The sequence below is a fragment of the Hydra vulgaris genome, chromosome 09 (assembly GCF_038396675.1).
Source record: "Hydra vulgaris chromosome 09, alternate assembly HydraT2T_AEP".
In the NCBI taxonomy this organism is placed as follows: Eukaryota; Metazoa; Cnidaria; class Hydrozoa; order Anthoathecata; family Hydridae; genus Hydra; species Hydra vulgaris.
In genome coordinates, this window is record NC_088928.1 from 48,121,018 (window position 1) to 48,265,196 (window position 144,179).

The 144,179-nt window shown below is 27.7% G+C and overlaps 1 protein-coding gene across 10 annotated transcripts; it reads right to left on the bottom strand.

Annotated features, from left to right (window-relative positions):
* Positions 1 to 2,595: 2,595 nt before the first annotated feature.
* LOC100214966 (fibroblast growth factor receptor 4-like) lies at positions 2,596 to 95,281 on the bottom strand. Of its 10 annotated transcripts, none has more exons than XM_065805928.1 (25): positions 94,453 to 94,824; positions 70,071 to 70,139; positions 69,642 to 69,714; positions 68,211 to 68,273; positions 68,076 to 68,133; positions 62,097 to 62,293; positions 55,092 to 55,251; positions 51,394 to 51,501; positions 50,746 to 50,870; positions 43,947 to 44,021; positions 40,870 to 40,933; positions 39,839 to 39,895; positions 31,864 to 32,081; positions 29,805 to 29,861; positions 27,684 to 27,777; positions 26,028 to 26,057; positions 22,979 to 23,126; positions 17,145 to 17,362; positions 16,437 to 16,621; positions 11,240 to 11,314; positions 11,026 to 11,139; positions 3,518 to 3,732; positions 3,348 to 3,388; positions 3,130 to 3,226; positions 2,596 to 3,014 (listed from the first exon to the last, which is right to left on the bottom strand). In XM_065805928.1, the coding sequence occupies exons 2-25, from the start codon at positions 70,100 to 70,102 to the stop codon at positions 2,729 to 2,731; spliced, it is 2,790 nt and encodes a 929-aa protein (XP_065662000.1). In that variant the 5' UTR covers positions 70,103 to 70,139; positions 94,453 to 94,824; the 3' UTR covers positions 2,596 to 2,728. The 10 variants fall into 10 exon arrangements, with proteins under 10 accessions (XP_065662000.1, XP_065662003.1, XP_065662001.1 ...); XM_065805931.1 differs by lacking the exon at positions 94,453 to 94,824 and adding an exon at positions 71,945 to 72,105; XM_065805929.1 differs by lacking the exon at positions 94,453 to 94,824 and adding an exon at positions 71,499 to 71,606.
* Between the last annotated feature and the right edge of the window lie 48,898 nt (positions 95,282 to 144,179).

A 144,179-nucleotide genomic window follows, 5' to 3' on the forward strand; every position in this document is an offset into this window, starting at 1 on the left:
TATATATATATATATATATATATATATATATATATATATATATATATATATATATATACATATATATATATATATATACATTTGCAACCAACATCGAACAATGCTAAAAAGTGTTCCTAATTTTACATGTCTTAAAAACAAAACGAACTATACTACCACAGCAAACAGTTCAGGAGTCTGGAGTCATAGCATGCCATGACATGAGCAATCAGCTGACAGGTGACAGCACACAGGCAGACAATTTCGTTGACAAGTGCCATTTTGCAGCGGACAAAACAAGTGCAACTTTTTTGGTTTGTTTCATTTTCTTAAGTCTGGTCCGTGTCAACGTCACGGAAGTTTTTTAATAATTAAAGGAAGTATCCAGAAGTTTCCAGAAGCATGCAGAAGCATGCAGAAGTTTCCAGAAGAAGCATCTGGAAGCATCCAGTACCATCCAAAAGTATCCAGAAACATTCAGAAGCATCCAGAAGCATCGAAAAGAAGCATCTAGAATCTTCCAGAACAGGTTCACACAGGTTCATTTTACTATATAAGAGACATGTAAATCGACATGTAATTCAGTCAGTATATGGAAGTCAATCAGTCAGTATTATCAAGACAGTTTATCGAAGTGAGTTTTATCAAAGTGTTTTATCGAAGAAAATCAATACAAGAAGTGAAATACAACAAGTGTTTCATAACATCAATACAGTCCACATCCAACCAAGACGTTGTGTTTTATGACTTCAAGTACATTTATGACTTCAAGTACAAAAATGGCTCCCGACAGTCTTGGATTGGAACTAAGAAAGAAAATTATTGGCGATTACGTAAGTGGAATACACAAAAAATTATTTGTGATAAATATCGCGTGAAAAAATGGACCTTATCAAGACTATGTTCCGAATATCGTTCTACGGGGAAGTTGGCAGCAGATAACAAAGGTGAAAGACCGCGTTTCACCACTTCTAGAGAGGATTCTATGATCGTCAGATCCGTCAAGAAGGATACCTGGATATCATCAGTCGAGACACAAAAGCAATTAGAGCTGCCTGTATCGGACCGAACAATCAGACGACGTGCTGTTGAAGCCGGATTGTTTTCTCGTCGCCCTGCAAAGAAACCGCTGATTTCACTAAAAAACCAGAAGAAAAGACTCCTGTTTGCTACATCTCATATTTACTGGAATGTGCAGAAATGGCGAACTGTCCTGTTCAGTGATGAATCGAAGTTAAACATCATTGGGAGCGATGGCATTTGCCGTGTACGTCGACCGGCCTGAAAACACCTCGATTCACGTTACTGCTATAAGACCGTGAAGCATGGTGGAGGCAATGTAATGGTCTGGGGGAGTTTTTCTGCTAACGATCTAGGTCCAATACATCGAAACAATGGAATAATGGACCGTTTCATGTATAAAAATATCTTGAAAGATGTTATTTTACCTCATGCTGAATGGAATATGCCAATAAAATGGGTTTTTCAGCAAGACAACGATCCGAAACACACTGCAAAAGTAGTCAAGCAGTGTTTTCAAGACAACCACCTATCGGTGATGGATTGGCCGCCTCAATCTCCGGATCTCAACCCTATCGAGAACCTGTGGGAGATCGTCAACCGCAGAATTAATTGTGAAGATGTTAGTAATAAGGATCAACAGTTTGAACAAATCCAAAAGGCCTGGGCAGCGATTCCACAAAGTTTCATTGATCACCTGATCGAATCTCTCGAAGATGCAAGGCTGTGATTGACAACAAAGGATTAGCCACGAAATATTGATAGCGAAATACAGTATGGTCAACATTTTGTCGAGTTGCACTTGTTTTGTCCAGAAGGAAATCAACTTTTTTTAATACTTTTGATTAATTTATTAATTTTCGTGTACAAGTAATGAAATTTGTGATTAATAAAACCTGAAGAACTTTGTCTCTAAACAGTTACATAGTTATTTCTCTAAATTGAAAAAATGCAGCACTTTTATATATAGAAACTAAATTAGCCTTATTTGGTTGCACTCGTTTTGTCCGATACTGTGTATATATATATATATATATATATATATATATATATATATATATATATATATATATATATATATATATATATATATATATATATATATATATATATATATATATATAATATATATATATATATTTATATATATATATATATATATATATATTATATATATATATATATATATATATATATATATATATTTGAATATAAAGCATAAAATAACAGCCGCGTACAAACTAAATTTATTCTTCGTAATATTTATTATTTGATTTTATATATATATATATATATATATATATATATATAAAATATTTATATATATATATATATATATATATATATATATATATATATATATAAAAGCGTCAGTATTTATCGCTATTATGATATTACAATTAGACTAATGTTTGTAAAATCATAATGCGCTCTAATGTTATTTCGCGCTCATTAATTTTTAACTAGTTCGCATTTCACAAGTTCATAATTACAAAATTCTCATATTCCTGGTAAATGTATTAAATTTCAGCTTGCAACCTAAATTTTATTATCTTTAGACAAAGGGGTAATCATATATTTAAACAACTTGCAAAATTTAAAATGTTTTAATTTATTTCGCACTATTACTACACTTGTTTTTATTGCAGAATTAAATGCTAAGTAGACATGGCGTTATCTAATTTGCTTAAGACTTAAGACTTTGAAAGCCACAAAGTTCAGTTTAAGATTACAAGGCTTCGGACAATGTGTATCTTTCGTTCACATTTGAAAATTCTTCAATTGATTTTACTTGCACGGGTTTTCGAAATATCTCTTCCTCTAATACGTCATCATTAGATTCTGGCGGTAAGCTATTAAAAGACGCTGCGTTGTAGTAAGTATTTTCTTCGTCTATATTGAAGCTAAAATAGTGATCGCCTTTAGACATTATTTTTTCAAGGTGTTCACGCAGCTCAGTAAAGGTAGGCCTCTGTAATGGATCTTCATTCCAGCAGTGTAACATGATATCGTACCTAAATAATATTAAAAAAGAAACATTAACTGAAGCAAACCACCGATAGTCACAAAGAAACAAAAAAAAAAAACAAATAAAAATTATAATAATAGTAATAAAAATAAATCAATTACATGGGTTCAGAACAATTTTCTGGTCGATCCATTCTGTAACCAGACTTCAAAAGATTTAGAAGTTCACGATTACTTATAGTCGGATAAGGCGTTCCTCCTGTAAAACAAAGTAAACCCTTAAGTATGAAAAAATTAAGTTTTAAGAAGAAAAAAACTTAATACAATTTTCTTGATACATTAATACCTAATACATTGCAACAATCTTTATTTATACTTACCTAACGTAACAATTTCAAATAATACAACGCCATACGCCCATCTAAAAATGTAATCACGAATCAACTAATTATTAACCTTCTAATTTACATTTGGGTAGTATTTTAATTTAGGTAGAGCACATTATTTAGTGTTAACAAAACCAAAAGAAAAAAATATTAAAGAGCTTTACACATCGCTGAATGACGTGAAATTTTGATCGAATATGGCTTCAACTGACATCCACTTGACCGGTAAACGACGATTTTTAGTGCTCATGTAATTCAACTCATCATTCACTTTTCGTGTAAGACCAAAGTCAGATATTTTCACATTTTTTTCAGCACCAACTAAAATATTTCTTGCAGCTAGATCTCGGTGTACCAATTTAATACATGAAAGATATTCCTAATAGAATATAAAAATTAGTAAAAAAAGTAAAAATTAAAAAAAAAAAAGAGACCTATGCATTTTGCTATATATTCGGTCTATATATTCTGGCTTTTCGTAGGATCTTTAGTTTTTAACAAACTTATGAAAATAACCCAATTAATAATAATATAGTCAAATACAATAGCTAAAAAAAAATCTTATAAAATTCCTTCTAATAGGAATTAAGCAGGAGTTCTAAAAAATATAAAAGGATTATAACTGGATCAAAAATTCTGTGGTCCTCATAGAAACCTAATGCAAAAAGCCAACAGTATAACAAAGCTATGTAGAAAATATAGGATTTAGATCTTTAAAGGAGTTCAATTACATTTAAATTATACTTAAGTAAACAAAAAATTGAATGTATATATATTACTGATTTTTTGTGTTAACTTTAGCTATATTTCCCACATTAACTAAAAAATAGTAAGAAATTGTTCAAAAAAAAACAAAGGTTCAAAAATACTATTATGGGCACGTTGACAGGTATAAACATGGTTGTCAAACCTATCAGTGGATAGGCCGGTTCTGCAGCCATATATATATATACATATATATATATATATATATATATATATATATATATATGTATATCTATATATATATATATATATATAAAAATATATATATATATATATATATATATATATAAATATATATGTATATGTATATATATATATATGGCAAAATTAAACTTTTACTACTTGCCTGATGATTGTGATAACACATGAAACTCAGAGTTGCAATATTAAATTATATTATAAACATTAGCATTTAGCTAATTCCTGGTACTGCGGGTAACAGTAACATATATATTATATAGCTCTAGTTTATCTATTGAGCACTCTTTCAAGTATACAATATTATACATGATAATATAAATATATTTTCTTTATTCATAAATATACACTTACGTATATATATATATATATATATATATATATATATATATATATATATATATATATATATATATATATATATATATAAATATATATATATATATAAATATATATATATATATATATACATACATATATATCTATATATATCTATTTATTTATCTATCTATCTATCTATCTATCTATCTATCTATATATATATATATATATATATATATATATATATATATTTTTTTTTTGGTTTTTTTTTATAATTCACCTCCCCAAGGCCGAGAAGGCCACTACAGATGAAGAGGCTACTTGTGGTTATAACCTTCTCTCAACTCTTTAACTCCGAGACACGAACCTTGACGAACAAGGCCGCTGCGCAGAGAAACTATTTGAGCGCGGTACTACCAGGGACGTGGCGGGAATCGAACTCGGAACCTCTCGCTCATGAAGCGAGCGCTCTACCACTACACCACTACCGCATATATATACATATATATATATATATATATATATATATATATATATATATATATATATATATATATATATATATATATATATATATATATATATATATATATATATATATATATAAATATATATATATATATATATATATATAATATATATATATATATATATATATATATATATATATATATATATATATATATATATATATATATATATATATATATATATATATATATATATTAGGGTGGGTCGAATTTTTTTTTTTATGAAACATGGAAATAAAGTTGCATTTTGCTGTCTCTATTAATGATATGTAAAAGAAATGTAATAAAAATTTGATAGTTTAGATTGCCCTACGAAATGACAAAAAGCTGTTAGTGTTGTTTGTTGACTTCCGATTAACATGATCCTGCACTTCATTATAAGATAAATACTTGTATTTATTATGTATAAATTATGTTTTTGTCTTTTTGTTTTAGTTTATTTAGTTAAAATTGAAAATAAAAATTGCTACTGTTAAAACATGAAGTGAAACTGAACATGGTATGCTTGGATAACCTAGACCATTCCAAACAAATTAACTGCCAACTTCTGGTGATGTTTTCAAAGCATATGACTATTTATTAAAAAATAACAATTGCGCAATTATTACTGAAAGAGCAACAGTCATAGCTAATGAAATTAAAGCACTGTACAACAAAGCAAGTATTCCTACCATTGCAGTCAGCAGCTTAGTTATTCGCATAAAGAGACTAATTAACAAAGTACATGAGCTTGGTAAATACTCTGATGGCAAGAAGTCCTCTGCAACATTTAAATCAAGTTTACAGATGTTAGACCAACTATTCGATATTTGTCTGTGTAAGTGTTTTGATAATGGTGTTCAAGAAACGTCAGCTTGTTCATGTCTAATGCCAAAAAAATTCCAACACTTGAATGGGAGTTCCGGATAGATCAAAAAATGGTACGGAAGATGGTAATAGGAAAAGTAAACAAAGAAGAAACAATTAATCTGCAGAAGAGAGAAAAAAGAGGAAGTAAAACATGCAATTTACTGATTACAGATAAGAAATTGAAGGTTGATAAAGAAATTGATCCAAATGATACATATTGCAGTGACAATGAACAGCCAAAGTCAGATGAAGAATTTTTGCCAATTGAGATGTCAGATGATAAAGTGATGTCAAGTTATAAAGTGATGTCAAGTGATAATGAGATGTCAAGTGATGAAGAGATCAAGGTTTACAACACTAAACAACCATGTCTTGCCACAAAGTAGTAAAGCTGTTGATATTGCACAAGAGATAATATTGAGAATCAACAACATCAAATCACCAGACACTTTAGTAGCAGTTAATTGCGATGATCCTGTGAATAACACAAGTCAACACAATGGAGAAATCAGAAAATTAAAAGAAGGTCTTGGGAGAACATTGCAATGGTTGGTCTGCTTGTTACATGCAAATGAACTAACTTTTAGAAAATATTTCTCCATTCTGGATGGTGGACGTTCAACAGGTCTAGCTACTTCAACAGGTAAAATAGACATTGCACTAGATTTTTATCCAAAAGAATTAGTTATTGTGAACTTTAAACATATATCTGGTAAAGTTGAGAATGTAAGTGTTGATGTTAAGAAAGATTTAAGCTCTGATCAGATATACCTTTTAAAAGCTTGCTTAGCTGTTTAGCAGGGATTCACTGTTTGTGATCAAATATTGTTCCTCCAGACTGCTATGCCAGGAAATCTAAACCATGCAAGGTGGCTAACAAAAGCCAATCGTATTTTATGTTTGTATATGTCTAAGGAAAATCCTTCAAAACTATTGCATAGAACTACAAGATTCATCGTAAATGTTTATGCGCCATCGTGGTTCAACATAAAGCATCATTCTTACTGCCTTGACGAAGCAAGAAATTTCTTTTATCTTATAAAGCAGTGCTATGAACTAGGAAAAGAAGACTGAAAAATTCTTGAATGAGTGTTGCAAAATAACTGTTATTTTGCTCATTCTGAGAACATTCTTCTTGGAGGAGTTACCATCTATCCCCACCTTAATAAGCTGGTCTGACTGAGGGCCTCTGACTTCAGCAACAGTGTTTCTTAATGCCTCCATGTCATTGCAGTACACCAATAAATGTTTAGACTCATGGCTAGTGCTTTTGGATGTATTAGTAATTTCTGAGGTGACAAAAAGGTCAGAAAGTTGCTTTCCAAGAGATTCAAACTTTTCTCTGAAATTTTTCTCCACAACACGCTGTGGAACTACTTTGTTTAGAGTTGAAGCAAGCATATTCATTCCTCTATTTGAAAGACCAATCTGGTTTTGAACTTGTACTAGATGTTGTGCAGTCAAGGTGGGTGTAGATGAAGGAAATAATTCTCTTTGTCGCGATGGACCTGCAAAAAATCACAGAAAGTTACCATTGTATCATTTCCGAAATTCATAGTGTATATTTTATTGCTATGCCCTTTGACAAAAGTTTTTTTTGTTTAAAAAGTACAGTTTTTACCTGGAGTTACTGGAAAGGGTCTTCCTACTCCTTGATTGAGACGGACAGTGCCATGGGGGTAAGGAACTTTGTTGGCAATTACAGAAACAGCCACTCTTTCTGCTGCTTTTTTGTCCTTTTCTGCAACTTCGAGTAAGTTCTGTCGTAACATTGCTTTAGTACAGACATGAGGGATGCCTCTTCCTATCAATGAAAAGCATGCTGAACATCTTTTCTCAACAATTGGCTGTTCTATAAGCTGACTGGCAGTGTTTGTTGCTCCACTTATCTGAGGGCTTCTGAATTTTGCTTTTCCCACACTACAAATCAAGCAATCACATGCTGATTCTCTTGTTGCAGGACGGATCTTTATGTTTTGATAGTCTGGCAAGGAAGGAAGTTGGACATCTCTCCCTTCACCTTTTCTTCTGAGACTTACTCGACAATTTTCACAGATTCCAATTGGTACTCTTTGGTCTTCAAAGTTGATTCTTTGGCCCAAAATTTCTTGACTGCGTTTAATCATAAAATCAGTCAGCTGCCTGTTAGCTTTGTTCATACAGAGAAAACAGACAGTTTTCCTGTTGTCTTCATGAGTTTTTGCTTGGTTAGGCATTTTGAAAAATGACGCACACCTAGTTCTTTTAAAACGGTTTCTAAACTGTTTGCAGGTTTTTCCCGGAATTTTTTAGTTAATTATTTTTTTGCTAAAATATTTTGTATGTACTATTTGTAAAACAAATAACCAAAATAGACAGTTTTTTTGAGAAAGAAAAAAAAACTCTTACTTTATTGACCTTATTAAATAAGCATAAAATTAAAAACTTTAAACTGATTTTTCTTTCTCGGACAATGATGAAAGATTTCAAAACCAACTCTAGTGTAATTCTACACATGTGTACTCTCAAACCTCCAAAGGGTTTTCTCGGGACAAGAGGTTCGAATTAAAAGTCATTTCGTGACACAGTGCCAACTTAATATTTACATCATAATGACCCACCCTAATATATATATATATATATATATACACACATATATATATATATATACATATATATATATATACACATATATATATATATATAAATATATACACACACACACACACACACACACATATATATATATATATATTTCCAAATGATCTAAGTAGAACTAATTTAGTAATATTTTTCGAATAAATAACAATTTTTTATAAATTTTTTAACATGTTTCATCAATATCAATTGACATCATCAGGTATAAAAATGAGTTACAATTTCTGTATATAAACAATTGCTTTTGGCATTAAAAATTTAACAGTTTTTAAAATAGTTACATTTTATAAAATAAATAATTACCATGAAATTTACAAAAGATTATACAAAAAGGTGTGAAGTAATTAATAATACACAAAATAGGAAATAAAAAGTAAGATAATTGAGAGATTATATTGTTATAGTAATAGCGATTTTAATTGTGTATTAAGAGGTTTTTCCATTTCAATATGGATACCTTCCTTAATTTTGAATTCATACTTGGAGGAAGCTCTGTCAATAATGGAAAAGCAATCAAGATTTGTTGAACTTTTGCATTTTTGTGATGAATTGAGATGTTTGTTAATATAGGAGACCTTATCTGAATTTATATGTTCTGAAATCCTTGTTGTGTAGTGTCTGGTGCTTTCACCAAAGTATCCAGCATTACAGCTGGAGCATAAATATTATAGGCAACAAACGATTATAAATTTATCTTATAGGATTATAAATTTGAGGGTAAGTAAAATAAGTCAAAAGCATACTACTTATTTTAAAATAAGTATGCTCTTGATGAAAGCATACTAATTATTTTGAAAAGTGTAAAAACTAGTCTTGCTTTTATATTATCTTTACAATATTTTTTAATATATTTATTTAATTGGTGTTGAAATGTGTGTGAAATTTGTCCAATGCAAGTTTAAAGTAATGTATACCAGATGGTTTTGAAGATGACATGTTTTCTTTAGGAGAGATAAGGTTGTTTAGTAAATTTTTTAAGGTTTTGTCAATAAAGTTCAAAGGGAAAGAATTTTTTTGGAGAGTTTGTTTAATTTTTTACAACATCTAGATGAAAACTTATCCAGTTGCTGTTGATTTTGAAGGCCCTGTAAATCAGGGTTTTAATGAGTCCTAGTTTATAATTAATATTAGTGAAGCAGGTAAATTAGTCAGTAAACCTGTTTTTTTTATAAAACGTTGAAATATCAAATTTATTATTTATAGAGTTAATCATTATATCAAGAAGGTGCAATTTGTGATCAACTTCTTCCTCTTTAGTAAATTTGAGGTTGCTTATTTATATATTCTAGAAAAGTGAAATCATCGTTATAAAATCATCGTTATAAAATCATCGTTATTTTCAAAGATACAAAAGATATCATCTATATACCTTTTGTATAAAACTACTTTTTTGCAATTATTGTTTTGTAACCCAATTTTTGTGATGACTCATAAATAAGTTGGCTAAGGCAGGACCTAACGGAGATCTCATGGAAACTGATCGATCGATCCATTGATCTGATCATACATTTTACTGTTAAATAGGAAATGTGTTTGCATGTTTAAAAATTCAAATAGTTTTTTTAATTCAAGTTTGGAAGTATTAAGGTTTGGTCTATATTTTAAGATTAAATCCACAGCAATTAAGATTCTCATCTTGCAAACATATATTACTCATCTTATAAGCCCTCGTTACACAGCTTTCTATTTGTCAGTTTGGATTAAATATTTTACAAACTGTTTTACTCATGTTGAAGTTTGCCTTCAACATGAGTAAAACAGTTTTTTCCTAAACTTTTAATTGTAGAAACTTTAGATTTTAAAATTAAGTTAAATAAATTCTATTTTCCACCATTAAAATCAAAGCAATATTGGTAAAAAATCTTAGATTGATAGCTTTTTTTACTGAAAAAAATGTTCCCCTGTGACAATACAACATTTTTTATTAGACAAAGTTTTAATATAAACTTTGTCTAATAAAAAATAAAAATTTTTATGTATGCTGTATATTAACTTATATAAACCTTCATTCAAATTTAGTCTTGTTTATTTATTATGATAAAAAATTTAAATTCTATTCTGAGACAATTATTACATTGCAAATTACTCAAAAAATCCTAATATATCTCTGCCTGGTGCCAAATAAATAGTAAAATTAACAGGACTTTTTGAATTATTTTCAGCTTACAACTTTGCAAATAAAAAAGTTTGTTTGCGACTTTGCTTAGATTAAATTCATTAAAAAAAATAAAATTAAATGAAAATAAATGGATAAAGAATAAAGAAAATTTTTACGCATTTATTTTCTGTATTTTTAAAAAAAAAATTACTGTATTAAAAAAATATTTGCCTGGCATAGAATATTTAAAAAAATTGTTTCACAAAAAATATACCATTCCTGATGCAACTTGCCATGCAAAACTAAGTAAATCCTCAGGTGTTATTACTTCTTCATCTAGTGGTACATTATTGGGCATCAATCCTGTGAAACTCTCTGAAGTTGTTGTCTAGAATAAAACTTTTTGTAAAAAGTTTAGAAATTTTGTATAAAAATTGTTTTATAGTAAAAATTTATGCATTTAAAATTAAAAAAGAGAAATAAGGAACCTCAAGAGATTGTTGATAGCCTGGTGTGTACATAAAGCTTAAAGCTGGCTCTCCATCAATCTTTGAAGAACAAAGCTAAAAACCACATACATTTATAACTTTGTTATGATTTAATACAAAAGGTTTAGATATAACAGAAAACAAAAATTAATATTCAATTAAAAAACATCCAAAACAAACTTGCAAATATATTATTTTAAATAAATATGTATTCCTTTTTATTGTTCTTAAAAATATAATGTTAAAGCTTGATATGTTGCTTTGTTTGCTTTCTTGAAATGTTTAAAGAAACTGTTATTTCACATGAGCATGGAGTGACAAATAGGGTAAAAAAATGTACAGTATTTTTTTTAATAATGACTTTTAGGCTTTTCATAAACAGTAGCAAATAAATACCAGAAGTCAAAATCGGTTTTCAAAATGACAATTTATGAACTGTGCTCCATCAGACAGTAAAAATTGTGCAAAACTTTATTTGTTGTGCTTTCAAACAGTCCAGACATGGTGACAGCAAAAAAAAAAAAAAAACTCAATAAGAATTCAAAAAGAAATATGATTTTAACAAAAAACATTTACTTTACTGCAATTTGTGCTAGATGTGTATGTACTTCTTAAATATTGTGCTAGATGTGTATGTAGTACTTCTTAAAATTTGTGTTTGAAGTGTATGTACTTCTTAAAATTTATGCTAGATGTGTATGTGCATGCAACAAAGAAGTTATTAGACTCAAAATGAAATTTTAGAAACTTGGTGTAAACTAAAAACTTGGTATACAAATCATCAAAGACTATGCCAATACTAGGGAAATAAAGGGGAAATTAATTAGAGAGTTCAGAGTGTTCTCCAGGTTTTTTTCAAAAATTAGAGTCACAGATGTTATTTATCACCAGGTAGGAAAAAGTTTAAATATAAACTTATTAAATAGTTTAGAAATTATTGAAAAGAGTTCTGAAGAACACTTATGAAAGACAAAGAACACTTATGAAAGAACACTTATGAAAGAACACTTATGAAAGAACACTTTTGAAAGGCAACGACAAATACGTTGTCTGGAAAATCTTTTTGTAGGACTATGAACGAAATGTTGTATAGACACAAGTAGTAGATGAGTTTAAGAAAGAAATAACTTAAATAACTAAAGCTGGAGTGATTTGGATGTCTAACAATGGATTAACCTGTTTCTCTGGAATGACAGGAAGAGTGTGACCATTTGATTTAAGTGCCAAAGTAGTGTTTTTTGCAAATAATTCTGCCTTATCGTTAAAAATAATAATAAGATTAGACCCATGATTTAGAGAATTAGATTTATGACTTACTTTTGTTAATGACACTGTTGAAGATTTTCCAAAAATATAAACTGTGTTTAACAATGTTGACTGAACTGGCAGCATATAAAAATTCTACTTCAGACTTCTGCAAATATGTTGAGGTAATTTAATATTAATTGTATACTTTTATAATATTACTTTATACGTTAGTTAGTTTGCACAACTGTTCAAGGTAGTTCAGGGATCCTGTAGCTACCTATGTCTGCTGTAGGATCCTGAAACATTTCAGTGTTTAGTGCTTTTGTCACTTTAGTTTTATAAGTTTGTACTAAGAAATGTAAAGGCAAAATGTATTGTCTGTAAAAAACCTTTTAACAGTGAATGTAAATATTTAAAATTCAGCATATTAAATGAATAAGACATTAGTCTAAACGATGAAATTTTTTTTGTTACAAAAAACATTCATTGAAGCTGAAAACCTTCAGTGCAACTACCAGAAATCCCAACCAAGCAAGAAAAAATAAGTGAGATGTTTGCACTGGGTGCAAACTAATTTCACAGGAAAAGGTTGACAAGCTTATGATCAAATTTATTTGTCACAGTTTTCATCCATTTTCTTTTGTTGAACAACCAGCATTTAAAGATCTTTTACAGGTACTGAACCCTCATTGCAAAGCCAAATGCAAACCCTCTCTTCAGATCAGAATTTATGATGCTGTCATTCAATTGAAAAAGATTTTGCTCTCACACCTCAGTACAGTCAGGTATGTTGCCACAACCACTTATTGCTCATCTGCACACCAGCAAAGTTTTTATAGGGGAAACAGCTTATTAGATTAGTAAAGAAAGCTTAGAGAGGAAATCTGCACTTGCTCTCCAGAGATTGAGAGTCACACCTTTGATATCCTGGCAAGCACTCTTGATGACATTCATTGTAAATACAAAATAAAGGGAAAAGTGGTAAGAACCACAACAGATAATAACTCCAACTTTATCAAGGCATTTAGTATTTTTGGTGAGAAAAGCTAAACTTAAGAAGCAGAGCCTAAATCAGAACAAGATTCTTTCTAAGAGTCCAAACCTGAGTACCTGGACACAGACTGAAAAAAAATAATAATGATCTTGAGTACCAGCTTCCTCCACATCAAAACTATGCATCAACTTGTGAAATTTAGTCGCCACAACTGATGCTTGGCAGAAAAGAACAATGAGACATACAAACAGATATAACAAGCTGTCTTTGTGAAATGCAAAGCAATGTGGAACAAGACAGGTTAGTCATACTAGGCAGCAGAAACTGTTGAAGCAGCAGCTCATCTAGCTAATCAGACTAGGTGACATACATAGCTGTGGAGAGAATCTTAAGGATCATAGAAGAAAAAGACCCAGATGCTATCAGATATATGTGTGTGAAGAATTCAAAGTGAAAAAGTGAGTTTGATTATATAATTTAATCAATGTAATCAATTAAGTATAAAATAATACTGATTGAAATAATATCTTAAAGTTCTTTTTGCCATATTTATTAATCCACAAAATATATTTAATTCACACCTACTACTGCAAGAAATCTTGCTGAATTCAGCTGAAATTGTTTTTCTGACTGAATATTGCACTATTATGAAACGTGTTGTGAAGACAATGGATATTTTTCAGTCAACACACACAATGGATAGTTCCTGTCAGTGATCTTTCAGTTTCAAACAAAACTTAACAGCTTGGAGACATCCTTCAAAATATGCCTGCTCCTTATTGCAGCAATTCAAGATGCTTTTCAAAAAAATTTTGGTGGAGTAATTTTGTGAATTGCTGCAGCTATTCTTCTGTCATAGTTCAAGGCCTGAACTATGACAGAAATTTTAATTTAATTTCCTTTTTTTTTATGTCATGGTGTAATCTGTTGCGGCCATTATACCTATTACTGTTGCGGCCATTATACCTATTTACTACTTAATCATCCATTGTTGTTAAAAATGAATCATTGCATTGACAAAAATATTTAATAAGCATTGTTTTGTTTTTTAACAACTCTGGTCTATGTGAGATAACAGGTTGACCAAATGGCAGAAGTAGAGCTAATTAGAGAACATTCACCAGATAAAGAACATTTTTTCTTGTCAATGAAATCCAGAAGGTCACTAGGTACAGGGTAGGTATATGGGTACCTTGCTTGTAATTTTACCAAGATAGATCTGTTGAACTAATTTCTTCAAATAAATATTATTTTTCTCAAACTGAACATTAGTCTTCCTGCCTTGGCTACCTGTGAATGTTTATTCAACAGTGCTGGACTGCTTTATGTGAATGTTTATTTAACAGTGCTGGACTGATTTATGTGAATGTTTATTCAGCAGTGCTAGACTGCTTTATGTGAATGTTTATTCAGCAAGGCTGGACTGCTTTATGTGAATGTTTATTCAGCAGTGCTGGACTGCTTTATGTGAATGTTTATTCAGCAGTGCTGGACTGCTTTATGTGAATGTTTATTCAGCAGTGCTGGACTGCTTTATGTGAATGTTTATTCAGCAGTGCTGGACTGTTATTCACTTCAAAGCGGGCAAGCATAAAAGCTACAAACTTTGAAAACTTCTTAAACTTAACAAAAAATTTACATCGTTATTATGTTTTGTTCAACAGCTTTATTACCTGACAATGGCTGGTAAAAAAGTAAATAAGTTTTACCATGGCTACCATTTTTACACATTACTAACGAGCTACTTTTTACTTTCACTTAGGTTAATTTTTTAATAGGTCATGTACTTGACTAAAATTTTATTAAAAATAACAGGACTTTTTTCAGTAGTTTTGAGAACAATATTTTGTTACTTTTTCCACCTCTGGTGTTCACAAAAACATTTTGGATTTGAACTTGTATGTTTTGAAAGAGTATGTATTAATCATTTTGGGATCAAGTATGTCATTGCTGATGCTATTTCTGTATGGATTAAATAAAGCTTAGGAGATTATATTCAAAAGGGATCTTAAGTTATTTAACTAGTAAACTTAAAAAATAATAGATTTGTTCTTAATTCTCATTTTTTTGTTAACTTATTAGTAATTATTATTGATAAAAGTTATTTACACATGAACAAACTAGTAAAGGCTATTAAAAAATACACTAAAATGCTAAAAAAGAGATCCCTAGAATTTATTAAGAGATCGTCCATAAAGTATGTATGTTCAGGGGGAAGGTGGTCAATTATAAAAGTACGGAGAGAAATTTAAAAAAACATCATAAAATGTTAGGTAGGTAGGCTAAAAGTGTATGTTCTTTTAGAGAGGTGGAGGGTACTCAAAAAAGCACATAACAAAATGCAGGGAAGGGGCGGAAGAGGGAAAGGGCCAAATTAAAAGCGAATGTATGTACAAAACATAAGATTCTTGATTTTTAACATTTTAGAATTTTTTGGGATTCCCTAGTGTGCAATAACCTTTACACAGGTATTGCACACTTTATATACACTGGTACAGTGTTTCTATATATAACTAAAGCAATAAAAATTATTCATGTCAGTCTTTTAACCGTTAAAAAATGATGAAGATATTTATTAAAGTGATTTAAAAAAAAAAAAATATTAATAATAAAACATATTTATTGATAAATATTTTTTCTAAGTTTGCTAAAACAAAAAACTCTAAAAAATTTTTACCGTTATTTTATTGCTTTTTCAATTAAAAGTAGTTTCTAAATTCTTGTTAAAATATTATTATTTAAAATCGTATTCATAAAAACTAAGAATTACAAATATGAAGAATTGTAAAGATAAAGAATTATAATTTAAAATAATAAACATAGAATAGTTGTGATTTAAATTTACAAAATTTTCATTTCTAAAAAAAATTTTAATAAAATATTCATGTTGTAAATTTGAAAGTTCACTCTATGTCGTGTAAACTACTACACTATTATATTTAATTATGGTATTACCTTAGAGCGTCTGTTTCTCAAGAACTGCAACAAATCTCCATTCTCCATAAACTCAACAATTAAACATAATGGCTTCTTAATTGTTGAACAGCCAATCATATTAACAATATTTTTATGATACCCAATTCCTTTCATTAGATCTATTTCTTCTCTAAAATCAGAGTATTCCAAATGACTGGCACCATCTGTATTTAATTAGCAATAAATGATTAAAATAATACAAATAACTTTAAGTTAGAATATTTATGGTATAATAATGACTTTAATAATAGTCTATTTAATAGTAACTACACAACGCAAACTACATAGTTGCAACCAAACAATAAAAATGTAGTTAGAAAAATTTTTGTGTGTGTGAAATATTTAACCCCCCCCCCAAAAAAAAAAAAAAAAAAAAAATGAAAAAACTTTGAGGACCACTATAAACTAATCTATTTAAAAAAAAAAACATTTTTCTAAACTGTTGTTACAACCTTATTACTCAGAAACACAAACTTGTCAAACTTGTCAAACAAGACCACTACACAGAACAACATTTGTCAAACACATGAGTACAATACTTTCATGTGGCGGGTTTCAAACCCATTGCACTCGGTTACTAAGAGAGAACTCTACAACTACATTACAACCAAATGGCATTAATTGATTCAAATTAATTGCAAAGTAGTTGAAAAATAAGTTACAACACAAATATTTGCAACATAATACCTTTCAAAAGTTTTACTGCTACATTAATATCTACATTAGTAGCATGAAAAGCAGATTTTGATTGTTGACTTGCATATTTCGTCTTAGCAAAAATATCTGCGTTGAGTTTTGCAATATAAACAGTTCCAAATGCACCTGCACCAATTTTCTTATCTAAAACAATGCTATTAGGAAATATCTCCCATTTATCTGCTTGAAAATCAATGCCCATGTAGTCTCTAAAACAAAACCCATTGTTTTTAAAAAAAATTACAATATATCTATTAAAATAATAAGATAAAACAAACTAATAATATATAATATAAAAAAATTAATAGAAACTTTAGATTGTGAATCCTTGACTCTACTCAAGGAAACACTAAAATAAAAATGTCACGGAAACACTACAAAACATGCTTTTGTTTGAAAATACAAAAAAAAAAAATTCTGCTCTACTTATTTGAAAATTTAAAAATTTCTCATTTTATTACAGTGTATAAAATAAAAGTTTTGGTTTCACTTTTGATTCATCATTATAAATAATCTTCCTATATATTTATTTCCCATATCAAAAATATTTTTTAAGAGACTTCTCTTCTAACAAAAATATTATATCAAGTCTAATTTAAAATTTTCTGAAAATATTATTTTATTGTATTTACCTTTGAAAAACTTCGTGGAGCCACTACACTCAAGTTAATGTTTTTAGAGTAATCACAGAAACTTCCAATGAAAGTATAAAATTTCTCTTTATTGTTAATTTCTCTTTATTGTTTTTTGTTATTTTGCCAACCCAGTTAACTTCAAATCTTAAGAAACAAAGCAAGAGAAACAATGTTAGCAAGGATTACAAAGAAAGCATTTTAACCTCTACACCGCTAATCTAGGTCTACTCTAATAATGTGTAGTGAACATCAACTTTATCTATCTTACTTATCCTAATCTTTTAAATTATTTATTATTTTTTCCATATTATTTTTTGTTAACCACTTATCCTTTCTCACACATTACTTTTTCACACTATTCAAAATTTTTATTCTTTTAATAATGCTATTTCTTATTTTATTATTTCTTAAAAAAGTGGATAAAAAAGTTATTGTTGGCTATTTGCATACGATCAACCTCAAAATATAAGTAAAAGGTACATTGGGAATTACTAAATGTCCCTGAATTACTCAATGCAAAATTTATTTAAAAAAAAAGAAGTATGAGATTATAAGTTCTTTTACCTGGCAATTTTTATTAAACTTAATGAATTATTTTGACTTTTTATTTAACTTAAGGCGAGGGAAAACTTTTGATTATTTTTGTTTTGTTTATTAGCGTTACACAATTTATGGACAATCCCTGAAATTTGAAAATGAAATTTTTAAATATCTAGTTTTGTTATTTGAACTTTTGAAATTACAAATTCTTGTTCAATTTTTTTCTTTATATTGGTTTCTTTTAATGAAAACTTAGCAATATATACTTACTATATCTATATATATCTATATATATATATATATATATATATATATATATATATATATATATATATATATATATATATATATATATATATATATATATACAAGGACCATAATAAGTGTTAGGTATTGCCGCCTCTTAGACCATTCTTGAGACCTGCTATAAGAGGGCAACAAACTATTGTTCATTTTTTCAGTAAAAATGAACATTAGTTGGTTGCCCCCATAAATCAGGTCTCAAAAACATTCCAGAGGGCGCCAATGTCCAACACTTATTTTGACCCCTGTATATATATACTTATATATTAAAAAGTTATTTGTGTGTGTGTACATATATATATATATATATATATATATATATATATATATATATATATATATATATATATATACATACATATAAATATACACATTCGATATTGTGTATATATGCAAATTCGGCAAATCGTCTCCTCAGTATTATCTTGTTCTATCTACAAATTTTTTTTTTTTGCAAAATCCAATTTTTATTGTTTAAAAAAGTATAATGTATTATTTAGACTTATCAATAAATTATTACCTTCTCTGCTTCGTCAAGATTTATTCAATTTGACTTTGTTCTAATTACAATTTTACGTATTTTGTTAGTTTTATCTTATTCTATTTCACTTTTTTAAAACATTTTAGTATTATAATGTTCTAATGCCCAAATCTGCAAATCAATGTTGTAGCGCAAGTCACGTGACTTTTTATTTTGATATTTTCAAAATGTCGTCAAGTAAGTTTATTGGTTTAGTTACAAAAGAAACAGTTGACTTTGAATTACTTAATACCGACTCGTAAGTAGTTTCTATTACTATGGTAATTTTAAAATTTTAAAATAAAAAGGAAAATTTTATTTTTCCGATAATTGGATTCCATTTTATGTTCTTTTAACGATAAAATAGTCAACTATTATATCGTGCATTATCAACTATTATATAAATATCGTGCATTATCAACTATTATATAAATATTGTGCATTAAAGGGTTAAAATAACTTAAGACTAGCTCTCATACACAGTACTAGTAGTTAACTAACTATAAATCTATATGTATAACTATATATATAACTATATGTATAACTATATATATTGTGCCTTTAAATAACTATATATATATATATTGTGCAAAGTCTTTAAGAAAGACTAAATTCTTTATATTATTTATTTCCTAACTGTAAAAAAATAACTTTTAAAAAAATATTACCCTGCTAATTACGATGCTTATGAAATTCCAATTGTCATTCATTTTTGATTCTTTTTTAATATTATGTTGTTTTTAAATGTAGCTAAAGTTTATACTTTTTATTTCTACAGTGTCGATTCAAGTTTCCACAATAAGCTACTACATACGGATTTAGAAATAGTTGTGCCAATAGAGCAACTCTCTACAAAAAAAAAAGTTGGACGTAAAAGAACCAGAAATCCAGATAGCTGGAAATGCAATGTCAATAAAAAAAGGCGTCAAGCTGGCCAGGAGTATAAAAGCAGGAATAAAGTGATAAGAAGAAAGAGAGAGATCAATAATGAGAAGGACTGTACTAACTGTAAATTTAAATGCCACATTTATTTTCCGCAAGAGCAACGGGAGTTACTATTTAACAAATTTTGAGGACTCAATGATGACCTCAAAGCACACTTTTATAGTGAAAATACAACACGCATTGTGAAAAAAACTAAACGAACACTTGCAATTTCATTGAGGCGGCAATACTCATTTGCCTACTTTTTTCACCTGGCAGGGATTCCCATCAGAGTTTGCAAACCTTTCTTTTTAAACACTCTTGACATAAGCCAACAAAGAATTTCATATTTTTATAAACATTTCCAAACAGATACAAACACGCCTACCCCAAGAAAACAAGGTAAACATACAAAAAAGAAAATTCCTGACGCGGTCAGAGATGGCGTTAGGAAACACATATATAGTATTCCGGTTATAGAATCGCACTATTGCCGTGCTAATACAAATAGAAAATACTTTGAGTCTGAATTGTCTATTAGTCGACTGTATGAGCTTTACCAAGACTTTTGTCAGCAAAAACGATTTCAACCGGCTAAAAAGCACTTATACTCTGAAATTTTTTTAACTGAGTTCAATATTTCTTTCCAGCAAAGAAAAAAAGATAGGTGTGATAAGTGTGAAATTTTTAAAATCAAAAGTGCTGAAGGTATTTTAAGTGATTGTGAACGGGCTCAGCATCTAAGTCATATTGAACAAAAAGAAGATGCACGCGAAGAGCGCAAAAAAGACAGACAGTCAGGACATCCTGTTCTCTGTTTTGATTTACAAAATGTTTTAACAGTTCCCAAGGCTGAGATATCCAACTTCTTTTATCTTAGGAAGCTGTCTGTTTATAACATGACAGCACATCTTTCTTTAGATAAAGATGTTTATTGTTGTATCTGGTCTGAAAGCCAATCTGGCAGAGCCGGAAATGATTTGGCATCTGCAATCCTACAAATTTTAGAATCTGTGCTTACCACCCATCCACAACTTAAGAACCTCATTTTATGGTCAGATTCTTGCGTTCCGCAAAATAGAAACAGTATTATGAGCACGGCAATAAAACATTTTTTAAATGCTCATCCTGATGTTGAATCTATCACTCAAAAGTTTTCTGCAAGCGGACATGGCTGTGTTCAAGAGGTTGATGCGGTTCATAGCAGCATTGACCAAAAATTAAAAAAAACTGAGGTATACAGTCCACTGGGTCTGATCAGAATACTAAAGTCTGTTAGGCGACAGAAACCTTTCAATATCCTGCAGATGAAAGATGTTGATTTTTTAAATATTCAAGCTGGAGCTAAAAGCTATAACTTTACCAGAGTGCCCTTTACTCAAGTAAAGCAATTAAAATACTATTCCAATCATCCTTTTACTGTTTCATTTAAAACAAAACATGCAGACGGCTTCACCTCAGTTTTTGCAGGTGCCCAATCATTAAGAAAAAAGAAATCTACAGCATATCCCATAACTGCACCAAAACTGTCAATTCAGACCAAAAAAAGCCACTTACTTTCAAAAGAAAAGAATGAAGATATTAAAAAAATGATGCCCTACATGCCTGAGATTGATAGAAATTATATGGCAACTCTTTGTGTTTAGTAATTCATGTGCATCTCCCATGTACTTTTCTTAATTATTTTTATGTCTTAATATAATTGTTTCATGAAAAAAAAATGTTTTACTTGAACACAACCAAATAATGTCTAAAACAGGGGTGGATCCAGGTCATTGTCCTAGGGGGAGGGGGTTATATGACAAAAAAAAAAGATTTTTTCAGCTAAAACCACTGTTTCATTTGATCATTTTTCTAACTAAGTTTAATAATTCTTTCCGGCAAAGAAAAAAAGATAGGTGTAATTAGTGTAAATTTTTTAAAATCAAAAGTGCTGAAGGCACTTTAAATGATGTGAACGGACTCAGCATTTTGAAGTCATATTGAACAAAAATAAGATGCACGCGAAGAGCGTAAAAAATGCTTATAAATTAGTTTACTAATAAATATATTAAATGTGTATATAACTAACTTTTTTTTGCCAAAAATTCAAATGTTGCAAAATAATATTTTTTTTTTAATTTTTTTTTATTTTATTTTTTTTATTTTTATTTTTTATTTTTTTTTTTATTTCTATCAATAATATTTTGAAGATTGATAATTCTTAAGATGGGGGGGAGGGGGATACTCCCATCTTTGTATCCGTCCTTGGTAAGAAAAACATTCAAAACATCCACCAAATAAGACATTTGTGCATGTTTGGACAAACTATAATTAAAAAAACCCAAAGAAATTGACATAAAACATTATACAATTTTTGTATTTTGTAAAGTTTGTCAGTAATTTGTTCTATCTCAAAAGTCAAAAATCATTTTTTTAAACACTAAATACACAATAATTTTCTAAAAATGGTTTATAAGGGTATTATATATTGACCTTGACAATTTTATAATAACAAAATTTGGTGCAAAGTTTATTTTGAACATTTTTAGGGCTTTTGAAAATTCAAATGCCTTTTTTTCAAAACCATAGTTTAGCGACATAGAACAAGATAATACTGAGGGGACGAAATGTATATGTATATTGATATATATATATATATATATATATATATATATATATATATATATATATATATATATATATTGATATATATATATATAAATATATATATATTGATATATATATATATATATATATATAAATATATATATAAATATATATATATATATATATATATATATATATATATATATATTATATATATATATATATATATATATATATATATATACATATATATATATATATAGCTGTTTGTATGTGTATGTGTGTATGTATGTGTGTATTAGTTTAACACTTACTCCATTGTGCAAATATCTTGGTTACAGATTGATGGCTGAGACTTTACTTTTTTCCTACGAGTTTTCATCACAACAACAACAGTAACAAGAATGACAAGAACAACAAGCAGAGGAACTAAGATGGCAGCAATGATTGTAGATGTGTTTTCTAAAGACAGAAAAAGTTTCAAATAAAACATTTTGATTTTGTGAAACTTTTGTAAAATCTTTTTCTGTTTTATGTAAAAAATTTAAAAAGAAAAATGTATTTTATGCAGATAAATAACAACATCTCAAGTTAAATATAGAATGACATGCTGACATGCTTAGTAAATAAAAAAGGTTTTTTAAACTAAATAAATCACTACAATTTATAAAATTATAGTATAAAGATATAAAAATGTTACTTTCAAATAATTTAATTTGAATGATAAAGTTTTTTCACAGGTTTTAGTTTGTGTAAAAATATTAAACTTTTTATTATTTTAGAATACCATAAGACAAACTCAAAAATATTAAATTTTATTGATGTCAAGGTATTTTGAGTGGTAAATTAAAAGAATTCAAAATTTCAAACAGTTTTAACAAAAATTATAAAAGCAGTAATAATAACAACAATAATAATAATAATAATAATACAAGGTTATTGCTAAAGCTTTATAAAAAAAAAAAAAAACAGAATGCAGTTAAGTTATAGCCTTTGATATGATTCTTTCTAAATAAATCATTGTCTATCTTGTTTTTAAATTTATTTATAGTTTTATTGACTTACTGTTTGTGAACTTAGTTTATTCCAATTGTTGGTAAATTCTTGGTAAACACGATTTTATGATCTGCTTTGTGATGGAGTGCTGATTTCTTAAATGCAGCTGGTTGGACTATCAATATAAAATTCAAAAATCTCTTTTGAATTTTATATTGATAGATTAGGTTGCCCCTTGCTCTTCATGTTTCTAAAGACATAATTCCTAATCTTTTAACTGGTCTTCATAGCTGCAATTTCTTAACTCATTAATAATTTATTAATTATTGCTCTTCTTTGGATGCTCTCTACAATTATAATGTCACTTTTTAAATATGGACACCAGACAGGCACTGCATATTCCAGGTGAGGTCTTTCTAATGATAGAAACAATTGTCTTATTACAATTCTGTTATTACTTCTGAGCAATTTCCTTATTAATCCTAAAAAACAGTTTGCTTTATAAGTTACAGTTGAAATATGTTCCTTCCATTAAAGGTTTTTTGTGAACAATACACCTTGTTTGCTTGTTACTTCAAAGATCTTTGAAGTAACAAGCAAAAAATGTTGGTTTTTGAAGTAACAAGCAAAAAATGTTGGTTTTTGAAGTAACAAGCAAAAAATGTTGATCTTTGAATTAACAAGCAAAAAATGTTGGTCTTTGAAGTAACAAGCAAAAAATGTTGGTTTTTGAAGTAACAAGCAAAAAATGTTGGTTTTTGAAGTAACAAGCAAAAAATGTTGGTCTTTGAAGTAACAAGCAAAAAATGTTGGTTTTTGAAGTAACAAGCAAAAAATGTTGGTTTTTGAAGTAACAAGCAAAAAATGTTGGTTTTTGAAGTAACAAGCAAAAAATGTTGGTTTTTGAAGTAACAAGCAAAAGAACTGCAAAAAGAGTAGAATCAAAACAAGTATTTTCAACTTTTTGTTAGAAAATTTTGATCAAGAATAAGCTCTGCTTGGCACTTGTGCTTCCTTGTGACACTTGTGCTTCCTGAAAACTCATTTTTTTGTTGAAAAATAAATTATATAACTGCTGTTTTTAAGTACTTTATTTATTACAATGCATTACAAATCCAATCCAAGGTAATCAAAATATAATATTGCTAAAACTTTTTTTATCAAACTATAGGTAAACTTAAAAACATACAAAAGATCAATCCTAGTGTAAAATAGGAAATACCTAGCAAAAAATCCAAGAAAATCAAAGTTAAATAAAATTCATCTAGTGTTGCAAGTATTGAAACCATTTCTTCAATTATTTGCTTTGGGAAAGAAGTTGGATATAAGACTTTTTTGATAATTTTGATTCCATATTTTTTTTCTAGGTAATACCACATTCAAATTGTAGAACTTGAGTATTTACTGGTATTTTTACATATTTTGCAAATCAGTGGTTTTCCTTTGTTTAAAATGTAGTGCTTCCAAACATCTGACATCTTGAGCAAAAGCAAACTAATAAACGCCACAATAAATCACAAGAAAGTAATTGTCTTTCTTAAAAAGTTCAAAACTTAACCAAAAGAATCAGTTTCCAAAGAAAAAAACAAAAATAACTTAGTTAATAGGAAAGTGATTAATAAAATTTTAAGTAAATTTTAATTTATTAATCTGGCTATTTCAAACCTTTCAAGATATTTTGTTGCATATTTGAGCATAATATTGTTTTTTAGATCTTTGTTTCTTTATATTTTTATTAAAGAGATAAATAAATGAGATGGAGTTCTGATAACGTAAAAAAGAATACACATAAAATAAAGAATGGTATGTAAGTTTCTGATGGTGATAAACAAATCATAACGAAATTTTAAACAATAAGAAAAAATGATACTTTATTAGGTACTGAAAATCTGCTTTTTTTTTTTACAGTGAAATAAAATTCACAAAGGTAGCAAAGCAAAAAAAAACAGCTTTCATAAATGCGAATTCCAAATGAATCATTTAATTTATAGTATAGTATAAAAAAACCATTATTTACTGAAATTTACCAATATTACTTTAAATAAATCAGTAAAATTTTTTACCGATTTAGCAGTAAATTTTCATTAAAAGCTCCTGGTGAGTATGCAAATGTATTTAAAACTAAATTAAATCACAAAAAACTTATGATCATTTAACTTGGTACCAATATAGCCATTATTAAAATAGGTTTAACACACAAAAAATACTACCACCACCACTATCTGCCTGTTTAAAAGTTGATAAAAACTTAAAATTGTATAAATAAAAAAGTAGTTATGAAAAATTTAAAAAAATATTGAAAATAAAATAAAAGACTAAATGTTTTAGTGTATCATGATAATCGTTTAAAAAACCAAATAAACTTACTATTTCCTGAAGCTGGTACAGGAAGTGAAACTAAAAAATAAAAGTGAAAGTAGAAAAACTAAAAAAATACAACAGAGATAGTATTTAAAAAGTATTTGATAAAGAGAGTAAAATTAAATAAAAAGAAGCTGAGAAAGCATGACAAGTGAAAAAATACTGTTAACAATAGTTAGACTAAAAGTCAGGTAAAAAGGTAACAATAGTATAAAAAATAATAATAAAAATAAACTTAAAATAAAAATCCCATGTTGTAAGCCCTGGGCAAAACAATAACTTTCAATGAAAAATGCGACTATAGATTAAAATGAGCTGTTTCTCTATGTTATGTTATAACATTCTGATTCTAAAATATAGGACATACAAGAAAAATGCATGAATCTCCAAATTAGAACTAGATATAATTTCGTTTTCAACATGGATTACCTCTATAGAGTTTATATATTAGGAAAATAAAAATAATAATTTTCAAATGTCATTTGAAATAAAGCATTTAAAAACAAAAAATCAAAAACTCAATTATCAAAATTTATTATAAAATGTTACTTCTTTTTTTATTAAATTTTAAGAGGTAACATTTTACGAGGTAATATTTTACGAGGTAACATTTTATGAGGTAACATTTTAGGTGGTCTCTATTCTAAATATGGTGGGCTTTAACTCAACCTAAATTTGAAATTTTACAAAACGTAAATTATGACGCTTTTGATTTTCAACTGACAATATTTGATTTTTATATTTACACCTAATTATGTTTCAATTACTAATTTATGTTGTACTACTAATTTTTAAACTTACTAAATTGTTGACCTACTGTATTTTTGACCTACTGATTTTTCAACCTACTGAATATTCTACCTAATATATTTTCAATTTTATAACTATGCTTTACCGGTATGTATTTTGTATAGTTTATTGTTGATTTGAATACGAGCCAAATTTAATCAGCCTTGGCGCAGTAATTAAAATGCTGGTTTCAGAATCAGAAGGTATAAGGTTCGATGAATGCTTGGAAAACTTATTGATTGTTAATTAAAAAGAAAAAAATTTTGTAGTTTAAAAAAACTACGTTAGAAACACAGACCAGATAATCGGTTGGAAATTAATTTATCTCAAATCGGTTGAAAATGAAAGTCTATTTTATAGGTCGAAAAATAAATCAGTCAAAAAGGAAAACGTTATAAATCAGTTTAAAATAAAAAAATAATTTAGGCCTTACTAGGTTACCTGTAAATTAGTTCCACTTTTTAGTAGATCTTCTTTTTGTAGAACAACTTAATACGTTTGAGATTTTTGTACGTCTAACTATCTAACACGACATTTTACAAGGTAACATTTTACGAGGTAACATTTTATTAGGTAACATTTTATTAGGTAACATTTTATGAGGTAACATTTTATCAGGTAACATTTTATGAGGTAAAATTTTATGAGTTAAAATTTTATGAGGTAACATTTTATTAGGTAACATTTTATGAGGTAAAATCTTATGAGGTAACATTTTTTGAGGTAACATTTTATAAGGTAACATAAAATGTTACATCATAAGCTTAAAATGGTTAAAAAATTATAAAGTTTCATAAAAAGAATTTTGAAAAGTTACAGAAAATTCATATAATAATTTTCATAACATGAAAAAAAAAAAATTAAATTTCTTACATTGTGTTGGAGCAAGTGGAACTTTTATTATTAAATAATCAGAGACATTTGCTGGCTGATAAGAATCTATTGCAGTACCAGTAAATGCATAAAGCTATAAAAAATAGGATTCAACTAATAAGTCTATACACAGAATATTTTTTAATCGATATATTTTGAAATTTTGATATTGGAATCAAACATTAAAATCAGGATTGTTTTAATGATAGCTGAACCAAACAGCCATCAGCATGAACAAGAATATATGCTATCAGCATGAACAAGAATATATGATCAGCATGAACAAGAATATATGCTATCAGCATGAACAAGAATATATGCTATCAGCATGAACAAGAATATATGCTATCAGCATGAACAAGAATATATGCTATCAGCATGAACAAGAATATATGCTATCAGCATGAACAAGAATATATGCTATCAGCATGAAGAAGAATATATGCTACCATCATGAAGAAGAATATATGCTACCATCATGAAGAAGAATATATGCTATCAGCATGAACAAGAATATATGTTATCAGCATGAAGAAGAATATATGCTATCAGCATGAACAAGAATATATGCTATCTGCATGAACAAGAATATATGCTATCAGCATGAACAAGAATATATGCTATCAGCATGAACAAGAATATATGCTACCATCATGAAGAAGAATATATGCTACCATCATGAAGAAGAATATATGCTATCAGCATGAACAAGAATATATGCTATCAGCATGAACAAGAATAAATGCTATCAGCATGAACAAGAATATATGCTATCAGCATGAACAAGAATATATGCTACCATCATGAAGAAGAATATATGCTACCATCATGAAGAAGAATATATGCTATCAGCATGAACAAGAATATATGCTATCAGCATGAACAAGAATAAATGCTATCAGCATGAACAAGAATATATGCTATCAGCATGAACAAGAATATATGCTACCATCATGAAGAATATATGCTACCAGCATGAACAAGAATATATGCTATCAGCATGAACAAGAATATATGTTATCAGCATGAACAAGTATATATGCTATCAGCATGAACAAGAATATATGCTATCAGCATGAACAAGAATATATGCTATCAGCATGAACAAGAATATATGCTATCAGCATGAACAAGAATATATGCTATCAGCATGAACAAGAATATATGCTATCAGCATGAACAAGAATATATGCTATCAGCATGAACAAGAATATATGCTATCAGCATGAACAAGAATATATGCTATCAGCATGAACAAGAATATATGCTATCAGCATGAATATATGCTAGATATGAAGATATATGAAGACATAGAATATATGCTATCAGCATGAACAAGAATATATGCTATCAGCATGAAGTAGAACAATGCTACATTTTATGTATCAGGTTATACTAAGAAACACAAATGTAGAATTTGAAAATAACACTAATTAAACTGATAAAAGGTTTTAAATATACATGTACTTAGCCTGCTATTATTGACGGTGGCATTGTTGAAATTTATGATACCATGATATTATCATTGCATAACTAACCAGTTATAAAGTAAACTTTATAACTGGTTAGTTATGCAATAAACACAGTAAACCACCAGTAAAACACAGTAAACCACCATTATGGTATGATATACTTTTCAATTATTACTTCAAGTAAACAAACATGTAACTTATTGTTGATCATGTTAAAATTTATGTGAGATTTTGATGACAAATCTCAAAGTATCTTCAAAAAATTTTTATTTAGTTTTTTAGAAACTTCTACCATAAATGAGCATACAAAGTTACAAAAATATAAATTTGAACAATTGCTTATTATCCACATTAATAATTCAATTAATATCTTAATTATTATTTTATAAAAGCAACAATTTCAGAACTAAAATTATTATAACAATTATCATAATAGTTCCAGAATTGAAAAAATATTTATGAATAACTTAATTTGTATTAAGTAAAAAAATAAAAAAAGTTATGAAAAACTCAAATTGAATTAATTTTAAATCATTTCCTTTTAACTATAAACTTAAAAAATGTATTAATAACCATTTTTAGATGTTTCAAATATTAAAAGTATAAGTTAAATAAAAAAAACAGTATTGAGCAAAGAAAATATGCTCACATAAACACCAAGCAATATTCCTGGAGTTACCATAGTGATCTCGAAGGATAATGCATCCTAATAAACAACAAATAAATATAATTAAAAAAAAAAACAAGTTATATATAAAAACTATATTTACTTATAAAACATGAAAAAAACAAAACAAATACCTAATAAAAGTTAAAAACAAATAAATGAGGATGATAAACTCATTTTTGATCATTGTTGCATAAAATAAAAGTTATAAAAGACAAGGGATAAAAACCTAACCGGTTCCTATCATGCAGAAATTCGAATATTTAACTTTAAAACTTTAGATACTATATCACAAGTCAAAATCATTATTAAAAAAAAATTAAAACTAGTGTATTTATCATACCACATTTACCAGCATATTTATTATTACCCATTTATGTCAAAAAGGATAGAAAAGGATTAGGGAACATTCTTGGGAAACTATTGATAAATTGTAAATCTAAACTTCCCAAACATATTTTCCGAAACCCAAGGATGAATGTCTAAATCTTTTAACTCCACCAAAGGTAAAACTTTGATTTTTTTGAAAGTTTTTCTTAGTTTTATTAATTACATGGTAAGTTTAAAATTCTTCAAAACATTCTTGATTTTAGAATGTTAGAATGTCTAAACATTCTTAACTTTAGAATGTTTAAAAGACTTTTCCATAACGTTTAAAAGACATTTAGAATGTAACTTTAAAAATAAAAATGGCTTCTAGATTTAAAAAAAATTATTGTTTCTAACAATTTTAATCTAAGAAAAGACAAGAAACAATACAAATATTGTTCAAAAATATTATTATGCAAAAGTGGTCCCTTTAAAGTCTTCCAAAATTTAAAATAGATGTCATAAACTTTATCTATAAATATTATTTGGAAACAGTAGAGGAAAAATAGAATAAAGATACTTTAAGTAAAAAAAAAAGAACTCTAGTATAGATTTAAACTTGATCTTAATCTGTAAATTAAAAGCTTTAACTCAAAAGAAAAAGATATTAAGAAAAAAAACAACAACAACAAGGACCTTTTGAGTTTATTAAACTTTTTTAAAAAATCCACAATTTAAAAAAAATGATTGATTGCATACCATCTAAAACAAAAACAATAAACTAATCTAATAAATATATTTGGCATCTAGGTTAATTTAAAAAATTACAAAAAAAGGAGATTGCATGCTTAACATTTTCAACATCAATTTACATCAGTTATCTGTATGAAAAATAAAATTTGCAAAAAACTTCAATATTAGTTGCAACAAGTATGCATGCAATTATGCATCAAGAATTCGATTTGTTTGAAACAACTAAAAATTGCACAAATTAGATATTTGCCCAAATTAGATATTTGCCCAAATTAGATATTTGCGCAAATGAGATATTTGCACAAATGAGATATTTGCATAAATGAGATGTTTGCACAAAATAGATATTTTCACAAATTAGATAGTTGCACAAATGAGATATTAGCACAAATGAGATATTAGCACAAATGAGATATTTGCACAAATGAGATACTGGCACAAATGAGATATTTGCACAAATTAGATATTTGCACAAATTAGATATTTAAATATATTGCATTTTAATACGCTTTTTTAATGTTTTTTTAAAAAGTCATAAAGAGTTTAAAGAAAAATAAGCATAAGAAAAAGTTTTTTTAATTATTTGTATTTTCTCAAAAAATACTTTTCTAAGAAACAGTACAAACAATTTATGATATTCCAGGAAAACAAAAGGTTCAAGAATTATTTATCCTTTATAATGATGCCAAGTTCACATATAAATGTTGCATATATAGTTACTTGCTTTTTACAATAAAATTAAATAATAAAAAAGTAGAAACTTTCTGGAAATCAGGCATGTGTAGTTGTTGAAAATAAAAGGGTTAGGCAAACTAAGCAGGTTGTAATGCGGTTATCAGGTTGCAAGTGGTTCTAAAGTAGTGTAACTGTTGAGAAGATATTTTAAGAGCTTTTGGTTATTAACACTATATTTAAAATATACACTACATAACAAATTAAAAAATAAAAATATAAGTTGAAAATAGTAAATATAACCTACAGAAGCAATTATTTTTTCTGTATAATTTTGAAAAGGAAACGATGTACTTGAGAGTTGACCATACGCAATTTTATACTGTGTTATTGGAACTGCAAATAAAGGTTTGATCCATAGAACTGTAATGTTGTAAAATTGGAGGCTAGAGTTACTATCAAACATCTTGACATAGAATAGATCACTAATCATAAAATTCTTGGTTATTGGTGGAACAGTGAGTTCTATAAATACAAAAATACATTATGTATTGATATTACATTAACAAAAATCATTTATCATTTAACTGCTAAATAATCCACATTTACATTTGTATTAATCAACAATATTAACTTATAAATGGTAAAGCTATGTAACTTCAAGTAAATATTAAAGAATATATCTTTTAAATTAAATTTGTAAGCAAGTTAATTTTGATGACAGCAACAATGTTAAGTCAATATTTTTGCGAATAAAATCTGATGAACCACAACTTTCAAAACTTTTGAGGGGATAAAATTATTGTTTTTAAAATTTGATTAAATAAAAATAAGTCATCAATCAAACTTTAAAGTTTTTTAAATTTGTTAGCTATCATAATCATCATTATGTTTTTACCATCATGAACATAACGAATGAATGAACAAAATTATCTTTGTTTGTTGTTGTCTCTCAATCTCAAAAATCAATTCAAACGTAATCATTTTAAAATTCAATTTGAAATCTCAAAAGTGACAAAAAAAGAAAAAAATTCTTCATTTAGTTAATGAATAAAAATAACTTTTAATAATGATAAAACCAGATGTATCACAATATGAAACCTCTTTGAGAGTCATTGCAGATAGTGTATTAATTTGAAATATCAGATGGTGTATTAATTTGAATAAAATAAACTTTTTTTAAGTAAAGATAGTGTGGTATCATAAGAACAAGTGTGCTAAAGTTGAGGGAAAATTAAATGATATTTCTTTTGCATTCTTTTATTTTTGATTTTAAAACGTTTTAATGAATGTATAAATGGATGTTTGAATTATTTCCAGTTATATTGTAAATGATAAATTCATATGTAATTTATGCATATACTTTTATGTTATGTTTTAGTGAAAATATAAAACTTGAAATAAATTTACATTTTTTAAAAATTAAAATTGCTAAGATTCATTAAGGATAACATGCTCGATAACATGGTTAAAGAAGTTTCATGGGCTATAAAAAAAAACAAGTTTAAAATTTATAGTAAAGATTTAGTAATAATTTAAATAACTTTAATTAAAAGACTTAATTAAAGTTATTTAAAGTTAGACTTATTTAAAGAAAAAGTAGAAGTCAAGTTTAATACACATAAAAAAAATAAACAACTACCAAGATATTTACCCTTCTTAATAAAAGACAGAAGTCATGGCAAGAAAATTAAATTTTAGTCTTGGAGATAATCAAACAAGCTAACGTTGCAGATTTGGCTGAAAATATTGTTTTATTAAAAGTAATTTTTGGTTTTAGCTTTTTTTCATAAGTACAGCAACTTATTCCAACATTAATAAAACTTTTATATTATTAATAAATTTATTATTAATAAATCTTTACTATAAATTTTACTATTTTATTTACTACTTTAACTTTATTATTAATAAATCTTTTTAATAAAAAAGGCAAACTATTTCTTCTACGCTAAAGGTATTTCTACTAATATACTTTATAAAACAAACTTGTTAGCTTTAAGTGTACATGTGGTAGTGGTGTAATGGTAGAGCGCTTGCTTGGTATGAAAAAAATTCAAAGTTCTTTTACTGCGAATTGTTTCTTAGCCCATCAGCCTTCTCTTAAATGATGCCCTACTCAAAATTACATAACTTTAAATAGTTAACTACATAGTTAAATAACTTACATAAAATAGTTATTAAAGTTAAACCTAAACCGAAATGTTGTAAAACATTTTTATTTAATTTAAATGATAAATTATAGCAACTTCAAAAATGTTACAAACTTTATTCTTAGAACCTACAGTGTCTTAGAAACCTCAAAAAATGATACAAACTACATTCTTACAAGCTGCAGTGTCTTAGAAACCTTAAAAATGTTATAAATTTTATACTTAAAACCTACAGTGTCTTAGAAACCTTAGAAAATGTTACAAATTTTATTCTTACAACCCACAGTGTCTTAGAAACCTTAAAAAGTGGCCAAAAATACATTTAACGAAAAGTAATTTTTTAGCTTAAAATTTTTGTATCTATTTCTTAAAACATAAGAGTTATTGTTTTGATAAAAAATTTATTTTAAAAGTTATTTAAACTTTTTTTCTGATAAATACATATTTTAAATAAGAAGTGAGTTTTGCAGACAATATCTCATGTTTTTAACACAACAAAAAGCCTCATAAAAAATGGTATTTTATCTCTTAAAATATGGAAAATAATTTTAAAACAGAAAAGTTACAAAGAAAAAAAAAAAGTTTTAAAGCTAGAAAACAATTTTTTTTAGAGGATTAAAAAAAAATTATATTTGCAAAAAGTTGCCTTAAAAAAATGCTCTACCTAGTTCCACCCTAATTTTTTTTATCAACATCTCACTAAAAGTATATATAATTTATTGTTATAACATCATTAGTAAGCAGATCATTAAGTACTTATAGCTAGTATGTATTTATTTTAAACCAATAACAAATATGTTCTAATTAAAGACATCTAGATTTTGTAATTGCTTTTGGTTAGGGAGTTGTTTTTATATATAAATATTACATTCTTTATCCTATTAAATATAAATCTTGAGCTAGAAATATAAAGTAAACATAAGAAAGTTAAAAAAAAACTATTTGTTGTGTATAAATTTTTATGCAATAATACTACAAATTTGATAGTAGAGAAGTATTCCTGGTATATAATACCTCAAACTGCACACAAAATGCTGGAACATGGGACTAAGATTTCAGAAACATTGAAACTGGCAGATTTTATTCAGAAGAATTACAAGAAGCCTTCAACAAAGAAATTTGCAAAGTTTGATTAAATGGCAATGCAAAAATTTCAAGAACTAATGTGATGAGAAATCAGTTCAACCACCTTCTAATTAGGTTGGACCCTATAGTATCTTCAATGAGCTTCAAGAATTACAAGACAGAAAATGGCGGACAGCTGATGTTCTTGCTTCACTTGTTACAAATATTTTCGCCAGTTAACTAATGTCTTGTTTAACTAATGTCTTGTTTAACTAATGTCTTGTTTAACTAATGTCTTGTTTAACTAATGTCTTGTTTAACTAATGTCTTGTTTAACTAATGTCTTGTTTAACTAATGTCTTGTTTAACTAATGTCTTGTTTAACTAATGTCTTGTTTAACTAATGTCTTGTTTAACTAATGTCTTGTTTAACTAATGTCTTGTTTACTTTAATAATAAGTTTGCATTCACAAAATGTTTGATGAAGTAAGAATAGCTTCTCTAATAACATCAGAAAGACTCTTTATAAGTGTTAGAGTTCGTACTTCAACAAAAATTTTGTGTTATTATTAGTAATATTGTTTATTAGTAATACTGAATTTTTCAACTCTCTCATCTTCATTTAGATGTTTTTAACCTCTAGTCCATTTACTTGATACTCAATTAGATAATTTTTTTAACTAAGTTTTAGTTAAATTTGGCATACTTAATAGAATTTTCTGTTTTAAAATTCAGCATATATTCACATTCAAATGAATTTAATCAAATAAATATTATTTTAAATCATAATTGTTCCTCTTTGTTAGTTGTATTTTGATTATTTTTACTTTAAAAAAAAGGTGTATTATCAAAGCAAGACATTTTTGGATCTTTTAATTTTGCACATTTGCAATCCTCATTAAATTCTTGGCAAATTTAAACTCTCTCCATTTTAAAAACAGATAAAACCCTTTAACACCCACGACCGAATGCCTTGTTTAAAAATAATTAAAACTGCTCAACTTTTTTGAAAAATCATTTATAAAAGTTCATTTTATGTGGTCATTTTTATGACTTTTTCAACAAAATATCTTTTTTTTTAAATTCCACCTAATTTTTAATTCCACCGTTTTTTTAAAAATTACAAAGAAAAAGTTTTTTTTTAAATAATTTTTTTTTCTTTATACTGTCATATTTTAGTCATTTTCCCATATATAACAAGTGGCCTAGCAAGACATTTTTTTTGTGTGCATATTTATCACAAATAATTTTTGCCGCTTTTTAAGGTTTCTGAGGCCTGTGCAATGTGCTCAAACACATTTAATAGACTTCAATTGCAACACTTGTAAAATGATACTTTCTAATTGTGATTAAAAAGACTTTTAAAACTATTCTATCAATAAAACCATATATGTTAGTTTAAACAATATCATTAGGAAACCGAATGAGAAAATTTCATTTACTTTAGCATCAATGCAGGTATCAAACCTTGGATCTCTTGGTTCTGAGTCAGAACTCTAACCACTGCGCCACAGCTGCAGTAGGTTTAATATATAAATATTTGTGCCTAAGCAATGTATGTCATAAACACTCTGCACTTTTTAAATAATTTATATGCCGGAGGGCTTGCCATACACAGCATTATTCAATTTATTCGAGCTTTTACTGGTTTAAAGTTACATAACTGTTGACTAAACAAATTTAAATTAATAAACTTATAAAAGTTAATAAAAGTTAGTTAGGAAACATTAATATACTGATATAAAAATAAAAAAATCTTGAAGTTCTAGAGCCCTAACAATTTTTATGACAGGCAGGACTATGGACTGCAAGTCCATAGTCCTGCCTGTCATAAAAATAGTTGAGCACATCTAATATCTGCATCGATATTGAGTCTATTTCTTTTTTTAGTTTTAAGTGATAGCAAAGCTGAAAGTTCCATAATATCAGCTGCTTTTGTTGTTTCAAAAAAGTCCATAGTCCTGCCTGTCATAAAAATAGTTGAGCACATCTAATATCTGCATCGATATTGAGTCTATTTCTATTTCTTAGATTTCTCAGAATATTTTGTAATAGTAACAGTAATAATAACAAATATTGTAATTGATTGCCATAGAAAAACTGATTTAAAAGTTCCATGATATCAGCTGCTTTTGTTGTTTCAAAGAAATCTGAAGTCCTGCCTGTCATAAAAATAGTTAAACACATCTAATATCTGCATCAACATTGAGTCTATTTCTTTTTTTAGTTTTAAGAGATAGCATGGCTGAAAACCCAGCTTCACACAAAATTGATGTGGAAAAAGGAATAAGGGCTTTGAGTGTAAATGAATTCCTCATTTTCAACCAGAACATATTTAATGGTGTTGTTTGGAAGTGATCCTTAGCGGTAGTATCATTTTTTAACTCTATAAACTCTTCTTGTGTTTCCTCTTTCATATTTTTTACATCACAAGAAAATGGTGATATAATAAATTCACTGCTCAAAAGGTTCACATCTGGAAAATAGTTACCAAATTCATTAATCAAATTATCTAGGTGACAAACTATTTCTGTCTTTATAACTTTGGGAAGCATTTTATTTTCAATTCATTATTTAAATTTTGAAACATGATCAAATTTCCATTATTAATTCTATTCTTATACAGTTTGAGCTTTTTAATAAATGCTTTCAGTTTATCAGAGTGTGTTATGACATTAGCATTTTTACCTTAAAGTTGCAAATTTAACTTGTTAAAATGACCCACAATGTCCACAAAGTAAGCAGTTGTTATTTCAAAATTGTCAAATTCAAAGTATTCTACCAGCTCACTTTTTATTTGACATAATAATTCTTCCACTTCATTTCTAAGCTTAAAAAATCTTTCTTAAAAATTTCCAGCAGATAGCCATCACACTGAAGTATAAAATAATAAATCGTTGTGTTCAGCATCTAGGTCAGAGCAAAATTTTGGAAAAAGTCGAGTGTTGAGAGCAGAAGATTTTATATGATTCACCAATTTGACTAATTGATTAAATGCAGCTTTCAAACTACATGGAAAAGTTTTGATTGCCAAAGCCTGTCTTTGAATAAAGCAGTGTACACCAACTACATTTAGAACAATCTCTTTTACTCTAATCTGCAATCCAGACTTACAACCCATCATGGCAGGAGCTCCATCAGTAGTAATTAGCAGGAGCTAATCAGTAGTAATAACAAATATTTTGTAATAGTAACAGTAATAATAACAAATATTGTAATTGATTGCCATAGAAAAACTGATTTAAAAGTTCCATAATATCAACTGCTTTTGTTGTTTCAAAGAAAGAAGAGAACAAATATTCTTCCTTGAATTTGTTATTGTGAATATACCTACAAAATACAACTAATTGTGCCATTGAACTTACATCTGTGGACTCATCCAACTGAATAGAAAAATATGGTGATTCTTTAATTTCATTAATAAAAATTTCTTTAGTATTTGATGAAATGTCAGTTGATGAAATGTCAGTTGATGAAATGTCAGTTGATGAAATGTCAGTTGATGAAATGTCAGTTGATGAAATGTCAGTTGATGAAATGTCAGTTGATGAAATGTCAGTTGATGAAATGTCAGTTGATGAAATGTCAGTTGATGAAATGTCAGTTGATGAAATGTCAGTTGATGAAATGTCAGTTGATGAAATGTCAGTTGATGAAATGTCAGTTGATGAAATGTCAGTTGATGAAATGTCAGTTGATGAAATGTCAGTTGATGAAATGTCAGTTGATGAAATGTCAGTTGATGAAATGTCAGTTGATGAAATGTCAGTTGATGAAATGTCAGTTGATGAAATGTCAGTTGATGAAATGTCAGTTGATGAAATGTCAGTTAGCCTTCGTTTCACTGTTTTAGATATTATTTGTTTTTATACATTTTATAAATATATATTATCTATCTTCTTTACAGCTTCTTCTCCATAATAATTTAACGTTTTATTTTGTACGTGGAAGTATAACTTCTTCCACCAATGTGTGAGCTTTTTTGTTCTGTGCTATTACATATGAAACCTTATAAGATGCTTCTACTATATTCTTTTGATTTTGGTGAATAATCTCAGTTTTATCCAACTTACATCTCTTCAGTGATTCAAATTTTCTTTGGAAAAAATCAATATCTTTAGTTCGAAGATCAGGATGACACTTATTCAAGTGAATAGCAAGCTTTTAGGGTTTCATAGAGTCATTTCCAAGTACTTTATAACAAATAACACACTGTGGGTAGCTAATGGTTTCTTTAAGTAAGTAAAACCATATCTCATAAATTCATCTGAATATGACCTCTTTTTATTTTTTGACATCTAAAGTATTTAGAAAAGATTGTAAAACGCATATAATAACATAATAATTTAATATTCATAAATTTTTAGAAACATAATAATATAATATTCAATTAAGATAAGAGTAGTATTGAATTTTCATAGAAAATAACACAAATTACGAAGTAATAAATGAATTTATTACTTCGTAGTGGTTTGCAAGTTCTCGACGGTTAAATTGAATCTGTTAACACAAATTTTGTGTAACATAGTTTTCTAGCATAAATTACATTTTTAATTTAAGATTTAACTTGTTTCTGGACCCCAGGAGTCCATAGATCACTGGTTGGGAACCACTGTTTTAAAATAAAAATTGAATATGACCTCTGCCCAAAGATCCAATGTGATCTTTCATATAAACAATATAATGAAAAGTTTTTAGTCATCAATCTATCTTTAAAATTTAACTAAAAAAAGGTATGTAAATGATATAGTATGTAGATATGTAAATTATATCTTGGTTAAAGAAGATCATTTTAAGATTTTTTGATTAAAAGAGATTATTTGGAGAAGATTTAATGAAGAAGATTACCTCTACTAAAAAACTAATCGTGCAAACAAATTGGCCTTTATGTGTGTTTTTTGGGTACATGAGTATTTTCTTGGTTATTGTTAAAAGCAAAAAAAAAAAAATTTAATGTTATAATTTATTTTTTTGATCAAAAAACAATAAATATTCATTAATATCAAATTTATATACGACTCAGGTCAGTTTCTAGTTGTGCATATAAATAAAATTTAAAAAAATTACTTGGAGTGTTGCTTATAAGGCAATAATTTGGATCATAACTTGAAACATATTGACAACCTGTAAAAAATAATTAAATAAAAAAATTGTCCAACAAAAACATTTTCATTATGCAATAATTTCATCTATAAAAAAAAAAGATAATAAAAAAAAACATAACTTTGTTTGACTAAGTGTTTCACATTTTGCTAAAATGTTACACAATTTAAAGTCTGAAATATTGTATAAATTATATATTTGTGTATCATAATAAAAGTGTGTAATGTCATCAAAAAAAAAGTGAATCACAATATATAAAACAAGTGCAAAAAATCTTATAGTGAAAAATAAACTTTTTCTGGTTATTTCAGAAAAAATTAGATTTTGATAAACACTGTTATAACTATTTTGATTAATTTTAATCAAATTTGAAGCTATTTTAATCACAATTTTAAATTAAGATTAAATTAAAAAAAAAAAACCTATGTTAACTTATGTAGTTAAAATTTAATGACTCCTTAAGAAGTGTTATAAACTCAACAAAAAATAATTATCCAAATATGTTGTATTGTAAACGAAGATTTGAAAGCAATTATTAAAAAAAATTAAGGTTTTTATTTGTATTAAAAATATTGTTGTCTAATAATGAGCAACCTTTAATAATTGACTGATATTAATGACTATAGGAGTTAAAATCTATAGGAGTTAAACTATAGGAGTTAAAATCAAGGAATGGTCGCAAGCTCAATTTTACTATTGACTTGTTTAAATTTTGTTTGCAAACTTGTTTAATGTTAAAAAAATACATAGGTTGATTTTAGCAATTAACTTTTAACAATATATCAAGTTAAAAATAAAATAAAACTTTGATAAGAAATTAGGACACCAAGTTAAAAATGTTTAAACCTTGATAAAAAACTTAAATAACAAGTTAAAAAAGAAATCAAACTTTGATAAGAAATTGTTAAAAGATAAGAAATTGTTAAATTTCAAGTTAAAAAAAAAATTAAATCTTGATAAGAAACTGATATATCAAGTTGATAAAGAAATCAAACCTTGATATAAAACTGGTATTATAGTAGCAGTACCAACACTACATTGACCAATCCTTGGCTTTACCTAAAGAATTAAAATATTTAAACCATTACTTTAATTAGCAACAACTTTGTTTTTGTTTTTTAAACATTTAACTTTAAATATTATTTACATAACATAAAGATTTTATTCTACTTTTTCTAGAGTATTTTCTTTATAAAAGTTCTCTATCAAAGTATTTATCAAAGTAAACACAAACCTTAACACTGAAGGGTGGTCTCAAATCAATCCATTTAATTAAATAAAATTTTAAGCGGAATTTAAATGAAATCAAACAACATTGATTATATCATATATGTTATTTCTGTGTAGTAAGTTTATTTGATGTAAGACATCAAATAAACTTGAGAAATTTATCTTTTTACTTATTCTTATCTTCACAAGCTTTCTTGAACTTACTTTATCTTATCTATTTAGTGGTTTTAAATTTTTTTCTTTAAAAGTAATTGATGAATAAAAAAAAAGCTTTTCAAGTTTCCCAAAGCATTTACAATTTTTCCAATAATTTAAAAAGTTGATAAATGTAAGAGGTAGGTTATTGTGATTTCGGTTTTAAAAAAATAGGTAATTTGATAGCTGAATAAGTTCACACAATTTAAGGACTTTAGATAAAAAATAGAGCATACTACAGTTTGAATTAGTATAATGGTAATAAGTTCATTATAGAGCTTTAATTTTGGAGATGAGTTAGTCATGCAAGCTGTTTACATTGTGCCCAAACATGACAAGCATATAAGAGATGATTGTGGAAAATAGCATTATATATATTAAACAAAACTTCATGATTAACATAATGATGGATTTTTAAACAAAACTTCATGATTAACATAATGATGGATTTTTAAACAAAACTTCATGATTAACATAATGATGGATTTTTAAACAAAATTTCATGATTAACATAATGATGGATTTTTAGCCAACATGTTGCTCTATCTGCTCAATTTCAATGTCAAGTCTTGAAGATGCAATACAAAAGATAAATTAGAGTCTATTTTGATTTTAAGATATTTAATAGTTAACTAAATCTATTTTCTGCCCATTTAATTTGAAATTAATTGCTTATTTGTTTACATTTAAGCAGATTTAAATATAATAATTTCTGTTATTTCAAGTTAAGAGATGTTTTATTGAAACAAAGCCATTGAATAATATTAGCTAATATTACGTTATTATGAGCTTCTTTAAAAGTAAAAAAATTCATAATTGAAAAATTTTTTAAAATGTTTAGTCATTTTAAAAGAACTGTCAAAAAATTTTTTATATTTTAAATTATATATTTTTAACAAAAAAACTTTTAAAAACAAAATATACTTTATAATAGTTTCATTTTTAACTTAGTATCTAAAATACGACTTAATCAAAATAAAAATAATAGATACTGGTTTATTTAAAATTTTTATATTGACAGGTTAATATATACAGTAGTGTGCACATGTTTAGAAACTTTTTTCACTTTTTACTGCATAACTTTTCCAAACTTTCTTAAATAAGTTGGAATTTTACCAAATGTGCTCTATATTATTTCAATTTAAAATACAAACCACAAAAGTTGTAAAACTGAACGGTTAATTAACTTTTTATTGTTTTTTTGAAAAAGCTTCAGTGCAAAAGTTTAGAAACAATATTATACTCCGCATTTAAATCATGATTTTGTAAACAAAAGCAAAATTTAAGGCCAAAATATTTGTGAAATTTAATAATTAAATTACTTTGAGATATTTCAAAGGCAGTGAAGTATAACTAATGGCCAAAATATTTGTAAAACTTTATAATTCAGTTACTTGGCAATATTTTAAAAGCATGGGAAAAGCTAAGAAAACTTCAAAGGAAATAAAGGAATTAATTATAAAAGCTGTGGGAAATAAAATAACTTACAGGCAGATTTCTGAACTTTAGGTTTATGTTTAACTTTATGTTTCTAAACCTGGAATAAGTCGCATTATGAAAAGATTTTGTCTACGCAAAACTATTGAAAGCAAACCTTGCTCTGGAAGACTTAAAGTTACAACTGAAAAGTCTGATAGATTATTTGTAAGGTGTTCCAAAAAAAATCCTTGCAAGACTGCAGTTGAACTTAATTCATTTATTCATCAGTTTCATGGCACAAACTGTAGCATTGATACATTTAAACATCGATTACAATAAAATAATCTGTATGGCCGTTGTCCAGTTAAGAAACCGCTAATATCTGCAAGAAATTTAAAATCCAGAATAAAATTTGCAAAAGATCATATTGATTGGTCAGTTAAGGATTTCTGATGAATCAAAGTTTATGTTATTCAGTAGTGACAGAATTAGGTATGTTAGACTGCCCAGTAGGAGCAGATTGACAGATATAATCCAAAATATCAGTTACCCACTGTTAAACATGGAGGAGGAAATGTTATGGTTTGGGGTTATTTTTTATTTTTTAACATTGAGTAAAGAATGTTGATGTAATATTCCTCAGGATGTTCTCATTAAATTAGTAGATTCAATGCTTAGTTGCTGAGATGCTGTTTTAAAGGCAAATAAGTAAGCCACAAAATACTAAGTGTTTTATTAAAACTATTTTAATGTTAAAAAATTGTTATTTTGTAAACTTTAGTATGAGTTTCAACTTTTTTGAAATAAATATTAATCAAATTCAGTTATTTCTAAACTTTTGCACCAAAGCTTTTTAAAAAAACATTTAAATGTTAATTAACCGTTTGTAAAAAGTTATGCAGTAAAAACAGAAAAAAAGTTGGTGTTTCTGAACTTTTGCACCCTACTGCATATATATATATATATATATATATATATATATATATATATATATATATATATATATATATATATATATATATATATTATATATATATATATATATATATATAGTATATATATATATAGTATATATATATATATATATATATATATATATATATATATATATATATATATACATATATATATATATATATATATATATATATGCACATATATATATGCACATATATATATATATATATTTATATATTTATTTTTTAAATAATAAATAAAGTAAACATACTGTAGCAAAAAGATTACAACTAGACAGTAAATCATCTCGTGTGTTTGGGAAGCTGATGACTTGGCTCATAGTTTTCTTTGAAATAAAAGTTATAAAATTTGAAATAAAATAATACATAAAATTAAGTTAAATTTAAAAAAAAAAAAAAAAAAAATGGAAAAGCTGTTTTCAATAAACCTCATATTATAAATTGAGTAAATGAACCTTATTTTATAAATGCACATCAACCACAATAAATATGTCAAATAAAGTTACTTGGTTTATTAAACAAATCATGTTGCAGTCAGCTAATTTTTTTTATTACTGCTAAAATTTTTCCTAATACAAGGTATTAAAAATTAATACAGTTGTTGTTAAAAATGTGATCGAAAACATGTCACTTAACAAACACGCCTGCTTCTGCAACCCAAGCTATTCACAAAGAATCTTATATATCATTTATGGTTTATCTTTGCATTTAAATATGTTTAACATTTAAGAAAATTATGTTTCACATTAAAGAAAAATATGATTTTTAAGAAACTTGCACATACAGTTGTTTTTTAAATAAATTATAAACAAATTAACATATTTTAATGATTTGTTTGTAATTTATCTTAATTTATGCTAATTTATTTATAATCTATCCATGATTTATTACTTATGATATAATATTAACAAAAAATGAAATGATTAAATTCCCTATACAATATAAAAATTACATTTCAAAATGTGCAATAGTTAACAAGCAATTTTTTACAGATTTTTAAAGATAAGATGTTATACAAATCAAGCTAAAGAAAGTTATAAAGAAAGTAAAAAAAAAACAAAATTGTCTGCTGAATTATTGAAATTCTACTGAACACTGACTTTTCTGCATGTGATTGACTTGATAATGTATGATTTTCTGTATGTGATTGACTTGACAATATTTCAATATTTAGGGCATCATTTTCAAACTAAAACATACAAATAGTGCAGCAAACTACAGATTTTAATATATTAAAATTAATATAATGATGACAATATTAAAATCACATAGATTTGATCTAAAAATTACAAAAAGACAAGTTAATAAGTCGAAAAAAGATCAAACATCACTTGATTTAAAGTTGAGAAATAAGACATAAAAATACCTCATAGGTTGTCTTTCTTAAGAGATAAAATGATTAAGTGACAAATATTGCCAAATTTGAATGAACTTTCAAAACTACAACTTTGTAGTTTTGAAAAAATATTGAAATTAAATTAAAGTATGAATCCAATGAATAAATAGGCTAATACACGGATGGATTCATTAGAAAGGGGAGGGCCATGTGGGCCTTACATCCCCCTCCACCCTTCCCTTCAGATTTTTTGTTTATTTTTTTTAGAAATCTGTAGAAAACAGTAAATAAAAGGAAACAAAAAAATTACAATAATTAATAATAAAAAATCTTGAAATAATCTGCAAACCATTTTTTAACTATTCTTATAACTTTTTTATAAAATTTAAAACTTGCACCACAACATTTTATTAATTTTAATGGCACTTTTAAACAACCGAATTTACTTAATATATTTAACACAGCACGATGTGCTGTGTTAAATATATTTTTGCATTGAATGCTAATACTGAAAAAAGCACCCTGAATATAAGAAAACAAAAAAATTACACTAATTATGCAAAAAATATTGAAACAATCACATCTGCCAACTATTTTTTAACTAACCTAATAACTTTTTTATAAAAATTCAAAACTTGCACAATAAAATTTTTTTAAACAGCCTAATTTACTTATGTTTTTAAACATTGTGTTGTGTTGAGTATATTAAATTCTAAAAAAAAAATCAAAAACTTAGGAGGGGGGTTGAGACCCTCATGGCGCTTCCCTTCTATATAGATCTGCCCTTGTATTAGCCTATACATTCATGGGAGGGAATGATAAAGATTAATAGAGCTGTGATATATATATATATATATATATATATATATATATATATATATATATATATATATATATATATATATATATATATATATATATATATATATATTAGTAGTAGAAAATCACTTAACAAAAATTTTTTCCATTTAACACTGTGTTTCATCAACAAAGATTCATCTTTGTTGATGAAACACAGTGTTAAATGGTATATAATTATATATATATATATATATATATATATATATATATATATATATATATATATATATATATATATATATATATATATATATATATATATATATATGTATATATATATATATATATATATGTATATATATATATTTAACTTTTGATTACAGTTAAGTTTACATTAAATAATAGATATTTTAATTTTTTTTATTTTCTATTTTATTTATTTTGTCATTCTTTAAGATTTTTATTTTTTCAGTTTAATTTTTGTATTTTTTTTTTTTAGATTTTATTCTCTTTTCAGTTTATGGGTTGTTTATTTTAATTTAAGTTGGCTTTATTTTTTTTAGCGCCTGAATATATTAATATATTGAACAGCATTATAATAATATATTATATAATATATTATTGGGTAATTCCACATCAAATCAAACAGTACATTGAACCATGTGTCTTCTTTTTGTGTTATATTTTGACACATTATTCGTAACTATAAAAAAATATTGCATGCAAAACTTCAGCTAAAAATGTTGAGCGGTTGACAAGATACTGCAATTTTAATATTGACCTGGTTTCCCAAAATGACCCGGTTTTCATAACATTCTGAAAAAACATTTTTCTTAAAAAAACAGGAAATAAAAATGGCAAAATTATGAAAATAAACATATATAATGTTTTTTTGACACTGAATTCAATAAATGCACTTAAAATGCTGAAATATAAAAGGAACATGCTTAAAAGTTAATAAAACAACTAGTTTCTATAAACCAACTTTGGGGCCCAATATCTCAAAACACCCCCGTCAAATTTTTTTTTTTTTGCTGTTAATATTTTCAGCTGCCTATAATCTTACTAGGCAAAAAAAATCTTACTGGAAAAACTACTGAAACATATGAAACTTTAATTTCAAAGATGTGTTACTTTTTCAAGAAATTCCCAAACAATATTTGTAAATAAAATAAAAATAAGTTAATCGTAATTTAAAAAGTTACTTGAATAAACAAGATTTTCAAAGGTATCGAAGATGTAAACTATTTTGACCGTGTTTGTAATAGTTCACAATATTGTTCCCATTTTACTTGTACTTCTTCTATTTCAGCATTTTCAAACACATAGTTTCTACTGGAACTAGAGCAAGCTTGTGGAACAGATAGTTTTTTCAATATGTTGGTGTTGGGAATAAAACAGTAGCCGTCTCTTTCAGGCCAGTTAAAATAGATTGATGGACCTTTTGGGTGAAGAAACTTAACTTTAGCATCAAGTTTTCGGTTTCAGTTACAATGCTGATCCACCACTTATCATCATAGACTACAGCTACATAACCTCCTAAAGTAACAGTATCAATTTAAAATATATCTTGTTTCTTTTTAAGATTGTGGATTATTGTATAATTAGTATCCGTACTACACCTCTTTGGCCCAACCCTGTTATCTCCAAGATGTATAAATTGATGAAAGCTACGAGTACCAGGTAGAGCTGTTACACCAGTGTACCTTTCTTTTTGCTCTTCACGTTGCAATTGTAAGTCCAATCTCTTTATTTAAATGAAGTTAACAACCTTGATTTTCTCAATGCAAAATTCATTTATAGCTTCGGATGTGAGAATTTGGTTTCTGTATGGTTTTAAACTTTCTTGTGCAGTTAATCTTTTTACAGTACCACCAATCCCATCGCATGGTGACTTTCCGTGGGACGTGGCAAAAAAGTTCTATTCAACTTTAAGGGCAAATTCGCTCTCTAGTTGGCATAGATTGTAAATGCTTTTACAATTTTCGTACTGTCCTGCGCAACCATCAGTGAATAAATGTAATTTGGACATATTGAAAAATTTTATTTTTAATATTGGTATGATTAGTTGAAATATTTTGTACACATAAGTTACATCATGTGTAATGTCGTCTGATATAAAACAGTAAGAAAAATGTTTCAGTACACCTTTATCATCTTTATAGTATATCACTAATGGATGTAAAGAACATTGTTGGGTGTTCCAATGATAGCTTTGTATTTCATCTTGGACTACAAAAGCATAATTTTCAGCAAAGTTGCCAATAATGATAATGTTTGATTGATCCATATTTTGTTTTAGTTGGTTAAGGTACTGTAATTGAGAGCAAATTTTGAGTAACTTATTTGTATTTCTATATTGTTTTTTTTGTATAATACATATAGTTCCTTTAAATTACACAAAAGCAGTTTTTTTTGTTTATGGACATTCTTTTGAATACTAATATAATCTTTTTTTCCAGGTATAGTTCTACATAAATCACTTGAGTCATAAAAAAATTTAACAGAATCTTCTATTTCTTTGTATAAGACTTTACCTTTATACAACAGAGAGATAGCTAACAATCCTTTTTTATTAAAAATTTGTCTAGCCATTTTTGCTTGGTACTCTGTAACTGCAAAGTTATTTTGTACTTCTAATATTGACCAACTTGGGGGTGCCAGTGTTAAAAGTTGAACAATAGTCCTTTTTGTCAGAACATAGAATTTTTTCTTTTATCAAGCTCATAGTTTTATCAAAGTTTTCAGCCTTCTTTTTCATGTTATTTGTTTCATAACACAGTTTTGAGGGAACATGGAATTGTTTTTCAGATTTTCTAGTAACGTTACTTACCATTTCATTGATGCGCGCAACTTTTTGCTTTCCTTCTGAGAGTATATGTTTTGATGACTTTGAATGAGATTTCAGAGGAGATATATTAAAATTTTCAAGTTCTTCATTGATCTCCAGGTTTTTTGATTTAAATGATGATATTAGAAAATCCGCATCTTGTTCACCCTGACTTTGCTTCTCTTCCTTAAGATCTGCTTTTCTGGCAATCTTTTGCTTACAAGGTTTGCAAAGTTTCTTCCCAGGAGCAATATTTAAACTACTTCTCATCGTGATTTGTGATTCATTTATTGTAACTACTTTGAGATTTTCTAAAAGTAATTGAATTGTATTACGCTTATATGCACAATTGTTTAAAACATTGTTTATGTTTTGGAAAACACAAATTAAAAAAGTATTATTAAAAAAGTATATTAAAATATTTAAATTCGACTTCTATTTACTTGTGATTTTCTTTGTATGTTTATGGAATGGATCACAGTATGCTTTCTGCCATATAGGATACATTTTCAAATATTTTGTCGTATGTCTTTCACATAACATTATTAAGTTTGATAGTTCAATGTTACAGCGTAATGATATAGTTATTTTTTCTTCATTGCTTAAAGTTTCAATAACATCTTGTTGGCCTTTGCATGCATCTGATGTCATTAAACCAATAGAACACATCTTATAATAAATTACTTAGTATAAATGTATTTCCTAAAAAAAAGAGAATTCTTCTTTCCTACTTAATTTTCAGTTCAAAAGAAAAAAAATTTTAATATAGAAATAATTCAAACCTTTTCAGAATCTCTGTTGTATAATTTTTTACACTGATAGATATTGTTAATTTTCTTTATAGATATATTTATATATATATATATATATATACAATCTATATATATATATATATATATATATATATATATATATATATATATATATATATATATATATATATATATATATATATATATATATATATATATATATATATCAAATTGTTAATTTGTTAAAATTTGAATAAAATTTTACCAATAAATGCTGTTCTATAACTGAACTTTTTATGAACTAGTTATTATGAACTTATACAAAATATAGTTGTCAAAATTTTTTTTAAACAAATGCTCATCAATATCACACTCAATCAGTTTTTATATAAAAACAATTGTTTTTATATAAAAACTGAATAAATTATTTTTTTCAGTTGTTAAGATCAAATAACTAAGTTATCATATAATTAAGACTTTCTTAAATATAACAAAGCTGTTTTTGTTTTTTTTAAGGAGTCTACAAACCAAATTTAATATTTTACAGAACTCTATTTGCAAGTTTTTTAAAATAATTTATTGAAAATTTGATATATCTTTGAAATTAAAGTTTCATATGTTTCAGTAGTTTTTCCAGTTAGATTTTTTGTGCCTAGTAAGATTATAAGCAGCTGAAAATATTAACAGCAAAAAAAAAAAAAAATTTGACAGGGGTGTTTTGAGATATTGGGCCCCAAAGTTAGTTTATAGAAACTAGTTGTTTTATTAACTTTTAAGCATGTTCCTTTATATTTCAGCATTTTAAGTGCATTTATTGAATTCAGCGTCAAAAAAACATTATATATGTTTATTTTCATAATTTTGCCATTTTTATTTCCTGTTTTTTTAAGAAAAATGTTTTTTCAGAGTGTTATGAAAACCAGGTCATTTTGGGAAACCAGGTCAATATTAAAATTGCAGTATCTTGTCAACCGCTCAACATTTTTAGCTGAAATTTTATGTGTCAACTTTTCTTTTTAAGATGCAACAGTCAAAGATGTTTTTAAAAATTTTGAGGACCCATGGTTCAAAATTTCCTAAATTTTGGGTGATTTGATGCGGAATTACCCTATTATATATATACTATATTATATATTGATGCAATATATATTATAATCATATAATATAACAATAATATATCGTATAGTATGTACAACAAGTAGAAACAAAAGAAGTGTAATTAAAAGACAAACAGGCTAAAGTAAAAAACTATAAAAATAAATTGTCTTCATCATTTAAAATATTATTCTGAGAAAAAGTTAATAGCAAAATTAAAACAGTAAATTTCTTACTAAATCAACAACTTTAGGCTCATTTTCATTAATATCCAACAGATTGAGAAGATTTAAACACTCAAAATTTAAAAATGGTTGAAACGATCGGCTAACCTCAACTTGTTTGCAAGTTGTTTCCAAATCTAAAAAGAATTTACAATTATTTCAATAAAATACTTTTGTTAATTAGCAAGTAGCAAACAATTAGCTAACATAAATAATAAATAACCTAATATATTATGATTTCATACAATGTCAAGGTTTAGACCATTATGAAAATCATAAAGCCTCAACCTTGTATAAAAAAAGATTTTTCCTTCTTCATACAAAGAGTTGATACAAATTCACATCCAAAAACATTTTTATCCTCCACAATAAAAAAGTAAAGTTAATCCTTGACACTGTAAGGTAAGGTTTACTCTTCAAGAACACAAGTAAAGTTAAGAACACAAGTAATGCTACAAAAGGACCTAGCAAATTGTTTTATGGCCTTAAAAAACTAATAGCGCTCTGTAAGTAAGAAACAAAATATAAATTATAAGTTAGTAAAACACAGAAACACTATCTTTTATTAAATTACAATTTTTATATGGACAAATTAAACAAAATCAAACTAAAATTAAAAAAAAAAGTAACCTAGAAATTTTTTAAATTAAAATACCTTACTTTTTGGATAAGTCCATTGAGCATTCCACAATAATCTAATAGAATTATTATTTAAAGTATAACTTGGACCACTAACTGAAAGGTTTGTAATACCAATGTTTGTAAATGCTAAAAAAAAAAAAACTATTAAAATTTAGAAAAAAATACTATATGAAACAACAGGTAAATAATACTTAATTTGAAAAAATATATACAACTTTGTCTTATGCAAGCAACAAGAGTATTGTTGGGTATGTGTGCAAGCAACACAAGTATTGAAAAGACCAAAATAATGATTTACAAACATAAAAAACTGATATGAATCAGCAAAAATACAAATTAGCTAGAAAATTATAAGCAATAGCAGTAGAGGTTATTGCTTAATTAAATATAATTTGCCTAATTATTGACATAAGGCATAATTAACGATAACTATTGACAAATTGTAAAGTCAATCATTTACAGAGTCAAGTCAATCATATACAGAGTAAAGTCAATTATAAATAAAAAAACAAACATATTATTATAAGGAGTCACTTTTGAGCAAGATGGCTATCGAATTCACCTTTGGTATTACTTTGGTATTACTTTGGTATTACTTTATTCAACTTTTTTCTGTGCTTATCATAGCTGTTTAATCTTTGTTTTGAAATAAGAGGTTAAAAAAAAGGCAAACAAAAAGAAGTAATGAGAGGACTAAAGAGTAGCCTTCTAAGGGGATGTTTAAGAAAAAGTTCTAAAGATTTATAAATTTATTATTAAAGAATTTTAAATTCATAAATAAATCTATTTAATAAATTTAGTTGATTGAAAAGTTAGATGTATAAAAGTGCTTCAAAAATAATGCCCTCTAATAAAGTTATGAAAATATTGTTATTTAAAACGAAAATTATGAAGCACTATGAGCCCTAAAAAGGGACATAACAGGCTGTTGATTCTTCGAAAAATGAAATTACAACGAAGTGGAAACTATGACAAAGATTCTTCAATAATAAAAAAAATACATAATGAACTTTAATATAACAAAATTCAATGTAAAAGAATGTAAGAAATATATACAAAATCCAACGTATTAAACTCTAACTCAAAAAATATGTATATAAACTTTAATAAACTCTTGAACAACAACCAGTATTTTTGTCTTTTTCCTTCTGCCTTCACAGTCTTTTTGCTTGCATTTATACACCAGATATTTCTTCTAACCGAATGCTCTTTTATTTTCCATAACTGACTATTGTTCTGTTGTCTGTGTAACAGTGTTGTGAATGTTTTGGAACACTTAACAAAGCAGTTATACCGACATAATGTGTAAATTTTTTTTGTTATGTCACCATTTAGGGAGTGGCAGAGTCAGCATAGAGCTTTGGGGTAAGGGGCAATCTGCCCCCCTCACACACTCTAATCTGGTCAATGGGTGACCCTAAAATATAAGTTCCTCGTTACATAACTCCGTTTATTTAAAATGGAAAAATAAAACTAGGCAACAACAAACCATTGTTTACATACCTTCTTTACAAATAACGTTTTTTTTTTGTTTTAAGAAAATATCTTTTATATTCATAATGTACACAGTCAATGCATTTTTAACATGTTTTGGTGTAGCTACTGTGACTGTACAGTAATGGATGTTCATAAAACTACAATGACTTTGCAAATGGTAAACATTTTTCTTTTTCAAAGGAGAAAATTATAAATTGACTGATTTCAACATTGTGCAGCAATTTATATTTGTTTTTATGTGTTAAAAATGTTTTCTGCAAAAACTTGTAAGGCAACCCCTCCCCACTTTAAACCTACTTATCCAGCCCTTCTTTCAAAGATGTGTATGCATCAATATCTCCAGCAATGACAACTGAGCTACAAATAAAAGAGATTCATCAATTTCTAATTGAGAAATAGATGACATCATGTTTTTCTAACTTATCTATACTCCACAAAATCGACTTGACTCTTTTTTTTTACATCTACTTATCCAACTTAATTTATTCACAATCAATAAAAATTTGTAATTTATTGATAAAAAGAGGAATGCCAGGCTGCTCTGTGATGAAAATACGGTCTTTAGCTTTCAAATTACATTTAAAAATTATAATAAATATAGCTCATGTTTGAAGTTATTTATATTTGTTGAACTTACCTCACTTTGGGTTTAAATATTCCATGATTTGACCACACGGTTGGTAAAAAAAGTTTAGCTCCAAGATGCACTCTTTAGGTCAATAGTGTCAATCTTTAGGATTCTTTTACCAACATTAATGTGTTTGACCTCAATGTTGTATATGCATCTGATAACTGACAACATTTCTATGATAAAAACTCTCTAACAACTTTATGATTCTCTAGCCAGTTTAGATGAATTTTGAAGGTTGTGATGGGTAGTAAACACAAACTTTAGGTTATTAATTTTATGATGAGTAGTTACCTAGGATCACAGCAACTTTTATAAACCTTTTATAAAAACAGATTCTAAATAAGTTTGTTCTTTTATTAAAGAACAAACTTATTTAGAATCTGTTTTTATTTTTTTCAGGGGTATATAATATTCAGTTCCTCAGGTTTAAGGAGGCCACAACAATCAATAAAGCTTCTTATTTTGTCAACCCTTTCTCAACTTTATAAAGTCAAAACACAAGTAAATCTACAATATATAGGATTTATAGCTAACAATATATATCCTAATATATACTATATACAGCCTGTAATATATCTTAATATATACCATATACAGCCTACAATATATATCCTGATATATACCATATACAGCCTACAATATATATCCTGATATATACCTTATATAGCCTACAATATATATCCTGATATATACCTTATATAGCCTACAATATATATCCTCATATATACCATAAATAGCCTACAATATATATTCTAATATAAACCATATACAGTTTATTATATAGAAACTAAAAACACCTTATAACTAATTAAATTGGTATTTTGACCCATTAAAAACATTTTTAAATTATTTTTTTATGCTTTTTAGGGCACCATTATGAATAGATTATGGCTTTAAAAAATACAATGTTGAAGTTTTACAAAAGTAAATTCAGAACTCTATGAGATTCTATGAAAGATTTCTATGAACCAATAATGCAAGTAAATATTTGATTTAATATTATCTAGAATGAACAAAACTTTATTGTGATGCTAAAGATTATATAAGAAAAATGACAAATTTCAAATATCATTATCCACATCCTATAAACCAAAGATTTTCAGCCAAAATTTTTAGGATTTGCATTTCCAGAATTTTGATTGATATGAACCAGCCAATAAAGTATAATGCAAATCTGAGGTGGTCAATGTCGAAACCCTGAAATTTTAGTTCACTTGGGATAGAATGACTCAAAATGGTTTTAACTCTAAAATTATGAAAACAAAGCAAAGCAAAAAAAGGTATTCTCAAAAAATAGAAAAATAAAATAAAAGAGAGCAATAAAATAGAGAGAGGTATTAGTAAGATAGAGATAATAATAACAGAGAGCAATAGATTTAAGTAAGATAGAGAGGTATTCTAAAAATATTACAAATTATTTAATACTTTACATACTTTTTAGCACTGTATATTAAAAAAATTTACCAAAGTACAAATGTCAAACAACCCAATGTTTGACAAAAACATATGGAGTAACATATGGAGCAACATTTAAATAAAGTGTTCAACAAAGATTTTTGCATCTCTATTGCTAATAAAACAAACATACTTGTTAAGTTTGAAGATATCACAGTTGATTTGTTGTACCCATTATAGTTAATAGGATAGATATTCAGTTGAAACTTGATTTCAATATCATAAGCAGATATGTAGGGACCCAGATTATTACAAACAAGATGCTCATTTACATTAAATGTGTTTTTACTCACCTATGGAAAAAAATTTAAATACAAGGATAAAAAAATTGTTGCAAGTAAATAAGTAACTTTTATGTTAAAATTTTTTATTAATTGTATTTTTTCACTTATTCCAAATTTATAATTTTACTATATCATTAATTAATAATATACTGTTAATATGTATCATTATGTGTGCATATATACATATATATATATATATATATATATATATATATATATATATATATATATATATATATATATATATATATATATATATATATATATATATATGTATATATATATATATATATATATATACATATATATATATATATATATATATATATATATATATATATATATATATATATATATATATATATATATATATATATATATATATATATATATATATCCTTATATCGTAGTCAAAAGAAACTTTTATGGTAAAAAATTTTAATGTTGTTTAAAGTAAAAACAATAAAAATAATGTGGAAGTACATTAAGTTTTATTTTTTATTTTTTTAACCGCAATAACAATAACTGGAAAGTTTTTAATTAATAGTGTTTTTGTTTTTTTATTAATTTGCAATATTTGTAAAACAATTAGCTTTCTCTTTAAAACAACAGTTTATGGAAGAAAATTTTTAACTACCATAAAAGACATACAAGACATTCAATCTCTTCTCCTGCAAAATGTCATATTTGCACTTCATAAATTGATCATTGGCCACAGATATATATGATACACTGCTGTCATTTATGCTATTTTATGCTTATGTTCATTGTGTAATAGTTCATTGATAAATATAATATGTTCACATTATTTTGAGTTTCAATCTACATGTATTTTAGTGTCCAGTCTATGTGTACTTTATTGTCTGGTCTACGTGTACTTTAAAGTAAAAAGATAAGAAAAAGAATGCCACCTCTTATAGTTGTTTGTTGTTTGCCTCCATGCTGTCCTCACTTCATGATTTAAAGCTTGTGTTAATGTTTAACTTAATTAGCTCCCAAGTATGCCCAATAGCTTATAAATAATTAGTATCAAGCTAATCTAAAACAATGTTAATTAATTCTTATAGAAGAAGAATGTTAATTAACTTACATAGCACAAATAATAGTAGACAACAAGAGACCATACTCCTTAGCTCATATTCTGTCATGTTGATTTGAAATGTAGTTACTACTCCTTTGATCTAATGAACTTGCAAAATCAGACTTGATTTCTGTTTTTCTGTTAGATAACACCTTTATATTTTTCTTACTTACTGTAAGGAAATGGGTACTACTGGCTGTTATAGTCCACAAATGGAATTTTGCAGCCATATAAACTGCCAGTTTCATGAAGTGGTCAAATTTATGGACTAATGCATAGAGTACTTGTTTAGACTTTAGATTAGATCCAGCTATTGGACTTTTTGTGTTCCTATGATGCACATCACAATCCTTTGATATTTTAGTTAATGAACCATTTTCTTGAATTAAGTATAAAAATATCTGCTCTTTGGTTTTCATGGTTTCATTATCTCTATTTATAATGAAATGTTTTTTACTAATTGATTTTTCCTACTGATTTATTTTTTACATAAAAAATTTAATCAACCTTGTGCAAAGCAGTTTGCAACGAGGAGTAAGATCACAACTGCCTTAATGCTCCTGGTTTAAACTTGCCATTCACCGAAGACAGCTACATAATTTCTAACTGATTATTTCAATCTCCATAAAGAAAATTTGGTAGAAAAGCTAAAAAAAAAGAACAATGGGACAGAAGAAAAAAAAAAAAATACAGAAAAGTGGTGATTTATCTATTCAAGTACCCACTTAGGGATTTACCTTAAAGACCGCTTTCCTCTAGTGACCATATTTTAAGATACTCTCAATCTATCCTTTGGGAGTTACTAAATACAAATCTAGTTCTACTAATGTTGATTGTAAGTTGAAATAAAAATCCAAGGAACTTGCTTGTGAAAATGGTGCTTTTACAGATCTAAAAAATTTATATTTGGTATTTAAGATTAAAAAAGTTAGGACTAAGGCTGAGTTTGGTAATGGACTTGTTGCTCCAAGAAGCTGGGTGTTAGCAAGGAAAAAAATTTACACAGCGTTTTCGCGATATTAGGAATTTAGGTGCGAAGAATAAAAATAATAATAATAAAGAAAACGTCATTGAAAATTAAAGTTCCACAGAGTAGAAATTTTATTCATCTAATTTAATATATTTGTGCAAATTTTAAATAAATTTAATATGATTTAAAATTGCTTTGAATATGATATTTAAGGCTTTAAAATGTCTTATGTGGCAGTTTAAATGTTAAGGATGTTAATTTAATGCTTTATTAGAATTAATTTAAATGAGCAACAAAGCCATTTAAGGGGCAAAGTGAGATTTTTTCATCGCATGAGGGCAGCAAATAAATTTAATTGGCACATTTAAATATCTAGTATACTAGGTATTAAAATTAAAAAAAAATGTATTTAAGTACAATTATTATTTTAATATTTTTTTAATTTACATATACAAAATTTAGACAAATTTTGAAATTGTAAATTAAAAGAAAAAAAAAATTTGTATTTGTTAATATTGTTTTTTTAAATAAGGCTTTTGCATTTGTAAATAAAATACAAAAATGTAAAAACTTATGTATATTTAATTATCTTCTTTTATGTTTTGCCCAAAAATAAAGTAAATAATTTGTTTCATTGCAAGTTTTATTTTAGATTTTTTTGTTGTTGTCATTTTCGGTGTACTTTAAAGGGGGGTGTACAGGAAATTTTTTGGGTAAGTCCAAAAAAATTATGCCCCTATTCATTTTTTTAAGTTTTGATCGATTGAGTGTATTTTATAAAAAATGTTTTAATAATTTATTAAACAACTTAAAACATCACTAAAATGATCACTAACGCTGAATTTTTTTCCGAATGATTTTTGCAAATTAAAAAATATTTTAATTTTATTTAGAAAATACTCAGCTAGCAGTATAATATATACAGGTTCTTTTCTTAAACATTTCTTCAACACAAAATTTCTGAAGACAAAATTCAAGATTATGATATTATCATAAAAGATAAAAATCAGTTAATAATCCATAGTAGGCGCAAGACTTTATCAATTTTATTTGTAAAAAAAATCAAACTTCTACATTTGATTTTACATAAGGCAACTTTTAATATTAACTGCCTAGGAACAAACCTGTTTATTTATTCTCAAGTTCATTATGACTGACAAAGATAACGTAATAATCTTGAAAAAATGTGCAGTGAAAATTTTTTTATATAACTTTATAAACAAACTTTATAAATATTAACTAAGAATCAAAAAACTTATTGCAATAACTATACAACGCTAATGTTTTTATGTTATAAATAAACTTTATAAATATTAACTAAGAATCAAAAAACTTATTGCAATAACTGTACAATGCTAAATAATGATTTTACAAAGATGCCTGGCTATGAAAATAGCTGCTTAACAAAAGGTAGCAAAGACCTTTTTTGAAATTATACTTTTATTATATTTAAATTTTATTTAAAACACAATTCACAAGTATTTATTACAAATTTGTTAAAAACTTGTTTACTACCTAAAAATAACTTTGTGTGATAAGCTAAACTAAACCATTTAGATTTTGTCTACCATTTTGCTTTGTAACTGCTTTATACTTCTGCTTTATACTTTTAGGCTCCTAAAAGTATAAAAAAGTATAAAAATTTATAGGCTCCTTTTAGGAGTCTTTGTCCATCAGGTCAAACTCATGTAATTCATAAAGCCTTTGGTTTGGCAATAATAATTCTAATAACGCCTTTAATTAAATAAAAGATAATAAAAAATATGATGTGGTCATTCTAAATAGTATGAAAAGAACACTGAATTTCTGCAATTATTTTTAAAGAAACTAAAGATTAAAACAAGGAAACAAAAAGACTGTTGCTTTATAACACTTTAAATTTGTATCATCGAACATTGTGTTAAATTCAGTACACAGATGGTCTAGCAAAGGAACAGTGATAACCACTTTATAATGATACATTAAAACAATGAAACAGATTTTTCCTTAAGTCTAAATTAAAATTTTTAGTACTAAAAAAATGTAATGATTGTCTAGAAAAGGGCAGAAAAATCATTTAAAATTCATAACTTAAGAAATAAATCTTCGAAAATCTTATATTGAATATCTTATTTCATAACTTAAGAAATAAATCTTTGAAAATCTTATATTGAATATCTTATTTCATAACTTAAGAAATTTTGAAAACCAAAGGGGATTCTCATAGCTCTTTTAAAGTATAAGTAATTTGACGAAATAATAATTTATACTTAACAAGTATAAAATCTGGATACAGACATTCTATTTTTTGCCACAAACGTTTGATTATCCAAAAAAACCAAGGAACAAACACTAGTTTTTATCAATGCAATTATAAATAGCTTCTTCTTGTAATAAATCTTTGCCCTAATTTCTTGTATCCAAAGGATATTGAGATGCCAAAAATTTTTAACCATTAATAAAATATTTGATTGCCTAACTTAAAAGAAAATGATATCTTTCTCTAATGTTTTTCTCCAATGGACTAACTTTTTCTTTGAAGTGCTATATAAATTTGCTAATTAAACAACTTTTTGAACTAAGCAACAGTTATATTTTTATGTTTAATAATACAAAAATTTTATATAGAAATAACTAAGCAGGGTGTATGTTGATAAAGGAGTATGAGTTTAATTTTTCATATTTGAAACTTTAGTTTTTCTTTATTTGTACTTCAAAATGCAAGTTAGTAAAAATACTTTTGATATATACTTGCTGCTACTAACTAATTTTGCCTCCTGATGATAGTTAAACAACAAAACTTGATACAAATTTTACAGAAGGTCTATGTATAAAAGGAAATCCAAAAATTTTTCTAACTAAAATAATCATTTTGAATTTTAATCATTTTAAATTTTTATTTCTTTCCACCTGTTTCAGATAAATAACTATGCCTAATTTGTTTAGTTTTTGCTGTAGTTTGGTTTTAATATTTGAAATATCCATAGTAAACCTTTTTTTTCAACAATAAATTTAAATTAAAAAACTTTTATTTGATTTTTTTGGGAATGACCATCAATATACTTAACTTAGTTTACAGAAACAACAAACTTAGTTTACAGAAAGTCATTTAATATAAAAACATTAACAACTTATTTTAAAGATAACTTACTAAACATACTAACAAATCATGTGAGCACCATAACACTTTAAATCTGAGAGTTTTCTTCTTTTTTTTTTTTACTCTTTTATTTATTTATTTTTTTTGAACTTTTAGGAATATTAAATTAATAGGGAATTCTGCGTTATACGCAGTGCCATCAGGCTGACTAACACCCTGAGAAGGGGTCTTAAAGAAAGAAAGTTAATGAACAGAAAAATTCATGTACATTGAAATGGCTCTGTTCTGCAAACTGTGGCAAAGAAATCAAAGAAAGTTTTAACAAATGCAACTATGCAAACCTACATATGTTGCAAACCCTGATTTAGTTTGAAAAGTCAAAAGAATTTTAGCATTGTAAACCATCAAATGTGCAAATTGAAGAGACTACAGAGCTACTTGAGCTGATTTCAGTGCAAAGCTACCTTCTTTTCAAACATTTCAACATATCAAGGGAATATAGATGTTTTTAACCACACTCAGTTGCTAAAGTTTATTGTATGGATCAAAAATATACCTATTGTTAATAATGCTGCATATGGAATATTTTATACTTTGATATTTTATAGTTCATAATTAAAGACTCACTAAGAGCTACTACTGCTAGAAGTATAAAACCTGCTACTTAAACAAATCATCTCTTGTTTCTCAACTAAAACTCAAAATTGCACCCTTTTACTGTGACTAGTTACTTCATGCTTAAAAAACTATTACTTATCTAGTTTTTTTCCTCAAACATCAAATCTTTTTTCTCTCTTCTACATGTTTGGCTAAACCATTCATGCAGTTTTTCAAGTCTTCTCTCAACTGCATTCTTGTTTATTAACTCTATTGTTTTCTGTTAAATACCAAATTAAATAGTGGTTGCTTGCAGCATTGTTGAAAGTAAATTAAAAAAAATTTTTTTTAATCTATTGCTTAGTTACTCTAATGACTTGAAGAATTGTATTAGAATGTATTAATACCTGTTTTATAATGAAGTAATACAAATGTATTAAAAATTTTTTTTTATTGACCAGTATGAGAATTTTTCTGTACTTTCACCAAACAATCTTTTAACTGTTAAAAATGGTAACAAATTATTTTTTTCATATAGAACTTGTAAATATAAAATGTTCATTATGATATCTTACATAATCTTTTATATTTTATATTGATTTATTTCAAGTGTGCATACCTTGTTAAAAGCGCTGCTTTTTTTGAGCAATGAAATTAGTCATTGTAACTTATTAAAAACTTTTTTTTCAAAGCATTGTTTATTAGTATTTATTTATTTATTTTTTTTTTGTTTTTTTTCAATTTAAAAAATAAAAATTTCTTTTATAAATTTAGGCAGCACTTCAACAGCAAAAATTTACAAAAAATTTATAACTTCAAATACTGGTTGTTAATGGGAACAAAATTTAACAAAATAATAATAAACTAAAAAATCTAAATAAATAATATAAATAAACTAATAAATCTATAAAAATAAATATAAAAAATCTATAAAAAAAAACTAAAAAAAAAACAAAAACTAATAAATCTAAATAAATATTTATGTGCAAGTGAGATGATAAACAAAATAAAACTTGTTAAATTTTCAGACTTTAACAACTTTTACAGTTCATTCTTGCTTAACCCGATATACAATTGCAAAGATTGAAAGAACAAAAAAAAATGTATATAAGAAGAAAACAACTTACTAAACCTATTACGCCTGTGTTAGAAGAGTTTGTTGTTGCTACGGTAATAGTAACCAAATATACACTTTGAATCAAGGAAATAATTGCCAAAATAGTAGGCCACACAAAAGTAATATTCAGCTCATTATATTCAATTGGAGTTACTTGAAATGCTGAATTGATATAAGGGGTGTTTTGTTCATTAATTTGAAAATTTTCTAATAAAAAAATAAAATTAAAGTCAACAAAAATAAACAAAGAAAAGAATATTTTTTTTTTATATTAAACAAACTTTTTTTATACTATCAATTAATTACACAAAAAAATTATTCAGAAAAAGAAAAAATTTTATAAAAAAATTATAAAAACATAATTTTTTTTTGATATAATTATATAACCATCACTAATTATATAACCATCACTTTTTGATATAATTATACAACCATCACCTATATATTATTTTATATGATTTACGCGGTAAGTATTTGAATTTCTTATTTAACTTTCATAAATATTTAAAATATCTTTGAATCTCCCTATTATCATTATCATAAATAATATAGGAAGGAATTACCCTAACCAAAAGTGAAATTGGAGGAGTTAGAGGGCGCAGTGGAAAATACTTAAGTACATCTACAAATAGAAGAGGGATTTAAATTTTTTTATTTTAATATGTATATTTTCATTGATCTATTTCTTAAATTCTGTTTTTAAATAAATAAAACACTAAACACCATCAAAATTTAAGTCAGCAGAACATGCAAAATATTAAAAAAATTTGAGAGCTACTGTGACAGTGTTTATGATTCTCTGTGTCAAAATAATATTATATTATCATTTAAGATTTTGTGAATACTTTAAATTACAGTTAATAGTTTTCATAATAATCAACAGCTATCACTGAATTAGGTATTCATAGGTATCTAATAAGTACTTACAATATCAATGCCCTACCAACTATCATAAGTATACTTTGTCTACTGTTAACATATGGTTTCAACTTAGTAAACTTTAATTATTTTAAATTTACTATGTTGATCATTAGCTAATAGTTTAAAAAGAAATTAGTTGATCGCAATTAAGGTAAGCTTTTATGTTCTGGTCAAATTTACGTTTACACACTTAATTTTTTTTTTTAAATCTTATCAAATTTTTCTAGAACATTAGACTCCTAATAAGCTGCAGATGGTCTGAAAAAAAATTAATAGAAACTTATTAAAGAAAAAAATAATAAGATACAACCTAGTTTTTTTTTTTTTAATTTTTTTATTATAGAAATTTACAGAAGTTATTAAGTATTGAACCTTATTTGTTAACTCAAAACAAAGATTTTTATATTTTGCTTTCTTTTATAAATAGAGAAATAAAGCAAAATTATTAAAATGGTCGGTGTGGAATAGACTTACCATGACCAGTATTATACGGGTCATGGTAAGTCCATTATTCCACATATTTAGTTCATCTCATATTTTTTGAAACTTTTTATACCGATGTTAATTAATTAACACATTTTAAGCTGGTACTCTATATATTATTTAGACTTATACTAATATCCAATCCTTTGATAAATAGCAACGTCTACCAAAACATTTAAAGTTTTTTAAAGTTAATTATAATAGAAAACTGTTTTTTTATGGCTTTAAAAAGATAACAATAAGTATATTTTTTCTATATGTATATTTATTATTTATTTTATATATAGATATATAGTCATTTTTCTACCTCTTACTAAAAAAATATTGAAGCAAGGATTAAGTTAAGAAACAATTGGTGCGGAATAAATTTACCAAGACCTGTATTTTACGGGTCATGACAGCTAGTTGATATAATTAAGGTAACAATCTTAACTTTTTTAATGCAGGAGAGCAAAGTAAAATCTTAGTTTGAATAAAATTTAGTACTGCGTTATTACATAAAAAAGTCACCGTAATAATAAAAAAAAAATGGTAAAATTAACAATTTAAAACAATAACAGCTGTCATAGCATCTTTGCATGCTCTACATCATCTTTGCGTGCTCTGCATCATCTTTGTATGTTCTGCATCATATTTGGATGCTCTGCGTCATCTTCACATGCACTGCTTCATCTTTGAATGCTCTGCATCAATGCATATTTTTGTTACAATAAATATTATTGGAAATACTATTACTTTTAAACAAAAATAATTATCTAAAGATTGATATTAATGTAAAATGAAGATGACTTGCAAAAAACTAGGGTAATTGGAGCCAACCCTAGTCCAACCCCAATCCTGATCCCAACATCAAAATAATACAACATAAAATCAATCACCATACAACTTAAAGAAAATAAAGTTCTAATGAACTTGTTCTATTGAACAAGTTCTTGTCCTGTCCTTCAATAGAACAGAACAAGTTTTTGTCCTGTCCTTCAATAGAACAGAACAAGTTTTTGTCATGTTCTATTGAAGGACAATAACTAATAAAAGAATAATTAAAAATAATAATTAAAAAAAGAATAATTGAAAACTGAATTGAAAAATTGAACTGAAAAATTGAACTGAAAAAAATAATACTAATTAACATTAGTCTCCAAAAAAATAAGAAAAATGAATAAAGTATTAAAAACTATAAAACACAAAAAACCATCATCATCACCAAGTTCTCTCAGTCTATTTAATAAACATAATAGTAAGTCATACTAAAAGATTATCTATGTGGCAAAAATAATGCACACCAAACACTAACTGACAAAAAGGATCCAGTACTCATCATTGTAGAGAGGAAATGAAATTAGCACCATTATGAGGAGAAAAAAGATCTTAAACTTGATAACAAATAAAATAGCATATAAGTTAAAAAATATGATTGAAAAAAAAAGTCTAGCCTGAAACATTGCCCAGTATAAAAAAAAGAATGTAACAGAATATGAAGAAAGTTTTGAAAAAGGTTTACATCTTTGTAAGAATAAGGTTTAGAAATCTTGTAAGATTAATTTTTTTAAATAAAAGTGCTGCAAGGATTGTCAACATTTTTTCATCTGATAAAAAAATTTCCTGTTTTATAGCTGTTATATTACTGCAAATTTAGAAACTCATTTCTACACTAATATATCATGCTGAGTTTATTTTTTAAAATACCAACTTTAATCCTGATATATATGTATATATATATATATATATATATATATATATATATATATATATATATATATATATATATATATATATATATATATATATATATATATATATATATATACATCTATATATATATATATATATATATATATATATATATATATATATATATATATATATATATATATATATATATATATATATATATAAACATACATACATACATACATACATAGATTTATATATACATACATAGATATATATATATATATATATATAGATATATATATATATATATATATATATATATATATATATATATATATATATATATATTGAGCTTTACATTTGAACTTAAAGCAAAGTAGAGGAGAGTAGTGTACCTTGGAGGTGAGTGTACCTTGGAGGCAATTCAATTGTGCTGCCATCTTGAGTGATGAATTCAAACTAAAATTTTAGTTGCATGTATTGGCCTCTAAAGGCTCATAATAAGTTGTTTTATCATGGCTTAACACATTTGTTGTTGCAATAGAAATAAAAGTATGTTTCCGTTACCAAAAAGTAATTTTTTTAGAGCGCATTCTTATTTTTTCTACAACTGTAGGTATAAACTTTGTTTTAAAACCAATTATCAAAAATTGTAAAACATGTTTTCAGCTGCATTTATGCATGCATGAAATTGCTAAACTCCTAATCTATAAACATATGGTAGCGGTTTTGTAAAAAATGTGGTAGTGGTGTACCTTGGAGGTAGCTAATGTTGTGTACCTTGGTGGTGCCACCAAGGTACAAACTTGCATAATACTATTAATACTATTATGAGTAATATTTGTTATGAAAGTATTTTTTTAATGTAATATGTTGTTATAGTTTATTATGATTTTGTTTTGTTTATTAAGAATTTTTTAAATTTGGAAAAACTGATTTTAACTTATTCCTACAAATTTCTTGTAGACATCCTAGTGCTGATATATTCTTCTCGTTTGCCATGAACCTGGAAAACTAGACAATTTCATTATGGTCTTGTGTATATAAGTCTGAAAGATAAATAGTACACAAGAATTTGGCAACAGTAATAATAACAGGAACAGTCATAGACTGAGAACTAGTAAATTAAAAAAAAACTTTGTCTTTACAGACTTGTAAGCTGAAAGCCTTTATTTCAAGCGCATTTTCAACTTGTCTATGATAGGAAGTAAATGTTTAAAAAAAGTCATTGTCACTTCGAATCACCTTATTCTCTGTATTCTTACCAACTCCTAGTTTGCATATCTTCTTTCTGGTCATTTCATGCTTGTATGCTTAGGAATAATGCTTGAGAATTTTACATTCATAAATGTCAAAAAAATCTTCACGAACTAATGTCTCATATTCCAAAAAAGATTGAAGCAATCACACACTAAGAGCTAAATCTGCACTTTTGTTCTGAATTTTCTGTGATAACATGATTCTGTGCCAAAGCTCCTTTATAAAAGCAACATAAAAAGTTTTGATTTTCTTTAAAATTTTTTATCTTTATTCAGAATAATTAATTCTAGGGTCTCAAGAATGACTGTAATTTTCATGTAGATCATGATCACCTTTTCCGACTCAGAATTTTGATGGTAACTTTCCTGCCCCTTCCTGCAACACTTACAAGACAAATTATCTGCTGTCTGTTAGTTAAAGATGTACAGCAATTAGACTGTCATTTAAAAAACCCAAAAGCCAAATGCAATCTCACAACTGTCAATAGCAACAAATAATTCAGAGAGCAGTACCTTAAATATGTTTTAATCACTTTTTTTTATTTTTCTGCCTGCAATATTTTGATCTGGAATTTCTTTTATAGATATCCGGTTGCTTTGCACTTAATTTAAATCCCTTCACAATCCTTGGTCAGATTGACATATTGAAAAACTGAACTAAATTAAAAAAATAACTGCGCAGTTTTTTTTTGTTTTTTTTTTTCTTTTACTTTTTCTTTTACTTTTTCATTTCAAAAGTTTCTTAAGCAGCAAAAGTTTTTATTTAAACTCATAACATAACTTATATTACGCTCATAACATAAGATATGCTCTTTCAGCTTTTTTATCAATTTAAAAAAAAAACTATGTATGCTACATTAAAATGTAAAAGTAAAAATATACTTATGACGAAAGAAAAACTAGCTAAAAAGCCAACTAAAAAAAACATACATAATTTATTACATCTGAAAGATAAGGCCAACTACAAAAACAGACTAAAATGCAAACCTTCTTATGCCGCTCAGTCATGTTATTTTACACACTAAAAAGCTGAACACTTTATACATTTCTAGGCATTTGCAGTAGTGATATAGAAGTCCCAACAAACCCATAACTACAATAGCATTCATATTTAAAAAATTGGGGGCCCCTACTGAGACTCTATTTTTGGGGGACTAAGCGCAGCTGCGCCCGGTTTAATCCAGCATTGCTTCTAGAAAATCTTGTTGAATATTTAAAATAAACTGTTTTTGATAAGTAAAATTTTAATGAGAACTAAAGAGCAAATTATTTTATTCTAAAACAGTTATATTAAACATACATAAAATGAATAACTCTAATCTGATTCTGAATATATACATTTGTAAACCTTACTATGAATCTAAATAAAAATGCTGTACTGCGTGACAACCTATTTTTCACCCAATTTATTAGCCCAGGAAAAGAATTTTATTAAAAATGTTTTTTAATCTTCCACTTAAGACCCTTGAAATATGTTGTTTTTAGTCATTTTGAGGTTCTTTTTTTTCTTAAGAGTGATATAATGGTGCTCAAGTTTTTTTGAAAGGGTTTGGTTTTTTAAATTCTAAAATTTTTAAATTCATTTTTTTTTCTGAATACTCCTAATATAAATAACTAATTATAGATAACTGTTTATGCATTTTATAAAATACCTTTAGTATTTTCTGTAATATAACTGTAGAACAGACATCCAAAATTGCAAGATTTTGTCTGGAAACAGAAAATTTTAAATTTTAATTCATATTTTAAAATGAAAAAAAAAATTTAAACAAATTTGTTAAACTTACTGCACAAATTGAAAGACAATTTGTCAGATTAAAAGGGAGTGAAAGATTGCACACTTTCATACACTAAAAGAAAAAAATCAATGAAAATTAATGTTCAAAATACTCTGTAATATTCAAAATATTATGTATACAATTTTGATAATAAAATTTATATAAAATACACAGTTAAAGATTTAAATTTATTAATAAATTGTAAATTTCATTATCTAAAAAATATATATAGTTGAAATGCTAAATAAACAATAAATATTTGTATTGTTTTTAAAACTTAAAGTATAATTATGTTATTTATTTTGAAAAAATGGTCATTGAATAATGAAGAAACCAAATACTATTATATTAAAGGATTATTATATTAAAATATATATTAAAACAAGAAGTCTACTTAATAAGATGGTCAGATAACAAGAAATGTTATACTCAACATATCTGCTGTATAAACATTATAAGGATATAATATCTGGACCAATATCTGGCATATAAAAATATAAGGACTTAAATGTTTAATAAAGTAGATAACTGGTGTAACCAGGGTTGGCAAAAACCTGGGTTTTTTTAAAAACAACCTGGCTTAACAGAGTTTTTTTGAGTAATTTTGGGTTTTCTCAAGTGTTTTTTTTTGTAATGGTATTGAAAATTAGTATAAATTTTTTTTTAATATATTTTATATAATGTTATTTATCAATTTAGAACAAAAAATTTTCAAGTTATTTTGAAAGATTTCAAGTTATTTTGAAAGATTTTTAAACATAATTTAAAACAGTAATAGAGAAAAAAAATTTCACGTTAAACTTATATGTATTGATTTATTTTAGATTTAAAAGTAATATTTTTTATAATTAAAAAGTTATTGTTGGTTATAATAATTGATAATAATAGTTAATAATAATTTAGTTAATAATATAATAACTATAATGTTAATTTTGGTTATAAAAGTTCATAAAATCATAAAATATCTGTAAAAAAAACCCAATATAACACAGATAGCTTAGGTTTAATTGGGCGGTTTTTTAATGCCAACCCTGGGTGTTGCATGTGGGTAATGAATCTTGACAAAGAAAAATGTTATATCATACACATTGGTGCTAAAAATTAAAATATAAAATAAAAATAACAAACAAGTATTAACTATTAACTACATTGATGGAAATTAAAAAAAGCATAGAAACTAAATTAGAAAAATACTAATTGTGAGTAATTATATTTTTGTCAGTACTCAAAAAAATTGATAAATTATAACTTAAAAAAAGTCCAAAATAAGAGCCTTCAACTAATTAATGAACTAAAAGACCTACCTTATGAAGAAAGACTTTATTATTAAATTTAATGACTTAAAAAATTGCAGATCTAAGGAGAAATGTTAATATATCACTATAAAATATTAAATGGTTTACAAATCATGAGTTATTTAAAAAATCAGAAACTAGTTACTTCAATAACAAGCAATCGACCACCATTGAATTGAAAATGCAAAATATAAATGTTCTTCAAGAAATAACTTTTTCTACAACAGAATAATTAAAAACTATAATTTGTTGCCAGACACCAGATTATGTTCACTTAAGGTCCTTAAACTCTTTTAAGGCTAATTTAAAATGATTGTTCAAGCATTTTAACATTCTCTTCATCAATGTATATTGTTGCAGATATTATTACTATATTTATTTTCAATATGGCAGAATCTTATATTTTTTAAAAACATCACTTTTTCTAAAATGTCAAAAGGATTTGAACTTTAGAAAAAAACTTTTAAAATATCAAAAACGAAAAACACTTTAATTAAAAAACTTTTGTACTTTAACTAAAGAGTTTGTTGCAAAAATTAAAAATAATTTTGAGTTAACAAAAATTTATTATTACCTTTTTACAAGATACATTATAACAACTTTCATTAACTAATAATGAACTTGGCTGTTGACCATTTTCTTCCTAAATGTAAATAAAAAAAGAAGGGACAAAAGAAAAAGTTCCTTTTTTTTCTCAAGACAACAGTTAATACTTAAAAAAATAGAAGCAACAGAATAAAACACTTGCTTACACAACATAATAATTACTAATAATGTTCGTTCAGATTTAAATCTAATAACTAAATAAACTTTGATTAGAAACTTAATGCTAAAAACACCTTGCAATTTTTATATTTCAAAATAATTATTCATAATTCAGTGAGATACAATTAGGATAATTGAATGAACTAAATACACTGTTGATATAATTAATGGTAAGTTAGTACATTTATAAAATTTTGTCATCTTATGTTTGGGAAAGCTAACTTCCAAATATGGAGCAAACTCCATATATTTATATGTTTATACTTATATCAAATAAAGATACTTTGCAAAAAGTTGGAATGATTAGAGCCTTGTAACAAAAAAGCCCTAAAATTTTGGCAACTACTGCTTCAAACATGAGAGTAACAAATTGATAAATTTTTTTTTGTTGCTTTTTTTAACTAAATTTATATTTATCGAAAAATTTTAAAATTCATAATAAAATCTTATGGCATTCGAAAGTTTACACCTTACAAAATATGTAGACTCCTCAAATTGAGGGAGGTTCAAACTTTATAAAGTCACAAATTTTAAAGGTGAAGAGATTATTATATGAATTTTAAAATTTATCAAAGAATATAGATTTAGTTAAGAATAGTAAAAAAAAATTTATCAACTTTTTGCTTTCAAATTTGGGGCATGTGTCACCAAAATTTAGTTTCCAGGCTTCAATCACCATAATTTTTTGCAACGCATCCTTATTTGATATAAGTATAAACATATAAATGCTTGGAGTTTGCTCCGTATCTGGAAGTTAGCTTTCTCAAACATCAAAATATGATGTATCCGACCCTGGATTGATAAATATTATTACTGCTATCTGAGATAAATCTTGACAAATTTATTTGCAATTACAAAAAAAGATAGCAAGTAGAACAAGAAAAAACTAATAAAACCATGCAAATTAAGTAAAACACAAAATTTTATTTAACATCAACTTATTTACTCAAATTTTGCAATGCAGTGTTATTTTATTCATGAATAAAAATATTTTTTTAAATATTTTATTACTTTCATTCTATTGAATAATATATTTAATCAATAAAAGTACAAGGATTTGAGAACAACTTAAAGAATATAAGTAGAAGAAGCTAATGAAGTTGAAGAAAAGTTGAAGAATCTAAAGAAGTTATAGATATGTTGAAAATTGTTATTATCTCAAAAAACAGTTCTACATTAAAAAATCAACAAAAATAAAACTGTCACTATATGTACCTGTAATTTTTACTTATATTACCTGTAATTTATAAAAAAAAAGAAGTGTTTCTTTATATGTATTTGTTTCTCCTTTGATCTTTTTTTACTTATTTTTAACTAGATATGAAGTAACTGTAGACCAGTAACTGAAATTATACGATAAACAGTTTTATAACAATACTGGTAAAATGGTATGCTAAATAGAAGGATGAAAACAATTCTTTTAATAAATATCATCTAAAAACATTTTAGCCAAAAAAAGTTTTTTTTGTGTAAAAAGGATATACAAATAGTACCTGTAAAACCATTTATTATATTATTTATTAAAATGTTATGCTTTGTAATAACATTTTAATAAAAAGGTGTAATTACATATTATGAAGTTACTTGCAGTACTAATTAGCTATCATAGTTACTTTATTGCAATTCTCTGACAAGTGCACAATAAAATACCTCATCTTTTTAGATATTGTGAGCTAATATTACCTATATTATTGACACAATGGTAATGATATATTGTTACATTATTGTGACTAATCGTGTTCCATTAGGGAGGAGTCTTTCTTTCTTAGGTTCTGTTCTTATTTGATCAGTGTCCTCCTACATGTCCTCCTTATTGATTTTTTATAGTTAATTCTAACTAAACTGTTAAATATGAGAGATTTTTGACTAGTTGAGGCCTTAATAGAAAACGACATATTGACAAAAATATCTACTCAATGGAATAATACTCAATTAACTAAATATTTAACTCTAACTATTTTTAAGTTAATTTCTAATTTAAAGACTTAAGTCGCAATTGGTTGAAAACTTATTTCCTGGCTTAGCTATTGCATTTACTTTAATTCAAATTTATATTACTAAAATATTGGAGAAAATATTACCCATATTCTAGTAATGATAGCACTGATATGGTCAATTGTTATAGCTAATGTATATTTAAACAAAAGTTTTTCATTTTGTTTGAACCCAATTTTTATTTCTAAAATGATTTAAGGCAATGAAGGAACATTATTTTTAGTTTAAAAATTCCTTCAAATATTTTGTTACTTTTTTATTTAAGTTTAATGCATTAAACAAAGATAAAAAAAAGTTTTTATTGTCATTAATGACACTTAAGCAATATGCAAGCAACAACATGTAAGATATATTGAATGTGAGAATATAGGTTTGTGGTGAATTTTCCTCCGACTAATTACCGTATAGAGGTCACATACCCGGTCTAGCGAAGACAAGTTTAGCTCACTAAAGAGCATAAATACCCGCTTCGCTGACCAAGAGTAAGTGACTTTAGGAAGAATAAATAAAGTTAGAGTGAAAGTCAGAAGAAGTTAAGTTAGAAAGATAGCATAGCAAAAGCGGACAGATGCACTGGATGTAAGAATGTGCAATTCATACTATTATTTAGATTACCTAATTAATGGATTAACGTAGTCATCATTGCTGATGACGTTTGTTTATAAATTATGTTATGTTTGGGATGCACAGTGGGCCAGAATGCACTTTTACTGGACAAAATTCATAACTAATTTAATATTAGAGCTATATTCACTAAAATTAGTATGAGTACTAATATGATGTCTGGGCTTTTTATGAAGGTAATATTTTTTTATTTCGTTGCTATGGATACCTTTATTTTGCTTAGCAACAACCTACTTTTGTTATCTGCAGATATTTTATAAGTGCTATATTCACTAAATTTGGCATGAGTACCAATATGAGATCACACTTCTTACAAAAGTGATAATTTTTTAAATTTAGTTGTTATGGGTACTTATATTGCTTAGTTACAGGATACTTTCCTTAGTTACAAAGTGGTAAATTGATATTTGAATATCTTATCGGATTTTTGACCCACCTATATTGAATAAAAATTGAGTATTTAGGTAAATAATGTTTTAGGAATGCAAAAAATAAATAAAGCAAAAAATAGTGCAAGAAAACGTTATCAATTTTAAATTACATCAAAAAATTATAAAACAATAATATCGTTTGAAGATTGTTTAAGTAATTGTAAAACATCTGAAGGAAATGCTTTATGATTTGTTTGGTGTGATGTTGATTTACGCAATGATGAAATAACATGATCACTGGAAACTAGGAGTCTATTGATAAGATCAGTATTTGTTGCTTTTCTGGATGCTTTTCGGCTGAAATTTTCGCGATAAGATTTAAAGTCTTTATTTCTAGCCTCTTGAGCTTCCTCTGACATAAGTCCGATGGGTAATGTAAGGCTTTTAATTATGTCATGTCCATGTATCAATACTTTGTGAACTGATTGAGCCATGTAATACCATGGATAAAGGGACACATATAGTCTAAAAGTGTCAAAACAATAATCCTTGAACTTTAAGCAGTCTATTTCATATTCTGAAGAGAGCGTTACCAAGATAATGTAAAATCTGAATTTTAGGTTTTGGTCAATTTCAGCTGTTTGTTCATATGCTGCAAAAGCACGCCTTGAGGTATTGCCATCATTACTTGTTCCAGAACCACCACTTTTAGGGAAATCAACCACAAGTCCCATTTTGTTCATAAAATCAGTCTGAGTCTTTTGTTTAGCTACAGATGCCTTTTCTTTGTGTTCTTTAGATCTTGCTTGCCACTTTCTTGTTTCTTTTTTATATGCAATGTGCAATAACATCTCAAAAAATCGAATCCATGCATGAAGACTGGAAAGACCATATTTGAACTCTCTGTTAGTATAATCTATATTAAGGATATCAAGACTATTCATATTTTTTGGAGAGACACCACACACTGAACAGCATTGGTATGAGTTATTTTTTTCAGATAATATTGTTTGAACCTTCCCATCAATCATTGTAAGTTCAATAATACAATTCACTTCAATAGAACCTCAAACCTCTAATAAAATCATACCCAAGCTTTCTATCTCACTTTTAATGTACTGATCTTCTTCAATCACAGATTCCTTGGATTCCATTTTGTATGCAAATCTTATGGGTCTACAATAGGCTGTGGAGGACGATTTCTCCAAATAGGCACCTTTTCGTTGCTGTTGTTAAATCCAGTCAAATCCAATGGGACAAGACAAGTAATAAAAATGATTCTTCACGCTTTAAATCTCTGTTAATGTTGGGTTCTGATAAAACTTGTTTATAAATGCTTTGGCCAGTAGCACCATCAAAACCAGCCTTACACATTAGTGTCATTGTTTTTATTGCTTTGTCGTTCAATATCAAGTGTCTTAGCACAGGTTCCTGAACTGCACAGATTCTTTGCAAAGTATGAGTCATTAAATCTTTGAAAGGAACTGAAGCTGAATAGTCCTCCACTGTTATGTTTGCAGGATAACATTTCAATTTTGCATCTCTGACATCATTGTAAGCGGGGTAGATGTTATATTCTTTCTCCAAGGCTCCGCTTCTAATCAATTGATAGGAAGCTTTTGTCAGACTTGCATTAATTATTAAAGCCAGTGCTTCGTCTGCTGAATATTTAGTTGCTTTATCTGTATTTGATATATTTAAAACATTCTTGGCAGCAATAACAACAGATTCATCTCTAAATTTTTTATTAGCAGCAAAAAATAATTCATTGGATGAATGAGATTCAATTAAACAAGATACACGCCGATTTTTAGTTTTATTAGAATTATTATCAAATGCAACTGGTTTTCGACCACGTCTACTTGCAGTTGGTTCATTGTCTTTTTTTCTGACAATTAAATATTCATTAAGCCAGTTCACAAACTTCTTTTCAAAATTTTTCACAGTATAGTTTGCAGATTTCCACTTTTTTTTATACAAGTAAACAAATCGTTGAACAGCATGTCTAAAATCAACGTCTTTAAAATCAGCAAATTTTGGCTGAATAAATTTTAATATATCTTAAGTAATATTTTGTTTTGAAATACTAAGATTGTTTTTTTGGAGAAAATTATGAATGTCTAAGTTTAACAAAACCATATCTAAATAATTATTGTAACAAGTATTTTGTATTTAAAAGTAAAATGTTATAATATATATGCCGCCTGGACTACTAATACTTGTTAGTAATTAAGTTACTACAAGTTTTAGTAATTAAAATTAAAAGTAATTAAATTACTGTCAGTGTTAGTAATTAAATTACTAACAACTACCGAAAATATGTTGTTGCTATGTTATGCAAAGTAAGGTATCCATAGTAACCAAAAAAAGTTAACCTCATAAGAATTCTGAATCTCATTTTAATACATACCCCCAATATTGTGTATTTAGCGCAAGTAAAATACTGTTAAAACATGTTGAAAAACCAATGTAAAAATGAGTTGTTTCTATGCAAAATTTAGTACCATAGCAACAAGTTAAAACATACATAAAATCTGAACGGGGATTTAAGGGGACGAGCAATCAATTAAAACTCGATTAAAGCATCATATAGCTCAAATAAATATAAGACAACACATGGCAAATTGTGGTAATTATTAGTTATTGTGCGGCAAAAAATAAGTTTCTTAAGAAATTTTTTTTTTTAATCTGTGATTTTCAAAGTATAACTGAGATAACATGCTATGACAAATTTATTTCACACATTGGTTTTTCTTATCTCTAAATACTCTAGAATAACATGTACTAATTTTTTGTTTCAAAAACGTAGATGTAATTGAAATATAACACAACGTTGATGTTACCGTTAATTACTTATTTATAATTTTTTTATTTTTTTATTTTATCTCAATATTCAAATGCTTAGAGTCCTGGTAACTAAGGGATTTAATATAAATAAATTATCAATAGATTTCTCCTAATATATGTAGATACTAAAATTAAATAGGTTTTCAAGATTAGACAACTAAAATTTTTCCCATTTTGTCCACCTACTGGCCCACTGTGGGATGTGAGAATATGCGTAATTTGGCGTTGTTTTGTTAAAAAGGTTTGTCGTTAAATATGTTTACATACAGTTTAAAATACGTACTCGGTACAAGTAGCGATTACTGTGCAGAGGCTTCCAGAATTTTATAAATAAATTTAAAAAAAAGTTTAATGGAAGAGTTCTAGAAAAATAAATAAAATAAAAAGAAAGAGAGTGAAGAAAAGAAAAAGAAATAAATAAAAAAACAAACTAAAAATTAAAAACTAAATCAAACAAATAAACAAAAGGAAAAAAAGGTGAAAAGAAACATGACGATAAAAAACCAAAGTTAAAAGAAAAAAACATTCGAAAATGGAAAGTAGTTAAAAATAATTAAAATAAAATATAAAAACTGCTTGTTTTGACAATTAAGAATTTATTTTTATTTTTTTACTATAAATATATGCTGCAACCGTTAAAACGCCTGAAGATGCTTATTACATATATCGAGAAAAAAGCAATTAAAATTTTTTTTTGCGAGAAACTCTTTGTAAAACGTTTTTTGAACTAATAATTTTCATGAATTATTTCAGAACTCTTTAAAAATATGTACTCAATAACGTTTGTAGACATCTAAACTAGCTTATTTTGTAAAAAAGTCAAAATTGATTTTACCTTAAGACGTTTTGAAAAACGGCTGCAGTATGGATGATACAACGAGTACGTTGAAATGAAATAATTAGACGCAAAATTTATAAACTCTTAACAAAAGCCATTAAACCAAAAAAATTAAAAGTAATTGCAGTTCAGTACTCTTTAAAATTTTAAGTATAGTATATTGGTGTTTGCAAAGAAACATTATGTAAATCATTTTTTACTATAAACTATTTTTTTTTTTTACTTTATTGTATAGGAAGGTTTGGGGCTTAACTATCCCTATATAAACAATATATATAAACAAATATGTTATTTTTTTATATATATATATATATATATATATATATATATATATATATATATATATATATATATTGTTTATAAAATGTAAAAAATCCACTTAAGGATTGTCCATAAATTACGCTACGCTAAATTTCACTAATAAAACAGAACAAAAATGATCTAGAATTTTCGCTTGCAGAGCCTTAAGTTTTATAAAAAATAAAAATAGCGCAAGTTTAATCCTAAGCATTTCTACCGCGTAGAAATGCTTAGGATCTCCTACTTCTGTTTTTTAAATAAATTTAGCGTTGTGTAATTAATGGACGATCCCATATATAACGTTTTATTCAGGATCGTATGTAATATAAGTAAACTTTTTAAATAATTACAAGTATTTTTTGCTCAAGCTGTTTTGTTTTGATTTTTTGTAGGTAGGTTAAAAAAATTGACAAGATTGAAAAAACACGAAACATATTGTCTCATCCAAGTGGAAAATTTGAAACTTCAATTTTAGATTTGCTCCTCCCTTGATAATTTCTGATTGCTAAATTACGTCATCTGCTTCTAAGACCTTTAAAAATGTCAAATTGTCAAAGCTACAACTTTTTTGCGTATGTGACGTCACTTTGTGGCAAAAAAATTAGAAAAACTAACTAGAAATTGGATTTTATTTAAATTTTTTAGGAAAGCTCCTTCTATTAAAGATATATGGAATATATTTTTATGTGATATATTCTAATAAAGTTAAAAACTATTTATTTATTGCTATTGTAATAAATACAAACTCTTATTCGTGAAATGATATATCTGTATAGAGTTGCCATATGTCCGACTTTTACGAAGGAGAACACAGTAAAAAAAATATATTTTTACAGCCGTAGTGCTGTATTCTCTTCCTTAAAAGCCGGACGTCTGGCAACCCTGTATTTGTACCAGTTTTATATCTTTTTGTGCAATTGTATGCAACCGAATAAAAATAATTCAAAAAATGAAAGATAAATGCAAAAGAAAACTTGACGCATAAAAGTTTATTTTACCACAAACTGATGTCAATGCGCACAATTTTTTTGGCCTAACTTTTAGATTAGAATTTAATAGCTGAGGCTACTATTCTTTAGTTTTTAATCAAAATCATAAGAATGATGAACTTTTTTTTTATGACTACGTTTTAGTGGTCTTAGATCTTCTTAGTTCCATTTGTATAGTGTTACGTACAAACGTCTGTAAGTGTAAGCGTCTTTAGCATATGTTGAGTTTGCAGGCATTATATGGAAAATTGGTGCCCCCCCCCCCCCCCCGAAGATGACATGCGAGAAAAAAAAAAAACAATTAATATTTCTAAGTATATGAAAATTTTAATTAAAAAAAAAATGCAAATGCTAACCATAATGCAAACTCAATTTAACTCATGTTTCCAATTATGTATCCATTATGGTTCATGTGAATTAGCCGTTGAAAGTGACAGATGGTCAGTCAGACCCAATAATCAATAACTATTTATAAATTATAATTTGATTTTTCTAGCTAAGATACAGCAATTTTATCTGTTATGTTATCAAAGTCTGTTGATTCTAGAGTTTCTCTTTCAGCACTAAGGGTTGTCAAATCAACAAGACGTTGTTGCCCCATTGAAGCTCGTAGATATGAAAGAATAAGCTTCAACTTGCAAAAGGAACATTCACTATTGGCTATTGACACTGCAATTGTGAGTAAGATTTGTAATGCAATGCGTAAGTGCGGGAAAGCGCCATTTCCGAATGACAAAGTAAATGAAAGTAAATCTAGCGGAGTTGTTGGTATTGGGCCCCTACAAGATTTAAGCAGCATCTGACAGTCTGCGATTTCAGTAAATAATTCTGCTCCACTGATATCTGTACTGTAAAAGTTTCCCGATCCAAACAATGTTGCTGCAAACTTTCTTGATTTTCATCACCACCCCTCTTTAGCAATATTCTCACATCGAGCAAGAATCCAAATTTTTCATTGAGATCATTTAATCGTCTAAAGCGAGTTATTAGTTCTTGTTGGAAAGACTCAATATTATTTTCAAAACTCTGCTAAATTCATCTTCAGCAGAGAGGCCACTATCTCCAGTCTTTTCACCTGGCATTATTCGCCGTCGCCTGACTCTCCTCTCAATTTCAGTTCCCCATTTCATACATCTACCCTTGCTATACTCAATCGCATTTTGGAACAAATGAACACGAAATTCTTTGAGATAATTTTCCAACATTTCCATATCAGATGCTGCATCTTTAAAGTTCATTGTGGGATCTTGTAGTCGTTTTTGAACGCGGTCTACTTTTCCAAGAATGTTGTTCCAGAAATGAAGTAAAACAACGAAATTAAATTTCAGAATATTTTGAAGTAAAGCTCCAGCTTCATTTCTTGTATCCAGCTTATGTCATCTGGCTTATGCATTATAAGATTTGTGGCTTATGTCATCTCTTGTATCTGGCTTATGTCATCTCTTGTATCTGGCGTAGGTCATCTGAAAGACTTTCAAGAAATTCAACCAATCCAGAGACTCCTTCAGAAATTGCTTTAAGAGCTTCTGCTTTTGCACTCCATCTGGTTTCTGCTTCCAGTTTAACAGCATTTTTCAATTGCTCCCATTGCAGAGTCGAACGAGAAAAAAACAGATAAATGCTTTCAACTGTTCCAAAAAATGTTATGATTATAAAATTTACTTTAGCAGCATGAACTCCAACCAAGTTCAAACTATAGTTATCACAATTCACAAACAATGCTCGAGGACTTCGGTCATTTATTCGTTGTTGAAGCCCAGAGATATGTCCTGTCATCACAGCAGCGTTGCCATAACATTGGGATCTGCAATCTGCCAGTGGTAGGTTGTCCAATTCAAGTTTTTTAGTAACAACAGTTTCAAGAGTTGCTGCACCTTTGGCATGGATTTCAATGTTTCCAAGAAATGACTCTCTGATCACAATATTCTTGTTAACGAAATCAATGCTCACAAATCTTATTACTTTAGATAACTGCTCACGATGTCCCAGATCAGGAGTCGAATTAAGTAAGATACCAAAATTCTTACTTATTTGATACTGGTGAGGAGCTTATCTCTAACAGTAAAGGCAGGTAGGTTGATGAATTCATTTTGAATGGCTGGAAGCAGATAAGAGACGGACCCTGGATTTTCTTTAGCATGCTGTAGATGGTTTGCAGTGACAAGGTCATACTCAGCATGGAGTTTCAAAAGGGCAAGAAAGTTTTCAATTTTTTCTCCTTCATCAGCAGTACTAAGTTTTGCTCTATTTTTTTTTTTTTTTTTTAATTTTTTTTTTTAGGTGCTCTAAGAAGTCCTAACGGTCTTGTCACAGAGCACCGCGGAAGTGCATTTAACCAGGAAGTTCACGCCTCCTTCCTTACCGTGACGCGAAAATATGTCCAGAGCTCGTTTCGAACCTGGATCTCCTGCTTATAAAGCAAGCGTTCTAACCACTGCGCCAAAGCCGCACAATGACCACGTAAAGCCATGTTTTGAGAAGTAAGAACTTTAATACAAGAAAGAATTCTTTTTAAGATTAAGAATCTTTATTATCTGATATTTCGCAAGTGTTGCTTTTCAGATTTAATTTGGGCTTCGATTTCTGAATAGATTCAGAACTCGAAGGTGAGGTCTTAAACCCCCAAAACAACACTAATGACACATCTTTTGGAACACATGTCAAAATTACGTGTAAATAATCGCATAAAATTACGCCTAAATTAATATTTAATGTTTTTTAACTAGATGTTTCCTCTAATGAACATGACTTCACCATCATAACAAATTTTCACCATGCAATGACGACATTAGGTTAGGCTCAGGGTTTAACTTAGGATTTGGTTAGGGTATAGCTTTCAATAAAATAAACTTTATTGTTGGGTTCAGGGTAAGAATAATTAACAATAACCGTTTTCGTAATGAAAGAGATAGAGCAATGCAAAATGAAGTTAATTGTCGTCAAAATAAAAGAAATGCTGCTCGGCGAATTGAAATTAGTTTAAACCCTAATGAAGATAATGTGGTTAGGAAAGTTAATAATAATTGCTGTCGAAATGAAAGAAATGGAGCTGGGCGAGAGGAAATTAATCATCTACAAAATGTAGAAAATGCTGTTCGGCGAGCTGAAATTAATTTGAACCCTCATGAGGGTAATGTGGTAGGCGAGTTAATGGTAACCGTACTCAAAATGAAAGAAATGGAGCTAGGCGAGATGAAATTAATCTACAAAGTGTACAAAATTCAGCTAGACAAGGAAGAATGGATTGTATAAAAAAATGTTATAATATTCCAGATTTTAATTTTTTAGGAGAATTGAACTAGATCCGCCTGCATTGTGGTGCTAAAGGGTTTCCTGATAAAACACATTTTCTTGCCTAAATGGAAAAGTAGTTTTGCCTCCACTTTCACTATTTCAACAAGCTTTACAAGATTTATTTACAGGGAGTTATATTGATCATATATCCAAATATGAATTTTTTTAAATATATTAGAAATTATAATGTGTGTCTTTCCTTTGCTTCATTTACAGCTAATGTGGTTCAAACTAGGAATCATGGGCCGTTCGTGTTTTAGGATATGCGTCAAGTTTTTTATCGTGTAGATAGTCTTAGGCCAGATCAAGATAGCCCCCAACATATTGCCAACTGTATATCTATAACCCACTTGCAGAAATAATCTTTGCTTACGTGATTCCAAATTTGGATTCTTATTGAATCCAAATTTGCCCTACATGAAAGTTGGATTATGTAGCTAAAAATATCTTAAAAAATAGAAGAGCAAGACTGTTGTACTAGCCGGCTATTTTTTTATTACTAAAGTTCTATTTTTAAAAAAAGCGGTGTACTTAGCAGAGTTCTGACAGCAGGTGGATAGCCAGATAAAGGTGTTATTGTTGTATATCTAGGTTCTGTTGTCTAGCCTTTCATAGTTATATAGAAAACACATATATGTTAATATTTAGTGTAATGTAATGTGGTCTTACTAAAATGTTTTGCTACTTGCTATTGCTGAGCGTAATTGTCGTGTTGTACTTTGTTGTAATATTTTGTGTTAATAGACAGCTTGGTTTGCCTTTCCGTTAGTGTCTAACGTTAAGAATGATTATAGGTAGTTTTATTAATCTACCTTACTACTTTTAATCATTTATTAAAAGCCAAGACAACATTTAATATTATTAATTGTTTACTAATTTATCCAATTACTAATTTATCAACTGTTTATATCTCAAATTATTTTTTTTATTTTATAGCGTTATTAACAACTTTGCTTTTTAAATGAGATATTAGATAGTTGGTTTTTCATTAAAGAAATTGATTTTAAAATTGATCCCAAAATTGACTGAAGTTTTTTTTTAAATCTGTTTTATTTCAGATGTTTTAACTTTTTTTTTTTTAATAATGACTACTATGGAGTTACATTATTTTTTTAATACATGATAAATTATCGTCCCTATCGGTAATAAATATTTTTAATTATAATAATATGGTTTTCTTTATAATAAGCTGTGCTAGGCCTCAGTCCTGTAGAGGGCAGCTGTTATAACCGATTTTGAAAAGTACGCTCATTAAAAAATCTTCAAAGTTAATTTTTTCAAAGAACATTAACAAATTTTTTTTTTTTTTCGTTGTTTTAATAAATATTTAACTATATATCATTTATATATTTTTTAAATAAAATTGTTTTTAAGTTATATAAGTTTAAGACTTTCTATATTTATGGATTTGTTAAAAAGTTTTTTGAAAAACAAGTTTAAATATATTTTTTTGAGATATATCTGTTTTCTAACCTTTTCAGTCCATTACCTATACAAAATTTAAACAAAAATTTAATTAAAACTAATGATTTTAACGCAAAGTTAAGGCGGAGGCAAGGCAGAATATACTTCGGGTACTTTTTGCTAATTATTTTCCACTATAGTAAAATATGACTCAGAAATAAAAATGATTGGCATGCGTTGGTTTGAAAAGATTCTAACTGACCCGCGAGTAGTTATGAGTAAATCAATGTAAAAAATTGTTATATTCCTACCATCAAAATTTATTAAAATCCATCGAAAATATTTTTTACTCATGATAGCATAAGCATTTACAATATGAATCACTATTTTTTATTAAAAAATGTTTCACTCTTCATAGAAAAAATGAATACCACCAAAATGCAGTTAGAACCTTGTCATAGTGAAACAATCATATTCTCACTATGACAAGGTTCTAACTGCTGTTATAACGGTAGTTAGAAGCATGTTAGTTACTTTTAAATTTTGTAACTGAAGCAGTTAGTTACTTTAAATTTTGTAACTGAAACAACAGTATAATGAAAAGCTAATTTTCATAAATTATATTATTGTTTCAGTCACAAAACAAGGTTACAACATTTTGTTTACTCGTATATATTTTTTTTTTGTACTATATTTTATTAGTACATTTTAAAACCATTACATTAAGTACAACTCTAAAAAGTTTTTCAATGTATCTGTTTATTTTATAAGTGATGAACAACTTGTTAGTAATCTCTGTCCTCGAGAGGCATAAACGGAAATGCAGCTTTAATATCTTTTTATTTAATTCTGCAAGTTCCTTTGCACAACTTTGACTCTTTGGTTTTACATTCAAAACAGTGGAAGTTGATGGACTTGTTGCTGTATTCTTTCTGTTAGGTTTTTCATTGAACTTGACATTAACATAGGTTCATTGCGATCATGGCTAGATTTAAAATGTATAATGTGAAATATTTGATTAAATTTTAGCACAGCAACGTTAGAAAAAGGAACTAACTTGTAATTAAACGGCTTCGCTGTTACTAAATAATCCTTGAAGTCAAGCGGTTTTATTTGAACGGTACGATAAGGATTTTTTCTGCTAACTTGTTTCAACATCCCTATCAATCCAATTGGACTATAAAAATCAGTTTTCCTTATGAGCTTTTAAATTTCGCTATGAGCATGATCCACCTCCTGGACGCATGAATGACATGGAGGGGAATATTTCATAGTGATTGAGTTGATGTCAGGATTGTCTCTTAAAAAATGTAACCCAGCATTTGATAATATACTGCTCCAATTTTGATGAAACGCAGGAGTCAGACCAAGTAATAAATCACTTACGTCGTTTTCCTCTGCTACATCACTCAATATTTTGCAAAAGGCACTGGCACAACGTTGAAATTTTACTGCGCAGTAAAATTTCAACGTTGGAATTTTACTGCTGTCGTTATTATTTTACTGACTTTTTTAATATACAGTTTTTGGCGTTTATTTTTTCGGCGTTTTCAAGATGTACAAAAATATTAACTTTCATGATATCAGGAAATATATGAATTACAAAAAGTGTCCTGAAGATGTAAACGAGAGAACATTTTTTTGGTTCTAATTATTGTTTTTATTTAAATGTCTACAAACAAACTTTTGTTTCTCATAGGTGATTGTAGTAAAAGATCGAGAAGAGCAACTAAACATAGTTAAAGAAGTTCACGAGGGTCTAAGAACTTCAGAGAAAGCTGTTGCATTAGCCAGTCACCTTGGCATTAATGCTATTAGAAAGCAAACATCTTCAAGTTTTTTTGGCATTCAATAGTAGGGGGCATCACAAAGCATATAAATCAATGTGACCAATGTCAGAAAACCTCCAACAGAAATCTTAAAGTCTCTCCTGCTTTAAAACCTGTTAAAGTGTAATAACAAGTAATAAAGCAAGTTGGTGTGGGTTTAATTCAATTACCTGAATCGAATGGATTCAAATTTGTGATTGTTCTTATTGATTATTTTTCTAAATGTACTGAAGCTGAACCTCTAAGCAACAAAACAGCAGAATTAGTAGCATCCTTTCTCTATAAGGTTATATGCAGACATGGTTGTTTTAAAATACAAATCAATAACCTAGGTCGGGAGTTTGTAAACTCTGTATCCATTGCATTGCATGACATGACAGGTACTCAGCAGCATGTTAACTCTGCTTACCACCCACAAGCCAATGGCCTTGTAGAGAGACAGAACCAAACAATTAAGAAAGCAATCATTAAGGTCTTAAATTAAAATGTTTAAAATTGGGTGTCAGTTTAAGATGAAATCCTTTTTGCTCTACGTGTTAAAGTGCATGATTCAATGGGGTACTCACCATTTTCCTTTATGTATAACCAACAACCCTGCCTTCCAATCGATGTAAAATACCTAGGTAGACTCAATGATGATGAATATAATCCCGTATATGATAAGGAGGTTTTACAAAAAGCTTTAGAAATGAAAAGAAGAATTGAAGAAAAAGCAATGAACAATATTGTTTGTTCACAAAAGAAACAAAAAATTGACTATGAAAGAAAGCATACAACAGCATCAAAGTATTGCGTTGGTCAGAAAGTAATTTAAAGAAATCTTAAAAGAGGTGATAGGAAAGGTACAAAAATGACTTTCTCGTGGCTGGGTCCATATGAGATTACATGCTTATTAAGTAACAGTAAAGGTAAAAAAAATATTGCAAAAAAAATACTCTCAACATCATCTTAAACCATTTACTGAAAAGGAAAGTAATTTTAAAATGTCTGAATTATCTTCAGAATGTGGTGATAAAAATGAATTTCAACGCCACCTCAACCTAATGAAACATCCCTCCAAAGATATTCGCCAGAAAATTGCTGAAAAACTTGCTCTCAAAATACTTGTTATGCCAGATGTTATTGATGGAAAAGAAAATGATGTACCTTTGAAAATGCATGCATGCAAAGCTGATGGAAATTATGTTTTTTGAGAAATTTCGTTTTTGCTGTCAGTTTCTGAATGTCAACATGTATGTGTTCGCGATCTGGTTGTGAAAAACATGACAACAGAACCTTGCTCCAGTCTCTTATCAGGATATTTAGGTGATGACGTGGAAAGTTATCTCACCAAAAATGGTATGGCCGCAGATGGTATATGGGCTACAGATGTAGAGATTCTTGGTACTGCAAATCTTATTGGAATTGGTATATCGGTGTGGTCATTCAAAGGACAAAAACTAACATGGCTAAAATATCCAGCTTCCACTAACTTGACCAACTAACATCTCATACTATTCTTTTAGAAAATAAAAACAATAATCATTTTAATGTTGTTTTGTCACTAAAAGCTTTAAAGTGAGAAAAATTTGTACTGAAATAAAATAATGTTGGTTCCACATGTTTTTCATCTTATTTTAGAAGTATTTACAGTCCTATTGGAAGTATAAATAATTTATGACCTTCAGTTATTATTAAATTTATTTGATAGATGTTCCTAAATGTAAAATTTTCTAATGCTAAAAATAAGGGAAAATGCATAACTTTACATAAAAAAGTGAATCAAAATCTAGCCTGGAAAGTAAACTATCATTTAATGTATACATTAAATAATAAAAGTTTCATAGGAAAATAAATTGAAGTACCCGTAATTATATAAAAAATGTATATTTTTACCCGTCCCTCCCACTAACTTTAACATTTATTCTTTAGTTGATGACAGTAAAAAAATAACGAGTGCAGCAAATTTTTAACGTTAAAATTTTACTGCGCAGTAAAATTACAACGTTAAAAATATACTGCGGAGTAAAATTTTAAAGGAATAAAATATTAACATGACACCGGAATATTTTTATTTTTTTTTCTTCAGCACGTATATCTCTCATTTCTTTTTTAAAAACTTGATGTATTTCAAAGTATTTTCTCAATTTTTTAGACATAGTATCAGTGTTTTTAGCAACTTTAAACTTCTCACAACAGTCGCATCTATCCTTTTTGGTAATGTGAAAACTAAGATTGAATTCGGTGGAGAAAATATGGTAGTACATATATCTCTATATTTTCTCCACCGAATTCAATCTTAGATAATTAACATATATCTCTATATTCGCTCTATATTTTCGTTTATACATTTCTCTTTGTAAAGATTACACATTTTTTAAACATTAAGGTGTGACTCAAGGTACTCTCTATTAGTACTTACTAGACAATAATGTGACTTAACTGTTGGAAAAGATTTTATGTGATCCCTAGCTGAGTTGGCATCACTGTGCGGTGTACATTTGCTTTTAATGCTTTTACTTTGTAGATCTTGTGCAGGAGGATTTGTTTTAACATCTTTGGTGTTGTGAGCTGTATAAACTGGCTTTTGTGAAATTGACAGTGTAGTTAGATAGAATATTTTGCAAACACGGGCTTTTTCTCCTTTTGCTTAAAAAAATATATATAGGCGTACTGCTTTTTTGAAAAAATTTGTTTTTCAGCGTGGTCATCAGTTGTGGCCTTCAGTTGTTTTTCAGTGGTCATCAGCGTGGCCATCAGTTGTTTTTCAGTGGTCATCAGCGTGGCCATCAGTTGTTTTTCAACGTGGTCATCAGTGCTTATCAGAGTTTTGTTTTCCAGCCTGCTGGAAAGCAGCATCTGTTATCCCTATTTTCAAAAATTCTGGAGAGCAATCTGATTCGTCTAACTAACATCTCATTAGTTTTCTTCCTGTCATAAGCAAGGTTTTTGAATCTTTAATTAACAAATACTTAATCTTGAATCTTGAATCTAATAACTTACTTTCTGATCATAAATATGGATTTTGATCTTCTCGTTCTACAGCTGATTTTCTAACACTAATAACCTATAGATTTTATCGTGTATAAGATAAATTTGGTAAGGTTAAGGCCACTGCTCTTGACATTTCTAAAGCTTTTGACAAAGTTTTGCATGCTGGTCTTCTCCATAAGCTTTTTTCTTATGGTGTATTTGGCAACATCTTTAAGATTATTGAATCCTTCCTTACCAATCGTAGTATAAAATTTGTCTTCAATGGACAGCACTCTTCTTCTTATTCTGTAAATTTAGGGGTTCCTAAAGGTGCAAATCTTGGCCCTTTACTCTTTTTAATTTACATTAACAAATTTCCAGATATTCTCACATCTAAGGTGGTATTGTTCCCTGATGATACTACCATTTATTCTTGTTATGTTAAGAAGCCAACATTCTCTGATTGCTTGGAGGGGGTATTTGAGCTTAAAAAGGATCTCACTTCTGCTACAACACGGGGCTTATAATGGCTGGTGAACTTTAATTCAGATAAAACTCAATTTTTTTCAGCCAATCGTTGTTGCAATAATTTAGATTTCCTATATTTACAAACGGTATTGTACTCGATGAGTTATCTATCCTTCATCTTCTAGGATTAACTCCAACTTCCGATCTTTCTTGGAAACCATATATCAAATCCATTGCAAAATTAGCATCTGCTAAGGTTGCATCTCTTTATCAAGCTTGACACTTTTTTACTCCGGATTCTATTCTCTATCTCTCTAAATCTCAAATCCGGCAAATTCTATAATGTGCACTGCTCTAAAGAGCTGGCGTCTCTTGTGCCGTCTACTAAAATTCATTCTCGTGTTACTCGTCATTGAATTAAGTCTCATCCTTTTTGTGTGACTGTTCCTAAGTGCTCCAAAAACTCTTATTCGTCTAGTTTTTTACCTCGATTTTAATGTCAAAATCATTTTGTAGATGTAAAAACAAATCATAAATAATTTAAAAAAAACATTTTACAAAATAATTTACAAAAATTTTTTAATTTAGAGAAGGAGGACCGAGAGTGAACACTACATATTTGGCTTACTTGTTTGTCACTAATTCAGCATTACTCGTAGGTTGTACATTCATGTCTATCACATAACTTTTTTTCAGTCTCTGCTGCATAAACATTATTGACATTATTCTCCAGAAGCGTCTTCTACAATATTTCGTTTAGAATCTTGTGCAGTTCTGGTTAAATTAAAACGCCTTTTCTTCCTGTTTAAACATATTTAAAGTAATAATCTTTTTAAAAAACTATTCCGAAGCTTATAAATTTAGCTATTTTAATATATAAATGCATGGCCAAAGTCACACAAAAAAGTTATATTAGGTTACTAACCGTGTTATTAATTCATAGCAGTCTTCGCCGCTTTCACTGGTTGGAGCTACAAATTCGTAACTATCATAACTGCTTTCAATATCAAATACTACTCGTTCCATTTTCTGTTGATATTTTACTTAAAACTAAAATTAATATTTTTTATATCGTTTTTTTTTTACTTTCAAACTTTCAAAAAAAACTTTTAGGAAAAATTCTTTTCAAATCATTATATAAACCTTTTTTTTCAACTACGCAGCCTGGTTTTTATTATTGCTACAAAAACGTTTTATAATAAGTTGTTTAAATTTTAATATTAAAGATATTTTGTAACACCAACGTTTTAAAGTGCACGTTTATAGACTAACCGTTGGAAATAAGTGAAGAAAAATGAACAGGTATTGACTTTTTGGGGTAGGAACTGCAAAATATAGTTAGATCGACTTACCGTAAGGGAATGGCGTGGTAAACTGTACTTACATTGGCTGCGGTAAGTTTGTTATTTTATTAATGCAAAAACATCATTATTTTAAAATTAAAAAAAGAGTTTAAGCTCATAAATCTCCTTTTATTTTTACAATAGTTTTTTCTATGCTTATCGAAACCAGTGTTTTTTGTTTTGCAGTATTACAGGTGTCAATTTGAGTAAAGCTACAAAACGTTACAAAAAAGTTTTTTATTTTAATGTCAAATAAGAGCTTTAGTGGTATGAAACTCTACATGGGTGTCAAATTAGAACACTTTATGTTGATTTTCAGACCTATTTTTTATATGATTTTTGATGTGCATAAAATTCTCTACCATAATAATTAATTTGTAAAAACCAGCAAGAGAATATGCAGTTAGGGTTAGTTAGAACCATGTCAAACTAAATATTAGTTAACTAAAGTTGCAAATAGAACTTTGGCACATTAGCAGTTTGCTTGTTTTACGCTATATCGCAGAAAATTTTAGTTTATTTTGTTCGTCATGATTTAAATAGTCTAATAAAATGATATAAAGTCAATATTGGCAAAAATGTCAGTTAGAACCTTGTCAAACCAACGCGACGAGCTCTTAGATAGGTTGATATATTCGCTTACTGTTGTTTATTTTTAATTTCTGCTGCATTATAAAATAAAATAAAGGTAGATAATAGAACAAAGTTTCAAAGCATAGAGTTAAAAAACACACACACACACATGGAAACAAAGGCTTTGATGTTACCGGAGCCAAAAGGTTAAAGTCAACTTTTATATATATAAACTTTGTTATTCTATATGCATAAAATGCTCGAATAACACAAAAGGAAACGTTATATTAGACCTCTAATGAAGCTAAGATACTTTCTACTATTTTCTATAACCTATTGAAAACGAGTAAAAAATTGGGAGGTATGAAACAGGCCTATCGTGACCCGTTTTACGGGTCCGGATTTTCTAGTATATATTGATTATTCTGCGCATGCACTACGCGTGCGCAGTCTTGTTAAAAGTTTTTGTTAATAAGTGAAATTAGATCTTGGGGTAAAGTGACCAAATTCAAGCTAGTGACCAAATTCCAGCCACATTTTAAATTTAACATTTCTGACTTGGTTCCTGCTTTTTTGAGACTTTATGAATTCAGCGAATAAAAAAAATATTATTTTAGTTGGCGGGTGTTTATAACAGAAGTAACATCATAAACAAATATGTATCTCATAAAGTACTATTTTAGATTTAAAATATCATGTAAGCTTCCAGTTTGAAGCTTATAAACATTAAATATTTTAATAAAAAATTGCATAAAAAATGGCAATAAAGGAAGTTGAATGAAGAATGATTGGCTTGGAATTGCTAAAATTACAGGTTTTAAACAAAACAGTGCTGTTGTAAATCATAATGGCAAAGTTTGGAGAAAAGCTTTTGCTTTATGGAACATTAAACCTTATATAAAAGAAAATAAGACTTTATCAGCAGCAATAACATTAAAAGAACACGATTATTGTCTCTGATGAATATCAAAATGATTAAAAATGAGGAGAACATAAAAAAAGTAACCAATACCAACAAGAGAAAAAAAATTTAGCGAGATAAACATTTTTTTGTGAAAAAAAAAAAAAAAAAATTTGGGTCTAACTTTTCAAAGTGTTTTCATATATCAAAAATCACATCTTAAAAATTGCGTAACTTTTGAAATACTTGATCTTAAAACTACAAGTTTCAAAATAAACAATATTTTTGATATTGTTTATTTTGAAACCAGTATAGTAACAATATTTTTAATATTGTTTATTTTTGTCCAGTTGTGGTTGACCGATGTGTCAACAACACATCGGTGAACCACTACTAAACAAAAATATGTTATAATATATAACATATTCTATCCAAAGTTTATTGATTAAACTATATAGAATATGTTAGACGAAACCAGGCGAACTCCGTAAGCCTATGAATCGAGCACGAGCAGCCGTGCTCGATTGTACAGAAGATGATGGGCTGTGGTAATTATAATGGTAGCTAATTAAGTTTTTCTTAGGTAGTGCCTTCTATGGGTGAGCAATGCGATTGTTGAAGGAGTTGAAGTTAACGAGACATTTGTTGGCAATTTTATGATAAAAGCCCTACTTTTTAAAGTAGTATTTGGGAAATTTAAACCGCCTTATCATTTAAGTAAAATTTCTGATTTATATGCGGATATATGGTATTGAAATCTTTGTTTATAAACTAATTATAAATTATAAAACATTTTAGGTGTTTCTGAAAAATTAGTCAAAAACTTTAGTAAATTAATTGTTTTTCGCATCATTTTTTTTTCTTTTAACAACCTCTGGTGTTATAATCTTTGTTGTCATAACTAAGTTTTTTCCTTAGGGATCTCTTTAATAATGACCATGATTTCCAGTAAGTCTATGAGGGTTAAGAGGAACTAGTGAACTCTCATACTACTTCAAGATCACCTACTGCACTCAATATGTGTGATTTGAAGGACTGTGGATCAGTGGAGGCCTTTAACGAGGAACGATATCCAGCTGGAAAGAATGTGACGCTTGACCTGACTTGGTAATAGTTTATGCAGACCCTTCTTTGTGGCCAGTTGTTTCGAGCCAAAAAGATTGAGATGTAATCATTTTAAATAAACTCCCTTCACATTCTTTGAAGCAACGAGATTAGTCTCCTGATTCTAAGAAGAGAGTCTTTCCTTTGAATGTGTTTTATTAATTTTGGCTAATGAGAAAAAAGAGGAAAGAGATTTTTTGGTTTGGAGCACACGTTTGGACACAAAAGCAGTATTTAAAAGCGGGGAATTGTCCCTTTTTTGTTGGAACGGAGGAGTTTAAATTTTGTTGGAACGAAACTTTAAATTTTATAATTTTTTGGTTTAAAATCGGAGCGCCGTTTTCCATTTTTGATCCGTGCTCAATTTTTTGGCGCTCTCGTAGACCCTGGTAGCAATCACTAGTCAGTGTATTATTTTTCATTGTAATGCGTATCTGTCATGACGGCTTAAATTCTTCCGATTCCTTATCGATGATTTCTTCAATGGCTACAAAGGCATCTCTATCTCGTTTTGCTTTAATGCTTCATTTGAATGGTTTCAACATGAATGTTACAATAATAATTTTTTTATATGTTTCTCTTATGTTAACACTCTCAATTTAACCAATGCCATGCATTACTTGGAATTACGACTATTTTAAGTCAATATATATATATATATATATATATATATATATATATATATATATATATATATATATATATATATATACATATATATATATATATATATATATATATATATATATATATATATATATATATATATATATATATATATATATATATATATATATATATATATATATATATATATATATATATATATATATATATAATGACTTGGATAAATCACTGTTACTTTTTATTGCTAAAAATCTGTTAAAATTGTCATAAATTCATCAATAATCAAAGATATCAACAAAGTATAACTGCATCATAGTAGCATAACATCTTGATAATATATAAATCTGACATATATTTATATTATCTGACATATAATATATCTGACATAAAACAACAATATATTTATCATAATTTTATGACGTCATATTTTAATATCAAGTGAGTAGGGTGGGGTGGAGTAATATGGATAGAATTTTATATATATTTTTTTAAACATAACTTTATTTAGTTAATTACTACCATAAAAACTTTTGTTATTTTTCTTTACATTCAGGGTGTATACAATAAAATCACAATGAGTAGAAAACAAATATATTTTCAATAACTAACTTACTAATCCTTTTTTAACAACACCTTTCATATATTCATATTACCCCACTGGAGGGGTAATACGGGTACTCATAATATATTTGATACATATATCACACTTATTGCTTTTCATGAATTTAAAAGGTCAAACTATATTGGTTATGACTAGCAGTTTTCTTTTTCTGACTGATACAGTCTTCTTTTTAGTTTTGTTCTTCTCTTTTTCTTGCAACCTTGCGTCAACACCTTGAGTTGTTAAAACTCTGCCCTTTTTGGTCAGAAGACTTTGATACATTGTACACTGACTCCTCTTCCTTAACAAGCTGTATGGCAGTCATTAATTTGCTGTGATTGTATGTACCAATAGTCTTGCACTGATATTTTATTTCAGGCATGATAGTTTATTTCAGTCTTATTATTTTATCTTAGATATTATAAAATTAACTTTAATTATGTAAAATATAAAATTTAGTTATAAAGTAAAATAAGGTAATAAAATAAAACGAGGAATACAAAAATAAAATATGAAATATTTAAATGAGAGTTAAAGTTTTACCCTTGCCATTCAAAGAAAACAAATTTAAACTATGATCTTAATATAAATAGTTCGGTAACATTAGATAAAACTATTATATGTTACTTAAAAATGTATAATACTATATTTATAAGCAAAAGTGAGCTTAAGTATATAAATAAATGTCATGCAGCTTATGATTTTATTACAAAATTCTGTAATATTAATAGGATTTTATATGTTTTATATATATCCATTTTACTCCACTATCATTTTACCTGTATATCCATTTTACCCCATAATAATCCTTAACACCTAAAAGTTGCGTGGCAACTTTAATTTTAAATCGAGCGTGAAAATTGTATTTCTTGACATTTAGAAAATGTCATTTTAAATACTTTGCGATGTAGATCTTAATACTTATCTCTTTTATGTACCACTTCTCTCTCACTCTCTCTTTATATAATAATATAAAACAACTGTGCAGGTGGAAAGCTTTAAATGAAAAATTATAATTAATAATAACAAACATGATATAAAAATATAATAAGCAAGGATTACTATTTTCCGAAAATTTTTATTACGATAAATTAATCATAATTATTACAATTGCATTCTACTTACACTTACCTCTAAATGCATACAATAAGAGTATAACTGACCCCATATAAACCACTGTTGAAATGTTTGAGAAGAATATGGTTTGCATATTCCTAAGTTTGTTTCAGTAGTCTTTATGCAAAAAAAAGCGTAAATAATTAAAGTAAAACTAATAATTTCCTTGAATTTTTGTACCATAGTTTAACATATAATACGACAATGCAAAAAAAGATAGATGATCGCAACTTCAATACTACGTTTAATAAATCAATATTCTATTATTGCCATCTAATATAAAGTTTCTGGTCAGTTTTATTTTACATTCTTTGATGCCATTATCGAGTTCGGAAAACGTTATGATAATAATATTTAAGAAATCTTATTATGCTTTTTACATAATTTAAACTAAAAATTAATTGTTTCGTATTTCATGGTTGATTACTCTCGCCTGCCAGATAATTATTAAACTCAGGAGAACAACCTAATTTTTTTTTAAAAATAAAAAAAAAATCAAAAACCGAACAAGTTTTGAATTTTTCTCTGTTTGGATCCGTTTCTTCAAATTGCGGCGCGCGATATTATATTGCTTTTTGATAACGGTGATAAAGAATACTTCTCCTTCTCTGCACGGACTTTCTTGACATCTTAAAAATAGCTTCAGCAAATGAAATTAACACTGACTAGTAGAGTGGAATGCAAGAAGCAAACTTTAGTGAAGTTCGACTTCAAAGTTCAAGTCGAACTACAGTAATATTTTACTATACATAGTTTCCATACAACTACATAGTATTATTATAAAATATTAATATATATTTTTTCAACGACAACCACAAGTAAGTCCCTTGTAGCCCTGTAGTGCGACGGACTTGCGTATATGTTTTAAATTCATGGGTTAATAGCCATCACTTTATATTATAAACCACGAAGTTAGACTTCAAAAAAAACTTGAGCAAATGCGTAAACGAAACTTGAAAATTTCAAGATCGCGCTTGAGAATGTCAAACTTGAAAAACTTAAAAGGCGATAATTTAAAGGCGCAATCGGAAAAAAAAACTTTGCAACCAATAGCAGCAGAGTATTTGAGAAGGGAAAACCTTTTAAATAAAGCAAATTAACTATATATTTTTAAATAATATTTCTCAGCTCTATACTTTAAATTATTAACTTACAAAAATAAATTAAAAAGTGTTACAAAAATAAAAATTTTATTTTTTGTATATTTTTGTATAATTTCGTACACGAACAGGGTTCGTGTACTGGTTGGAACACTTTGAGCCGTAATAGCCTGAGAGAAGTAAGGAAGAATTAACTAGTAAGATTAAGTGTTAGTATCAGATTACTAAAATTTGGACAGATGTTCAGTAAAAAACTAAAGCTTATGTAGAAGAAGTAGGTACACATATTCCTTATATTATATTAAATTTTATTTTTTGTATATTTAGTTTTTTCTATTTAAAGTAAGGACGAACACTCAACAATTGGCAAATTTTGTGAACAGATTGAACAAATTTGTGCAAAGATAAACAAAGACATACGTTGAAATGAAAAAATATTGGTTTGAAATGCTGCCAAGAACTAGATGGTAATCAAGTTAAACAGCCACATGTTTTTTATTTAACAAATATACTATTAAATAAAATTATAAAAAACATTTTTTTATTATTATTTGTTTAAATATTTAATTTAAAATATTTGTTAACATCTATATCTAATTCCACTAAATCTACATTAACATCTATAGTTTCACGCTAAGGTAGGATCATGCTTTTTACGAGGTTTAATCATTAGAATTTTGTACATTTTCTTAAATATTTAGAAAAACTCAAACAAAACTTAGAAAATTTACAGTTTTAGATACTTCACCAGTTGCAGTTATAGTGACAAATTGTTATATTTTAAAAAATTTTTATATTTAGTTTATAATTACGACGTAACAGCTGCTTAACATTCGAAAGACTTATATGCTATGCAGTTAACAGCAAAGCATATACAGTATCGGAGAAAACGAGTGCAACCGAATAATGCTAATTTAGTTTCTTTATATAAAAGTGCTGCATTTTTTCAATTTAGAGAAATAACTATGTAACTGTTTAGAGACAAAGTTCTTCAAGTTTTATTCATCACAAAAATTTGTACACGAAAATTAGTAAATTAATCAAAAGTATTAAAAAAAAAGTTGATTTCCTTCTGGACAAAACAAGTGCAACTCGACAAAATGTTGACCAAGCTGTATTTTGCTATCAATACTTCGTGGCGAATCCTTTGTTGTCGATCACAACCTTGCATCTTCGAGGCATAGATTCGATCAGGTGATCAATGAAACTTTGTGGAATCGCTGCCCAGGTCTTTTGGATTTGTTCAAACAGTTGATCCTTATTAAGAACACCTTCACAATTAATTCTGCGGTTGACGATCTCCCACAGGTTCTCGATAGGGTTGAGATCCGGAGATTGAGGCGGCCAATCCATCACCGATAGGTGGTTGTCTTGAAACCACTTCTTGACTACTTTTGCAGTGTGTTTTGGATCGTTGTCTTGCTGAAAAACCCATTTTATTGTCATATTCCATTCAGCATGAGGTAACATGACACCTTTTAGGATATTTTTATACATGAAACGGTCCATTATTCCATTGTTTCGATGTATTCAACCTAGACCGTTAGCAGAAAAACACCCCTAGACCATTACATTGCCTCCACCATGCTTCGCGGTCTTATGGCAGTAACGTAAATCGAGGCGTTTTCCGGCCGGTTGACGTACACGGCAAATGTCATCGCTCCCAATGATGTTCAACTTCGATTCATCACTGAACAGGACAGTTCGCTATTTCTGCACATTCCAGTCAATATGAGATGTAGCAAGCAGGAGTCTTTTCTTCTGGTTTTTTAGTGAAATCAGAGGTTTCTTTGCAGGGCGTCGAGAAAACAATCCGGCTTCAACAGCACGTCGTCTGATTGTTCGGTCCGATACAGGCAGCTCTAATTGTTTTTGTATCTCGACTGATGATATCCAGGGATCCTTATTGACGGATCTGACGATCATAGAATCCTCTCTAGAAGTGGTGGAACGCGGTCTTCCACCTTTGTTATTTGCTGCCAACTTCCCCGTAGAACGATATTTGGAACATAGTCTTGGTACGGTCCATTTTTTCACACGATATTTATCACAAATACTTTTTTGTGACATTCCAGTTACGTAATCGCCAATAATTTTCTTTCTTAGTTCCAATCCAAGACTGTCGGGAGCCATTTTTGTACTTGAAGTCATAAAAATAATAAAAATAAATACGCTTCTCAAGGCTTACCGTGTTACATTTACCTTGTGATGATACAATAATGCTCTGTGGAACACAACGTCTTGGTTGGATGTGGACTGTATTGATGTTATGAAACCCTTGTTGTATTTCACTTCTTGTATTGATGTTCTTCGATAAAACACTTTGATAAAACTCACTTCGATAAACTGTCTTGATAATACTGACTGATTGACTTCCATATACTGACTGAATTACATGTCGATTTACATGTCTCTTATATAGTAAAATGAACCTGTGTGAACCTGTTCTGGAAGATTCTAGATGCTTCTTTTCGATGCTTCTGGATGCGTCTGGATGCTTCTGAATGTTTCTGGATACTTTTGTATGGTACTGGATGCTTCCAGATGCTTCTTCTGGAAACTTCTGGATGCTTCTGCATGCTTCTGGAAACTTCTGGATACTTCCTTTAATTATTAAAAAACTTCCGTGACGTTGACACGGACCAGACTTAAGAAAATGAAACAAACCAAAAAAGTTGCACTTGTTTTGTCCGCTGCAAAATGGCACTTGTCAACGAAGTTCTGCCTGTGTGCTCTCACCTATCAACTGATCGCTCATGTCATGGCATACTATGACTCCAGACTCCTGAACTGTTTGCTGTGGTAGTATAGTTCGTTTCGTTTTTAAGACATGTAAAATTAGGAACACTTTTTAGCATTGTTCGATGTTGGTTGCAAATTTTTTGTCCAATACTGTATGTCGAACACAAGGTTTTTATTAATTATTTTCTTGTTGAAATTTTTATTTAAAAAAATTTTAACTCCAACAAGGCTTCAAGCAAACACTAATTATGTTGGGAGTTAGCGGAAAATTAATTAAAAATTATGACAACAGTTTTCAATACCAGGGCAAACATGATGTACATAAAGAACAAAATCTGTAGAAGAAAATGCTTAACAAGAGTTAGATTTCATCTAATGTACGACAGAACATTTTTGTTATAACGGTTAATAAGTCAGCAGTAGAACAATAGGATCAAAATCTGTATAGATCAGCGGCGGATCCAGCATTTCATGGTCTTTAAGATAGCTAAACTCCAGACACGGAGCAAACTCCAAACAATTTTTGGTTTTATATGTAAGGGGATATTACAAACAAATTCCAAAACAACATTCCACTGTCACACCTGTGCTGATAATATGAGGTGTTGTCCCCAATAACATGGATATGCCGATAAGCTTCTAAAACCTGTTTAATGGCTGAATAGGTAAAAACTTGTGATCCTTGAACACATCTATTCCATTGAATACAAGCAGACAAAAATTATTTTGGAAGACCTTTAACTATGTGGCAGTTCGAAGAAAAATATACCTTTGTTTTGATACAACTCTGAGTTTTCTCTCAGAACTTGTAATAGGATATGCTCCACCTATTGTTCCAATATATCCCGGAAATCGTCAACGTTCGTAAAATCTAAAAAAATTTAAAAATACTGTTTATATTTAAATAAAACTTCAATTTCATAAAAAGAAGCAACAGCTGATATATAAGAGGTTATTATCAAAATAATAAATATATATGAGTGTATATACTTAAGTATACACACATATACTTATAATTTTATTAATAACATCTTGAATATTAGCTATTGCTTCTTTTTATAAAATTGAAATTTTATTTATTTATCTTTTATGTGTTTCTCTTTTTGTGACTTTATCAGGAAGATGATGATGAACCTACAGAAGTACTTCTGTTAGTTCTGTTATTATCATTATATATATATATATATATACATATACATATATATATATATATATATATATATATATATATATATATATATATATATATATATATATATATATATATATATATATATATATATATATATATATATAGGTATGTGACATGAAATTTTAAAATTAATCAAACACTAGATTGTTATATATCATTGGAAAGACCTTAACACAGTACTTTAAAAGTGAAAAAACCGAACAAAATATAAATCAAAACCGAACAATTATGCAAAAAGTTATAACATTTTAAGTACCTAATTTTTGGTATATGGATTTGATTTTCTTAGCCTAAAATGTCATATCTTTGTCAATTCTTATCAAGTTTTATAAAACTTGGTAACGAAAAGAAAGGTCTTAAAAAAGAGAATAAGGATACAAAAAAAAATGTATGCAGAACTTTAAAAGGGGGTCTATATTACCCTTTAACATATTTTTTTTCATGAAATTTGGCAGCTAGCAAAAAAAAGTTTTCTGCTGATGTCTGAATATATTAGAAAAAAGTCTCAACATTCCTTTAATACATATCTATATTTACAAAATGGCGATTGGTTTTTTGTTTCTAGTTTGCTTTCAAGACTGGTTTTACCTAACTTCAAAAAACGACTTGAAATCTGACTTTTCAAGAACGAATTCATTTCAAGTTTGTTTCTTGCATTACACTTTAGTCAGACTTCAGAATACTTAAAGTAATACTTGAAAATTCAAGTTCGCTTGAATTTTCAATAACTTGAAAACAGCCGGTTTTCAAGTAAATCTTGTGTTCAAGTATGACTTCAAATTACAAGTTCGCCTCTTGCATTCCACCCATAGTTTTTGACAAACGCTTTAGAAAGTTAATTTAAAAATTATAACAAAAGAAATATCATTTACGAAAATAACTCTTATAAACAAAATCTTTCTTAAAATGAAAAGAAGTTTTTTGGTTCTTATTATTTTTATCAATGATGGAATGACTTACTTTTGAGTAAAGAAAAAATTTATTTCTCAAAGTAAAAAAATAACAAAACCATTTATCATTGCTTCAAAATTAATAAACGCAGGGGGAGGGGGTCCTAATAAGCTCCATGGGGGTAGGAAAAACAATGGAAAATTAATAAGCGTCACCCCCCCCCCCCAAATTTGTTTACCTGGCAAGAGTACTTCTCTGTAAATAACAAATTAGTTTGTATTTTGTCAATAAAAACATTAATTAAGGGATATGCTAAAATGCTTTTCCAAATTATTACCAACGAACATGTTCGTTGGTATTAATGTGTTCGTCGATATTATGTCAGTAATAAAAGAATCTTTTTAGTTATGGAATTAAAAAGAATAAAGAGAAACATTAAAACTTTGATGGAGTAGAGAGTTTCTCGATGTTTTCCGAAATTCTTACCATGATAAAGAAATCGTAACTATTGAAATTTTTGATAAGATCTTCTTTAACAAAACAAGTTTATATTTATAAGTTGTTATATTACAATTAATAATTGCAATAAATATATATATAACTATTCTGAAAGTTATGAAATACATTTATATATATATATATATATATATATATATATATATATATATATATATATATATATATATATATATATATATATATATATATATATATATACTTAAATTTTAGAAAAAACAACTTTTAATGGAACCTAAAGTTTCACGCCTATCGGCAATCATCAGCCATGAAGTACAAAGTCAAAAATATAAAAAACCGTTTAAAAATTACAAACTACGGTAGAATGAGTTCTGACGTTATAGTACAAGAAGACGTAATGGAAAACTAGTCTCCGCGATCAAATAATGAAAGGAGAAATTTATTTTTGTGTCTGCATTTAGAGACTAATTCGCCTCTTTTGTTTAGCAGATTGTTTCCTTTGTAAAATAATATTTCGAACTTCTCATTTAAACAAAGCTTACAAATTTTTGACGCAGGATTGTATGATTTACAGCGTTTAATAATACTCCATTTGATTGAAGTTGTAAAATTGTTTTCTTTTAATCCCTACACTTCCTTAGACAACGCAGTGTCGTTTTTGTATTTTTTTATGTTAAAAGATTTTTGATGGTTCGCATAACGTAGCTTAGGTGAGGTTTCGCTTATTCCAATGTACACTTTATCATTGTATTGAGGTTTATTTGAGCTTACGGTGGCTTGGTAAACAATGTTGTTAGACAAGCAATTGTTGTTCAGTGGACAGAGAGATTTTTTAATGCAATTGCAGGCTTTTTCTGATAATTTTGCATCACCATATGAAATATTTTTGTTGTGTGAGTTGATGATAGATTTGATGTTTGGCATACAGGAGTAGCTTATCTTAATTGTGTTTCTGTTAAATATTTTGTGTAGTTTGTGGTTTTTAGGAAAATGCTTGTCAACTAGGGTTAAAAAGCGTTGACCAATTTTGGTTGTAACATTTTTACTAAATGGAGGATTGTACCAGATTATGTTTTGTTTGTGGTTATTTTTTGGAACATTTTTTGTGCTTGGTTTATATGTCAACTTATAAGTGTATCCCGATTGCTTTAATGCGTCTTCATGTGTCGATTTATTAAAAATAACTTCACTTGATGAGTTGGCAGACAATCTTAGCTCGATACTTTTTGGAAGATTATTTATTATGCTAGGTGGATGGTTAGAATCAGCATGCACATAATTTAGGTTATATTTTTAATAGAATCGAGATAAACGGAACTTTTATGGAAAAACGAAACCAAATAATCAATTTTCTTAAAACTCAACATAACAATTATTGAGTTAATCAAAAATTTTAGAATTTTTTTTTTTGCAGATTCGGAATCTCCATAAAATTCTCCACCAAAATTAACCTTGCCGTTTTTGAAATTGAAAAAAAAAAAAAAATTGACATCAGATAATGCTTTATTAACAAAACAAAGTCGTGGTTAATTGACTAAGATGAAATACAGGTATCCTTTGATATTGTGAACTTACACCCATCAATGCCATTAAAAGAAGCAATATTAGTACTTTTGGATCAATGAAATAAAAGCGTTTTTTATAAAAACTCAACTAAGCTTACTTAAACTGAAACAAAACAACCAATTGAACTTTGTTTGTTTCGTGTTTGTTTCGTTGTTATTTCGTGTGAAACGGTGAGATTCATAAGTTAGAGAATTTAGGCCCAATTGGATTGTCTTTTATGGTTGTTTTGGCTGAATCTTATTTACAATACCACGAGGAAAAGACAATAAAAATGGCAATGACAATGATTCCTTCAATTGATACTAAATTTCATAGATATGTAGGTGGTTGCCACGCTAGGTTTTCTAACTTTAAGCAAGCGGAACAGTTCCAAACAATCCTTAACAGACAACATCCTTCTTTAAAATATACTATTGAAGTTGAAAACAAAAATAAGATACTTAACTTTTTGGATACAACTGTTATTAATAATACACACGGTAAATATGAGTTCAAGGTTTACAAGAAAGATTATTACCAATATCCAAATGAAACCTCATTCTAATCACGATCCCAAAATTTTAAAAGCAATATTCAACGGATACGCAGACCATACTCAAAATGCAGCGAAAACCATTTAAAAGATGAGATTTAATTTTTTAATTCAAGTGTTTACTGAAAATGAGTACGATAAAAAAATGCTTAAAGATATTTCTTATCACGTTCGAAAAAAGCGTTTTGCAAATAAAAATGAAATTCTATTAAACTCTAACAACCTTCCTACAATCTCTTTACCATGGATACCAATAATATCTCCCAGAAAGCTGGTTACAGAACTGTTTTTAAATCAAATGCTAACCTAAAAAGACTATTAACGTCTAGAAATAAATCAAAATTACCACGCAACAGCCAACCTGGAACCTATTTAATTAAGTGCAAAACTTTAAATATGAACAACGGTTCAACAACATCAAAAATTTTTGACAGAAGGCAAGTTCAACCAGTCATTAGCTTTGCATAAAATAAATTGCGATAAGAATATTGAATGGGATATGGCAGAAACACTTAAAGTTGAGGATAAAAAATTTGAAAGAAAAGTTCATGAAGCCTTGGAGATACAAAAATATCTATGTTCTCCAATGAACGGTGGTATGAATTTGAACAATGGACAATATGTTAAAACAAAATTTTGGACTTCATTTTTTCAAACTTAAGCCATTATAAAGGTGACGTCAAAATTTAAAATTTTTTGTTGTTATTTAACGGTCACAATTTTTGTAATTATATTACATTATATGCTGATGATGCCGGTGCCTATTGTTAATAGCGTGCAGCTATTGCAAAGATACCAATCATACTCGCTCAAGCGTGCACAGTAAAAAGATATAAACTAGCAATTCATTCAACAAACAACAAGAAACGATGTTTACCAAACAACTTGTTATACAAACTGGGACGCGTCTTGCGTCCTAGAAATATATAAAACAGTAGAGTTGTAGATGAAAGTAGAGAGAGAGAGATGAAAGTTGCATAGTGGCGCTCGAAGAACGATCATATTGTACTATTTTATTATATGTATATGTTGTAATAATATTATATTCAGGAAACAATATCGCGTTCAGACTTATGGTTTTTATATATATTTAAATAAAAGTAACACTATAATCCGGCGAAAATTTCAAATAAATTATTTAGTATTGAGAGAATTCGTATTATCTGATGTTTTAAATTAGTTTATATATATATACTCTCGTACAAGATGCCAACATATAAATCATATATATATATATATATATATATATATATATATATATATATATATATATATATATATATATACAGTGGCGTAGGAAGGTTTTTAAATGTTCGAAATAACCATTTTAGTGTTAAAAAGTTAATACCATATAAAATTGGCAACCTAATTAAATTAAGGGGGGTTTTAACTTTATATGGTCATAATTTTTGAACACTAAAATATTTTGCTATGAAGTTTAAAATTTATCGATGAATATAAGTCTAGATGAAATTTCCGTTGCTTAATTGGTTCAATGGTTTAAACTGATTTGATCAAAATAGTTGATTTGATTATAAGATGATTTTTGTGAAATTATCGTGGATTTATAAGTAGTGCTTTATCATAGGAGATAGCTAAGCTTAGTTGGCTATTCTTAAACAGGATAATATATATATATATATATATATATATATATATATATATATATATATATATATATATATATATATATATATATATATATATATATATATATATATATATTATCCTGTTTAAGAATCGTATAAAAACATAAACCTGAAACCAGAAGGAAAGTTCTCTTATTTGAAACACGACTAAGTTAATAATTAAGGCGGTAAACATTATGAAATTAATCATTAAAAAAACTTTATAGCCCGGTTTTTATTTTGCTAAAGCATTTAATGGAGAAATTTTTTGAGTATTAACTTTTTAATTTAGCATTTTTTTCTTAAAAAAAACTTCGAATTTCAATCAGTTTTTTTTTAATTTTCAGATTATATACATATCTTTTTAATTATATTAATAATTTTAAATAGACAAATGTTACTATATACAAAAATAATAATCAAACGGGATATTCATCTACAACTTGGTTCCAAAAGTGAAAATAAGAGTTTTCTTTAAAACGTTGCACCCACATAAATTCTGACAATTAATCGGGAATCATTTCTTAATTTGTGGGCCAAACATGACTTTAAGTTTGATTTTACTTCTTTGCCACATTGCCTCAACCCTGCTTGTTGTAACATTTGTTGCGGGATCAACATAATGTAAAGTATGGTTTACTGTACCATGTTGAAAACCTTGCGCAGCTAAACCTCGGTATGCTGCACACATATCGCTCCATATTTCAGTTCCCGGACGAATCCATTGTATAGTGATATGTATGGTAATAAGGTTGCTGCATCGCGGTGCGCTACAGTCATGAGTAATCCTTCTTTAATTGCTATATCGTACGCACCAAAAATCCATTGATCTTCTACAATTCTACCTCGGTTGTATTTCCTTCTTGAAAAAAGTATTGAACCTGGCCCTCCACACGGTTGTTAAGGAAATAAATAACGGCAATGTCTCTACAAAATTGATTCCAATCAACTACAGTTTTATTGCTACCAATTTCTAAATCCTTTTGAATGTCTTCTACTGAAAGGTCACGACTTTTTCTGGCGTTACGAGTATATATATATAGGTAATACCTATTATTTGCCAAAGTTTCATTTTTTTTTTTTGCCATATAAATTTATTTAAGTCGTAAACCATAATATAAATACAAATAGCAGGGGCAAAAGGAGACATAATTGGTCTTATCACCAAGCCCCTTAGTCTATACCGTAAATATAAGACAACAAAAAATAAAAAACGTAACAAGATATAATATAAAACGTTTTTCTAAAGACTTGATAAAATAAAAATTATCGGTCCTAAAATACTACTTTAACTTTTTGTTTTTGTATTGGTTAAGAAAAATTAAAAATAAAAAGAATAAAAATGAATTAGTAAAAAGAAACTATATTACTAAAAAGCAAGCAAGCAAACACGCATAATCCTGAAGCTTTCCTTTTACACCAGCATATACCTTGAAATATGTGAATAATTCTTATAAACCATAATTTTTTATACATATTTTTAAAAAAAAAAGAAGAAGAGGAATTTAAGCAATAACAAGTGGCGCAATCCTTTTCTAAGATCGTCAAGCCCATAATGACAAACCTCTAATTGTTGGGATAGTTTTTTTATTTTATTTTTATTTGTACTGCACCAAGCAATATTTGCATAATTAAGATGGCAATGAATGAACGAGAAATATAAAAGCTTTAACAGGTTGGATTAAAAAAAGTCTAGCTCTGCATAGTAGGCCTATGTTCCTTGAGATTGTATTTTCGAGATATTGTATGTGATCTCTCCACGTCAAAATTTCATCAAGAAGCAGGCCGAGAAATTTTAAGGTGGTTCCTCTTTTTATGTCCTGATTGGCAATACAAAGTTTTGGATGTTTCAAAGGAATTTTATCTCGGTCATGAAAACGATGGAAAAAAGTATATTTTGTTTTGGTTACATTTAGAGATAATTTGTTTGCATTAAACCATTCAGTAAGATTTAATAGCTCTTTGTTTACTGACTTGAACAGAATATTTATATCACTATGTGCATAAAATAGATTTGTGTCATCTGCAAATAAAGTTGTATCTAGTTCAATACAAGCTTTGCTTAAATCAATAATAAAAATGAGAAATAGGAGTGGTCTTTATATAGATCCTTGAGGAACCCCACATGTTATGTTCATATTGGTTGTTTTACCTTCATTATAAGAAATGTATTGTTTTCTTTTTGACAAATAGCTTTTAAACCACGCAATATTTATATGTTTAATACCATATTTTTCTAATTTTGTTAATAAAATGTAATGATCGAAAGTGTCAAAAACCTTACTGAGAACAATAAATACACCTAATGTATATTTATTTTCATCTAATGATTTATATTTTTAAAATGGAAACTTCATGAAGATATCATGAACAAGAGGAACAATAGCCTAATAAGTAGAATGGCTCTTTTTAAACCCAAATTGCTAACTATAGAGAATGTTATTTACATCTAAAAAGTAATACAATCTTTTCTACATAATATGTTCTAATAACTTTGAAAAGCATGATAGTATGGAGATAGGCCTATAATTGGAAACACTAGTCTCATCTCCTGATTTTAGTATAGGTATTACCCTTGCAACTTTAAGTTTATCGGGAAAGATTCCTTGGTTTAAAGAGAGCGTAAATATATGCAAAAGCAGAATTTTTAAATAAGGCATTGATTTAATTACTGCTTACATCATAAACTCCATTACCTTTATTTGGTTTAAGTAAGTACATGGCATCAAGCAATTCTGTTTCTGTTAGCATATTATTGTCCATTGTATTATTATTAGAGTTTAGGTATGATTTGAAGCAAGTTTTACTTTTATTTATTTTTGATGCTAAACTTGGACCTGCGCTAACAAATGCATGGTTAAACGAATTAGCAATTATTGCGTCCTTAATAATTTCACAGTCATTTATAATTAGTTTTTTTGGTAAACGATTAATATTCATATCATTATGTTCCAAGTTTTTTGTATATCATTTTTGTATTTTAGTAATTGGCTACTATAGTCAAACTTTTTTGAGCGCTTTACAATCGTCACAAAAAGACGATTATAGTTTTTATAGTTTGTTTCATTTTTAAAAGTTCATTTTTTAATGAACTTCTCATACAATCGTTGCTTTTTTTTCCGGGTGATTTTATGATTCCGGGTGTTATCCAGGGATTTAGTAGAGTTTTTGTTTTAATAAATTTAGTTGTTATTGAGAATGCTTTATTGTAGTGACATTCAAATATATGATAAAATTTATCATAAGCTTCATCAACATTTTTTTTTCAAAACAGATTTCCAGTTTGTTGTCGATAAAAGGCTAATAAATGTCACAAGAGAAGCGTCCTTAATTACTCGTTTTTTAGTTTTTACTTTTTTAGAAGGTTGATTTAGCGATTTTGGTGTTGTTATAAAAACCGGGAAATGATGAGATATGACTGTAATAAATATTCCAGTTTTAATTTTTATGTTTTTGAAATTATTAATTATAATTTGATCAGTTAAAGTAGCAGTATTTTTTGTAATTCGAGTAGGTTTATTTATAGTTGGAATAAATCCATTTTTAAACATAATAAGGAAAAAAGTTCTCACATCTTTGTTTTTGTTGTATTCAAGTATATCTAAATTCAGATCGCCTACGAAGTAAACGCGTTTGCCACATAATTCTTCGCTTTTAATTTGGCTTTTAATTTGTTTGTTAAATGATTTTTTATTACTCGAAGGCGGTCTGCATATGACGTGTACAATTGCGTTCTTGCAAGTTTTGTTTACAACTTCAATTGATAACAATTCAAAATCATGCGAAACAGCAAAATAATTTCTGCGTAGTTTGATATCTAAGGAGTTGTGGATGCACAATCCTCCACCTGTTTTTTTAGAGTCTCTAATTTGATGAAAAAGTTTATAATTATTAAGTTGAAAATTAGAATTGTTTTTAATTTCCTTATCACGGCACCATGTCTCGGTTAGACATAATTTGAAAGTTAATTTTGACACTAAATAAAAATTGTTTAAATTTCTCAAAATGTTTTTAGAGGCTCCTTATATTAAGGTGTAGGATAGATAATGCAATTGAATTTATGTCAGCAGTAATACTTGAGATATCTGAACTATAGTAATAAGGACTTATATTTAATAATCCCTCCTCATCATTATAAAATTTAATATTTATATCTGATTGATTTTTTAACGGTATATATATGTTTATTAGGAAAGGTTCAAGATTATTTATGTCAATATTATTAAAAGCGCTATTATCAAAATTATTCCTAAATAATCGATTAGTTTCCATTTTAAAAATATAAATTTAAGATAACAAACATAAATAAATAAAAAATTAATTAATTTTCCTTTCAAATCCACTCACGAACGGTTAGTTCATCGTAAGATATTATTGCAAACTTGCCAAGCTCTCGTTCCTTTTTCATTCGCTCTTTTAGATCTTTTCTTATTAATATTGTTTCTGCGCAGTAATCTTCATTAACGAAAACTTTTTTTCCTTTTAATTTTTGGACGTTTTTTAAAAAAGCAACTTTATCTTTATAATTTAGAAGTTTTATAACTGTTCTAATCTTTTTCGAGTCTCTAATCCCAGTCCTATGGGCCCGTTCAATTTTCATATTTTTCAATCCAAGTAAATCTTCAAAGAGTTTTTGCACTTTTAATTCAGTCTCATTCCAATTTTCGTTTTCACTTTCTGTTAATCCGTCAATTCTCAAGTTATTTTTTCTTCAGCGGTCTTCTATTTCCCTAAGTTTACTTTTTATTTTTGTGATCTCACTATTATCTTTTATCTTGTTATTTTCACTATTATATTTTATCAAGCTCGTTTGTAATGTTAATTATTTTATTTGAGTTATCAATATTATCTTTATCATTCTTATCAAGTCGTTCAGTAATAAATTTCATGTTTGCAGCCGTTATAAAGCAAATATTTTTTCGTGCTCTTTTAATAGTTTTCTAGTTTCGTTTATGATGTCAATTTTTTGCTTTTCAAGCATTTCAGAGAATAATTTTTCGATACAATTTATATCCATAACAAGAATTTGAACAATAAAAAGAAAATAGAAGTAAAAAGCTTTTAATAATAGTAAAAATAACAACAAAAATAAAAAAAGTTTCAGCTAAAAAATATCTAAGCTTTAAAACGCATCTGCTCTCTACTGAAGACCTTGTGCAATACTTATTTTTTTTTTGCATTGCTTTTGCATACATCTCCAAATCTTTCCATCGACATTATGGCTATTTTGTTCGTTGCACTGGATGTTACATCGAGGACAGATCATGCTGATAGCAAGTAAACCAAACTCCCTGCACCACCGGATGCACTTTTTATTATTGTTTTTAAACCTGCGACAGATTTCTGGTAAATTAAGGCTATCAAACTCAATAATAGTCGGTCGTCTGGTATTCACCATTTTAATTTTAAAACAGAAATACAGAAACATTTCTTATAGAGAGTCTTTTATAATAACATTTTGTTTTTTACAAATTTTTTGCATCGAAATTTTCATGAAAACTTTCGGAATTTTCATGAGTATTTTAATTACTTTCAAACTGCAAAAACCAGGCGGCGTACTTAAATAGTGAAATTTTTAAGTGTTATAAAAAAAGATGGCGAATATTAGCGTTTTTGGTATATTTTTTTGAGACTTCAACATCAAATTAGAGAACTTTCCTTTGGTTTTCAGGTCTATGTTTTTACACGATTCTTAATCAGGATAAAACTCTCTATCGTAATCAAAAATAAAAATTGGGTGTCGAAATGTAAATTAGCGCCTATTTTCTCTTAGAAAAAATAATAAGGAATAGTCAAAGACAAAAAAATTCTGCTGGAAGTTGTCAAAAGAATGTTGTGTTATGCTTCTTTTTAAAATATCTGAATTAAATTTTAATTATTTAGAAGAAATGAACCAGATCTGTCTGTATTGTTGTGTTAAAAAATCTCTTGATGAAACACATTTTTTATGTTGCCATTATTAGGAGGTAGTTTGCTTCCATTTTCACTATTTCTGCATTATTTACAGGAAGTTATATATATTGTAATTCCAATACCAATTTTTTAAAATATATTAGGTATATTTATTATGCCTTTCTTTATTTTGCTTTATTTACTGATAATTTGGTTTAACCTATGAATCATAGGCCGCCTTGTTTTAAATATGCGGTCAGATTTTTTATTGTGTAGGTAACCTTAGGCCAGAATAAGATATTCCCCCAACATTACAAACTGAATATCTCTGACCCAATTGCAGCAGTAAATTTAGCAATAGCATAGTTATCAACTTTGCTTACATAACTTAATGTTCTATTTCCAAACTATAGTTAGTGAAGTTGCAGTTGTATTCCTTGGAGAAGATGCTGCTCAACCTGCTTCCAGGGAAGTCATATACCCAAAAGATTATTTAGAAGTTACATCAAGCTAACTTTGATCCTACGGTTTTTTCACTTCTTTTCCAAGAGATGGCATTATTAATGCGCAACCCTGAACATGCGACATTGGTTAGAAATCATGTTAAATTATCTCGGTTTTATAATTATGAACCTTCAGTAAGACAAAACTTCTGTTCAACAATTTATGACAAGAAACTATTTCAGCAGTATGCTGTGGATGCATATGTTAAAATTGAAGAGCAGTGTCTTGCTTTTCTAGAAATCACCAAAGCAAACTGAGAAGTATGGAATAGAATGCCTTAAATGAAGATGCAAGTAACTTTGGTTACAATCATAAAGTTAGACCAGGGTTTATTATAGTTTTTTATTTACTTAGGTCTTAAAAAAAACTTTGAAAATGTAAATATTAGAATTTATTAAGCAACAGATTTTTTTTTATTTTTTTATTTTTTTATTATTACCAATTATAATTTCTTGGACCCATCAGATAAGTGCTAATATTTATATTTCAATTGAAATTTAACCTTGCCTATATCTTTTTTTTATTAAACTCAACTTTACTTTCAGATATTCTACGATACCACGATTACTACAATACCACAATTACTACGATACCACAATTATCTACGATACCACAATACGGTACGACAATACCACAATTACTACGATACCACAATTATCTACGATACCACAATACGGTACTACAATACCACAACTACTACGATACCACAATTATCTACGATACCACAATACGGTACTACAATACCACAATTACTACGATACCACAATTATCTACGATACTACAATACGGTACGACAATACCACAATTACTTTTAGATATTCTAGGATACCACGTGATACTACGATAAGTTTAAGATTATTATAATAACTTCTTTGTTATCAATTTTTACGACTATTATTTAGACTATTTTTAGATTTGTTATATATTTTAACTCTAACAATAGTCACTAAATTTTTCATAAATCAAATTTTATTAAATTTTTTATATAACTGATTATAATTATCCTAAAAATAAATGTTTTTTTTTTTTTAATTGTCATTGCTTTATTTGTTTGCTTGACTGTTAAAACATGGTTTTAATTTAGTAAATTTATATGATATGAAATTTACTGCGTTAACCATTATTTAACATTTATGAAGAAATTGGAATTCTAAACTATTGAGGTATAAATAATTTTGTTTAGTGGTAACATTAAAAAGCCTTTTTTTTTATGGTTAATTGTGCTATAGCTATTTTTTGCTAATTTTGTTATTGTCATTAAAAAAAGTTATGATTTTGATAATTTATTGTAACTTTTTTTCAATGCCTTTGAAAGACAGTCTGTCTCCTCTCTGTTTAATGAAAGTTTATTATACTAAGCTCTTATGTATTTTTTGGTACCATAATTGATAATGACCATGTTTAAGAAATGTTTTACGAGTCACTAATTACACTAAAAACAAAATAATAAATATGTAAAATAATGCTCCCCTTTATTAACAAACTAACTTATTCTAAAAAAAAAAAAATATGTAAAAGGATGCTTTTGTAGTTTAAGATGATTTTTTTTCTTTTTTCTTTTTTAGGTACGAATCTAATAACTTAAGTTACGTGGTCTTTACTAAATGCCAAGACTAATGAAAGCGAGCAAAACCAAAATGATTGTTTTTATATTTATCAGAAAATATATTAAGTTAATTTGTTATTAGTTATTTATTACTAACTCGTATTACGAGTTGCTTACTGCTAGTATTTATAAGTGGTTTAACTAGGAAGTTCACGGCTTTTTCCTTTTCCGATGTTGCTTATTTGGGCAAGATTCTATAGGAATTTTTGAATGGAGTAGTTATCTTAAATTAATATTCATTCATAAAAAAATTGTTTATGTTAAAACAACTTAAAGTTATCTTAAATTAATATTCATTCATAAAAAAGCAAACAAATTTATCAAAATTTATTAATTTTAGTTACGAATTGGCATATTAGCAGGACAGTTTATCATCGCTAACGGCAATTTCGTGAACTGCATAGACAAACCCTTCGAAATCATAGGGTTTTTTTAATTTTTTAATGTTTATGTGTTAACTTGGTTGGGGTAGGGAAGTTATTTCATTATAATAACATTATATATATATTATATATATATATATATATATATATATATATATATATATATATATATATATATATATATTATTCCATAAATTGAACTTATATCTATAATGTAAAACTTTTAATTTCGAGTTCCTCCTCTCTTTCGCGCACCTGCACACAAAATTAAAAGTTTTACTTTTTCAATGACCATTTTTGCATATATACCTATTGTTAATCACAAAATTGAGACTCGCAAAACATTAAAAAATGGTTAAATAACAAAATTCAATCAAATCATACAAGAAGACGCTTTATTTAACTTTATACTTCATACTTATACTTCATTTTTACTCTATAACTTCGTGCAAGAAGATGTTTATTTAACTTTACGTCAATTACATAATATTTAAAACGACTCGAACGATTTCTCAGTTTCAAATGTCTTGATCAATCAAATCTAAATAGAATTTGCTTGCTGGCTTGAACACTTTGAACTCTTTGTACGTGCTTGTATGTTTTTGACTGACCCTCATACTTGCTTACGTACTTTATAGATAAGCCCTTATATAAAATGTAACTTTGCAAAGAAATTGCAAAAACGGTAGAAATGATTTTTTTTTTATAAATATTGAACTTAATATGTTTATTTAAAAAAGTACTAAAGGATTTTTTTTTTTTTTTAAACTTTATGTTTTTATCATAGATAAGAAATTTAGAATTTCCGTCGCGTCGATATTTTTGCTTATATTTATATATCATATATTATTTATATATTATATTTATTATAAGCATTAAAACATCATATACGGTATCATACTATATATTTCTTTATTCACGTAATATTTCGGCTCATATAGTGAGAGCCATTATCAAACTGATAAAAACTGACGGTTGTATCAGTTTGATAATGGCTCTCACTATATGAGCCGAAACATTACGTGAATAAAGAAATAAATAGTATGATACCGTATATGATGTTTTAATGCTTATAATATTATTACACATACTGTTAAAGATGTCACTTAAATTTTATATTATATTTATATATTATATTTATATATTATATTTATATATTATACTTATATATTATATTTATATACTATATTTATATATTATATTTATATATTATAATTATATATTATATATCGTGTCGATAATCTTGTTTAAAATTTCGTACGCGTAAGAAGAACCTAACTTGAGGTACTATCATTTGAATCTTTTTCAATTTTCGTACCTTTTATGATCTTCAAAAATCTTTCATGAAATTCAAAACTTTAAATACTTTTGCAGCTTTTTTTAAAAAAAAAAAGCTGCAAAAGTATTTAAAATCTAACATCACTAAGTAAATGCGAGAATCGCATTTACTTAGTGATGTTAGATTTTTTCAAATTTGGTTATTTTTTTTAGGTCTACCTCGTAACTTTCCTTGCAATTCTTTCAAACAACCTACTTTATTTACGCAATCAGTCATCGATCGCTAACTAAACAAGGTTTAGCGATTTTTCATCCATTTTTCAAAGAAGGTATTTACGAACGTAATAAAAATGAATGATTTCATAAAATTTTACAATTATTTGAAACGTTTATAGTTTCAAAATTGTTATTAACTTTCAAAGGGTATTCATGTCTTGCTAATCTTTTTTTATAAATAAAAAAAAACTATTTTAATATATGAAAATTGTGTTTTTTTATATTAATTTTTTATTTTATTTTATTACTTTTGTTTTTATCATACAGCCGAAGTTTTATTCTCACAAACTTTTTTGAAAATTCATCAGTTTTATGACATTTTTCTGCAATTACATTTTTTCTTCTATTTTATAAGCTTTATTGATTTACATTAAAGTAATGAAAAATTATGAAAGTTTATTTTTATTTATTTATTAAATATATTTATATATTAAATCTTTTAAATTGCATGCTTTATAGTTGTTGTTGTTTTTTTTCTGTAAAATTTTTCTGCAGCTTCTACATGAAAACTAGAGATCTTTTTTATTCAAATTACTCACGTTAATTATTATTTATATTTATTATTATTTTATATTTTGTACATATTTTTTCTAAATTGAATATTTTTTTGATTTTCTAATATTTCAAAAATATTCAATCTTGGTTCGGATTTTTTTGTTTCTAGTAGTTTGTGGCAACGAGTTTGTTCCCGTAGCAATAAAGATTTTGTTCTATATTGTTTTCAGTCTCTAATGCTCATGGAAACAAACTTTCCAATGCATTTTTTATGTCCTAAATTTTTTTTTTCAATGTAGTTTTTGTCAAAGTTTTTTTCAATGTAGTAGTTGTCACAGTTCACTTATCTGTTTTAGTCGTGTAATATTATTTTAAAAATTTTGTTTAAAAATGACTTTTCATAAATTCGATAGTAATGCAGTTTGAGAGAAATTCTAAAGTGCAAACTAAAGTGCTAAGTGCAAAATTTACAACAATATCGGAGCAATTAACAAAGGCAGTTAAGTATTTTTAATTGTGTAAACAGGTTTCGGTTGCGTAAGTTTGCTAAAAGACACAAAATACCTGCGAATTCAAATGCTATTAGTAATTTTTTCAATGGAGATAAAGGTTACAACAGAACTTTTTGAAAATTATGCAAATGGTCTAAAACGACTTGTTCATTTGCTACTGGTTTACTGACGTTCAGTTTTCGCTCAGTTCCATGATATGATTGAGAATAGGGTTGGGAATACCAGGATCCCGGATACCGGGATCCCGGTATTTGGAACAATTTATAGTTGCCGAAATACCGGTATTAAAAAAGTCGAATACCGCTATTTCGGTATTCATAATAATTTCACCATTTGAAATAATTTCACCATTCGAAAGCTCAAAAAGTTTAAAATTTTAATTAATCTTATAAATGGAAACAAAATTCATTGTACAAAATTAAATGTGGGTATATATATATACCAATATCATATATGATATTGGTTATTTTTAGTTAAATTAAAATATTATATAAAATTCCAAACGGAATGTTAAATTATACATTATAAATTATACATTTTATAACCTTTTAGAAAATTTGTATTTTATACCGATATGAATATTCAAGATTTTGAGGAGCATTCCAAAGCAAATGATAAAAATTCACCGTGGTTTCATTTTGTAAGAGAAAAAACAGGACAGTGTGCTAAATGCAAATTGTGTAAGAAAATAATAAAAACACATGGAGGTTCTACAAGCGCTCTTCATACCCATTTAAAAGCAATTAATAAAGTCAATTTGTTAAAAAGAGATGTAGGTAGCCCCACTGTTTTAGATTCTTCAGAATTTTTACAGACATCAAAACTTTCAGTAACTGTAAACAACTTTTTTAAAAGTGATAAAGTGGATGATTCATTGCCAGCTATTTTAGCTAGGATGACTGCGTGTGATTTTTATCATTCAACATTATTTGCACATCATATGATATCAGAGAAAGGCTTAACAGCCAGAGGCTTTTCTAACATACCAAAGGATCACAAAACAATTCACAAATGGTATTGAATTACAGTAAAAATATATGAGACGAAGTAGTTAAAGAACTATCAAGCAGAACTGCTAATGATAACAGATTTTCTCTAACTTTCGATGAATGGACATCGATAAGAAATTTAATTTAAAGACGTTACATAAATATTAATGTCCACTCTGACAAAGAATTTTGGAATCTAGGATTAATTCGTGCTTTTGGAACAATTCCTGCCAACATTACATCAGTTCCTACCCAGATTTGAAAAAGAGCAGAATTTCACTAATGAATTAATTGATGAAGGTTATGAAAATGAAAATGGTTTACTCGTAATCTCCACTGAAAACGATGATGATAATTCTTCTTTTCTGGTACATCAGCTAACGTTACCATTAATTCAAAAAGTTCGAAAAGTGGTCTAAATATTTCGTTCTTCACCTACAAAAAATGATAAAGTCCTACAAAAATATGTAAAAGGAGAGTTCGGGAAAGAATTGTCTCTGGTTTTAGACTAAAAAACACGATGGAATAGTTTGGTGTCTATGATAGAGCGTTTTGTCAAATTAAAAAATTGCATCAAAAAGAGTCTAATAGATTTAAAATCACCTATTTTTTTTTCAGATGCAGAGTTTGAAATGTTGTCAAATATCCTTTCAGTTTTACTTCCTATTAAGCTTACAGTTGAAGCAATTTCGACAAGATGCAACTTTATTATCTGCAGATGCTGCTATTCAATTTATGATGAAATCAATAACTGGCCATCCATGTTCATTAAGTTATGAATCGAAAGCAGCTTTAAAAGTACGTATTCTTGAAAGACGAACAGAAATTTCAAGTGTTTTGCAATATTTACACGATGCAGACTCCAATGAAAATCCGAGCGATATTGAAACCGATAGAGATTATGAATTATTACCGATCATTACCAAAGCTGCAATCGCAAAAGTTATCATTTCACAGATACAACGTCTGGGTGTGGCCAAATTGCATTATGAAGCTGCACCTTTAGCAACAACATCTACTTCAGCCAACAATATAATAGACACAAATATAATATTCAATGTCGATGATGATGAAGTTGATCAAAGAAATAAAATCTCTCTGACTTTAAAAGAAAAGTTGGAGATAGCAATATCAAAAAAAATTTCCACCAGATTACCTGAGAGTGGAATCGATCAAAATGAAAAAGATCTCACACGCTCAATAAAAAAAGAAAGGTCATTTTTTGAGACAAGTGGCATTAGGGGAAAATACTTAACTTTAATATATAATTATTTGCTAAGTATTCAACCAACCAGTGTATAATCAGAGAGAGCTTTTTTGGTAGCTGGCTTAATCTGCACCAGAATTCGGTTAAGGATGGGAGATAACTCGCTTAACAACCTATGTTTTCTGAGATCTTATATCAACAACCAACTGCAGAAAAAGTAGAACCTTAAAAATTTATGTTTTCTTCCTATTCTTATAATTAATATATAACTAACATTTTATTGAATTTTGTTTTTCTTTTTTTTATTCTTTAAATAAGTTAATATAGCTTTTTTTTAATTGCCAAACCATTTTTTAATTATATTATTCATTCATTTGTAGTATTAAAGGAAATCTAATAATACCTGTTTAATACCGGAATCCCAGGATTTTAAATTTTCAATACCGTAATACCGGTATTTGATTTTTAGTCCGGTATTCCCAACCCTAATTGAGAACTGCAACTTCTCAAAAATTTAAGTTTATTTTATATATAAAAATAAAACTTGAAGTGATCTCTTAGTTTTTTAGTTTTGATTTAAATTGACTCCTGTCTTAAAAATTTGACATAGAAAAGATTATATCGAGCCTAAAATATTGCTCTAGCTAAAGTTCTTTAATAAAGAAGAGATTGAGGATAATATTAAAATTAGTTTTATTAATTACAATCGAGGCAATTTATTTCAGTGTTTAAAAACTATTCAATCAAAATCGATTGGAAGTGAAAATGTTTTTATTGTGTGTGAATTGACAAAAGTTTTAAGTTAAATTATTTACTTAAAATATTTCTTGCGCTTCTTATAAGATGTTATAAAATTTAAAAATTATAACTTAAAATAAGATTCTAATAAAAAAAATAATCACGTAGTATTGATTTTCAAATCTTTCACTGCGATTTTATTTCCTAAACGTTAATTAAAGTTTCTTTTTAAAAAGTTTTGCTTTTTAAAATTGTTTTTTTTTTTTTAAATCTAGAAGTCTATCTAAAGCAGCTAAGACGCAGTAAGAACTGTGTCTTGGCTGCTCTTGGCCGTTCTGAGGGGACGGGGGCGTTGGAAGGTGTCTAGCCCCTCTACGAATTTTTTTAGTCAGCAAATTGGACACTGGAGTCGACAAAATGGGATTTAAAGTTGGCAGTCGGCTAACGAGGACCTTTTTTTTTTTTAGATAAGTTAATTAAAGATATGTCAATCCCCCCCCCCCCCCCTAATTAAATCTCTTCGGGACGGCCCTGTAGCTTTCTGTAAATCTATCCAAAGTAGCTAAGCTACTTTGGATAGATTTTACTAGTTACTAGAAAACAGAGAATAAAGTTTAAAAAATAAAAAGGAACATTAAAGAATAAAGAGCTTTTTTATTTAATTATTTAGTTAGAGTAAACCGGGATGAACTCGTCACGGAACGAATTCGTCAGTTATGCAACTCAGCTTTAATATAATAATGCATAAAAACTAAAAAATCTATTTACTTAAAAATCTTTTCGAAAAAGAAAAAAATTAAAGGTTTTATATATTTTCCTTCCATTATTCTTTAAATATTGCAAGTAAACATAAAAGTTGAAAAAATATTTTTCTGCTTAAATACCTATTGTCGAAAAATAATCAAAATACGCAATGTTTTTACCATAAAGTATATATTTTTCAATAGATCGATGTAAGTATTTTTAAAATAACAATTTAAATTGCTACGTTTACTTTTTGGAATTGTCACGTTATAATTGTGAGCACATGCTCAAATGAGGTGCAACTCCGTCGTTTAAGAAAAGATAATACTTAAGATAAATTAGATTCTTCGATCACGCAAATTTTAAAATCAAATCAAATATATGTGCCACTACAATTCGTTTTGCTATAAAAGATTTTTATCATTCGTAAATGAATTCCAATAAAATTATAACAAATAGAAATCAGTAAAAAGTAATAAGGAAACTGACATTTGTTAAAAAGTTGAAGATTTGTATCTTTATTTATTTTTTAATTCTTTACTAACTCCTAAAGATTTTATTTTAAAATTCTTTATAAAATAACGCATGCACAAACTCAAATTAAAAACATGATTTTAGTCTGGAACAAGATCGGCTTGATCGGCACAGTCGGCCGATCGTAAAACAAACATGGCGAACCATTGTAATATGAACGGCATCACCGGCGCAGTGGTACCGGTCATCAGCAAATGAATCCCATGCAAGGACCAAGCATGGAGAGTTTGCTGGGAAGTTTATTATAATGTATAGTCTAATTCTATATATAGTAAAAAATAAGTATATAAAACTTGATTTATAATTGTGATAAAAGCGGTTTTTCATCTATGCCAAGTGGTTTTGTGTAAAGGGCTTTCGTGAGATACAAAAGTTAACTATTGGTGAACGTGGCACACTAACAACATACCTTGCCACTGTGCTGCAGCAGGAGACAGCTTGCCACCATTTTTCATATTTAAAGGAACAAAGATTTCAAATGCATCTAAATTTCCTTTGGGTACAAAAGTGCATTGCAGTAAAAGCGGATATATTGATCAAGAGAGGTTTATAGACTTTTACATCATTTTAATGAGTTTCTTACAAAAGTGGATGGTAAAAAAGTATTGTTATTTTTTGGATGATTATTTTTTGAAGCAATTGAATTAGCACTAGAGATGGATATTGAAATATTATGCATTCGACCTCATAGTACACATCGCTTTCAACCACTTGACACACATGTTAATAAAGTAGTTAAACATATGTGGTCTTAGGCCTTGTCTAATTGCTTAGCTAAAATTGATGATATTTCTATACTTCGTTGAAACTTCCACATTATTTTTAACAAAATATGGTCCAGCATACTTACAAAAAGAGGATTGATTGTTAACGCGTTTTACCATTGCGCTTTTCATCCCCTAAGAAACACAGTGAAAGAATTCGAATACAAAAAAGCAGAGGTGTTTAATAAAACAATAACTCGCCAGGGAGACCCAAATTTATCTATTTTAAAGACTATTGTATTTTTTTCGAAATAAAAAAGCAAACCTACTCACTCAAAACGCTATATCGCTCTTATTACATCATCAGATAATGTTAAGTTTATAAAGGAGTCTCCTGCTAAAAAGGCTCCAGTAAAAAATGTGGTCAGTGTTAAACAGATGTCAAAAAAAAAGAAAAAGAAAATCAGTCTAACCAAAAACAAAGAAAACTTATTTTTGAGCTAATTCTGATCACCCAAGTTCATCTAGTGGTTTTTTCTAAAAAAAAAACGCTGATAAAGACTTTTGTTGTGGTTGTGCAGCTGGGCTTAAATGTTTAAGTTGCAGTTAGTGGGTATGTGAAGGATGTTTTGGAATTGATACATAAGAAAATTGCGTGCAAAGGACTTATAAACGTCTTGTAAATTCTTAAATAGTCAAAGTGATATAATTTTTGTTTAACGTTTGTTTAACGCTTGTTTGCTTTAACGTTTGTTTAACGTTTGTTTGCTTTAACGTGCTATTTTGTGCGCAAGCGCGGTTAGACGGTTTTCATTTATGCCAAAATCATTATTTGATATTTTCTAGAAAAAGTTTAACAATTGACATCCTTTTAGATGTTTTAGAAATCAGGAAACTGACTTTCAGTAATTCTATCTTGTCGTTATCTGAAAGTAATTCTATTTGTAGCTATTTGAAGGCTATCAGTTGTTCTACCAACGTCACTCAGTTGTTCTATCAACATCACTCAGTTGTTCTATCAACATCACTCAGGGGTTTACTATTATAGATTAAAGAAATCATCCTACTATTACCTCAAAAATAATGCTTTATATCAAAGTTTTTTTCTCCTAGGTAAGATAACTTTACCGTTAGTAAGGAATTTTATTTTTCGCCCAAGTGACGTATTTTTCAATTAGTTTAGTTGTACTGACGAATTCGCCCCGTAATTGACGAATTCGCACCTCGTGTCATGATGATGAATAAATCGAGTTCTACGTTAAAGTAACTTTAGAATTTATTTTGATTCAATACATTAACAAAGTAGAAACCCTAATTAATAAAAAAACGCTTTTAAACTAGAAAAGTTTACTTATTTATATGCAAATTTATTTTGTTAAAGTAAAACATGACGAACTCGCCTCGCCTTACCCTACTCTTTTTGTTTCTTAACATCTTAAATATGTCTCTTTTTTAAATGTTGTTGCTTATATGATACCAATACTAAAAAATTACGCAAGCATTTAACAAGAGCGGACGCGATTTTACCGCGAGGAGAATTTAAAAAAATATATATTTATATTACATTTGGAAAGACATACAAGTTTAATTAAAAAAAAAACTTATTTCTTTTTTATCACGTTTATTATATTATGAGAGTAACACTTCCAGAAATCAAAAAAAAACTTTAAAAGAAATGTTTATAGAATTCAAAAAAGAAACTGAAGAAATGTTTCACAAGCAAGAGAAAACAGTTATTGATATTATTGGAGTAAATATTGGATTTGGAAATATTGGAATAGGAATTTATATGAAACAAACCTCTTTTCTAAAGAAGAAAACTTAGAATCTGATAATAATTTTTATCGTATTTTATCCGATTGTTCGTATCATTTTTCGAGCCAACTACAACGGTTTCTTTTTAAGATTGCTAAGAGTTAAAAGAAACTAAACACAAGGGAATTTTTTAAAAATCAATAATTGCAACAGATGGAAAGTCTTGTTTTTAAAAGGAATGTTAGTTTAAAAGAAATATTAGTAACAAAAACAAAAGTAACAAATTTACATAGGGCTGAAAATACCTTTCGAACAGTGCTATGGCTAGATGGTCAGAGTCTTTCCCCCCCCCCCCCCCAACTGTCATTAGGGAATTAAAATCTTAAAAACGATCCATTGTTAGGTGTATTACTAAAAAAAAACATTATATTTGGAAAAGGACCCTTAAGTTTGAAAAAGGGCTCACAAATATGCAGGCCCTGCAAACTCTCTAGCGTGGTCAGCCTCCATCCTAACAAACTACGCATAAAAATCTATGTAACTTGGGGGTAAAGATACTGTTTGTTGAGTTCTAAATTTTAGGTTATAAGTCTTTGAATATTGCGTCATGTAACTTAATATAGTTCAAACACAAATATTACAATAACACACATAGGTACAGACCTTTGCACCCATTGAAATATTTCTGAAGTTCATAAAAGAGTTTGACTTCCAGATTTTTAAATCTAATATTTTTGGGCCATAAGTCAAATAATTTATCCATGCTGCTTATAATACTTGCTTTCTCATTTGTACTTTGTGTTAATACAATAACAAATTTATAATTTTGAATGATGGACTCTTTGCGCAGACTTTACTTTTCCTTGCAGTTAAAATACGAATTGTCATTTTATCCATAAATGAAAAACTTCAATTAAGATTTCTTTAATCACTTGATCTAGAGATATTGCCCAATTCTATACGGAAGTGAAATCTTCCTAATATCTACTTTGTTTTACATAATTTTGAATAATCCATCAGTGGCTTCTTAATCAAATTTCCATATATCCGACTTCTTGGCTTTGAAATATTGAAAGGGGGATCAATTTAATTATTCTCAGATATTTTATACATTTAAAATACAGTTTATATTTAATTATATACAATAAAAAAATATTAAATATGTTAAATAATATGAGTTATTTAACGAGACCTCAAGTTATTTAAAAACCAACTATCATTACTGCATTGGAATAATTAAACTTTGATGATAACGCAAATAATATTTATGAAACTTTTTTCAAAACATTTTTTTCTGTTTATGAAGAGAATTTCATAAAAAAAACAATAACAACTAAAAGTATCAATAGAAAAAGTTTAAAAAATCATCATAAAACAAAAGTTATATATAAATTTAAAAAAACAAAAACAGCTACAAGCGAAAAAATGTGTAAGAATTACAAAAACCTATTTGAAAAAAATTTGCAAAAACCTGAAGAAAAACTATTATTCATAATTATTTAATACATTTAAAAACGACAGAAAGCGCCCGTGGCAAATAATGAAAGAAATTATTGGCAATCATGCTCCGGCTTCCTGCCACAAATGATTAGAATCGATAACAAAAGTTTAAGTGAATTAAGAACTATAGCTCAAGAACTTATCAAATTTTTCACTGATATAGGACCAACAATGTTCAAAAAAATCCCTAAGATCAAATCTTTGTTTACAGATTATCTTGTACCCATGGATAAATGCATTTGTTCAGATGAGTTGTCTTTCGAATTAATGTTTGATGAGTTTGAAAGAGCCTTCAAATTTGTTTAAAAAAGTAAAGCAATTGGAGCAGATCAAATTAATGGAAACGTGATTATAGATTGCTTTGAAGAATTTAAAGATGTTCTTTTCAAAATATTTTGAGCTTTTATCCATCAAGGAGTATTCCCAGAACAGTTAAAAGTTATCCCAATTTATAAAGAAGGGGACAAATCTGAAATTAGTAACTATCGCCCCATCTCTGTTCTTTCCACATTTTCAAAAATTCTAGAAAAAATTATGCTCAGCAGAGTATGCAAATATTTTCATGACGATAATCTACTTTACATCAATCCATTTGGTTTCAAAAAAGATAACCCAACACAACATGCAATAATCCAATTTGTACGTGAAATCTCAAAATCATTTGAAAATTCACGATATACACTAGGAATATTTATTGTCTTATTAAAAGCTTTTGATACGGTCAGTCATCATATTTTAATTTATAAACTTAAATACTACGGAATAAAAAATAAAACTTTAAAATGGTTAAAAAGTTATCTAACCAAAAACAATTAGTACCGTTTAACAACGATTATCAAACCACTTTTCTTAATATGACCTGTGTAGTCCCACAAGGTTCAATTATTGAAGCTCTATTTTTTTGAAGTTATATAAGTGACTTGAATAAAGCCTAAAAACTAACGAGCATTATGTATGCAGATGATACAAGCTTATTACTTTCAAACGATGATATCACTGAACTATATATACTTTTTAAGTGAACGAAGAACTCAGACATGTATCTAATTGATTCAAGTGTAATAAGTTATCCTTAAATACTAGTAAAACAAAATGGGTTTTATTCCATTTGATTACTAAAAAAGCGATTTCTGTCATCAAAATTACCTCAAATCTTTATCGGTCTTTAAAGGTAATAAAATGAGATTTTGTTTCAAAAGTTTCAAGTGTTTATCTTGATAAAAACATTACTTGGAGCCATCGTATTGATTATATCAACACGAAAGTTTCTAAAAACATTGGGATCTTATGTAAATCACGAACCTACCTAAATAAGAAAGTCTTAATCCAACTTTATTATTTATTTTTACATAGTTATTTGAATCATATTAATATTGCTTGGGGAAGTGTAGAAAAAAGTAAGTTTCAATGTCAGAAACGCGCAATCTGTATAATCAATTTTGCAAATCGCTTCTCTCATTCGAAGCATTATTTTATTGAAATGAAAATTCTAAATATATACGAGTTAAATGTGTTTAATATTTTATGTTTTATATATATATGGATAAATAACTTATGCCAAGCCGTTTCCAAAGATCTTTTTACTTTTAAACCAATCAGTAAATATATGTTGAGAAGTAATAACTTTTTCAATTGAACCATTTTGTTAAATAAACTTTAATCAATTTTGTATTACCTATCGAGCGCCACACCTTTAGAATAAAATTGTTTTGCCGAATTTTAATTTTGAAGTGCCTATTACTTTTTGCCTTTTTAAAAATAAACTAAAAATCCTCATCTTTTCATTAGATAATATATGGAGTTATTAGTAGTAAAAGCCATAAATATATTTTGGTCTAACAACAAGATCCTTGCGATCTTCTTTCAGATACATGTTTAATTTTCTATCATTGTAAGTTTATATTATTATTTTTATTATAGGTTATATAAAGTTGTAAAACGACCAACAAATGTAAACCTAAAAAAAAATTAGGAAAAAAAAAGATATTTGGAAGCGTTACTATTGGGGCTCAATTGTATACTTTTTCATATTTCCGTACATAGTAAACATTTTCATGAGGCGAAATTAACTAAACTAATAATAATAACTAATTAGAAAGACAAATATGACATTACATGACGAATGAGAGATTTGTAGAGATAGAGAATGGAACCAGGACTAAGATAATGGCGAGCCAAATGTGAAGCATTCTTAGCAGATGTTAACTTTGCAGTTGATTGTATTCTGGGATTATCATTCACTACTAACCTCCATGAGAGGTTCGTAGTGAATGATAATCCTAGAAGATGAAAAAAGAGGACTCAGTGAGAATGTTGCCATACTTATACAAAATTATAATAAATTCACTTTTTTTAAAATTACATAAAGTTACCATATTTATATTAAATTACATTTAGTTTGAATTTATTATCAAATTCGCAATTGCCAGACAGCTATTAAAATGTAATTTGAAAAAATCGCGACGTTGGAATTTTCTTGTTCTCCACTTTTAAAAAAATTGTGTTATTGAAAGTGTTATGTACCTCAGAATAATGTTTTTTTATTGTGTTGAAACCTAAGTTGTAAGTAAAAATATTGCGGAGAAAACGTAAGTTAGAAAGTTGTTTTAATATGCCGTCTCCTAAAGTTTTTATTTTTTAAATCGTTTTATCACAAAACTCAAAAATGTGGAGATAAACAAGATAATTTTAGCTTTTCAAATTTTTTTATTAATTTTTTTTTTTTAATTCCTTTTTTCTTTTTTTAAGTGCCCCAAGAAGTTCTTACGGTCTTATCACAGAGCACCGCGGACGAGCATTTGAAAGAAAGTTCACCTTCCTTTCAAATGCTCTTTTTTCTTCAATTCCCTTCAATGCTCGTTTATTCTTCAATGCCCTTCCTAACCATAACCTTCCTAATCATAACCTTCCTAACCATAATTTTTGTTAACTAACTTTTCAATTTTTCAAACTTTTTCAAATTTTTTTATGCAAATTGGTTTTGTTAATTAGTCACTTACGCAGAAGTTTGTTACGCATAAATTAACTTATTTTTATTATTTTATTTATCACCGTCTGTAAGTATGTTCATAAGATAAAAATATGAACAAACAAAAAAAATCAAGGGAGAATAAAAAAAGATACAAATAAAAAAAAAAGGACGATTTTGGAATGTTTTCTTATTGTTGTAGTTTCAAAAGAAAATTTACATATGGTTACTAATGTAAATTACTTATTATTTTCATAAATAATTTACATTTAAATATAAATTGTAAACATAATTTGAAAGTAATTTGCTTGCACACGCAATAGATAGTTTTTGAAAAAACGTTTTTCAGTAGGGAGACACGAAATGTAAAAAATGTGCTTTTCTTGTATCCAGCTTCTGACTCCCGCGTGTTTCCAGTTAAAAGAAAAGTTTTTCCCGCGCTTCAAATTACTTCAAAAATAAAAAAAGATTTTTATGGTGACAAATGTTTACAAATTTACAAAGTAAACAATAAATTTCAGTTGCTTATTAATTCTAATTTTCACGTTCTAAGTTCATAAATAGGATCCAACAAATTATATCAGCATTGAAGAATATATAATAGTTATAAATTATTACTATTGAAGGAAATTGATGACAATCAGTAAATAGAAAGGTAAATAGACAATTTGTAAAAAGCGAAACCGCAATTTTTCTCTAATTCCGCAAACGATAATTTGCGCACGAAAACAAACAAACATTTAATATATAATACTGTCAAGTATGGGATTAACGGATATTTTACTCGCAATAAAGAAAAATAAAACAATATTTGACTTTTTGCATGAAGCAACAGTTGTTCTCATTATTTGTTCCATAGGGATGAGCCACTTTGCTTTTATATCTGAAAGCCAACAATTTCCAAATTTATTAAATGAACTTCGATACATAACATTTGGAATTTGGTTTGCAACATTCGTAACAAGTTCGATAGTTATACTTTGTTATATAAAGTCGAGAAAATATGAAGGTCGTAACATTTACTCCCGAATATAACCAGCTGAAGATAAACAATTATTCGAGGGATCAATAGAAGATCAATTTTTTAAAAAACTTGAAAAAAAAAAGATCAAGAAAATGATTTAATTATACAAACTTATTCAAAAAAAACAATTGTTTAAATTAATTATAGACTAATTATTCACGGATGATATTTAAATATTTTTCATGCTTAAATATTTTTTACGCATAAAGTTAAATAGAAAGGCTACTTAATGGATTTTTTGCAAGTATCAAGAATTTATGAATAGTAAATGTAGTTAGATTAACCCAGAGCGGAGAGCGATTGTTTAGATTTTTAAAAAAGGGGACATCCATAAATTAAGTTAGGCTGTAGGGGGAGGGGAGGGGTTAGTGGTTTGTTACGATTTATACGGAACTTGTTACTAAAAAGTTACGATGTTGAGATAATGAAAAGAGTAGGACGAGGGAATGGTCTAAAACGATCGAAAATTGCATGACGTAATTTGTGAACGAACCTGAAGGTGTTTCAATACGAATATTTGATAGCAGAATAAATTTACTTCTACTAAGTTGAAAAAATTGTTGAACATCCAGTTAATTCTTTAATATTTTTAGTCTGTCAAAATTTTAAAGCACATATCTATAGATTTATATATAGATTATATACAGAGATTTATCTATAGCTATATATACAACCGTACATTCTGCATTAAAAAACCTAAAAATTCTTACATATTTTGCATTTTGTCTAAGAGAAATGAAACTGCAACAAAAACTATTTATTGATGTTGTACTAGCATATTGTATATGAAATTAAGGGTATTTGGCAGGAATGCGATGTTGGAGTTCCTTCGCAGGTAGGGACTTCGCATCCCTGGTATTTGGAGCAAAGAAATTTATTTTTGAGACCTAAAAATGAATTTGACCAATCTGTCAAATCCCTTAAGTTAAAATCCCTTCATAGCCGTCAGAAACATCCGATCCGTTTAATAAATTTTGCGGATCGATACACACATTCCAAACCATTCCTGTTGAAATGAAAGTTCTCAATATATATGAGCTTAATATTTTTAATGTTTTTTGCTTTATGCATATGTGGAAATATAACTTATTTTTAACCATTATTAAAGATCTCTTTTGTTTAAAACCAATAAATAAATATACACTTGGAAATATATCAAATGTTTATATATGAACCCTGTTGTCGAGCCAAGTTTAGTCAGTTTTGTATTACATATCGTGCATCATATCGTTGAAATAAAATCGTTTTGTCCCGTTTTAATACGTCTTATACTTTTCCTATTTTAAAATATAAACTTAAAAATTTAATTCTTTCAATGGATGATGTAATCTGGTATTTTTAGTTTTAATATTAACTCTAAATTTTGTTTCGAACTTTTTGTTGATTATGCATTTTAAAAGGTTCTGAAGATAAGATCAGAACGATCATCTTTCAGAAACCTTGCTTGTGTTTGTAAAAGTAATTTATTTACTATGACAACAAATGTAAACTAAAAAAAAAAAGCAATATATATTATTTCGAAATATTATTTCGAAGATTTAATTCAGTTTCGATAATAGAATTATATTTTTAAGGCAAAAATGAAATCGATAATTCTGATAAGTGATAATACCTTTGCGTGATACCCGTTTTTTAACTAATGTAAAGTGCCGAAATAGTGTCTGAAAGGATCGCCTTTCTTTTCTTTATAGGAGAAGGTAGTAGGGCTATCGTAAACATAAAAATAAATACATACGATGATTTGGAGCAAAAACCGTTCAGTAAATACTCTTAACTCTTAACAATAACTTTTATAACTGTTTTCAGAACTGTTTTTATAATAATTTTCATATCTATTTTTATTTTTGTATGACTGATATTACAAAGAAGAGAAAAGCTCAAATGAGACAAACTCATTAAAATGCATACATACCATATCTAAAGCATCATGATATATTGCACAGGGTGACTTAAACGGCACTGAGTGTGTCTTATGCTGCTGCAGATAGATTTAAAAAAATCTTGTTCAATACCAAAAAGGCTGCAACAACTGCTTTTAAGTCGGGAGTTACTAGAAAACAAAGAATAGGGTTAAAAAGCAAGAAAACAGTTGACAAAAAACTTGAAAAGTTGTTTACCCTTAGTAGGTATTATATTAATGCCGTATTACATGTTATGGTCATACATTAAAAGCTCTACGATTACTAATCTGAAGGTTTAAAAAGTTTAAAAATTTTCTAATGTAGAAGACAATCTTATTTTATACTGATTGAAATAGTACTTCAGCGTTTGATTAACAAAGTAGCCGTTGTGACATATGTTTCTGGCCTTGCGCATGAGTAACTACGCCTAAAACTTATATATATAATATATATATATATATATATGTATATATACATACATACATACATACATACATACATACATACATACATACATACATACATACATACATACATACATACATACATACATACATACATACATACATACATACATACATACATACATACATACATACATACATACATACATACATACATACATACATATATGAGTGGGTGTACACATGTGCTGCAGTCTTCGTCTATAAATTCCATTTCGTCAGCATTGATGAAAGAAGTTTAGCTCCTGGCTTAGTAAGACCTAAAACTCTGATTAAATCATATAGCTCACTCTGATTTTGAAAGTAAGACTAAAACGTTGTTATTGGAGCAAAAGCTTCCTTCATGTCTTTTCTACTGTAAGTTGCTAATTCTCTTAATTTTCGTTACATCTTCCTCACGGTCGTTTACAAGCGCTATGTTTAGGCACGCATGCGTTAAATGTTTCGAAAAACTTCGAACTATTAAAATGGCTGCGGATCTTAACTACATAGTGTATTTTATATAACAACCGTTAATTTGTCAATTTTTTCTTCTAAATTTAATGTTGTATCCTTATTTTTGACGTATATCAGTATAATAATAAATCTAATTTCGTAATAGCATTATTAAAATAGAATTAAAATGGTCTTAGCGAGCTTAAACTTCATTTATAGTTTACTCAACTTTTGTGCAAAACACAGATTTGTTTATTTATTCAAATTTAATTTTCTGAAAATCTGACTGTAGGAATTTAATATATGTTTTTTAAACTTCAGATAAAGATGTTCCCTATAACTAATATTTTTTGGTAGATGCTTCAGGATTTTTTCGATATAAAAGTATGCCTTTACTGTTGAGATTATATACATAGTCTTAATAGCACAGGTCAGAAATTGGCCTTTTAGGTTTGATTTTGGAACACCCCAAATATTTATATAGATTCTTTATAACAAACCTTTAAGCTTCACAGAACTGTAAAAATTAAAATCCTGCAGGTGGCACATTTTCTGAAAAACCATTTAAAGTGGGGGGACCTACAAAATTTCATGTTCAAGTAAAGAAACTTCCTGAAATAGTGCAAACCTTAAATTATTGCATACTAATACTAACATCAAATAATGATTTTCTGTCAAAAAAAAATTTAAAATAAAATCTAGGAACATGGAATACACGACGTTTTTGGGGCACCGACCCCAAATGGGGCAAATAAAAAAATTAAAATTTCTTTTTGTACTATCTCATAGGTAATCTAATTTTGTTCATAGAACTCAAATTAAAAAAAAATATAAAATTATAGTTCAAGAGTTATGACCAAAAAACTTTTGATCCCCCTCCCCTTTCTAAAAAAATTAGAAAGTTTGAAATTTTAAATAACCATAACTTCTAAAGTGCACATAGTTTTTTTATGAAACTTGAAATTTGTCAATGAATTTCTATTTGGGCTAAGAATTAACAAAAATATTTTTTCAAATTCGTATGCCCCCTCAAACGGGGCAGTTTTCCTAAATTTTGGGGTACTCTGGTTCGAAGGCTTAAATCGCAGCTATTTTTAGGACAGATTTGTTATTTATGACCATACTATGACTTTGTGTAAAAATATTTTGTTCTTCAATATGCCAAATAATTGTAAGCCCCTTTATTTTTAGAAAATATTTTTTGTTTAGGTTCACTAAAGAATATTCCACAAAACATCAATAACTACATGTTCATGCTGGAAAAAGTTTCAGCAATTTGTTTACTTCTTTCACCATGCTTCGAGCTAAGGACAGAGACATTAAATCGGTTTACAACAAACTTCATTTTTTGGTGCGAGGCTTCTGTTGATTGTTCATTGTATCTTGAAAGAGAGCAGCTGTGCATATCTATGAAGGCTCCAAGATAAGCGCTTATGGCATGTACTTTCCATGTCACGCTGAGACTTGTATTCAAGAGCTAAAATATATAAGTATTTATAATGAAATTATTCAAATTTAAAGAAGTTATTAAACATAACGAGTTTTTATTGTACTCACTTCTGAACAGTATGTTTGAGAATGTTCAAAACTTCTTGTAAAGTCTTGGATAAGCTTGTGATACTCTGGATTTAGTGGTTCACTAAATGTACCAGTAACAACTCTGTCAAACATCTTTAATGTATCAACTAAAGGGAAAAACTTTATTGGAATTCGTGATGCAAGACTGTCTACATTTTTCAATATTGCTCTTGAAACATTACCGTCATATGTACCTCCGTGATAACCTTTCCGTATAACACCAAGACTATTAACCCAATCTTTTAAACCTTCCCAGAGTGGTATAATATAATTACAAATGTGGTTTACCAAACCCATGAGAAGATGAAGTTCTGGTAAAGGCACTATGCTTATTACTAGCTTCTCAGGATCGTCTTCCTTTATAAGACAAGGCTTCACAACATTCTGAATAAAAATAAATGGAACACGATAGCTTTGTATAAAAAGCTTTTTATTAGATTACAAATATATAAACAACGGTAACCTTAAAATTCATCATTTGTTTCTCAAGAAAACCTGCATCAGCATACTGGCGGTAACAGTTATCTAGGTCTCCGAAGCTTCTAAGTTGACCAGATTTCAGAACAGTTTCCCCATCACACCAGGCACAACTGTATTTTCCACCATGAGTCTATAAATATTTTTTAGTTATATAAATAGTTATTTATATATATACAAAATTTATTTCCTTTATAGAATAAATTGGGAGGTTTTCAAGTAATTTAATTACCGAAATTCCCAACAAAATGTTTATGAGTTTAAGGTCAGATGCAAGAGAATATTTACAATTATGAAGGTGAAGTTTTTCTGTTAATACTGTGAGGTTGCTATGTGTTTTTTGCATATCTTCACAGTATGTCAATACAAGCGGAGAATTTATTCCAGGGTTAAGTTCCCCTATCATTCCGGTCATTCTGTCTGTGTTGGTTTGGGTTAAACAAGTTTGCAATAACTTTCATTGAACCTCCACCTAAGGTGTTTTTATTTACTCATTATTCTTTAAATTTATAGTTTATTATCCATCTATATTATTACAAATCAAATGCTCATACCTGAATCTATGCCAACTCTTACAAAAGTACTGAAGAGATCTTGCTTTCTGTACTCAATAACAAATTCAATATACTCTGTAATATCTTTTACATAAACTAAATCTCTTTGTACATTATTTATTAAACCTTTCTTTTTTTCCTCAAAGGAAACGTTTTCTAAAGCATAGAAGTTCTTAAGTATTTTTGTTTTATCATCCAATTTCTTTTCCATATTACTTTCAAACTTAACTCCATTTTTTAGGAAGGTCTTCAAGAGTACATTAGATTTGAACTGAGTCAGTCGCAAACAAACAACTAACTTGTTAAACTCAGAAAATGGTATTTCTATCGGTTTCGTACAAGTTTGACCTAAAGTTATAGGGACTCTAGAATCACCTATATAATTGACAAAAAATTTTAGAAAGGCAAAACATTTTCAAATATATAAAAAGAAAGTAAGTTTTTTAACATTATACCAGTCGAACACAACATTTCTTCATCTTTTTCCATTTCATTATTGGAATATAAACCTTTCAGAATATTGGACACTACTTGGCCTTGAACCTACACAATACAGTTAAAGCTGTAAAACCTAACTATTTTACAAATGAGATAATAATAATAAGAAACATTCTGATTTAAAAAATTAGTTGTAATGATAATATTTAGATAAATATTTTACTTTAACATCTTTATTTAATACATAAGTTGCCAGATTCTTTGATTGCTTTCTAGGGTAGCATTTATGGCGTATACCTTTACCAATAACGTGAAAACATTTTTGAGAAATCTTTAAGCAAGCAACATTTGAACTCTTGCAAACACCAACTTTTTCTGAAATTATATTATTTTGGTTTATTTGTCTATATTTATTTAAAGAACTGTTTAATAAATTTAATTTTAACTAATTTTTAAAAAAGAAGCATAATATAGAACCTGAGATTTTATTAGTTGCCAATTTACAAATTTTACATTTTTTGCAGCTCCTATCGCAGTAGAAACTGCTTAAAAATTCCTTGTTCCATTTCTGTTTAACAGATGTTGAAAGAGGTTTTCCAGCTTTAACCAAGTACAAGTTTCTTTTACACGTAAGGCATAGCCCAGCTGGATACTTCATTACTTTCATACTATAGTCATTGTGACAATGCTTTACAACAAGCCTTTCCAAGTTTTCTGTAACTGGAATACACTTAGTGTTTTTAGTAAAGCAACAAGCACAGACTAAAAGTCTGTTTAACTTATGAGATCTTTTGAACTTAAATCTTCTTCCTTCTTTCGACATTAAATGAGGCATTATGAATTCTTTAATTTTAATACTTACTAAAAGTATTAATAGTTTATCAAAATTTATAAGTGAACTTTAATTAAATAAATTTATATTGATTTCTTCTAATTTAAATAAATCAAATAACTTTGTTGGAATGTAGTTAGTCATCATTATTTATATCTATCAAATCTTTAAATATCAATAAACAACTAACAAGTAGTAATAAATGTTGAGTAATACGTACTAATAAAAGCTGAGCTCTAAGTTGATCTTTATATTATTAAATATATTATTTTATATGTAAATCTTGGTATTAATAAAAAAGAGAAGTATCCCAAAAATAGTTGCGATTTAAGCTTTCGAACAAGAGTACCCCAAAATTCATGAAAACTGCCCCGTTTGAGGGGGCATACGCATTTGAAAAAATATTTTTGTTAATTCTTAGCCCAAATAGAAATTCATTGACAAATTTCAAGTTTCATAAAAAAAACTATGTGCACTTTAGAAGTTATGGTCATTTAAAATTTCAAACTTTCTAATTTTTTTAGAAAGGGGAGGGGGATCAAAAGTTTTTTGGTCATAACTTTTGAACTGTAATTTTATATTTTTTTTTAATTTGAGTTCTATGAACAAAATTAGATTACCTATGAGATTGTATGAAAAAAAAAATTTAATTTTTTTATTTGCCCCATTTGGGGTCGGTGCCCCAAAAACGTCGTGTATTCCATGTTCCTAGATTTTATTTTAAATTTTTTTTTGGCAGAAAATCATTATTTGATGTTAGTATTAGTATGCAATAATTTAAGGTTTGCACTATTTCAGGAAGTTTCTTTACTTGAACATGAAATTTTGTAGGTCCCCCCACTTTAAATGGTTTTTCAGAAAATGTGCCACCTGCAGGATTTTAATTTTTACAGTTCTGTGAAGCTTAAAGGTTTGTTATAAAGAATCTATATAAATATTTGGGGTGTTCCAAAATCAAACCTAAAAGTCCAATTTCTGACCTGTGATAGTAAAGGTTTACTTTTATATCGAAAAAATTCTGAAGCATTAAACATTAAATAATAAATTTAACATAATTAAACGATAAAAGTAATAATAGCAAAAGATATTTTATTATATTAGGGCATATGTCCTTATATAAGAAATTATATTTTGTTATTATTACTTTTATCGTTTCTTAATTATGTCAAATTTAATATTTAATGATTTTATTATGTGAACAATGGTTACTCAATTAAAATCAACATCTGATTATATATATATATATATATATATATATATATATATATATATATATATATATATATATATATATATATATATATATATATATATATATATATATATATATATAAATTATATCAAAGTGCCGCCACGAAAATAAATTCTTATTAAAAAATTACAAAGCTCGCTACAAACCTGACTAACAACTATAAATAAAAATAACTATACTAATCTGCTCCATATATCTCTAGGCTAACTAATAAATTACTCACATACAAAGCTTTTGTAATATATTTCATAATATTATGTATATTTTTATATTAATTTTAATTCTTATTTTTATTTTATTTTTTTTTAATACACAAATAATACACATTAACACATAAAAAATATTTTAACAACATTAAACATATAACTATTTCACAATTATTAGCCAACTAAAAACAAATTAATAATATTATTAACCTAATTACTAATCAATTTCCGTCCCGTAACGATCTAAAATACAAATATAAACCGTAACGTCCACTAAACAAATCGTATCAAAATTAAACTTTTACTACTTGCCTGATGACAATCATCACATGAAACTTAGAGTTGCAATATTAAATTATATTATAAATATTATCATTTAGCTAATTCCTGGTACTGCGGGTAACAGTAACATATATATTATATAGCTCTAGTTTATCTATTGAGCACTCTTTCAAGTATATAATATTATACATGATAATATAAAGATATTTTCTCTATTCATATATATATACACTTACGTATATATATATATATATATATATATATATATATATATATTATATATATATATATATATATATATATATATATATATATATATATATATATATATATATATATATATATATATATAAATATATATATAATATATGCACACACATACAATATGGTTTATATATATATATGTATATATAACCCATATTGGTTACAATATGGGTTATATATATATATATATATATATATATATATATATATATATATATATATATATATATATATATATATATATATATATATATATATATATATATATTCTTTTTAAATATTGATCATATGCTTTATTTGCGAATTCCAAAGAACTGATGTTCGAGGAAAAAAACTAAACGAATAAGCGTTTTTGGAGCACTTAGGAACAGTCACAGAAAAAGGATGACACTTAATTGAATGACGAGTAACACGAGAATGAATTTTAGTAGATGGCACAAGAGACGCTAGCTCTTTAGAGCAGTGCCCAATATAGTATTTGTAAAAAAGAGAAAGAGAAGCAACATTACGATGATGTGATAATGGTTGGAGGTGGGCTGCAAGAGCAGGTCCAACTATGTTTACAATGCGTTTTTGCAGCTTGTCTAAAAGAGAAAGGGCATCATTAGAAGATCCGCCCCAGATATGGCAACAGTATTTCATAAAAGGCCGGATTTGAGATTTATAGAGAAAGAGAATAGAATCCGAAGTAAGAAAGTGACGAGCTCGATAAAGAGATGCAACCTTAGCAGATGCTAATTTTGCAACTGATTTGATATATGGTTTCCAAGAAAGATTGGAAGTAAGAATTAATCCTAGAAGATGAAGAGTAGGTGACTCATCGAGAACATCACCGTTCATAAATATAGGAAGATCTAAATTATTACGTTAACGATTGGCTGAAAAAAATTGAGTTTTATCTGAATTTAAGTTCACCAGCCACTGTGAGCCCCATGCTGTAGCAGAAGTGAGATCCTTTTCAAGCTCAAATGTCCCCTCCAAGCAATTAGAGGGTGTTGGTTTCTTATCATGACAAGAATAAATGGCAGTATCATCAGCGAATAATATCACCTAAGATGTGAGAATATCTGGAAGATTGATAATGGAAGTAAAAAAGAGTATAGGGCCAAGGATAGAACCTTGAGGAACCCCTGAAGTTACAGAAAAAAAAGAAGAGTGCTGTCCATTGAGGACAACTTTTATACTACAATTGAAAAGGAAGGATTCAATAATCTTAAAGATGTTGCCGGATACACCATAAGAAGAAAGCTTATGGAGAAGACCAGCATGCCAAACTTTATCAAACGCTTTTGAAATATCAAGAGCGATGGCCTTAACCTCTCCACCTTCATCTAATGCACGATAAAACCTGTCAGTTATTACTGTTAGCAAATCAGCTGTAGAACGAGAAGATCGAAATCCATATTGATGGTCCGAAAGTAAGTTATTAGATTCAAGATGAGAAATTAAGTGTTTGTTAATTAAAAATTCAAAAACCTTGCTTATGATAGGAAGAAGACTTATGGGACGGTAGTTAGACGAATCAGATCGCTCTCCAGAATTTTTGAAAATAGGGATAACAAATGCCGCTTTCCAGCAGGCTGGAAAACAAGACTCTGATAAGCACTTGTTGAATAGTTTTGAGAGTATAGATGACAGCTCCGGAGAACACTTCTGCAAGACAATAACAGGTATGTTGTCCGGGCCACAAGCTGTAGAAGAGTCTAGGCAGGAAATCACTTTAGATACAGATGCCGGAGTGATATGAATGTCAAGCAATGGATCAACCTGTTTGTTGGCAATATCAGGTAGAACGCAACTAGTGGAATCAAGAGATGATGTCGATGAAAAGTTTTTAGCAAACAGTTCGGCATTGTCTTTAGTAAAGTAACGGAAGTAACGGTTTTGATTGGCAATCGCAGCAGCACAGTGTTAGGAAAACCATGGAGGAGAGTGAGGCTTGACCTGGAATCGTCGAGAGGGAATAAAAGATTCCATGCCAGCCTGAATCCACGAAGTTATGTAAAAAGCACATTTGTCGACAGGAAGACCAAAGATTTCTACCCGAGGGCCATCACGAAGAAAATCAAGGAAAGAATCCCAGTCAGCTTTACTGTAGTTGTAAGAGGTTCGATAATAGGGGGATTCAGGTGATGAAGAAGAATGAGATATTAGTTTTAGAGAGATCAAACTGTGATCAGAAGCACCTAAGGGTGAATGTGGAGAAACTGAGCACTGACTAGGATCAGAAACGAGACATAAGTCGAGTAGAGAAGGTAAATGATTCGGGTTGTCAGGAAAGCGAGTTGGAAAGTTGACTATTTGAGTTAGGGATTGAGAAAAGCAAAAGTTGTGGGCTTTAATGCCTGCCGAATCACTGACACTAGAGCCAAGCCATTCAGAGTGGTGAGCATTAAAGTCACCGACAACAACTATATTAGCTGATGGATAAAGAGAGAGGGCTTGGTCAATATGATCAGAAATAATGTCAAAAAGAGTGCAGTCTTGAGATGAAGGAGAGCAATATAGAAGAAAGAGAAAGGCAATAGAGTGAAGTGGTGCTAAACGAAAGCACATGAAAGAATAGTCTGAGGATTCAAACCTAGTTTCACGACAAATGGGTAAATTCTTACGAATGTAAATGCCCAGACCAAGCATGTGACTATTGGAGTCTTTACGAATTAGAGGAAGATAACCATCAACACTAAGATCACAAGATGAGACAGCCGAACTCAAATTAGTCTCACAAAGAGCAAGTAGGTCTGGTGAACTTTGCAAGAGATAAAACTCAACAGAAGAAAAGTTACTTCGAAGACCACGAATATTAGTGAATGATAGGTTTAGAGAACCTGGTGATGATGATGGTTTTTTGTGTTTTATAGTTTTTGGTACTTTATTCATTTTTAAATTAGATTGAAGAACTTGACTCAAAGCATAGATAGTACTCAGAACACCGTTTAATAGCCCAAGCAATTGCCTCATTACTACTAATAAACCCTAAGCTGTAACAAATGGCTCCAAATGTGGCCTCCGCAATGCACACCAAAAGTACAAACAGGGATACCATCCATGCACAACATGGCACTGTTAATACTTTGATATTTTTCAGCTGTTGATGGAATCACCCTCTCTGAGAGCTACCACAGAGTTCGGGAAACCTGACCTCATAAAAACAGAGACACAAGCAAAATCCATGTATTGAGTCAAGAAGATCCAGCATTCAACATCCTAAACTGGAAACAATATATTAAAAATACATCTGCGCCAGCCTAATAGATGAAGAAGGGGTGCGAGGCTGGTCAACAGATAGAATCTGTTTACCCCTTAAGTCTTTGCCTAGGAGGATATATACATTTGGTTGTGCCAATAAATTTAAAATTAATAGACACAATTGATTTTTGGTTTCTTGACACATAAATTTTTAAAAGCTGTATAAAGATTTCCGTAATTAGGAAATACAGCAATTAATTTTAAGTATGCATTGACTATTTATAACAAAAAGTAATAATTTTAAATTTTACTTTAAACTTTTTTTTTTCTAAAGTAATTTTTATGCTGTGTGTTAGCATTGTATATTTTATTGTATTGTACAATGTACTGCAACATATAAATTAACAGGTAATTTTGTTTGACTTAGTTGTATTTTCTGAAATTACTTAATGATACGAAATTATATTAAATTTATTTAATTATTAAATATTTTGAAAAGTAATAACATATGCCTAGACTAATTATATCTTTAGTTGTTTTTGAGTTCATGAAATCTATAAAAACGACAGATCTTTATACCATTTTTATATATTTATAAATATATATTTACATTTATGTATTATATAAGTATATTTTTTTATAAATATGGGCTAGGTGATGCTCCTTTGCTGTAGAGAAGGTAAGTTACATAAAAGAAAAACTCGAATAAACTAAAAAATATATCTTAAAAAAAATAAATAAATAAATATATATATATATATATATATATATATATATATATATATATATATATATATATATATATATATATATATATATATATATATATATATATATATTCTTTCCTATATTCAGTAATTAATTTCATGAATTACATAATCTTCAAAAAAATGTCACAAAGTTTTCAAAAATTTTTGAAAAAATAAATATGATAGACTAGAAGTCATTTTGGCTTCGGGGGCACCCTCTGACCCAATATCACGATTATTACTTTGTATCTTCATATCTAAATCCATGCAATTTAGTATCAAAAGAAAGAAAGGTTTGAGGGATAAACACGTGAAAAGGGTGCAAGAGGGTATTATTCGGAAGCTCTACACTTTTCACACCTTGGGTAGGGTGGGTTAAAACTTAAATATTATTTTTTGTAATAATAAATAGTATTTATATAAAACACAAATTTTTCATGAAAAAATTAAACTCAACTATATACAAAAATTAATATACAAAAAGATTATATACAAGTATCAACTTAATAAATAAATACATACACACTATACATACACCTATCAATAAGTGTATATAGATTCAGCTAAGTGAATCTATATAAACTTATTAATAAGTATATTTATTGTTGTTAATAACTAAATTCCTGAATCCTCTGCCATCCCATCTGCACCAGGAGGTTTTTATTTAAAATGAGGCAGGTCTTTACCTCTATTCTGGGCCCATATGTAGAAGGCCCTTTTTGATTTAGGCCCAGGGTGGTTTTAGCGCCAAACCAAGAAATCACTCCTAGACAAGTCTATATTTAAAACAAAAAAATTAAATGAGTGTTCAAAAAATTAAAATGAAAAACAAAAATTAAAACACAGTAAAAAACTTACCAAGGAGGTCTTGGTTTTCACTCTGGCTGCCAGATGGCAGTGATGACGTGGATGAAGCTGGTAAATTTAATTTTTAAACTTTTTAATATGAAATAAGTTTAATAAAAGTTATAAAAAATAGTGTTCATTTAGTAAAAAACCAATTAAAAAAACAAATTTACAACATCATTAAGATATATCTACCAAGTTCCTCCCTTTTGCGTCTCTTACCTCCTTTAGTGTCTCTGTAATAGAAAGTGAGAAATAGCTTTTATATTGTCGCTTCAAGACAACTTGCACAGCATCAAGACAAGCAGAATTCATTTTTTTAAGCTGGTTATCAATGAAGCTTATACGAGTGTTAGTGGTTAGCAAAGGAGCATTTATTGATTTTAAAATGTTAGGGGCAAGAGTACTCCCAAAAAAATCTGTTCTTCTGCAAAACTGAGCAGCTGGATTAGATTTGTAATTTCTAAATATTAGCAAAACTTTTTTCACTAACTGACTACCAGAAACATGATCAAAAGTTGCATCCTCAGCTAAAACATAAAACTTTTTCATTCAAGACTCAGTAGAGAGTTTTCCAAACAATGCAAGTACGCACATTTTTTTATGGCAGTTTTATTACATAAGGCCCCTCTTAGAATTGCTTGCAAACTTTTACATTTTACTGTTCCAACAGTGAGGAAATTTTTAAACTCACTGTAATGCTTCATAAAAATGAAACAAGTAGGAAAAAGAACATGAAGCCAATTTCCACGATATCAGGATCAGATGTAGTGGATCATTTTCATCTAAAAAAATTACAAATCCTTTTGATTTAGCTTTGACGTCTTTTGTTCATGGCTAAAACAATTTTAACTGCCATACAATCATTTCCAAATAATTAACAACTCTCACACTCAAGAGACTGTAATGCAGAGCGACATGAAACTGCAATTGTGTCAAGAGAGTGCAAATGGTAGTTCAGCTCATTTAAATTCTTGCCCCAGGTTTCACAAACTTTGCTTATAGTAAGATGGTTGACTTCAACTCTGTCTAACATTGTGTTTGATATATTTTCAATAATCGAGTTACGACATTCATCACAGCTACTTTGGTAAAAATCTGAATAATCAAATGCCACATAATCAATTGAAGTGCATATATGACTTTCATAATCAAATGCTGTTCCTCCTGGTAACTGATCTAGAGCAAACACAAGACATTTATCTTTAGATGTTAAGTTAATGCTATTAATGTGGACACTTTCTTGTGTTGTAGCATCAAACCCAAGAGTAGGATTATTATTATGCATAGCCCACTCTGCTGCTTGCAAATCTGAAATACTGCCAAGTTAACGAGCTCTTTGCTCAACAGTACTTTGATTAAGAATATTATTAAAAACAACACCCATATAATGCTCTATTTCGCTCATAAGATATGGAATGTTACCTGTTGGTATATTACACAACAACATATAATAAATTATTATTCTTATTTGTAATGAATATGTTTTTTTATTTTCTGGCATAATTACATTTCTTTCCTCCTAAATCTGGAGCAAATCATTCTCTAAACTAGCAATTACTCTGTTACTTGTCAAAACAGCAGCATTATGCTTAGTTTTGAGTTGCCTTAAATTATGCTTTTCATTTACTTCAAAGCTTGTTTTTAAGCTTTAAAGTGATAAATCTGCTCACTGTAATTTTTTTTTGTGTGTGTTTTTTCAGATTTTGTATTTCTGCACTTAAAACTTTAATTATTTTTTCTTTTTGTTGAACATTTTGTCTTGTAACACGTAATTGATTTGGCATGCTGTTTAATTCAGCTTTTAAATATGCTATCTTGTTCCATTGTTCTTTGTAAGAGTTAGCAAACCAAGAAGACAAGTAAGATAACCTTCCTTTTAGTTTTTGTTTTTTAGGGCCTAATTTCTCTCTAAATATATATTTAGTTACGTTTCATTCGCTATAACATGCAGATGTTGATGTTCAAATAGTTAAAGGAGATAAAGCATTCATATTGGTATATGAAACATCTGAGGAGCCTGATGATAATACAATATTAGGCAAACTTGATATAAGGCTTAAAAAAGGTTTATTGCAAAATTCAAAAAAACGTGTACTGTCCTCAGCGCTGTTAAAATTTCTAGACCAATTCAATGATTTATTTATGAGACTCCTAACCTGACTTTTACATGTTTCTATCTTAAAATGTTTAGTGACTTGTTGTGATGTTTTGAGAAAAGAATCACTATTTTTTGTAAATAATAAAAAAAAAAAATTTTATAAATAAAAAATAGTATATTTAAATAATGGTAATTATAATGACATTACAGTTGCTAACTACATTACAACTGTTTAGTACAATTAAATAATCTATATCCAACATCATTATTGTTATTACTCGTACATTCGACCCCTCCTCATTGCGAGTGTATCGCATTAATGAAGCTCAAAAAGTTATCTAATTGGAGTATAATGTTAAGGTGTCTGAGTATGCTTTTTTTTCCAATGAAATTTGGCAGGTAGTAAGAAAAAAGCTTATTAAGGGTGAGAGAATATATTAAAAAAATGAACCAGCGTTCCTTTGATATATACTTGATTTCCAAACAACAACAAATCTTTACCTAATTGGAGTATAGTGTTAAGGTGTCTGAATAAGCTTTTTTCAATGAAATTTGGCAGCTAGTAAGAAAAAAGGTTATTAAGGGTGAGAGAATATATTAGAAAAATGAACCAGCATTCCTTTGATATAAACTTGATGTCCAAACAAAAACAAAACTTTACCTAATTAGAGTAGAGTTTTAAAGTGTCTGAATATGAAAAGAATATAAGAAAAAAGGTTATTAAAGGTGAGAGAATATATATAAAAGTGAACCACGATTCCTTCGATATATTCTTGATGTCCAAAAAACAAGCAAATTTTTAACAACAATCAAATTCATAATAATTAAAATTTTACATAAAAAAATCCATGCAAAATTAAAGTTCCATAATTCTAGTATTCAAAAAATATCTATGTTGATACATATTTCTATAAAATAACAGAGCAAAACAAGTTTA

Bases quoted from the DNA above. Each gene is read 5' to 3' on its own strand.
- LOC100214966 (XM_065805927.1), bottom strand. From the start codon at position 94,620: ATGGTACAAAAATTCAAGGAAATTATTAGTTTTACTTTAATTATTTAC. The intron at 16,622-17,144 runs GTATTATGTTGC...AATTAAATACAG, and splicing joins AGCAGTAAAACTTTTGAAAG to ATGGTGCCAGTCATTTGGAA. The intron at 3,015-3,129 runs GTAATTGATTTA...AATATTATTTAG, and splicing joins GAAAATTGTTCTGAACCCAT to GTACGATATCATGTTACACT.